This window comes from Canis aureus, chromosome 3, assembly GCF_053574225.1.
Source record: "Canis aureus isolate CA01 chromosome 3, VMU_Caureus_v.1.0, whole genome shotgun sequence".
NCBI classification, from domain to species: Eukaryota; Metazoa; Chordata; class Mammalia; order Carnivora; family Canidae; genus Canis; species Canis aureus.
In genome coordinates, this window is record NC_135613.1 from 49843725 (window position 1) to 49954343 (window position 110619).

At 41.0% G+C, this 110619-nt stretch overlaps 2 protein-coding genes across 19 annotated transcripts; one reads left to right on the forward strand and one right to left on the reverse strand.

The window, feature by feature from the left end:
• Positions 1 to 393: 393 nt before the first annotated feature.
• On the reverse strand, positions 394 to 81333 carry ZNF286A (zinc finger protein 286A). Of its 9 annotated transcripts, XM_077892548.1 has the most exons (8): positions 81179 to 81333; positions 62630 to 62776; positions 48789 to 49029; positions 47742 to 47830; positions 43763 to 43877; positions 42500 to 42592; positions 33825 to 35079; positions 31421 to 32898 (listed from the first exon to the last, which is right to left on the reverse strand). In XM_077892548.1, exons 3-7 carry the CDS (start codon positions 48826 to 48828, stop codon positions 33848 to 33850), a joined length of 1569 nt encoding a protein of 522 aa, XP_077748674.1. In that variant the 5' UTR covers positions 48829 to 49029; positions 62630 to 62776; positions 81179 to 81333; the 3' UTR covers positions 31421 to 32898; positions 33825 to 33847. The 9 variants fall into 9 exon arrangements, with proteins under 9 accessions (XP_077748677.1, XP_077748674.1, XP_077748675.1 ...); XM_077892551.1 differs by lacking the exons at positions 31421 to 32898; positions 62630 to 62776; positions 81179 to 81333 and adding exons at positions 394 to 777; positions 60714 to 61222; XM_077892549.1 differs by lacking the exon at positions 62630 to 62776 and having other exon boundaries at positions 81179 to 81296.
• LOC144310869 (uncharacterized) lies at positions 65468 to 77969 on the forward strand. 10 transcript variants are annotated; one of them, XM_077892538.1, is made up of 7 exons: positions 65470 to 65599; positions 66540 to 66779; positions 66852 to 66957; positions 69078 to 69169; positions 71467 to 71599; positions 72097 to 72192; positions 74544 to 77969. In XM_077892538.1, the coding sequence occupies exons 4-7, from the start codon at positions 69137 to 69139 to the stop codon at positions 76175 to 76177; spliced, it is 1896 nt and encodes a 631-aa protein (XP_077748664.1). In that variant the 5' UTR covers positions 65470 to 65599; positions 66540 to 66779; positions 66852 to 66957; positions 69078 to 69136; the 3' UTR covers positions 76178 to 77969. The 10 variants fall into 10 exon arrangements, with proteins under 10 accessions (XP_077748671.1, XP_077748669.1, XP_077748672.1 ...); XM_077892536.1 differs by having other exon boundaries at positions 66865 to 66957; XM_077892539.1 differs by having other exon boundaries at positions 66868 to 66957.
• Positions 81334 to 110619: the final 29286 nt, after the last annotated feature.

Here is a 110619-nt window from a genome sequence, read left to right on the forward strand (position 1 = left end):
TAATTAGCTTAGAGTTTTCTTTACAACTTTGTCCACATAGATCGCTTTTGTGATGACTGTCTTCTGTAACAATTCTCTGTTCCTGGGATCCCTGGGTGGCTCAGCGGTTTAGCGCCTGCCTTTGGCCCAGGGCGCGATCCTGGAGACCGGGGATCGAATCCCACGTCAGGATCCCGGTGCATGGAGCCTGCTTCTCCCTCTGCCTGTGTCTCTGCCTCTCTCTCTCTCTCTCTCTCTGTGTGACTAACATAAAAAAAAAAAAAAAAAGTCTTTAAAAAAAAAAAAGAATTCTCTGTTCCTGAGAGAGAATAGACTTCAACAAGAAGTAACTTTCTCCAGTGAGAGTATTTTTTTCCATGGGTGATTATTCTTCCATTTAAATTTTCTCAACTATTTTTAAAACATTTATTTATTTATTTATTTATTTATTTATTTATTCATTCATTCATTCATTAGAGACACAGAGAGAGGCAGAGACAAAGGCAGAGGGAGAAGCAGGCTCCATACAGGGAGCCCAGTGGGGGACTTGACCCCCTGACCCCAAGATCACACCCTGGGCAGAAGGCAGAGGCTCACCTGCTGAGCCACCCAGCATCCCTAAATTTTCTCAACTATTTTGTCTCAATTATCTGTTATCTCTTTTCTGCGATTCTCTTAAAATAGAGTTCCATGGGTCATTTTTAATGAATCTTCCTATTATGGTCCCCTAGCAAGTTTCTTCTTCACAAGTATCTGTTGTAGGAACAGGTTGCTTAGTTTGGGGGTTGATCTTCCAGCCTGAAAGAGATGGAAAAAGCAGATTATTTCCAATGCAAAGGGGAAAGTTAACTGCTGTAGTGTAAATATGATCATGAAAATGAAAAGGATCAGCTTTCTACTACACAGTTATTATTAAAATGACTTCCAATCATCTGTTTAAAGCATAGAAACATCACAATGAATTTTTATTTTATTAGCTTTTCTCCCACATCCACCTACACATGGAATATAATATAGCCACAAAATATTTTTAAAAGACCTAAATATTATACTAGATATTTTAAGGTTTAAAAAATAAGATAAAAGCAATATATGAAGGTATATAAAATATAATTCCATTTCTTTAAAACAATGACCATTGTCCCCACATGTGAATATTTATGTACATATATATGTGTGTATTTGATTACAGGAAAAATTTGTCATCATGAAGGGCTACATATGAGTCATAAAGAAAATGACAGAAGAGAGAAAAACAAAAAAGATGGAAGAGCTACATACGGGTTAAAAAAAAGAAGATGGGAAAGACTAGCATTTCTCTCATCCCCTAACAGGAGAGATCATTAAAAGGATTCATTCGTTCACCAAATATTTGTTTATTGAGTGCCCACCATATGCCAGACAGTATCTAAGTGTTAGGGATAGGTCAATGAACAAAATGAATAAAGATCTTGCTCTCATGAGCTTACATTCTAGTGAAGGGAGTTCAAAAACAAATGTACAAACAAGAATATATCTAGTATGGCAGAAGGTGATAAGCACTATGGAGAAAAATAAAGAAGGAGAAGAGAATATGGAGTGGTGGGGAGGCTTAAGAGTTGGCAATTTTAAACAAAATCATCAGGGGAGGCCTGAGAAGGTAACCCTGAAGCAGAGACCCAGAGGAAGTGAGGAAGCCAACAAGAATATATTGGTGGGAAAGAGTGCTGCAGGCAGAAGGAACAAAATGCCTGGAAATATGTTCCTGCTTGGCACTTAATATGAGTAGCAGTAGAGATAGAAAAAATTTGAAGAAAAATGAGCATTCTGAGAAAGCAGTCTGAGGGAAGGGCTTGTGCAAAAGCAGTAAATGAAGGCAGTGAAGACAAAGCAGCAGCAGAAGCTGAAAGTATAAGTTAATGATACATTATGGGAAAGAAATGGCTGAAAGAACAGGGGCTAGGGGTATAAACCAACTTACACCTTCCAAATGAGTATTTGGTGAAGCACCTCTTACTCCACAGTCTGGATGCTATGAAGGCCCCCATTTCTAGTAGGAGAAGGAAGAACTGACCAGCGGCTCGGGATGTAGAAACTTCAAGGAAAGTATGAGAAAATTTGGAGAGTGAGGCACTTGAGATAAAAGATACAGGGCCTGGGCAGCTCAGCGGTTTAGCGCTGCCTGCGGCCCAGGGCATGATCCTGGAGACCTGGGACTGAGTCGGGCTCCCTCCATGGAGCCTGCTTCTCCCTCTGCCTGTGTCTCTGCCTCTCTCTCTCTCTCTGTGCCTCTCATGAATAAATAAATATAATCTTTTTTTTTTTTTTTAAAGATACAAGTGAATAGAGAAAACTAATACAGATTACAGTAGAAGGGCCTTTAAAATTAGGCAAGGACAATTCCTGGGCAAGGAAACAATATGATGTGATGTGTGCCAGACTGGAGTAAGGCAGCACCACAACCAGTGAGAGTGAGACCCATAAAGAGCTGATGCAATAAGGTAGGCAAGAAAAAAAAAAAGGAAAGCCTAGAGATAAAAGTAAGGCGGAATCCAAGAAACATGGTTAAGGAAAATACAAAGAGGTTAATGAACAGAGTAAATTCAGGCAAGAATGGAATGAGGTAAAAGCTGCCATAGGGGGCACCTCGTGGCTCAGTGGCTGAGCGTCTGCCTTTGCCTCAGGTCGTCATCCTGGGATCCTGGGATAGAGCCCCACATCTGGCTCCAGCCTGCAGCTGGCTCCTCGCTCAATGGGGAGCCTGCTTCCTCCTGTCCCTCTGCCTGCTGCTTCCCCTGCTTGTGCTCTGTGTCAAAAAAAGTAGATAAAATCTTTTAAAAAAAGAGTGCCATGGTTTCCTCTAGCTTTGAGGAATGAAACAAAAGTGTTACCTCTGACAAAAGGGGAAACTGAGGTTGAAGCCATGTGTCTCCTGCTTTCTTTCTCTGGGAAGGAAGGAGAACAAATGAAAGGAAGAGGATATGTTTAATAAAACCATGTTTAAATATTTTGAGTTTGAAGGAATAGTGAGAAATGAAATGGAGGTGCTTAATAGAGAGAGTCATTGAGGCAAAGAGAAAAGAACTGGACTCTGGTGTCCTCAACACAGAAAGGCCAATTAAAACTCACTGAATAGATGAGCTTAGTAAGTGTCTTTAGGAAGGCAGTGTGATGTGGCTGTTACAAGTATGAACTCTAGGTCCAAATTATTATTATTATTATTATTTTTTTCCAAGACCAGATTTTTTTTTTATTGGTGTTCAATTTACTAACATACAGAATAACACCCAGTGCCCGTCACCCATTCACTCCCACCCCCCGCCCTCCTCCCCTTCTACCACCCCTAGTTCGTTTCCCAGAGTTAGCAGTCTTTACGTTCTGTCTCCCTTTCTGATATTTCCCACACATTTCTTCTCCCTTCCCTTATTTTCCCTTTCACTATTATTTATATTCCCCAAATGAATGAGAACATATAATGTTTGTCCTTCTCCGACTGACTTACTTCACTCAGCATAATACCCTCCAGTTCCATCCACGTTGAAGCAAATGGTGGGTATTTGTCATTTCTAATAGCTGAGTAATATTCCATTGTATACATAAACCACATCTTCTTTATCCATTCATCTTTCGTTGGACACCGAGGCTCCTTCCACAGTTTGGCTATCGTGGCCATTGCTGCTAGAAACATCGGGGTGCAGGTGTCCCGGCGTTTCATTGCATTTGTATCTTTGGGGTAAATCCCCAACAGTGCAATTGCTGGGTCGTAGGGCAGGTGTATTTTTAACTGTTTGAGGAACCTCCACACAGTTTTCCAGAGTGGCTGCACCAGTTCACATTCCCACCAACAGTGTAAGAGGGTTCCCTTTTCTCCGCATCCTCTCCAACATTTGTTGTTTCCTGCCTTGTTAATTTTCCCCATTCTCACTGGTGTGAGGTGGTATCTCATTGTAGTTTTGATTTGTATTTCCCTGATGGCAAGTGATGCAGAGCATTTTCTCATATGCATGTTGGCCATGTCTATGTCTTCCTCTGTGAGATTTCTGTTCATGTCTTTTGCCCATTTCATGATTGGATTGTTTGTTTCTTTGGTGTTGAGTTTAATAAGTTCTTTATAGATCTTGGAAACTAGCCCTTTATCTGATATGTCATTTGCAAATATCTTCTCCCATTCTGTAGGTTGTCTTTGAGTTTTGTTGACTGTATCCTTTGCTGTGCAAAAGCTTCTTATCTTGATGAAGTCCCAATAGTTCATTTTTGCTTTTGTTTCTTTTGCCTTCGTGGATGTATCTTGCAAGAAGTTACTATGGCCGAGTTCAAAAAGGGTGTTGCCTGTGTTCTTCTCTAGGATTTTGATGGAATCTTGTCTCACATTTAGATCTTTCATCCATTTTGAGTTTATCTTTGTGTATGGTGCAAGAGAGTGGTCTAGTTTCATTCTTCTGCATGTGGATGTCCAATTCTCCCAGCACCATTTATTGAAGAGACTGTCTTTCTTCCAATGGATAGTCTTTCCTCCTTTATCGAATATTAGTTGCCCATAAAGTTCAGGGTCCACTTCTGGATTCTCTGTTCTGTTCCACTGATCTATGTGTCTGTTTTTGTGCCAGTACCACACTGTCTTGATGACCACAGCTTTGTAGTACAACCTGAAATCTGGCATTGTGATGCCCCCAGATATGGTTTTCTTTTTTAAAATTCCCCTGGCTATTCGGGGTCTTTTCTGATTCCACACAAATCTTAAAATAATTTGTTCTAACTCTCTGAAGAAAGTCCATGGTATTTTGATAGGGATTGCATTAAACGTGTATATTGCCCTGCGTGCCCAGGAGAGTGCGCCGAGCTCCCTAAGGGCTGCAGCGCGCACGGCGGAACCCGGCGGGACCCGGAGCAGCTGAAGGGGCTCGGGCGGCGGCTCCGCGGAGGGGGCTGCGCGGCCCCGGGAGCAGCTCGGAGGGGCTCGGGCAGAGGAAGAGGCTCCGTGCGGGGGGGGGGCTGCGCGGTTCCAGGAGCAGCTCGGAGGGGCTTGGGCGGCAGCTCCGCGGAGGGGGCTGCGCGGCCCGGGAGCGCGAATCCACCAGCGCAGGCCCCGGAGCACAGGGCGCCGGGACACAGCCCAGATCCGGCCTCCCCCGGGACAGGCAGAGGCCGGGAGGGCCCAGGACAGCAAGGACGCTCCTGCCCCAGCTGAGCAGATCAGCGGCCCCGCTCCGGAGCCTCTAGGCCCTGCAGACGGAGTTCCTGCCGGAGCTGAATCCAGGTTTCCAGAGCTGCCCCGCCACTGGGGCTGATCCTCCTGCGGCCTCACGGGGTAAACAACCCCCACTGAGCCCTGCACCAGGCGGGGGCACAGCAGCTCCCCCAACTGCTAACACCTGAAAATCAGCACAACAGGCCCCTCCCCCAGAACACCAGCTAGACGGACAAGTTCCAGGAGAAGCCAAGGGACTTAAAGTACACAGAATCAGAAGATACTCCCCGGTGGTTCTTTTTTTTGTTTGTTTTTGTTTTTGTTTTGTTTTGCTTTTTGATTTGTTTCCTTCCCCCACCCCCTTTTTTCTCCTTTCTTTTTCTTTCTCTTTTTCTTCTTTTTTTTTTTTCGTTTTTTTCTTTTCTTTTTCTTCCCTTTTTTTTTCTCTTTCTCTTTTCTTTCCTTCTTTCTCTCCTCTCTTTTTCTCTTTTTCCCAATACAACTTGCTTTTGGCCACTCTGCACTGAGCAAAATGACTAGAAGGAAAACCTCACCTCAAAAGAAAGAATCAGAAACAGTCCTCTCTCCCATAGGTCCAAATTATCTATTATCTGTGTTTAAATCTCATCTCTGGCTTTATCTGGCAAGTTAAATCTTTTGTGGCACAATTTTTTTTTTTTTGTCAATAAAATGACATGCTGTAAGAGAGTTGCTATGAGAATTAAAATAGTTAATAGTATATAAAATGCTATCTGGGGGAGCCTGGGTGGCTCAGAGGGTTAAGCATACTACTCTTGATTTCATCTTCAGTCATGATCTCAGGGTCATGAGATTGAACCCCATATCAGGCTCCATGTGGACCTGCTTAAGATTCTTTCCCTCCCTATCCCTTTGCCTCTCCCCTCCCTACCATGCACATTCTCTCTCTCTCTCTCTAAAAAAAAATGCTATCTGAATATTTATTAATACTATTATTAGGACAGAGTGAGTGGCCAGTGGGCTTGGGAGCCACATGTAAGAAAGGGCTGGGAAGAGGAAAAAATAGAAAGGAAAAACACTTAAAAGGAGGAAATGAGCAAGACTAGTAAAGTGTTTCAAGAATGCATATATAATGTAAATATCCAACAACTGGAGAACTAAATTATAGTATGTATGAAATTGTAATGACTTAAAAAAATAGAAAAATATTTAGTCACTCACGAAATTGTGTTTATAAAGTGAAAAAAACCTACAAATTTCAAAAATTAAAGGTGTGCTCCCATACTTTATATCACCTTTTATTAAATAGAAATTTATTCCTATATCTCTGTATATAAGATATGTATCATCCATGCTTTTGTGCATAGAAAAAAAGTACAAAAATATATACACTATATATTATCAAAGTAGTTATTCCTGAGCTGAGGATTTTTCAATGAGTTAAAAATTTATTTGTGGGGGGCAGCCCCCGTGGCGCAGCGGTTTAGTGCCACCTGCAACCTGGGGTGTGATCCTGGAGACCTGGGATCAGTCCCACGTCAGGCTCCCTGCATGGAGTCTGCTTCTCCCTCTGCCTGTGTCTCTGCCTCTCTCTCTGTGTGTCTCTCATGAATAAATAAATAAAATCTTTAAAAAAATTTTATTGGGGATCCCTGGGTGGCTCAGCAGTTTAGTGCCTGCCTTTGACCCAGGGCATGATCCTGGAGTCCCAGGATCGAGTCCCACGTCAGGCTCCCGGCATGGAGCCTGCTTCTCCCTCTGCCTGCGTCTCTGCCTCTCTCTCTCTCTATGTCTATCATAAATAAATAAGTAAATAAAAAATAAATAAATAATAAATATTTTTAAAAAATTTATTTGTGGGGACACCTGGGTGGCTCAGTGGTTGAGCATATACCTTTGGCCCAGGGAGTGATCCTGGGATCCAGGATGGAGTCCCACATTGGGCTCCCTGTATGGAGCCTGCTTCTCTCTCTGCCTATGTCTCTGCCTCACTCTGTGTCTCTCATGAATAAATAAAATCTTTAAAAAAATTATTTGCATCTGTATAATCAGATAAAAGTAATTAAAAAGAGAAGGGAAAATGAAACACAGTAGTCAAGGTTGGTAAAAACTTGAAGGAGTAAAGCTCAATGGCTCTTGGTTGAAAAGTCATGACTTAAGACAGAGGAGTTTTAGAACAGTTGCAAGGAAAAATTAAAATACACGCCAGGACGATGAATAGGAGCTCAACATCCAGAAATGTAGATACAAATTATAAGCTTATGAAGCCTGACACTAAAAAGGTTTTATTTTTTTTTAATTTATTTTTATTTATTTATGATAGAGAGAGAGAGAGAGAGAGAGAGAGAGAGAGGCAGAGACACAGGCAGAGGGAGAAGCAGGCTCCATGCCGGGAGCCCGACGCAAGACCCAATCCCGGGACTCCAGGATTGCGCCCTGGGCCAAAGGCAGGCGTGAAACCGCTGAGCCACCCAGGGATCCCCCAAAAGTTTTTATTTTTTAAAAAGATTTTATTTATTTGAGATAGAGCATGCACTAGTGGGCAGAGGACAGAGGGTTAGCAGAAAGTAGACTCTGCTAAGCAGGGAGTCTGACATGGGGCTCAATCCCAGGACCCTGGGATTATGACTTAAGCTAAAGGTAGACATTTAACTGATTGAGCCATTGTCTGATGTCAGACAAATCAGACATTTAACTGATTTAGGCACCCCTAAAAGAAAAATTCAAAAAATAACTAGAAAAGTCACATCAAATAGAAAAAGATTTTTTAAAAACCCCACCAAATTTATATGCATGTATGAATACAGAAAGGAAAGTATAGCCAGAATAGGATCAGACTGAGGTTTCTCCTAGGAATAAAAGACCCAGAAAAAGCAGCATGGGATGAAATGAGATACAGACAAGTAAAGAATATTGAAGATCAAAAGATGGATCCTCTCCCTGTGAAACAGCTATGACAAGAGTTAACTTAAATTTTTTTTTTCAAAAAATAGAAAAATAATAAAAATATATTTTTTTCTCCAAAAGACGATTTTTTAAACACTAAGTGAGGGTGTCACTTGCAATGAACCTTAACATCCTGGTTCTCATCTTTTTACCTGGATAGAGGCTTCTTGAAATCTGTCTCACCACCATCCAAGGTTCTTTTCCTACCTCCAACTAGAAAATCATGTCTGGTTTGGAAACTGCAAGCCTTGTTCAGGAAAAAAGGAAATGGGACTTGACCATGTTGGTAACAAAAAGGCATTCCAGAATTCAGTGAGGTCATCAATCTTTTGGAAGGTGTGGCCAGTATAAGGAGTTCCATTTCATTACAAAAGTATCTGGGGAGTACTATGTTCCCTAGTGAACACAGTGAAATACACTGTGTCACAGAATGAATATAGGTCAACCCCCCCTACTCCCCAAAAGGGCAGAATGGAAATATCCTACAAGAGATTTTAGTAGAGATAGTCCTAAGTCTTGAGATTATTCTCAGGTATGACTTTCAAGGTAAGCCACTGAAAATCTAAATTTTTCACTCTATGAAGAACAGAGTTTTTACTTGGAAATGGGGGGTAGAATTATTCCATAAAGGATCCATAAGAAATCACAAAGCCCTGGACCCTAAGCTCCATTTGGTCCAGGAGAAAGATGAAGAGTCACAGAAAAGAAACTATTCTTACCCAGAGAGACAAGGTTCCTGATTTCTAGGTATAGATTCCCTGGTGTAGGGTCCATTAACTTCTGTCCTTCCCAATGGCCACATTCCTGAATGCCATTGATTCCTAAACATCAAGTATATTATAACAATACAATACTATCCATTACATAGCTTATTGGGAAGAAAAATACATATAGTATCAATAGGGAGATTCATGCAAACAGAAAATCCCTCATTTGGAAGGGAGCATACAAGTCATTTAGTCCCATTTCTAAGAAGGTATTTGAATATCCTCAGCAAGTAGTCACCTAATCTCCACCTAAACTGCTCCAAGGAGTAAAACTTGTTATTTTTAAAGACAGCCTACATCATTCTCAGAAGCTTTTCATGATTAGCATAAATGTTTATAATCTGAATAAAAATCTCCCTTCAAGTAACATTTAGTCACTGGCTTATGATTTGAAATTGAAAAGTATAAGTTTCTTCCTTCACTAGTTTAAAATTTTGTTAAATATATAAGACACAGAAGAATGTCTATAAAAAACCACTATAAATTGAACAACAGTGTATGCCTACCTAGCTTAAAAAAATAAAACATTATCAGTACATTGAAAATCACCCATGTGTCCTCCCTGGATTTTATCCTTGCAGAAGTAAAACCTGTCCTAAATGTTTTGTTAAATTTTTCCTCGCTTTTCTTTATAGTTTTATAGTTTAACCAAATGTATATGTATCTCTAAACAGTACACCAATTAATTTTTCTTCTACTTTAATATTATATAAATCAATTGTATAGATCAAACTTAAATGACCATCAATTTAATATACACTGCTATGTGCATAAGACGTTATATATAAATCTAATGGTAACCACAAATCAAAAAGTGGTAATAGATACGCAAAAAATAAAAAGAAAGGAATCTATTTCACAAATGAAAGCCAGCAAACCATGAGAGAAGAAAGGAACAGAGAACTGCAGAAAAAAACTGTAACAAGTAATAAAATGTACATACCTATCAATAAATACTTTGAATGTAAATGAACTAAATGCTTCAATCAAAAGACACAGGATGACAGAGTGGATTAAAAAAAACAGACCTAGCTACATGCTACCTACAAGAGATTCTTTTCAGGCTTAATGCCACATGCAGATTGAAAGCAAAGGGATGGAAAAGGATTTATTGTGCAAATGAATGTGAAAAGAAAGCCACAGTAGCAATATTTATATTGGACAAAATAGACTTTAAAACAAAAACTTTCATAAAAGACAAACAGGGCAGCCTGGGTGGCTCAGTGGTTTAGCACCGCCTTTGGCCCAGGGCATGATCCTGGAGACCTGGGATCGACCTCCATGTCAGGTTCCCTGCATGGAGCTTGTTTCTCCCTCTGCCTGTATCTCTTCCTCTCTCTCTCTCTCTCTCTCTCTGTCTCTCATGAATAAATAAATAATAAAATCTTAAAAAAAAAAAACAAAATCAAAATCAAAAGGAAACAACAGCTTTGAATGACACAGCAGAATACACATTCTTTTCAAGTTTACATGGAACATTCTCCAGAATAGATCATGTTAGGTCACAAGACATGTCTCAACAAGTAAAAAAGACTGAAGTCATACCATGCATGTTTTCCGACCATAATGCTGTGAAACTAGAAATAAACCACAAGAAAAAAATCTAGAAAGAGCATAAACATATGGAGGTTAAATAACATGGTACTGTACAATAAAGGGCCAACCAAGAAATCAAAGAGTAAATAAAAAATACACAGACACAAATGAAAATGAAAATACAATGGTCCAAAATCTTTAAGATGCAGCAAAAACTGTGCTAAGACAGAAATTTATAGCAATACAGGCCTACATTAAGAAGCAAGAAGCAGGGGTGCCTGGGTGGCTCAATGGTTCAGAGTCTGCCTTTAGCTCAGGTCATGATCCCAGGGTTCTGGGATCGAGTCCTACACCAGGTTCTGTACAGGGAGCCTGGTTCTCCCTCTGCCTATGTCTCTCTGTGTCTCTCATGAATAAATAAATAAAATCTTTTAAAAAATAAAAAAGCATGAAGCATCTCACATAAACAACCTAGCATTATAGATTAAAGGAATTAGAAACAGAAGAACAAACAAAACCCAAAACCAGTAGAAAGAAGAAAATTAATAAAGATTAGAACAGAAAGAAATAAAATAGTAACTAAAAGAACAATAGAATGGATCTTTGAAACCAGGAGCTGGTTCTTTGAAAATATCAACAAAATTGAAAAATGTTTAGCCAGACTCATCAAAAAAGGGGGAGAGGTACTCAAACAAAATCAGAAATGAAAGTGGAGAAATAACCAAAACAGAAATATAAATGGTTATAAGAGCATATTATGAAAAACTATATGCCAGCAAATTTGACACCCTAGAAGAGAGAAATTCCTAAAAACATATAACCTTCTAAAATGAATCAGGAATAGAAAATTTGAACTATCAGTAATGAAATTGAATCAGTAATTTTAAAACTCCCAACAACCAAAAGACCAGGACCAATGGCTTCACAGGTGAATTGTACCAAACATTTACAGATGAGTTAATACTTATTGTTCCCAAAGTATTTCAAAAAAATAGAAGAGGAAGGAAAACTTCCAAATCCATATTTTGAGGCCAGCATTACCCTGATACTAAAACCAGAAAAGACATTGCAAAAAGAACTTCATGCTGATATGTCTGATGCAAAAATCCTCAACAGAATATTAGTAAACTAAATCCAATAATACATTTAAAAAATCATTCACCACGATCAACTGGGATTTAAGGATGCAAAGGTGGTTCAGTATTCACAAATCAATCAGTGGAATGCATCACATCAGCAAGAGAAAGGATAAAAACCACATGATCATTTCGATAAATGCAGAAAAAGCATTTGACCAAGTACAAACAAAAAGTAGGTTTGTTTATGATGAAATCCCTCAAAAAGTAGGTTTGGAGGAAACATACTTCAACATAACAAAGCCATGTATAAAATACCCACAGCTAACATCATCTCATTGGTGAAAAATAGAGCATTTCCCCTAAGATCAGGAATAAGACAAGGATGTCCACTCTTATCACTTTTATTCAATATGGTCCTAGAAGCCCTAGTCACAGAAATCAGACAAGAAGAAATAAAAGGTATCCAAATTGGTAAAGAAGAAGTAAAACTTTCACTATTTGTAGATGGTATACTATATATAGAAAACCCTAAAGATTCCACCAAAAAATTATTAGAACTGATAAATGAGTTTAGTAAAATTGTAGGATACAAAATCTATATGCAGAAATCCATTGTACTTTTTGCACCAATAATGAAGTAGCAGAAAGAGAAATTAAGAAAATCCCATTTTTAGTTATACCACACACACACACAAAATCTAGGGATAAACTTAACCAAGGAGGTTAAAGACCTGTACTCCGAAAACTATGAAACATTGATTGAGGAAATTAAAGATCACACAAACAGGGCAGCCCAGGTGGCTCAGCGGTTTAGCACCGCCTTCCGTCCAGGGTGTGATCCCAGGGACCCAGAATCCAGTCCCATGTCGGGCTCCTTGCATGGAGCCTGCTTCTCCTTCTGCCTGTGTCTCTGCCTCTCTCAATCTGTGTCTCTCATGAATGAATAAATAAATGAAATCTTAAAATAAATAAAGATCACACAAAGAAATGGAAGGATATTTCATGCTCATGGAGAGGGAGAACAAATATTGTTAAAATGTCCATACTATCCCCATAGCAATCTACAGACTCATGCAATCCCTACCAAAATACCAACAGCATTTTTCACAGAACTACAACAAATCATCCTAAAATCTGTATGGAACCACAAAAGATCCTGAATGGCAATCTCAAAAAAGAACAAAACTGGAAGTGTCACAATCCCAGATTTCAAGATATACTACAAAACTGTAGTGATCAAAACAGTTGGCACAAAAATAGACACATAGAACAATGGAACAGAGTAGGAAGCCCAGGAGTAAACCCACAAAAATATGGCCAATTCATCTTTGACAAAGGAGGCAAGAATATGCAATGGGAAAAGGAGCCTTCACCAAATAGTGTTGGGGAAACTGGACAGCTAGTGCAAAAGAATGAAACTGGACCTCTTTCTTTCACCATATACAAAAACAAACTAAAAAAGGATTAAAGACTTAAATGTGAGACCTGAAATCATAAAAATCCTAGAAGACAGCATAGGCAATAATTTCTCTGACATCAGCCATAGTAACATTTTTAAAGATAGATCTCCTAAGGTAAGGGAAACAAAACCAAAACTAAACTATTAAGACTACATCAAAATAAAAAGCTTCTGCATAGCAAAGGAAATAATTGACAAAACCAAAAGAAAATCTACTGAATGGGAGAAGATATTTGCAAATGATGTGTCTAATAAGGAGTTAGTATCCAAAATATATAAAGAACTGATAACAACACCCAAAAAACCCACATAACCCTACTAAAAATGGGCAGAAGACATGAGCAGACATTTCTCCAAAAAAGACATTCAAATGGCCAATAGACACATGAAAAAATGTTCAACATCACTAATCATCAGGGAAATGCAAATCAAAACCACAATGAGGTATCACCTCAAACCTGTCAAAATGGCTAAAATCAAAATCACAAGAAACAGCAAGGGTTGGTGAGGATGTGGAGAAAAAGGAACTCTCTTGCACTGTTGGTAGGAATGCAAACTCGTGTGGCCACTGCGGAAAACATTATGGAAGTTCCTCAAAAAATTAAAAACAGAATTACCATATGATCCAGTAATTCCACTGCTAGGTACTTACTGAAAAAAATGAAAACACTAATTTGAAAAGATATATACACTCTTAGGTTTACTGTAGTATTATTTACAATAGCCAAATTATGGAGGCAACCCGTGTCCCATCAACAGATGAATGGATAAATATGTGGTACATATATACAATGGAATATTATTCAGCCATACAAGAATGAAATCTTGTTATTAGTAACAGGCTGTATCTAGAGACCATTATGCTAAGTGAAATAAGTCAGTTGGCAAAAGACAAATACCATATAATTCCACTCATCTGAGGAATTTAGGAAACAAAACAAAGAAAAAAAAGACAAAAACACCAGACTCTAAATTAGAGAGAACATAATGGTGGTTACCAGAGGAGAGGTCAAACAGGTGAAGGGAATTAGGAGGACATTTATCTTGATGAGCACTTAGTAATGAATAGACTTGTTGAGTCACTATATTGTACACCTGAAACTAATATAGTACAGTATGTTAATTATACTGGAATTTAAAAAACTAAAAAATATAGCTACTTTATAGCTCTGCCTGAATAGGCCTAGATGTAGTGGCAGCCCAATAGCAATGACTACTCCTGGGACCCAGGAAAGCAGTAGGACATATATATAAAATTAGTGATTTATAATATCAATAGCCATTCTCAAAATGAACTTTTAGAAAGATCCAATTTCTACAGGTACAAAGACTATACTAAAACATAGCAAAAATCTTAAGATTTATAGGTAGAAAGTTACAATACTTTTTAAAAAGGACATTAAAAACTTGAGCTCTCTTTCCTTTTCTCTGCCATCATGGTAAGTATGGTTGACTGTTCCTTGTCATGTTTTCTCACATGGCTTTTACGATCAAGTGATTCCCAGCCAAGGAATAAAAGCAGGATGGTCCCATTCCACAGTGGATTCAGATGAAAACTGGTGATAAAATCAGATACAATTCCAAGAGGAGGCACTAGAGAAGAACCAACTTGGGTCTAAAAGAATGGCATATAAGAAGGCACGCATATTTATGTTGCATGAAGGTCATGTGCTCCTGTACTATCACTGTAAACATCCTTACTTAGACTTGTTTTATCAGGGAAATGATTTTTCTGTTACTAAGCTTCTACACCAGTAGGTTGGTTCAGTAAAAAATATGAGACCTTTTAATTGGAAAAAAAAGGACATTAAAACTTGAAAAATGGAAACCCATACCATGTTTCCAAATGGGCAGACTTAATGTATATCAATCATCTCCAAATTAATCTATAGATTAAAATAATATAATTCCAATATAATTCCAATTATAATGGCATATTTTCTAAAACTTGATAAGTTGATTATAAAGTTCTAGTGTCTATGGCCATACCACCCTGAACGTGCCGGATCTCGTCTGATCTGGGAAGCTAAGCAGGGTTGGGCCTGGTTAGTACTTGGATGGGGGTTACCTAAAGTTCTAGTAAAGCCAGTATGCTAGAATAGTCCAGAAACATTCAAAAAAGAAAAATATCAGAAACCTATGTACCTGGTACTATTTCTTTATTCTTTATTCTGTTTGACTCATTTATTTATACATTTGTGCACCAGGATCATACTGTCCTGATTAATAGAGATTTAAAGCACTAGCAGGTATCTAGTAGAATATGTTTCTGGTATCTTATCAATTTGGTTTATAATAAGGGCAGCATTTTAGATAACTGAGGAAAACATAACTCTTTGAGAAAATATTGCACAGGCATTTGGCTACTCACTTGGAAAAATAGATCTTTACGTCATTGATCCCCAAAAATAAATCCCACAATGTGATACTTTTTCTTATTAATATATGCCTGGCAAAAATGATAAAGCTTGACAGCATTTAATGTTGATATTTACACGTACTGTTAATTGCTATTTTCATTCTTAATCACTATCGATGAGAATCTTCCAAAAGGCAATTTTGAAGAATCTATCAAAATCTTTAATGTGAAAAATCTTATGATCTATATCACATTAATACAAGTTTGTAAAATATTTGTGGAAGAATTTTTGCTGTAGCATGGTATGTAAAAGCAAGGAAGTCTGCCATCAAAAGGGGAATAGATGAATAAATTATGGTACAAACATGATGCAATATACAATCATTTAAAAGAAGGGTGATCTAAAAAAAAAGGGTGATCTAGTCACATTCACACAACATAGTTTATTGAATGAATATTTTAAGCCCACTGTTGAAGACCTACTGCTCAGAAAAAAAGATATCTTTCAAAATATTACTGCTCACTGACAATGCATCTGGTCACCCGAGAGTTCTGATGGAGATGTACAGTGAGATTTATGTTGTTTCCAGGCCTGCTAACACAACATCCATTCTGCAGCCCATGGATCAAGGAGTAATTTCACCTTTTATAAGATTATAGCTGCTATAGATAGTGATTGCTCTGATGGATCTGGGCAAAGTAAATTGGAAACCTTCTGGAAAAGATTCACCATTCTAGATTCCATTAAGAACATTCATCATTTATGGGAAGAGGTCAAAATATCAACAAGAACAGGAGTTTGGAAGAAGTTGATTCCAACCCATATGGATGACTTTGAGGGGCTTCAGTGGGGGAAGTAACTTAAGATGTGGTAGAAACAGCAAGAGAACTAGAATTAGAAGTAGAGCCTAAACATGTCAGTGAATTGTTGCAATCTCATGATAAAATTATTTTATTTTATTTTATTTTGAGAAAGAGAGTGAGCAAGAGTGAGAGCAAGAGGGGGGCAGAGGGAGAGAGAATCTTAAGCAGGCTCTAGACTCAGTGTGGAAGCCAACTCAGGGCTTGATCTCACAACCCTGAGATCATGATAAAACTTTAACAGATGAGAAGTGGCTTTGCTTCCTATGGATAAACAAAGAAAGTGGTTTCCTGAGGTGGAATATATCCTGATGAAGATGCTGTGAAAATTGTTGAGAGGACACCAAAAGATTTAGAATATTACATGAACTTAGCTGGTAAAGCAGTGGCAGGGTGGAGATGATTGAGTCCACTTTTTTTTTTTTTTTAAGATTTTATTGAGTCCACTTTTTTTTTTTAAGATTTTATTTATTTATTTATTTATTTATTTGATTTTTTAAAAGATTTATTTATTTATGATAGACATAGAGAGAGAAAGAGAGAGAGAGAGGCAGAGACACAGGAGGAGGGAGAAGCAGGCTCCATGCCGGAAGCCCGACGTGGGACTTGATCCCGGGACTCCAGGAATGCGCCCTGGACCAAAGGCAGGCGCTAAACTGCTGAGCCACCCAGGGATCCCCTATTTATTTGATAGAGAGAGAGCACAAGGAGGGAGCAGCAGAGGGAGAGCATGAAGCAGGCCCCTCACTGAGAAGGGAGCCTGTTGCAGAGCTTGATCCCAGGACCGAGCTGAAGGCAGATGGTGAGTGAGCCACCTAGGTGCCCCATTCCACTTCTGATAGAAGTTCTACAGTGGGTAAAATGCTATCAAATAGTATTATATGTCAAAATGAAATTGTGAAAGGAAGAGTCAACCCATATTGTCAAATTCATTGTTGTCTTATTTTAAGAAATTGCCTCGCCACTCCAATCTTCAGCAACCTCCACCCTGACTTGTCAGCAGCCATCAGCACTGAGGCAAGACCCTCCACCAGCAAAATGATAGGGACTTGCTGACAGCTTAGATGATGGCTATTTGCATTGCTTTTTTAGACATAATGCTATTGCACACTTAATAGACTATAGTGTAAGCATAAATTTGTATGTATTCAAAAACCAAAAAATTAATTGGATTCACTTAATTGGAACATTCATTTTATTGAAGTTGTCTGAAACTTAGCATCCCATATCTCCAAGATATGCCTATAATGTCTTTAATTCTATGATATATCATATTACCATTGCCACTCTTAATTTTTTTTGGCTGGTTGATAGTGGTATCTATAGCTACCATTTTATATTTTAGGGGAAGTAAGGAAAAGAGCTATTTTTAACTATCCTAACTCATAATAGGAAATAAAACCATAAATGTCTGAAAATACATTCAATAATGAAAATTAAAACAAGATATCATCACCTGGTAAAATTACAAAGTCTGGTAACCTCAGATTTATTTTTTTTACTTTTTTAGAAAGGGAGTAGGTAGCTATTTATTTTGTAAATTGGTTATAGTCACTTTACAAGAAATTTGGCAATATTTATTAAAACCAAACATAAGTATATCCATTTATTTATTTATTTATTAGTATATCCTTTTAATTTGCATTTCTACCTCTGTAGAAACACTATCCTGTGTTCACTGTACTAGGCTAGGCTAGTTTGTTTGTACTAGGCTAAAAATGGAAACAAACTAAATGTATGTCAATAGGAGAATGAATAAATAAAAGTATGGTGTAGTCATATAGTGAAACACCATACTGTACCTAAAGAAATGTTAAAATTAAATGTGTTGACATGGGTGATTCTCAAAAATATATTAAAAATAAAAAACAAGTTAAGAGACTCCTGTCTGGCTCAGTCAGTGACACAAGCGACTCTTCATCTTGGAGACTACTTAAAAAAATTTTTTTAATTTGTTTTTTGAAAATAAAAAAGTTGCAAATTAGACACAGTATAATACTGTTTTATAAAAATATATCTATATGCAATATGCAATATTATGTGTTTTTGGAGTAAGTATATGTAAAAGTATTTTTTATACTTTGTTATAGAAAATTTTAATGATATACAAGAGTTGAATGAATAATCAAATGAACCTCCATGTACCCATCATCAATAACATTTTGCCAATTTTGTTTTATTTATCCTTTTCCCATTACTTTTATAAGACATTGTATCACTTGTAAATACTTGAGAATGAATCTTTAAATTATAAAGATGTAAAAACTTCAATGTAATTACCATGCCATTATCACATCTAACAAAATCAACAACTCCTAATTCTCTTAATTAGTATTTTAATATCTCTTCCTGATTATCTCAGAGCTATCTTTTACAGTTGGTTATTTAAATCCAAACCAGGTTCACACAGAGTTTCATTTTTTTATGTCTCTTAAGCCTCATTTATTCTGTAATCATCTCTTCTTTTTTTCCCTCCTTGACAATCATTTATTGGAGAGAGTGTCATTTTACTGTAGAATATCCCACATTATGGGACACATGGGTGACTCAATGGTTGAGCGTGGGCCTTCAGCTCAGGGTGTGATCTCAGGATCCAGGATGGAGTCCCACATTGGGCTCCCTGCAGGGAGCCTGCTTCTCCCTCTGCCTGTGTCTCTGCCTCTCTGTCTCTCATGATTAAATAAATAAATCTTAAAAAAAAAAAAAGAATATCTCACATTCTGATATGGCTAATTTTGCTTTTTCCTACTGTTTATTTATTTATTTATTTATTTATTTTTCCTACTGTTTACATTGTGCTGTTATCCTCCAGGATTTCCTGTAAACTGCTAATTGAATCTAGAGAGGCCTAATTATATTTAGGATCAAGTTTTTAGCCAGAATTCTTAGATGATGCTGTGTACTTCCTACTGCATATCATAAGGCTAATTTCTAGTTGTCTTTTCTCGGTGCTAAGGTTCAGGCTGTGAAACTATTTTGGAAAATTCTAAAAATATATACTCTAGTGACAACAGTAGTTCCACAGAGGAAGATAAGGAAATTATATTAAGGGTGGTGATCAAAGAAGTCTTTAGATTTACCTGTGAAGCCTGTGGTTTTGTTTCAATTGAAAACTGATTTATATTTTATTTTTATCTTGTATAAAATACAATGATTAAAGAAAAGTGGGCAAAAAAATACAAAATTTCACAACAGGAAATGCAATGCTCAATAAACATGAAAAGGTAGTATCAGCAATCATCAGTGAAAAATCAATTTCATTAACCAATTTCATTCATTAATTTAAGAAAGTGATATAATAAAAAGTTCTAACAATACCAGATGTGACAGGATGTGGGGAAGTATTGCCAGTGAGGGGGTACCTGGGTGCTCAGTGGTTGAACATCTGCCTTTGGTTCAGATTGTGATCCCCAGCAGGATCCTGGGATCAAGTCCAGCATGGAGCTGCCCACAGGGAGCCTGCTACTCCCTCTGCCTATGTCTCTGCCTCTCTCTGTGTCTCTCATGAATAAAATCTTAAAAAAAAAAAAGGAAAAAATATGGCTGGTGAGTCTAGACAAATAGTAAAGAAAAAGAAAACATATAAGGGTATAACAACTGTAAAGACAATTTGGTGGTAAATACTTATATGTTTAAAGCCTTATGCTTTTGACTCAGTGATTCAGTCAGTGACTTGAATGTGTGTGCTGATGCCTGGTAAAGGGATTTGGGCAACTAACTTCCTTCAGTTTTGGGGTTTTGGTTAACTTATTTTAAACCGGGCAAATGATTCTGTTTTTCTTTCTCCCTCTTAACGGGAAGAGTCCTCTGCCAATCACCAGCTAAATGACCAGCTACTTCTTGCTCCTGTGTCAGATTCTTTTCCCAGGATATTTTAGGGTGTTGTAACTTTATAAGTCTTGATCTCACAAAACAAGATGACCAAGATCAGGTGATGCATAAACCTGAATTGCTATCTAAAATACAAGAGATTATTCCTTGTGTCATCTTCATGGCCACAGCCCAATGCAGCAACACCCAATATATGCAATCATAAATATGCCCAGGTACAGAGATTTAAAGGCGATTGTCTGGGGACATGTTGGTGGCTCACCGGTTGAGCCTCTGCCTTCCACTCAGGTCGTAATCCGGAGGACCTGGAATCGAGTCTCACATCGGACTCCTCAGAGGGAGCCTGCTTCTCTTTCTGCCTATGTCTCTCTCTCATGAATAAAAACTTAAAAAAAAAAAAAAAGCTAAACTAAAAGGGATTATCTGAAGCCTGACTCTGCATTAAAATGAGTTTATAGAAAAGTGACTCGAGGGGCAGCCCGGGGCGGGGCTCGGCGGTTTAGCGCCGCCTTCAGCTCATGGTGTGATCCTGGAGACCCGGGATCCAGTCCCACGTCGGGCTCCCTGCCTGGAGCCTGCTTCTCCCTCTGCCTGTGTCTCTGCCTCTCTCTCTGTGTGTCTCTCATGAATAAATAAATAAAATGGAAGGAAGGAAGGAAGGAAGGAAGGAAGGAAGGAAGGAAGGAAGGAAGGAAGGAAGGAAAAGAGAGAGAAAGAAAGAAAGAAAGAAAGAAAGAAAGAAAGAAAGAAAGAAAGAAAGAAAGAAAGAAAGAAAAAGAAAGAAAGAAAGAAAGAAAAGAAAAGAAAGGTGACTTGATTCGCGCCAGAGAGAATACCACCTGTTAGGTAGCACATGTCTGGACATGGGACACTCGAAGGGCAACCACTCGCACCGCCCTCTGCACTTTAGGGGACCCCACGAGATTCCCCTATCAGCCTCCTCCTCCTTCTGGGTCTAGGGGGGCCCCGGGTACCTGGGGGTGAACGTCCATACACACAGGGGCTGACCCGCAAGGCCTTCTGGGTACTAGGCTCCCACCCCAGCCTTGAAGTCGCCGAGCTCCGGGTGCTCCCGACGGTAGTCACCTATACTTCCGCTCTAGCGCCTCGGCCCCGCTGGTCAGTGGCCGGCCAATCCAGGGCAAGAGGCTTGTCCAGCCCCAGGAGAGGCAGGGTGGCGGGAAACGGCAATCCGGCTCCCAGGGAACCAACGGGATCCACATAACTTGGCGCCACTTTCGTCACAATGGCGCTGGCGGGGGGCGGGGGGGGGGTAGGGGTGCCCAGTGCGCGTGCGCAGTACCGCGCTCCCGCCTGCGCGCGGGGCTTGGTTCTACTTCCGGCGTCAGTGAGGCCCTTCTGGCCCTCTGGGCTCCCAGGCCGCGTGTGGCGTCGGATGTCCCTGAAGGTGGCAGGCGCCGAGGAAACCAACACAGACTTCAAGAGCCTTTGTAACGTAGGTAAAGCCTTTGATCCCTGGCAGTGGTGGCACATGGTGGCCAGACCTTAGCTCGTCCTTCCTGTAGATCCTGGAGTGAAAGCCCTGTCTGCATCCCGTGCTCTAACATGGGACTTCCTTTCTTGGCTGTTGGGCCACGTATTCCTGCTGGCGCTGCAGCAGTTCTGTTCTCAATACTTAGAAAAGTATTTTCCAGCCCCTTGGTTAAGTTGGGGACATTCAGGTTCTTTGAAGCTGCTCCCCTTAAGCAGGAGAAGGCAGTCTCTCTCTAGACTGTTTTCCAGCCTGGGGGCTGCAGGTTCTCCATCTGCCTCCCTGGTAGCTCGTGTCCTCTTTTGGATCCACTCCTCCTGGCGTTCTCTTTTGCTCTGTTCCTTGCATATCATCAGTAGTCATTAACATGTAGACAACTGCTGTATTGCTATCTATAGTTCAAACTAGAGTTCTAGACCCATCATAATGATTTTTTAAAAAGATTTTATTTATTCATGAGAGACACAGAGAGAGGCAGAGACACAGGCAGAGGGAGAAGCAGGCTCCTTGTGGGGCAAGCCCGGTGCAGTACTGGATCCCAGAAGTGATCCTGGGATCATGCCCTGAGCGGAAGGCAGACGCTCAACCACTGCCACCCAGGCTTCCCGACACATCATAATGATTAACATGTGTAGAATTTATTATGCACTGCACAGTTATAGTTTGCACACACTAATTCATTGAATTTTCACAATGACCTATCAAGTATTTATGTTATTATCCCATTTTTCAGACGAAGTAGTACAGAGAGATTACCTAACCTGCCCAGGGCCCATCTAAACACCTCAAACTGAACCTGTCCCAAATTGAACTTACTGTCTTCTTTTGTCACACAGGCTACCCCATTTTATTCATTTCAGGCAATGCTACTGGCTTCTGTGGGGTTGGAGGAAACTTTTTTTTTCTTTTAAGATTTTATTTTTTTATTCATGATAGAGAGAGGGAGAGACAGACACAGGCAGAGGGAGAAGCAGGCTCCATGCAGGGAGCCCGACGTGGGGACTCGATCCCAGGTTTCCAGGATCACGCCCTGGGCTGAAGGCAGCGCTAAACTGCTGAGCCACCCGGGCTGCCCCAGGAAACTTGTTTTTATATGGATGTACCTACTAGATGATTGTGAATAATATGCTGCATTCTGAGATAGCCTACAGTTGCTTCTAGGCTAGGGTTCTGGAGTCCCAGAGAAGTTTTCCACATTTATTAAATTTTTATCCATTTTCTTCACTGTTTTCTTATAAATCAACTGTTTTCTTACTTTATACATAGAAAAAAAAATCTATGTCATCTGTGCAGTTTCTATATTAGGGTTCTCCAGAGAAGCAGAGCCAACAGGATGTGAAATAGCTCCAGTGAGAATGCAGAGAAATGGGCACCTAGATGGCTCAGTCAGTAGAGCATGTGACTCTTGATCTCCAGGTTGTGAGTTTGAGCCCCATGATGGGTGCAGAAATTATTTAAAAATCTATTTTTAAAAAAGGAATAGAGAGAGAGAAGGAAGTCCATTCATTGATTATTTTAAAAATTGGCTCATACAACTATGGAAGCTGAAAAGTCCCAAGATCTATAATTGGCAAGCTAGAGTCCCAGTCTGGGTCTGAATGCTTAAGAACCAGGAGAGCCAATGGTTTAAGTTCCCATCTGAAAATTGGCAGGCTTGAGACCTGGGAGAGCTGATATTTCTGTCCAAGTTTGAAGGCCAGAAAAGACCAATGTTCTGGCTCAACAGTCAGGCAGAAGGAGTTCCCTCCTACTCAGCTTTTTTATTCAGTTCACATCTTCAATGGATAGAATGGAGCCCATCTACTTTAGAGAGGGCAGTCTCCTTTACTCACTCTAGATTCAAGTCTCCTTTACTCACTCTGAAGATTCAAGTATTCATCTCATCCAGAAATATCCTCTCAGACACACCCAGAATAATGTTTGACCAAAAGTCTGGACACCCCATGGCCCAGAAAGTTGACACATAAAATTAACTGTCACATTTCTCTATAGTGCAAATGTTTTTATATAAAATAAAATGTTAAAAAAAAGTAAATAAAATAAAATAAAATGTTAGTTATGGTCTGTGGTTCTTTAACATTAATTAAAATAAAACTATCTTTCTGGAGTAATTTTTCATATGGATGATTAAATCAGAATTCTTTGTGATCTTCATTTCATGTGCGTTCATATGTGGACTCTTTCCTGAAAGCTCTGTAGTAAAATAAACTTCGATCTGAAGCTGCTTTTCCTGTTTGAATTATTTTGTAAAAAAAAAAAAAAGTCAACTTGACATCAGACGATACCTCTTGTTATCTAGCTACCTTTTTGACAAGTCTTCATGTTCCTAGGACTTTTCCACAGTGAACTTTTGACAGCATTATATAAATCTTCCATTATACCCCTAGGTTTTTTTTCTGCTTTAGAAAATTCCTCAGATCAGATCTCTTGGGCAGGTGATGGGGGATGAATCTATTCTCTGATGTGTGGGAGAAGACAGAAACTCTGCTTTGTTTTTATGTGACTTCATACAACTCCAGAAAATGTCTCCTATCCACCAAAAAGGAGACCAGTCCTATGAGACCTGCACAGGTAAGCTTCTGACTTGTGATTAATGTTGGTGAAATGAAGCTGAAATCTATCTGTGTATCTATATCTGTAAATGAGACACACTGACCTTTATCTTACTGTATGTTTTTCACATATTTCTCTACAATTGGAAGGGATTAATAAATTAGGTTATAAACACTTAAGGTAAAGGAGTTCTGATTAATTTATAGAGAGTAGTAGGAGTTTTAAAAATTAATATAAGGAAACTCTAGGACTCTAAGAGACTAACTTCTAATTCTCTGAATGTAGCCTTTTTGGGAAAACAAAAATAAAACTTCTCATAGAAACACTAGTATAGAGAGATTTTTACATAAGAACCCAAGTGCCCATAATCAAGGTGGTTCTGTAAACAAATAAGACTGGCTTGATGATTTTGGTTTAAAAAGAGCCATAAGTTTCTTCCTAAGTTTTGTTAATTTAGAATATACTGTAGGCATGCATTCTCTATTTTGTAAGATTTAGCATGTTTCTGATCACCAATCCCATATATATGGGATTTTTCCATATATATCCAAGAAATTCTCAGACACCAGGTGGGTGTTCTCTTATTTAACTTAATTCTGATGCAATTACCTGGAGATAGCCTCAGATTCCAGAGGCTAAGGGCTCAGTCCTATAAGACTGCCCCCCAGTCCAGTTGCCAGTCATAAATCCAGGTTGTCACCTGTGCTTCAGACTAATTCACCATAGACTGGAGGTTCCATGGACCCACCCTTGGGTTCAACTAATTTGCTAGAGCAGCTCACAGAACTCAGAAACATTTCACTTATTAGGTCACCAGTTTATTATAGAAGGATATAACTCAAGTACTGCCAAATGGAAGAGATGTAGAGGGCAAGGGGTAGGGAAGGAGCATAGAGCCTCCCTTCTTCCCCTGCAGGCACACCACTTTCCCCAAAACTCCACATTGTCACCAACCTGGGTTTGAGTTTTTATGGAGGCTTTGCTAACATAGGCTTGATTGCTTAGATTTTTGGCCATTGATGACTGATTCAATGGCCAGTTGTCTCTAGCCATTGTCCGCTTCCCCCAAGGTCAGGGAGGTGGGGCTGACAGTTTCAAGTCCCTAACCACAAGGATATTTCTCCTAGCATCTAGCCCCCATCCTTAGGTAATGTCCAAAAGTCATCTCATTAACACCACAGAAAATCACCAGTCTTATCACTTAGGAAATGTCAAGGGTTTTAGGAACTCTGCCAGAAATGAGGACAAAGTTTAAATATATATATTTATTATCATAAATCATAATGTAATACTTGGGTTTGCCTTCTCATAGAGGGCTTAGTTGATCTAAACTTCTAGTTTTCCTTATCTGCTCAGTTACATTACTTCCACATGTTTAAGATTATGAAAAATTCAACATTGGTGTTCAATTCCATATACTTTGAACATCAAATTGGAACTTTAATTTAAAAGTCCACTTAAAGGTTATCTGACACTTTGGGGGAATATAACTTTGTTTAACTTACTATTTAATATTCAGTAGGGCCAAACTCTGGAGCCTTTTTTTTTTTTTTTTTTTTTTTTGGTTAAAAACCAAAAAACTGTGATAAATCGCAAATGATTTATGTTTGGTAGAAAAGAAAGCTCCAAAGTTTGTGGTTTTATCGCCCTGTAGGACATTAGCCAGGTTTGTATCTAGTTTAGCAAGCTAATCCCAACATGTTTTCCCTCATTGACTATATATACACAATCTCTGGTAACCATCTTTGAATCAGCCTTATTAACCTGGTAGTTCCCTCATTAATGAGGTCAATAAATTTTTGATCCCTCCCTTCCATATCCATACTTTCCAGAATTAACTCCAGATTAACTTACAAGACCCTTCAAGATCTGAGATCATTACATCCTCAGTTATCAGTGTTGCTTTTATTCTCTAAGCTCTAGGCATAATTAGCTAAACCAAACATAGTTCCTGAAATACATCACCCTCCACCTCCGACATGGCTTCCTCTGTCTACAATATCACCCCTTCCCACCTATCTTCTTCACCATGTAATTCCCTTTTTTGGGGACTCAGCTATGATGGCATCTTCCTGGTGTTTTGGATGCTAACTTCTCTGACCAAGAAAGGCTGGGTTGGGTGTCCTTTTACTTCTATGGTCTCTTATTCACCTGTATAACAGCTCTTATCACACCGTATTGTGATTGCTTATTGACTTGGCTAAGTCTCTAAGAGCAGAGTCTGCATCTGACTCAATTTTATCCCTTGGCACCTAGCACATACCTAACACATAGTGCCCAGAACATAGTGTAGTCACTCAGAAGTACTTGCTGAATAATCCTGGGTGTAGATATTGAGAGGAATTGCAAAAAATAGGAGACCAAAAGGCTCAATGAGTATGGAGAAGTGAGCAGGGAGTCAGGACGTGATGGTAGCAAAGAGGGGGGAAGAAGTGGTAGAGTCAGAGGCTTGGAGAAGGTGTTTATATATGAGGGGTGATGAGGAAGGCCTAAAAAATGCAGGGTTGCTATACCACCTTCTAGTTCTACAATGTGTGGAGAGCAGGAGAGCAAGTTTCCTTTCCTGCAAAGAGCTGCAAAGGAGATGATTATTCCTGGTCCTCACTTGAGGTTGGATAGGGACACATGACATGCTTGGGGGAATAAAATTGTGAGTGGAAATGAAGTGCATCAGTGCAAGACCCTTTACATTCCTTCTCTCCTTCTAGCATGGCAAAAGCAGTGTTTGAGATGGTGGCCACTTCATCAGATTATGATGAGGAGAAGGTTCTTGCCAGCCCAAAACAAATAGGTCACACAGGCAATCATCAAGAATTGATGTTGTAGCGAGAAGGCCAAAACAGATAACGATATAGTCATGGTTTGCTAAACTCACAATCCAATTACATGATGGAGAAAATATAGGAGACCTTTCTCTGATCTCAATTCAGGTGGAACATATCACATACAACCTTCCTCTTCTTAGCACTCCTACTACTTTAGGGTATCTGGGAGTAGCTGTAGTCAGACTCCCCCACCATCAAGTAAACCTCAGGATATTTCCCTCTCCAGGGTGCCTGGGTGGCTTAGGGGTTGCCTTTGGCTCAGGTTGTGATCCTGGGGTCCTGGGATCGAGTTCCACATCAGGCTCCAGGGAGCCTGCTTCTCCTTCTGCCTATGTCTCTGTGTCTCTGTGTGTCTCTCATGAATAAATAAAATCTTTAAAAAAATGATTTCCCTCTCCATCAATTATGACCATCACATATGACTGAATGGGACTCATGCTAAGTTGTTACACATACATGGCTCTAAATGTAAAAGGAGATATAATTAAAGACTTAGAAACCAGGGTGCTAAAATCCACTTAAATCTGCCCTTTTCCGGGATCCCTGGGTGGCGCAGTGGTTTAGCGCCTGCCTTTGGCCCAGGGCGCAATCCTGGAGACCCGGGATCAAATCCCACGTCAGGTTCCCGGTGCATGGAGCCTGCTTCTCCCTCTGTCTGTGTCTCTGCCTCTCTCTCTCTCTCTGTGTGACTATCATAAAAAAAAAAAAAAAATCTGCCCTTTTCCATATGAGCATTAAAAATCTATCTTGGTGTTTATGTCCACATGCACATGAGGTCCTTTGAAGTAAGATCCCTGGAAATTAAAAGCTAAGTTTGTCAACCCTTCTGAGTTGCCATTAATCTGAGGGAAACCTCAATTCATGAAGAGGGACAAACAAGTCGGGGTAATCCATGTTTAAACTACTTATTTTCTTGATCTTCCTCCTTGCAGGGCTATAGAAGGCAGAAAGCCCTCATCATTATTATTATTTGTAAAGATATTTATTTATTTATTTATTCATTCATTCATTCATGAGAGACACAGAGAGAGAGAGAGACAGAAACACAGGCAGAGGAAGAAGCAGGCTCCATGCAGGGAGCCTGATGTGGGACTGGATCCCAGGACTCCAGGATCATGCCCTGGGCCTAAGGCAGACACTAAACCGCTGAGCCACCCAGAGATCCTCAGCCCTCATTCTGTACTCTATTAGTAAGTTAAATCTCTGTTCTGGACTGCGGAGGCCTAGATCCTGAGATAGCTGGGGTTTTTTTGTTTGTTTGTTTTTTCTGCTCAGTACACTTTCCCTTCTCCCCCTCTGGTAACAATTCTTGTGGGAAACCCCTAGCCATAGTGATTAGCTCGATGGGTATGTGATCCAAGCCATTCAATCAGAATCTACCCTGCAACTTTTAATGGAACCGCAGACAATAAATAGTCTTTTGAATCAATTAGCTGTCAGGGTAACTCAAGTCAAAAGCTGCAGTGGCCATCTCTGCCATTCTGCCTGTCTAGGAATAAAACCAATCTGGAGAAAAAGAGCTAAGATAGCCAGAACCAGATCTGATGACACCTTTGAACACCTGAATGCAGTCATATCTGAAGCCATGTCTAACTCTTAAACTCTCTAAAATTATGGTAGCCCTTTGGTTTAAGCTTGCTTTTTTTTTTTTAAGATTTTTAAAAATTTATTCATTTATGAAAGAGAGAGAGAGGCAGGCAGAGAAACAGGCAGAGGGAGAAGCAGGCTATATGCTGGGAGCCTGATGCGGGACTCAATCTTGGGTCTCCAGGGTCATGCCCTGGGCCAAAGGCAGGCGCCAAACCGCTGAGCCACCCTGGGATCCCCTAAGCTTGCTTTAAATGGGTTTGTTTTCACAAATTAAAGTCCTTGATAATCCAGGAAGTTTAAATCACTACAATATAAGATGCATGGGTCGTAAGAGTGGGAATTGAGTCAACTTTACATAAAATAGCCATGTTTTTGCTATGGCAAAAGGAACACTTAAGATGGGGCTGCTCTGTATCACCTTGGGAATATAACTATTGAGCAAAGACTCCCTGCCATGATGGCACAAGTTACCACTCAGAATTGGCGTTCTGATGAGAAGTACATGCTTATTATATATAATTATCATCTTAATAATATGACTCTGCAACATGTTTATAGCTTACAAAGCATTTTCACATATGCAACCCTCACTGAAATCCTATGAAGTCAATGTTGTGTTTTCTTAGATTTAGGCCTTTTTCTAACAGTGTGTCAGTCATCTTTGGAAAACAATTCTTTTGGGGAGACAGATTGGGAGCAGTAGACGGTATAGACTTATTCATGCTAAAGTTTGCTATTCAATTGCATTTGACATGTTTGTTTTCCCCTCTCAGCATCTTTGGATTTTTTTTTAAGGAAGCAGCCCTTCCTCATTGCAATGTGAGTTGTTTGAGTGGGATGGGCTTCACCTGCCCCTACTCAGGGTTTTACAGGGACTCAGGCATGGTCAATGACAGGATCCCAATTCAAAGCAGTAAAAGGTTCAGTGATTGATCAGCATGATTTCAAGCAAAGCTGAGAAATAGCCTTGAGGATTTTGCTGGATTACTTAGAAATATTCTCCTTGGGATTGTAAATGCTTAGAACCACACTAACTTGGAAATGCTATAAGAATATAGCCCAAAAAAAAAAAAAAAAAAGAATATAGCCCATATAGAAAAAAATAGAACAGAAATGGAGATAAACAGCCCTTGATCAAGCAATGCTGGGGTCTCTGGTTTCACTCCTTTGATTCCTCAGACAAGTGAACTTTTCTGACACTATAGTAATGTTTATGGGTGAATGGGGCAGGGAGTAGGGAAGAGAGTGAATTATGCACGTTTTATGTATAGTCAACTCAATCTAAGGGCAGATTATCTGGTTTATGGACTAACAGGTTAAAAAATAACAAGTTACATTGTAAAAAATATATAAAGAACAATTCAATGACAACATCTGATTTTTTTTTTTTGAGGGCATCAATTAGAACTACAAGGTAATCCATAGATAACATATTATATATATTACCATAAGGGCACACCCTTCCCCATTGCCAAAAAAAGCTAGGGTGAGGGACAGCTTGTGGTTCTGGATTCCAAGACTGCCCCATTGGGACTTAAAAAGAATTAGGTAAGGGAAGAGAGAAAGTGTGGATAAAGAGCTTCCAACTTGAGTCTTGTTGTGATAAAAAGTGAAAACTCATCTAGGAAAATAAAGTTGTTAGAAACTTTTAACAGACAATTAAACTAGTCAATTGTTTACCAATTTGAATACTGTTTTGTGTTCTTATACAGCATACTGTTTTAATACTTTGGGTGATGTAACATTTTCCTCCCAAAAGCCAGATGGAATTTAAAATTTACACTAAATCAGTCGACCTGATCTTACCTAGTTGCAATTGTACTTTTTAGTTACCCCTGCTAAATAAGTGGTGCCTTTTTTCCCCATTACCCCCTCTTAAATGAGTGATGCCTTCACTTGACCTGAAGACTCAACACCATTTGGTAGAAACAACCTTCTTCTACTCTTTAACTTTCTTACAGAGACATGGGCTGTGGAGGAAATTCCCAAACCCACGTCTTCAGAAGTTGTGAAGCCCAGATGAACAACTAGAAATGTGATTGGTTCCCTGAATGATATGGAAATAGTTTATAGTTGGTTTATCTTTGCCTCTTAAGATATGCTTGAATTTGGAGAACCTGGGTGGCTCAGTGGTTGAGTGTCTGCCTTTGGCTCAGGTTGTGATTCTGGGGTCCTGGCATCAAGTCCCATATCAGGCTCCCCTCTGCCTAAGTATCTGCCTCTGTCTCTCATAAATAAATGAATAAAATCTTTAAAAAATGTTTAAATCAGGAAACTTTAGAAGTCGTTTACAAAATTTCTGACAATGAATATATAAACAACATCTTTATTGACAGTGGACCAATAAGAGCAGTCAAATTTAGTTTGTAGGTAACCAAAAACATTTGAAAAGCAGAACATTAAAACTTCCAAGATTCATGTTGGAGTACAGCCATACTAAACATCAAACACAAACAAAACAAATAATGAAATGTAAAGGCCAGAGTTCCCAGTGAAACTAACTTAGACCACGTCTCATAACACTACTTAAACTGCAATTAGATTAGTAACTTGAGTCTCTGAAACTATCAGATAGTTCCTGGTTAAGTGGTACTAAGAAGGGAGAAAAGCAGATTCCCCAAGGTCTCAAGGAGGCTGTGTATGGAGCAGCACCAGAGAGAAGCAAGAGCAGGAGAAGCCCCTTTTCTATGATGCGCTAGACAGTTGGATGCTGACAGTTCTTGAACGGTAAACAAAAGCTGTAGAAGATACATTCATTCTTAAGTAATTTCTATTTGATTGATACTTAGCCACTTATTGCAGACTGAGTTTGTATCTCCCCAAATTTATCTTGAAATCGAATCACCAGAGTGATGGTATTAGGAGGCAGGGCCTTTAGAGGCTGAATGGGTCATGAGAGCAGAATTCTCAGGAATAGGGCTAGTTGCCCTTATAAAGGAGGCCCTAGAGCCCCCTTACCCTTTCACTATGCAAAGACATAAGATGGCGGCAGTCCCTGAACCAGGGAGCAGGCCCTCAGCAGACACTGAATCTGCTGAGGCTTTGATCTTTGACTCGTTGGTCTCCAGAACTGTGAAAATGTTGTTTATAAGCCACGCAGTCACTCACTCTGAGTTATTTTGTCGTAGCACCCCAAATGGATTGATATTTCATTAAAGTACACATATATGCATATATATATATACACATATACATATAGAGGCTCTCTATATAATTTACTGTGTGTGAGGTCTTTCATATGCATTGTCTTATTTAATCCTCACAACCTTATGAGAAAGGGATGATTTATTCCCATCTTATAGATAAAGACTCTGAGACTTAGAGACGGCAAGTAGTTAGATCACATAAATGCTAAGTGAGGTTGGCAAAATTCAAACTCGGCTTTGAAAAGGCCAAGTGGATCTTATTTTGCAAGTCAAATTTTGGCCCCCAAATGATGAATTTATTTTCACTCAAGTGTTTGGCATATAGAGAAACATCAAGCATTCTAGGCTTTTGGGGACATACAATCTTTGCTGCATCTACTGGACACAGCCATTGTACCACAAACAAATGTAAATGAATGAGTTTGGTTAAGACTTAACTAAACATTATTTAGAGAAACAGTCAGAAGCCTGGACTTGGTTGTGGGTGGTGGCCAGTCTGTCAGTTCCTATCTTTGAGCATGAATATGGAGTATTAAGGTGACGAGAACGAGTGCCTTTCCCTTGTTCCTGTCAGCCTCCTACCCTGACCTCTTAGACCCTGAGCCTACCCACCCACCTCCACCTCCAACATGTTTTTTGTTCCTTCCAAAACCTCTTCCCAGTCCTTTCAGCCCCATTTCCTATCATTTTCTTTGATTTCCACCATGGCTGGATTTAATCCATTTATTCTTAATGATCTTGCCCTCTACTGCCACTTCTTTAAACTCTATTCCTCTACTTCTCCTCAATAATACAACTAAGGCTTACAGAAGGAATTATAAGAAATAACAGGGATAATGGAGAGAAGGCAAGAGTATGGACTGATTGCTGAATGTTCATAAAGGATAGAATTTAGGAGAAAAATTAGAGCTCTATAACTATTTTCCTTCTAACTTTTCTACACTCTTCATAAAATAGAATAACAATAAAAATGACATTTGTATAGTGTTTTGTTAGATATTTATTTGAACGTTTGCTTTCATGTTTCCAATACCACCACTGATTTTTGGTCACCCATGTAACTTATGTCAATTTATCATTGAGGTTTCATGCCTTTTCTACCTTCTTTAGGGCTCTGGGAAAGACCAACAAACATATAGAGAGAACAATAACAACAGAAAATGTGGTTAGACATGAAAGCCAGAGAAATGGCATGGCAACCTCTTCTTCATGGAGGGAAGCTGCTTATCCTCCAGTGAGTCACTGTCCTGTGAACTATTCTCCATATTTGACATGAAGGTTTGTCCTTGTGTCTCACAGTTGCTTCAGTTCTCCTTCTTGACTGGGACCCTAAATATAACAACACATTGAACTTATCAACTTTTCAGACCCTCAACATCCTAGGGACTTTCTCTCAAAGAGACAAAGCATAGTTTACAGAAAGCAGGATAATGTAAAGAAATGAAATCTCCCTAATACTTTGATTATGGAAAAAACCAAAGACTCATTCAATGCCAAGGATAAGAAAAGAGGCATTTAATTGAAAACTACAGTTAAGACTTTGACCCACTCTCAACTTCAGGGCAATTCCAAGGAAGCAGAAAATGAAACTCTACATAGCAGAGGGCTAACAATTATCTAAACTTATGACCAACATAATCCATGGGAACATAACTTAGAACCTGCAATACATTCTATTTATGTTCATCAAATTAGACAGGAGCCTTTGGGGAAGCAGGGAACCCAAAGCATATTTCAACTCTTAACCTTTACATTTACCTTTACATTTTATAGCTAATGTAAAAGAAAAAAAACCTCTGGAAAAATGACACTTCCTGTCCATCTGGAGCTCTACTTTGGATCCAAAGAGGAACAACTCTGTCTTCCTGATGATAAAGATAGGCGTCCTCTGCCTAACTTCACAAATAAGATTTTTCTTACAGAATGAAAAGCTATAACAGGGCTTTCATGTGACAGAGAGAGGAATAAAATTTCACAAATATAATACTGCTGCCCATTCCCAAGGATTTCTTGAATTTCCATGAAAGGGTACTTGGTAGTGATGGTGGGTGAGGGATGGGGAGCAAAATTTGAGATCTCTCACCAGCTTTCATAATAATCAAATCAGTGGATATATAAGGAGCATTCTGTCTATGGCTCAAAACTATGTGCTATGCAAATAAAAGTAGACATATACAGGATTGGTCCTTGAGCAGCATTTTACGGGTATTCCATAAAAAATTCAGGTATTTAACACAGTGATAAAGTCAACTTACATTTCTTCACATTCAGTAATTTTTCAGAGTTGCTCTTCAGTATGAATTCTTTGATGTCTGATGAGGGATGAACTGCACTTAAAGCTTTTCCCACATTCATCACATCTGTACGGCTTCTCTCCAGTATGAGTTCTCTGGTGTTGAATAAGAGCTGATGAATGAATGAAGGCTTTTCCACATTCATTACATTTGTATGGTTTCTTTCCAATATGAATTCTTTGATGTTTAGCAAAATTTGAGCTCCGGCTGAAGGTTTTCCCACATTCATTACACTCATAGGGTTTCTCTCCAGTATGAATTCTCTGATGCTGAACAAGATGTGTGCTCTGACTAAAGGTTTTTCCACATTCACTACATTCATATGGCTTTTCTCCAGTATGAACTCTCTGATGTTTAGTAAGGGATGAGCAATGGCTGAAGGCCTTCCCGCATTCCTGACATTTATAGGGTTTCTCTCCAGTATGAGTTCTTTGATGTTTAATGAGAGCTGATGAATGAATGAAAGCTTTATCACATTCATTACATTCATAAGGCTTCACTCCAGTATGAATCAACTGATGCTGCACAAGATGTGTACTTCGATTAAAACCTTTTCCACATTCATTGCATTCATAAGGTCTCTCTCCAATGTGAATTCGCTGATGTATTGCAAGGGATGAGCTTTCTGTGAAGGCTTTCTTGCATTCACTGCATTCAAAGAGAATTCTAGTATGAGTTCTCTGATGTTTAGTTAAATTAGCTCTGTGGCTAAAAGATTTCCCACATTCACTGCAGCTATAGGGCTTCTCTCCAGTATGGACTCTCTGGTGTCGAATAAGCACTGAATGGTAAGTGAAGAGTTCACCACAATCATTACATTTATGAGGTTTTTTCTCTTTACAGGTTCTTTGCTTTTTCATTAAGTTTGATTTCTGTTTCAACCTTTTTTCAAGTGTATGAAAGGCATAGGGTCCTTTGGGAGATCTGTCTTGAGTGAGAAGAACAGTTTTCTGACTAAAGTTTTTCCAATATATATCACGCTCATGATCTCTTTCTTCAGGGAGTGAATTTACATGGGTGAGCATTTCCCTTAAGTGTCTTTCCTGATTCCCTTGCTGACTCTCTAACCAATTTTCACATTCAAGAGTTGTTTCCAAGTTGGAGTCATAGACACTATTTCTTGTCAGTCTGTCTATTATTGCAGTCTGGCATGATTCTTCTTTAGAAGTATCTGGCACTGATGTTGAATCTTTGCCCTCAGGTTTAGATTCCAGGTCTGAAAGAAATTGGACATGCAAATTTCCTTCGCTTTCAGCGGTCAACAAATGACTGTTCTGTAATAGCTAATGAAGATATAAAGCATGCTTTTAAGGATTAAGTGGATTTGACTTTGTAAGATGATTTTCAAAGGGAAGCAAATGGAAGGAAACAAATGCACAATATATGTGGAAAAAATGAGTGGACCTCATTCAGGATAGTCAAGAGAGGAAAGAAGACCAGATGTAATATACAAGGAGAGATGCAGATGAAGCAATAGATCACTGGATGAGCAGGAAATGAACACTAGATCAGAAGAGGGTAGAAACAAATTGAATACTTACTGCTGTATTAAATATTTGGTTATCACTTTAGTGTAGAGGACAGTTATGATTTCTAGGTTTCCAGTCATCCAATCCTACTCATGTCCAAGTATGCATTCCACTTCCAGTTTAATCTTCCCTAACAATGTTTTTACAATACATCTCTAATAAAAAATCTTCTATGATCTCCCAAGGATATAATGGCAAATATATGAAATTATATAACACTGAGATAGCTAAAGTCTGGTAGTTATAGGTAACTGATTAAATATACAATGATGTAGACATAAAATGGAGTCTTATGCAACTTTAAAAAAAATCAGAAAGATCTCTATATATAGTATGAAGTTATCTCCATGATACATTAAATAATTTTTTTAAAAAACCAGCAAGCTGCAAGTGTGTATAGTTTGATACTATTTATGTAGAAAAAAATGGGGAGGGGGAGATATAAATATATGTACATATTTGGTTATATTTTCAAAAATAAAGCATGGACTAATGAAATACTCATTTAAAAACGTATTAATAAAAATAGGGGAAGTATCAGAATAGAGAGGGCAGGGATGGAAGCTAGACCTCTCTAAATATATCTAATATATTAAATTTTTATATCTAATATGTAACTACTTTATGAAGCTAAAATAATTTAAAGAGTATGGTGGATCAAAGGAATGGACAGATCGGGGATCCCTGGGTGGCTCAGCGGTTTTGCACCTGCCTTTGGCCCAGGGCGCGATCCTGGAGTCCCAGGATCGAGTCCCGCGTCAGGCTCCCTGCATGACGCCTGCTTCTCCCTCTGCCTGTGTCTCTGCCTCTCTCTCTCTCTCTCTCTCTCTCATAAATAAATAAATAAATAAAAATAAATCTTTTAAAAAAAAAGGAATGGACAGATCAATGAAACAGAAGAGCAACTTCAGAAATTAAATAGAGCATACACAATTAAAATAATACAAAGGTGATATTTCAGTCAACAAAAGATAATTTGTTTTCCAACAAATGGTGCTGACAACTGATTACACATTTAGAAGAAAATTAAGTTAGATCTGTCCCTCATTCTATACAGCCAAATGAATTCAATTCCTTCACGAAGCTACTCTTCTATTCATTTATTCAACAGCTATCCACTGAATATCTACCATATGCTAGGATCTGTGCTAGGCACTGGGGAAAAACACATGCACGAGTGGAGAGAGAATTCAGTCTAATATTCACAAATGGATATAAAAATGCACCTGTAGTAATTAAGTATTGAGAAATAAAAGGCAAATGACACTATGAAAAAATGTAAGATGGAAATCTAGGGAGATGAGGGGTGACTTCTCTGAGGAAGTAAAATCACTAAGCTGAAATGAAAGTAGGGTTGGAGTTCAGGTGAGTGTTGCAGGTAATCGGTACAAAAGCATGGAGGTGAGCATTTCACACAGAGGGAATGATATGAACAAAAAAACCCAAGGTGAGAGAGAGCATGAACTATGGAATCAGAATGCATGAATATAATCCCAGCTCTGCCACTTATCAGCTGTGTGACCTGGGACAAGTTATTTAACCTCTATTTCACTTTCACTACATGTGAAGATGGGCAAAAACAGTACCTACTTCATAAGGAATAATGACAACACCTACCTTAATAAGCTTTAAAGGAGTATAAACCACTAAAAAATCTGACACAGCACAAGTGCTAATGATTTGATGTACAACTGGCAGAGGCAGAAATCTCAAAGTGCAGTCCATAAACCCCTGGGAAGCCAGAAGTTCAAAACTATTTTCAATTTAATGTTTAAAAGTTATTTACCTCTTTCATTGTCTTATCATTTACACTGTTACAAAAGTAATCATGTAAAACTGCTTATGACTTAGCACAAAGCAGGACAATAACAACAAACTTACTAGCAGTGGTAGTCCTCCCTGCCATGTACTCTCAGTTAAGGGGGGAAAAAAAAGCCAGTTTCATTTAAAAATGAAACATTTTTATTAATTTCAAGCCTTGACTTTTTAAAATTCTAAATTAATGAAATAGGAAATATTTATAAAGCAATTCTGTTCATAATCAAAGAATGATGGTTGTCTTGAAGAAAACCAGTTATGAAATCCTTTGAGCTTGGGACTCCTGGATGTCTCAGTGGTTGAGCGTCTGCCTTTGGCTCAAGGCCTGATCCTGGGATCCGGGCTCGAGTCTCATATCGGGCTCTCTGTGAGGAGCCTGCTTCTCCCTCTGCCTATGCCTCTGCCTCTTTCTGTGTGTGTCTTATGAATAAATAAATAAATCTTAAAAAAAATAATTTGAGCTGAATTAGCTGCTTTTTCCATGGACTACAATTTTTACTTGGAAGAATGACAGATAAAATACGTTATACAAGTTGAGTGTCTGAAAGATATCTTCTCAAAAAATGAACAAAGTGAGCCTGTCACTTCAAGGAAAATAATCAACAGTATCCAATAAAATTTCAGTTTTGGGGCAGAAATTAGGATTTTGGAAAACCTGTATTTGCCCTTAAGAGCTTGAGCTTCTTCATCCTTAAAGATTTTCCAAATAAGATCGGTGATGATATTAAAAGTTGTGACTTAAAAAATACTGCATATAATAATGTGTCAATACTTACAAGATCTGCACAACTTGGTGAACCAGTATTTTCCAAAAGATCAATAGATTTTAACAAGAGTATGAAAAATTCATGGATCTGGTTTCAGATACCACATTATATCTATCACTAATAACACTTAACCAAGAGTACCTGGGTGGCTCAATTGGTTAAGTGTCCAACTCTAGATTTTGGCTAAGGTTATGATCTCAGAGTCCTAGGATTTAACCCCAAATTGGGCTGTGTACTCGGTGGGGAGTCTATTTGAGGATTCTCTCTCTCTGCCCCTCCCCTTGCTCACAGGCATGCATATTCTCTCTCTAAAATAAATCAATAAATCTTAAAAAAAACAAAAACTAACACTTGCCCAGTTTTGGTTAGTATCACAACAACCAAACTTCCCTGAAAAAGCTATAAAATACTTCTCTCTTTTCCAACTATATATTGGCATGTTTTTTGTTTTAAAGATTGATTGATTGATTATTTATTTATTTATGAGAGACATAAAAGAGAAGCAGAGATGTAGACAGAGGTAGAAGCAGGCTCCTTTCAGGGAGCCTGATGCGGGAGTCAATCCTCAGGCTAGGATCATGCCATGAAGGCAGATGCTCAACCAACTGAGCCACCCAGGCATCCCTTCAGTTTTAAAGAGAGAGAGAGAGAACACATGTGAGTTGGAGGGAGGCAGAGAGGGAGAATCCTGAGCAGGTTCCACACTGGGTAGGAACTCACAACCGTGAAATCATGACCTGAACAGGAATCAAGAGTTATAGAGTTAATTAACAGCCACCCAGAAACCCCCAGGCAATCAGTTTTAAACATGCTGTATTGAGGTATCTTTAACACAAGCACATGGAGACATCAAATAGTTACACACATGTTTATAACAGGAGGCTGAAGGAGATATCTCAGCTGGAAATAAAAATTTGGGATCCATCTAGGTAGAGATGGCCATTTGGTTGTAGGAGAAAGCAGAGGCTGCAAACAGGTGACCAGTGGGGCAAATCTGACCCTCAGGCTTGTTTTGTTTGGCCCACACTATTTATACAAATTTTTGAGATTAGTGACAACATTTAAAAATGGGGAGATTTCACAAAGAAATTCAAATTTTGGGTTTCTCTTGAAAAAAGCTAGAAGCATACTGAATGACAACAACCAATTGGACCAAAGATTAGGCAACTACAGCTTGCTATTTTTTTTTTTTATTTAAGATTTTATTTATTTATTCATGAGAAACACACAGAGAGGCAAAGACACAGGCAGAGGGAAAAGCAGGCTCCATGCAGGAAGCCTGATGTGGGACTTGATCTCGGAACTCTGGGATCATGCCCTGAGCCAAAGGCAGATGCTTAACCACTGAGTCACCCAGGTGTCCCCAGCTTGCTATTTTTTTTAAATAAAGTTTTATTGGAACACAACCATACCCATTCATTTATGATCCGTCTATGATTGTTTTCCACACTACCATGGAAGACTGAGTAGTTGCAACAGAGGCCGTATGTCTTACAAAGCCTAAGTTATTTACTGTCTAGCCCTTTACATAAAAAACTGTGCCAGCTCTAGAGCTAGAGCTAACGGAGTAATGGCTACTCCTTTCATTAAAGGCATGTGTTCTTCTAGTTTACAGTCCATCCTGCTTACCCTGGTTGCTTCGCTCAAGTATCTTACCTGCTTTTCCATGTAGACACTCAAGTTTACGATTCCAAGTATATATAGAGATGAGAGATTAAAACCAAGCCTTAAACGATTCATATATTCAATTGTTCAGAAAAGAAAGCTAAGAAGATACAACCAGAGAAGCAGCCATTCCAAATGGATTAAGGATTTTTAAAAAATGAAAGGACAAATATAAAGAAGAGAACTAAAGCAAATATTTTTTTAATCTTGGAGGGAGAGCTTCCTAAGTACTAATCAAAAATAAAAAAATGTAGAAGATTGTAATGCATTAAATTTGTACATTAATGAGCACAGCAAAACTGAAGAGCAAAAACTAGAAAAAAATGTCTGACAAGGAATCAATGCCTCGTGTATGAAGAGTTCTAGATCATTCAGAAAATGGCAGTATCTCCCACAAAAAAGGGGTGGAAGGGTGGTGAATAGTCAAACTGACAAAAACTGAGAAGCCTACAAGAGGAAACAGATATATCTATAATCACAGGAGGGATTTTAAAACCCAGTATTCCAAAGAACAAGAAGACTGTAAAAAGCAGAATATTAAAGCAAGATTTCCTTTTAGAGATATACATACTATAAAATATAATACTTAAAACAATGTGTTATTGCAGCATAGACGACAAAGCAGAAAGCCTAAAAACAGACCAAAGTATATATAGGACCAGGGTTTACCAGAGATAGTGTTACCAATCAAAGTCTATAAACATAGACTTCAGTGCTGCACAGGGAGAGGGAGATGCAGGCTGCCTGCTGAGCAGGGAGCAGGACTCGGGCTTGATCTCTGGGATCATGACCCAAGCCAAAGGCATATGTTTAGTCGACTGAGCCACCCACGTGTCCCTACAATGTGAAATTGAAAAAAAAAATTGCATTACAAAATAAAAAGTATAACCTAATACTATACATACGTTACTGTTCTTTGACATGCATATATGTATGTGTGTATACACACACATTACAATGATTTACCCCAACCCAAGCAGAGGGAGGAGAGAATCTCAAGCATACTCTGCACTGACTGCAGAGCCCAACATGGGGCTTGATCCCACGACCCTAAGATCATGACCTGAACTGAAATCAAGAGTCACACTTAATCAACTGAGCCACCTGGGTGCCCCAACATTTTTTATTTCTTAAAAAGATACACACCTATAAGAATGGCTTCAATGGAGCAATCAGACAATATTATGGAGCCACTCCCATAATCACATACTCTGCTAGTGGGAGTATAATTGTAACTCAGGACAATGACTTTGGAAGTCTGGCAATATCTACCAAAAGTAAACATGCATCTACCCCAGGATCCAACAATTCTACCTGCGTATTATCCAACAGAAATGCATATCCAGGCACACCTTGCTTTTATTCTGTTCTTTACTATGCTTTGCAGATACTGTGTTTTTTGTTTTACAAATTGAAAGTTTGTAGCAAACCTGCATCAAGCAAGTTTACCTACTCCATTTTCCTAAGGATTTGCTCACTTTGTGTCTGTGTCACATACTTGCAATATTTTAAACGTTTTCATTATCATTATATTTATTATGGTGACCTGTGATCAGTGGTTATGACTTGCTGAAAGCTCAGATGACAGTTAACATTTTTTTTTTAGAGAGAGTGTGCACAAGAGACAGTGGTGGTGGGGCAGAGGGAGAGAGAGAATCTTAAGCAGGCTCCAAGCTGAGCTTAGGGCTTGGAGCCTGACATGGAGCTCGATCTCATGACTGTGATCATGACCTGAGCCGAAATCAAGAGTCAGACACTTAACTGACTGAGCCACCCAGGCACCCCGACAGTTAGCATTTTTTTAACAATATGTTTTAATTAAGGTAGGTACATTGGTTTTGTTTAGACATTATGGTTATTATATATTTGATAGGCTACAGCATAGTATAAAAATAACTTTTCTGTACAACGGGAAACCAAAAAATTCATTTGACTTCCTTTTTTGCAGTACTTACTTTACTCTGGTGGTCTGAAACCAAACCCACACTATCTCCAAGGTATGCCTGTATGTTTGCCAGAAAACATATGAAAGAATATACATAGCAGCACTATTAATATAGCCCCAAACTGGAAACCGCCCAGATACCGAACTCAAGAGATGGATAAGGTGGTATACTGACATAATGAAACACTGTACAACAAAGAGAATGAACAACTACATGCAATGACATGTAATGACACAGTAATGTTTAGTGAAGAAAGCCAGACATTAGAACATACAGTATGGTTCTGTTTATATGAAGTTCAAGAACAGTCAAAACTAATCTATGGTGATAGAAGTTAGGATAAGGTTACCCTTGGAAGGAATGAAGTGACAAGAGTACTGGTAGGCTGGTAAGGTTGCTTCCTGATCTGGGCACTAGTTACATGAATGTGTTCATTTGTGAAAATTCACAGAACTGTACAGTTATGGGACGTCTGGGTGGCTCCATGGTTGAGCATCTGCCTTCTGCTCAGGTCATGATCCTGGGGTCCTGGGATTGAGTCCCACATTGGGCTCCCCGCAGGGAGCCTGCTTCTTCCTCTACCTATGTCTCTGCCTCTCTGTGTCTCTCATGAATAAATAAACTGCACAGTTATGATATTTTTATTTTATATTGCAAAACAAAGGAAAGAAACACAGGCAAAATAAACAAAATATTAGCACATGTTTAATTTTGACAGTGAATACATACGTGTTACTTTTTTTTCTCAAATTTTATGTTATTTAAAATGCTATATCATGTAAACTAAGACCTTTAAACAAATAAAAGCACAAAAGCATTTCTAGCATTCTGTGTTAAGCACTGAAAAGTATCATCTTTTCACTGTCCTGTGGGGGCTATTATTTCTGAACACTCCCATGCATCTGACTCACCTGAATAGCTGCTTTTGGGGGTTTTCCTCTCAAGCATCAACGGTTCTTTTCCATTCTCCAAATTGTAGTTGTCAGGTTTGGAGACTGGAAGCCCTGCTCATTTAAAAAAAGAGAACAATAACAAAAAGAAAGGACTTAAACTATTTGTGATGGGCACAATGATCTTTCTACAGCAGAGACCCAAATCTGTGTTCTACAAAGATAGGATATTATAGGAAGATCAAGAATAAGGGAGGATGGGTCTCTGAATGAAGCTTAAAATACCTGCAGCAAGAGCCTGGGTCTGGTTAAGGAGCTTACATGCATTGGTAAAGGCAAGTGTTTTTGTCTGTCAGAAAGGAAGAGAATATCCCAGGGCACCTGGCTGGCTGGGTCCACGGAGCATGTGACTCGACCTCAGGGTCATGAGTTCAAATCTCACACTGAGTGTAGATCTTACTTTAAAAGAGAGAGAGAGAGAATTTCTCTTTATTTCTCTATCAAGGAAGTTCCAGGGAGACACTGCATGTGAGTCCTTAGCATAGGAAGAAACAGAAAAAGTGGGGCCCTCAGTGGCAGCACCAAAAAATTATGACTCTGGTGACTAGTTTTTGTCTTCTAATGGTTTTACCCTTTCTTCCTTCTTTAGGTACCAGAATCCACTTTCTTAGGGAATTGATTACATAAGCACAAAATTAATTCAAGGCAAATGACAGTAACAAATTAAGGATACGAATATAATTTATAAATGTTCATGTGTAAATATCACTGGGAGAAGTTAACATTGTTCCTTCCACTGCCCTATGAAACCATACATGTGAGCACACACGCACACACCCCTGACACAAAGGTGAGCACAAAATCCACATGGCCAGAAAGCACTCTAACTGGAATAATCGTGTAACCTTAGAGCTGCCAATGGCCATCTCTGCCACATGGGGAGATCCTAAGAATAAGGCTAATACAGGGAAAAGCCAAGCCACATGATTAAAAAATAAATAAAGGAAATTTCTGTCAATACACATGATTGCCTAAATCAAAATTTTTATCCTGTCAGTGTGAATTAGGTTTCTATCATTTGAATCCAAAGAATTTTGATACAAAACAAGCATAGACATTTTACCAAGAACCTAGGGCAGAAACAGATTTTCTCTGGGCCCAAAGGGATCAATATTTTATGATTTCTGAATGCGAATGTGAAGGTTTTTAAGCTATTTCACTTCCAATAAAGTAATGATGTCCCCGTAAGTAGATTCCAGAGTCATAAGGAGAACCCATCCTTACAAAGTGAAACCAGGTTCCTATAGTTCTCCAGCATCACCTCCCTTTGTGCAGGATCCAGCTTCCCCCACTCCTCTGGGGTAAAGTCCATGGCCACATCCTTGAATGTCACTGGTGCCTAAGACACAAACATACTTTTGTTCACCATCTCTCAACAGACTCAATTTCACCCCCCTAGTTTCTGCTGCCCCTAGAGAAGATGCATAAGACATATACCTCGGATGGGAAATGACTGATAAATGACAAGCATTCTAATGTATTCGGATTTGGAATACTCTATGAAGTCACTGGGTGCCAATTATGTGCCAGGCATACTGTCCTGAAGTCAGCATGAGAACTGAAAAAAGTAAGACTATGGTGCTTCTCCATTGAGACTATCATTTTTCAGGGGAATAAAGAGTTAAAACACGAACCAAAGAGTCAATAATGCAGTTTGGCACAGTAAACAATGTGGGCAGAGGAAAAAGGCATGTTTGTATAATTCTCCCTGTGAGTTGATTTAACCAATCAGAAGATGAATTGAAATACAGAACTTGCAAATGAAGAAGTCATGGAATGAAAAGACAGGCAGGAAGTACCAAATCCAGTTAAACACGGAATTCAAAGTAAAAAGCATTAAACTGGACAGGAGCAAATTAATTGAAGGTACGGATACAACTTTTAAACATTCATGTGTAAACATAGTATTAAGTTTATATAACACAAAATATATAAAAGCTATAATAAATTATAATAAGATAAATGTTAACTTTTAGAGGATCTAAAATGGAGAGTACGTGAAAAATCTTTTTACTATTTACAACATTTCTTTAAGTCTAAATAATTTCAAAATAAAATGCCCAAAGTGGAAATAATCTGAGATTTATGTAACAAGAATCAAAAAGTAAGAATCATCCTTGGAAAATAAATTATAAAAATCATAAAGTAGTCACTAAGTAGAAAAGATATTATGAGGAAAAAAATGACCTCGATCCTACAACCTGCAAAAATGACACTCAATAGGAATTAATTTCCAAACCACTAAAAGAAAAAAATGAACTATTGCACAAAAGCCAGAAAACAAAAGAAGATATAAAGAAAGCATAATAAACAGAACTATAAAAATCACATGGCAAGAAAAACTTGAAACATACAATTACTGTGAATTAAATAATTTATCTTATAAAAAGGTGTTTTTTTGGTTGAGTTGTTTTTGTTGTTGTTGTGTTTTTGTTTTTTGTTATTTTGTTTTTTTTTTTTGCCACATCCTATTTACAGAAAGGACACTTAAACAAAAATCCCAAAGTTGGGGGTGAGAGGGAAGTGGATAGAGATATACAACAAACTGTTATCCTCAGTAGGGAGAGGTGGAGGACTGAATTTGGGGAGGTAAGTAACATTATCTTTCTCTTTATGTATGTCTGTGCTATTCACCTAGTTATAGTGAGCAAGTTTTATTTATTTATTTTTTAAGATTTTATTCATTTATTCATGAGAGACACACACAGAGAGAGGGGGGCAGAGACACAGGCAGAGGGAGAAGCAGGCTTCATGCAAGGAGCAAAATGCAGGGCTCAAACCCCTGGAATCCGAGATCATGATCATCCGAGATCATCACGCTCAACCGCTGACCCACCCACGTGTCCCCTGTTTTAAAACTTTAATATCCTAAAAAATCTAATAAGATAAAGCTAAATGAAAAAAAGAAAAAAAGCCCAGGCAAATTCCTATTAGAAAGATAGTTGTTACCATCAAACAAAATCTAATGCGCTAATGCATTACCAAAGACAGTTTTTAAATTTCTATAAAAGGTTTAATCTACCCCAAAGCTATGACAGTCTTTTTTTTTTTTTTAAGATTATATTTATTTATTCATGAGAGATAGAGAGAGAGAGAGAGGCAGAGACATAGGCAGAGGGAGAAGCAGGCTCCTCGCAGGGCGCCCGGATGTGGGACTCAATCCCCAGACTGGGGATCACACCCTGAGCAAAAGGCAGATGCTCAATCGCTGAGCCATCCAGGCGCCCCAGCAGTCTTAAATCCATTTTCAAAATGCTGAAATGTAGAAAGCGTTCACCCTTCCTCCAGTATTTATACCTTGATTTTCCTCTGGCTGCTACACTTGGCTACTGTTAGTAGAGTTCAGGTAGTACTAATGCCATCCCTGACTTATGGGTGGGATGTGTGTTTGTAGGAGTGTGTGCAGGTAAATTCCCTAGATTGAACCAATTAATTAGAGAATTACCACCATATTTGGCCAATAGTGGTACCAGAATGCGCCTAATGGCCGTCAAAGAGTTAATTCCAGGACTTGGGCTGGAATGACTAGGAGAGATGTATTTTTTCCCCAGTCTTCAACATGGGAAGATGTATGCCAAAATTTATTAAGAACATGCACAAGGGCAAAAAGCCTGCTTGAGAGCAAAATCTAATGAGAGAAAAAAAAAAGTCCATGAAATAGAGAGAATAGGTTCTAATATAGCTGTCTGGGTTTTATTTCTAGGGACACCTGGATTTTTCACTTACATTAGTCAATAACTCTTTCTGCTTAAGCCAGTGTGAATTTTCATGAGCTGCAACTTAAAACTTCTTGACTAAGACAGTCTCTAATACTCATGTAAGGTAGTTGAGAAACCAATGAAAATAAGCAAGTATATAAGGATCCTGAGAAGGAGTGCCTGGCTGGCTTAGTAAGAAGAGTGCGCAAGATTCTTGATGTTGGGGTCGTGAGTTTGAGCCCCATGTTGGGTGTGGAGATTGCTTAAATAAATAAAAAACTTTAAAAAGGATCCTGAGAAGTCACTTTTCAAACAGTACCAATGTGCTATGTCTACTTTTTACGCTCTGCATTACAGCAGCAAAAAGAAAGGCTAATTGAGGTATGCCACACACATTATGGAGAGTTCTCTTCTACCCAACTTTTTTTTTTTTTAATAATTCTATTTTTTTTTAAGATTTTGTTTATTTATTCACGAGAGACACAGAGCATGCGAGAGAGAGGCAGAGACACAGGCGGAGAAGCAGGCTCCATGCAGGGAGCCCGATGTGGAATTCGATCCTGGGTCTTCAGGATCAAGAACTGAGCTGAAGGTGGAGCTAAACCGCTGAGCCACCTGGGCTGCCCCCAATTTGTTTTAATAACAATTTTCAAATACACAAAAAGTTGAGAGACTAACACACTATTCACCCATATAGAACAACCACCACTCAAATTCAACAGTTCTTGATATATTCTCTTGGGGAGAGGAGGATTGGAAAATAAGCTGCAGACTTAATCTTCACCTCTAAAATACTTCAGCATTCATCATCTTGGAGGGCTGGATTCTTACTCTTTAAATTAAACCTTTCATAGGCTTTCCCTTTCTAGCACTTTTTGAACTATTTGAGTGCTTTTCATTAATTCACTCCAGCATTTAATGCGCTTTCTTAAATTTCTATTTTAACAGTCACATGTCTGTTGTCTCCCCTAGACAAACACCTATTTTAATAGGTATGTACCACATTTTCTTTTAAAACAGTCTCCTATGTTATTCAAGCAGAGAAATAAGCGTAGAAGTTCAAAGAAGGGCAATGCTTTCTACTGAATGACAATAAATTCTAGGCGCAGAAGGTACTATGGGTAAGTAGAAGACATTTTCTACTGAGTCCATCAGATAACCAAGTAGTCTCTTAGAACTGGAACCCAGCTCTCTAAATGGGCTCTAGTGGACAAAGAAACTCGACATCAAAAGCAACAGAGTGTGGGGCGCCTGGGTGGCTCAGTGGTTGAATATCTCCCTTTGACTCAGGTTGTGATCCCGGGGTCCTGGGATTGAGTCCTTCACCAGGTTCCTCACAGGGAGCCTGCTTCTCCCTCTGCCTGTGTCTCTGCCTCTCTGTGTCTCTCATGTATAAATAAATAAAATCTTTAAAAAACAAACAAGGCAAAAACAAACAAAGGAGTGCATCTGTACCCCGAGAAATAAGGGGGTATTTTCAATAATCAGTAGAGACTCACACTTACCTGGGATCTAGCCGTGAGGCGCAGAGATGCCACTTCTCCCTCTTCTGTGCTCTGTTCTTGGGAAAAGGGAGAATCCTGGGAAGACAGAGCTAAGAGCAAAAAAGCAGTAATGATGGGGCCTAGATCCATCTAGTGACTAATATTTACAAGTCTCAAATCGCCTCCACCTACAAACATTAATGAAAGGGAGTCCTCAAACAACCCAAGATCCAGGATCGTGGAGAATGTCCAGAAGTATTGCTACTCAGGACTTATATTCACTCAGTTGCTATAGTTATAAGACATTCTGGAAGATGGCACTCCCTGATCTAGAAATCAAACCAAGTTTTCTCCCTGAGAAATACTGAACTCTCCCTGCTCTTAATGTACACACCAGAAAAACAGGCTCAAGAGTTTTCAAAAATCACCCTCCAAGCTATTTAAAAGAAGACTGCTCTATCCCACCTACAAATAATTATCATTGAGTCTGCGGTGCAATCTAGAAATCTAACAGGCGCCCAGGAAGGTAATTCTGATGTAGGAGGTCACAGACCAAACTTCAACAAAGACTGCTCTAGTAGAACTGGAAGTCAGCCACCGATTTCTGGGCCTATTTCCTCCTATATAACACAAAAAAGTATTTGTTGAAATCATATGGTTGTTGCGCAAAGTGGCGTAAAAGGTGCAGATTTTTTTTTTTTTTTTTTTTTTTTGCCAACCAAAAAGCTAAATTCTCAGACTCACGTTTGGAGGCTAGGATGGTATAATCATCTGGGAGGAAGAACGTGTGAGAAAAAGTAATCAAGGCTACGCTCACGCCTTAGAAGCTAACATTCCGCTCGCATCTGAGGGGTGGCTTTGAAGGGTCTATTGTGCGCCCAGCTGGAGAGGCAAGCGGGGTGGATCCCACACCAAGCCCTTCATGCTCTCTCTCTCAAAGAGCCCTTCGGTCCCCCAGACAAAGGAGACGGACAGCACTCTCCGCCAAGAGCCACCTCCTGTGAGGCAACTGATTTCCCTCCAAGAGGAAAGAATTTCGCACAAGTTCAACACTTGAGCAACTCTTACCTGTCTTCTCGGGCATGTCGGCCACGTCGGTCTCCATCATCACCCCTGCTCCCGGTTCTGAATATTCTGATCTCCCCCCTCCCCAGTTCAGACTTGTCCGAGCGGAATGGTGAGAAGCTCCCGCGGCCTCGTCGTCCTCCGTCCTGCCTTCCCTCCGGGGGCTCTGCTGGGAGGCTTCAATCAGGTGCGGTCGGGTTCCTTCTTCACTCTCGAGCCTGGCGCGGTGCTACGAGGCTGGAACCTGAAAACCCGGGGACAGCATCCCTGAGGCTCGGTGCCAGGTGCCTGTCCCTGCCGCTTGCAGCTGTCCCTGGGGGCACCGAGCGGCTGCAAGGGACCAGCCAGGTACCCGGCGCGCACACAAACCCCGCTGCGCTCGGGCTCTCCCCCGAAGCCCCGCGCCGGCCCCGCGCCCCGCCCGTCGCGCCGCCGCCCGCACCGCGCTCGCACCCGCGTCCCGGGGAGGCGGCAGCCGCGAGACAGATTCGGGCCGGGGCGCAAAGAGATGGTGCTCGTGGTCCGCCCTCGAGGCCCCTTCCACAAACGCGCACTCCAGCCCCGACTCGGCACGACCTGACGCCCCAGGGGGCCACCATCTAGTCTGAGCGGAGAAGAGCGCCATGGGAACGGCCAACTCACCTCCCATCCCGGGCCTGACAAAGGCTACGAACTTCTTGGGCCAGCTCGGAGTCGCGCATGCGTAAGAAGGAGAGGGGCAAGGCTGGCAGGCCTCCGCCAGGCCCGGAACTACGAATCCCAGAAGCCCCTGGGCGTTGCCAGACTCCGTTTCTCCGCAGGTGGGAGCACACGTGGCGCGGTTGGGAGAATCGAAGGAGCTGTGGGCTCCTTCCCTCTCGCGAGAGTATCGGGCCGCAACGCCCGTGTCGGATTCACCCAAGAGAGAGCGCGAACCCCAGAGGCACGGAGTCGGGTCGGTGCTGGTACCCGCGCTTTGTCTACTCGTGGGACTGCAGCTCCGTGCTTAGCGTTGCTGAGGAGTTCGACCCTAATGATTCAACTATAAGATCTATTAGAGTATATGGCTTTTCCCATCTTTCTGTCCTCCCCAAACTCATCCTTTGCCTTCAAACAACCTGAAAGGTGTATTTTTGGGAGCAGCGGGACGTGTACCCAAACCGATGCTCGTGCATCCATCCATACACCGCTTTCTAATACTGAAAATTAACCCGTGTGAGATAGATGAGTTGAAAAGACTCAGCCAGTTTCAGCAGATTGGAGCAGCAGATTCTTTGCAGCCATAAAAATTAATCTAAATTTATCAAAAGAGGCTGTTGGCTCAACGCATAGTTAGTCTCTAATTATGGTCTTGCACGAACCCACCCGCCCCAAACTCTAAAACATCCAAACTGCCCTAACTCTTCTCAGTGAATGATTTTCACTGTCTGCAAACTCATTTGCAAAAGCCAGAACCTGAATATCCTCAACTTTTCTTTTTCACTATTTATCTCCAAGTCCTATTTGCTATATTTTTATTTTTTTAAAGATTTTATTTATTTATTCATGAGAGACAGAGAGAGAGAGAGAGAGAGAGAGAGAGAGCTAGAGGCAGAGACACGGGCAGAGGGAGAAGCAGGCTCCATGCAGGAAGCCCGACGTGGGACTCGATCCCCGGACTCCAGGATTACGCCCTGGGCCGAAGGCAGGCGCTAAACCGCTGAGCCACCCAGGGATCCCCTGTTATATTTTTAAACAACTGTCCAATTGGTCCATCTTTGTACCCACTGGCATTACCTTATTTTCTGGCCACAACCATTTCACTAGGGTTACCCTCGCGGTCCCCTAAGTGATTTCCCTAACTCAAGTTTTCTTTCCCACCCATCTGTTCTCCACACTTTCTGGCCAGTGATCATTCTAAAGCAGGAATATAATGTTACTTTATTGCTTAAAACTTTTGAAATGACTTTCAAAAACTTTGGGGTAAGATGATTTTTAGTCCCCATAAGAAGGCACCCCTTCTCTGGCTCCCATTATCTTGATGTAGCTCCCATTATTCACAGTCTTGTGGAATCCCCTCTTGAGTGTAAGACCTATGGCTCATTGTTAAACAATTGAACACAACAAAGGTGACATGATGGCATGATTCTAATTGTTGGTAGGAGACTCATTGCTGGCTCTGATAAAGCAAGGGTTGATGTTGGGGGACTACATGACATGGAACTTTAGGTAGTCTTCAGCCAATAGCCAGCAAGAACCTAAACCCTGTCAACAACCCCCTGGTGCTTGGAAGTGGATCCTTGCTGGTAAGAATCTTCACATGAGAACCCAGTCCTGGCTGACACCTTAATAGCTAGCTATAGAGGACCCAGCTAAGTTGTGCTCAGACCTCCCTTGCAGATATTGTGTGATAATAAGTGTATGCTGTTTTGAGCCGTTAAGTATAGTAATATTGCCATGCAAAGAAAAGATTACTAATACAGCATGCTAACATAAATGGCTAGCTCCTTCCTCAGAACCCAACCTGAATATCCCTTGGAAGTGGCAAGTCTGTTGGATTGAGAAACTATTGAAAAAATGATTGGAAATCCTCTAGAAGATAGATGACTACACTTGGTCCTGTGTGTGTGTGTGTGTGTGTGTGTGTGTGTAGGTGGGGAGGGAATGGCAGCACAAATGGAAGACATATGCTACAAGAAGACTGCAGGGAGAAGCTATAGGGAGTGTGGGTGCTTTTTGGTGTTTTCTTGTATTCTTTTCCATCTACTCCCACATTTGCCCACTCCTTCATCATTGTACAGGATAGCCCTAGAGCTGGGCTGGGAGAAGAGTGGATATTAATAGAGGCAAGCATATCTACCTCAAAGGGTTTTATTTAGTTTTCTCCCATCCTGACACATACACACACACACACACGCACACGCACACTGAGCCAGGTGATAACTGTAAAAAAAAAAAAAAGAGGTAGAGATAGAGAGGTTCTCTGAGGGATAAGATCATCTGGTAGGAAGAGAGTGGTAAATGGGGAGTGGTCTTTGCCCAAATTTTAATGCCATAGATTCTCTGCTTTTAAAATAACTCAAATCCCCCTAAGTACCACTTGCTGTTTCCACAAACAAATGTATGATCTATAGCTTGAGCCCTTCCTGGTGAGTTGAAGAAGAATAGGAAACATTCCAGGGCTTGGTTCCCTTCACTTCCTGTATTACCAGCTCATAACCTGAGCCTAGAGAGTATGGGCTTGCAGGGGAAAAAAAATATCTGAAGAATTCTATTGCTATAAAAAGAAAATAAACTGAACAGCCTATAACAGATAAAGCAGAATTAGAGGACTGTTTAGGATAAAATATATGGATTTTTTAAAAGCTAGCCTAAAAAAGATAAAGGAGGACAGAAATATTTAGCAAGAACTTTTCATAAAACAAAACCATGTGTGAAAAATAAATGATTGAAATGAAATATTATTTTTTTTTGAAATGAAATATTATTTTATTGAGTAGCAGAATGTGTGAAACCAGACTGAATTTTAAAGCTGGAGTCTACTCTTCCATAAGATATCAGAAAGGGATAAAAGCTGAAAAATATGAAAGAAATGTTAAGCAACGTGGAGACTGACTAGTTGTTTATAAAATGAGAGTCCTAGAAGGAAAGAAAGAATAAGCAGATAAAATATTTTAAGGAATAATAGGGATCCCTGGGTGGCGCAGTGGTTTGGTGCCTGCCTTTGGCCCAGGGCGCGATCCTGGAGACCCGGGATCGAATCCCACGTCGGGCTCCCGGTGCATGGAGCCTACTTCTCCCTCTGCCTGTGTCTCTGCCTCTCTCTCTCTCTCTGTGACTATCATAAATAAATAAATAAAAATTTAAAAAAAGGAATAATAATCAAGAATTATGGAGAAATGGAAGCTAAAGAACTTAAATCGAAAGTGCTCCTAGAAAGTCAAATGGGAAAAATATGAAAAGATACCACATATTAGGGCAGCCTGGGTGGCTCAGTGGTTCAGTGCTACCTTCAGTCCAAGGTGTGATCCTGGAGACCTGGGATGGAGTCCCACGTTGGGCTCCCTGCGTGGAGCCTGCTTCTCCCTCTGCCTGTGTCTGTGCCCACCCCCCCTCTCTGTCTCTCATGAACAAATAAATAAAATCTTAAAAAACAAAGATACCACATATTATAATAAAATCTAACCACATAAATATTCATTTGCAACCGTGGGAGTTCCCTAGGTGAACTTTGAAACTGGCCCTTATCCATGGAAGGCAAGGAGAGACTTAAAGAAAAAGACAGACTATTCTAGGTTGGTAGGCAGTAGTTTTAATAAGGGAACTTATGTACCAAGTTCTCTCCCTGTCTCTCTTTTTAAAGATTTTATTTATTTATTTATTTGACAGAGAGATAGAGAGAGCCAGAAAGCACAAGGAGGGGTGGGAAGTGTTGAATGACAGAGGGAGAGGGAGAAGCCAACTACCCCCTGAGCTGGGAGCCCCTGATGTGAGTCTCAGTCCCAGGACCCTGAGATCATGACCTGAGCTGAAGGCAGACACCCAACTGACTGAGCCATCCAGATGCCCCTACCAGGTTCTCTTAAGTGGCTATAAGACAAGTTGATCTCTGCACCCAGCTACCAAGATCTTTAAAGTTTCTCTAGAGGCTTTAACTGAGTACAGTGACATATTCAGTCCACATAGTCTCAATAACACATTACTCTCTCAAAGCTGCATCTCCCAAATTACCCCTACTTTGGAAATGCTGGGCAGCACATACATTTCCAAGGGTAGGAGAGAGGGTAAGGGGCTTCCCATTGTGTGGGTCTAGCTCACAGGTCAACTGGCAGTCACTCTTTTTTTTTTAAGATTTTATTTATTTATTCATAGGTGATACAGAGAGAGAGGGAGAGACACAGGCAGATGGAGAAGCAGAATCCATGCAGGGAGCCTGAAGTGGGATTTGATCCTGGGACCCTGGGATCACACCCTGGGCAGAAGGCAGGCACTAAACTGCTGAGCCACCCTGGCAGTTAGTCACTCTTGATGATCTCTTTCACAATAAATAACAAAGAAGAAATTTAAAAACCTTCCAGAGACAAAACAGATCACCACAAAGCAAAGTTCAATGCTAAATCTCCAGTGTCAAAAACAGTGCCTGGCATTTTGTGGCCCTTTAATAAGTAATAATTCTCACTGTAGCATTCCAGCTGTTTTCTCTTTAAATCTCAGGCCAAATTCGTAGATTTTCAGGATGATTTGAAGGTTATCTAGGTAATTTGGTGGGGACAGGTGACTTGGGGACCCTACTCTTTCGCCATCTTGCCCCCGTCTCTTTAATAAGTAATAATTGAATGAATAAATCTGACTGTTCAATAGTAGTAATGACTACAGAAGAAAGTATAATGATATTTTCAAATAATAAAAGATAAAACTTTGAATCTAGAATTTTATATTTCAAGTATCATGTAGGGATGCCTGGGTGGCTCAGTGGTTGAGTGTCTGCCTTTAATTCAGGACCTGAACCTGGGGTCCTGAGTTTGAGTCCTGCATCAGGCTCCTTGCAGGGAGCCTGCTTCTCCCTCTGCCTGTGTCTCCATGTCTCTTGTCTCTTATGAATAAATAAATAAATAAATAAATAAATAAATAAATAAAATCTTTTTTAAAAAAAGTAAGTATCATGTAAAAAAGTCAAAACAAGGATACTCTTATGCATACAAGACCTTGGAAATTTTCTTGGAGGAACTATTTCAGCAAGAAGGAAAAAAATTCAGGAAGATGCTTTAGGATATAAAGAAAGTAAGGGCAAAAATAGTAAAAAGTTTGTTATCATCTTCAAGGAGCACAGGCAGTGAAACAGGGTGACACCAACTACATGTTAAAAACAATTCCACTAAAGTTTTAATACCATTGGGGATGAGGTTTGGAAGTAGAAATGCACAAATGAGGTAACTAAGTTACTTGTCTTGATTAGAGGAAGGATATAGATATTCACAAACTTGATAAATGGATGGGAGGGGTAATGAAACTTAGGTAGGAGTTTTAATAAGTTAGGTACAAGTACCATGAAAGTAAGAGTAGATGTATATCATTCAAACCAGAACAAAAGAACTGATTATTCAATGGAAATCCAGGCAAGAAGAAAACAAGAAATAACAATAAAGTATGGTCAAGGGAAAACACAAAATAAGACCTGTTACATAATTTGTTACAAAAAATGTAAATGAGTCAAACCCATCCATCAAAAGGAAGAGAATTTCTGTTTGAATTAAAAACAAAAAACTGGGGCACCTGGGTGTCTCAGTTGGTTAAGCATTTGCCTTTGGCTCAGATCATGATTCCAGGGTCCTGCTCTCAGAGAGCCTGCTGCTCCCTCTCCCTCAGCCCTCCCCTGCCATGTTCTTTCTGAAATAAATAAAATCTTAAAAAAAAAACCTAACACAAACCTCAAGATGTAGCAATACGTTCTTTACAAAATATACAAAAAACTAAGCAACAAAGAAAAATTAAAAACAAAATGATGGCAAGGGACATACCAGGCAAAAATGAACTAAAAGAATACCCAGATAAAATATTAAAATATTAATAATAGAATTAGATTTAAGATAAAAACATCCTAATGGACAAAATAGGGACCTATATACTTGTAAAACTCATGAAGAGAAGTATAATCCATAGTATTTGCCTATGTTTCTGCTTTATCCGTTGTTCTTTCTTTTATAATGCTCTATGAGTCCTTGACATATAATTTTTTTTTTTTTGGTTAGAATTTCTCTTAGCCATTCTTTTTTTTTTTTAAGATTTTATTTTTTTATTCATGAGAGACACAGAGAGAGAGAGAGAGAGAGGCAGAGACACAGGCAGAGGGAGAAGCAGGCTTCATGCAGGGAGCCTGACGTGGGACTCGATCTCGGGACTCCAGGATCATGCCCTGGGCCAAAGGCAGGCACTAAATCGCTGAGCCACCCAGGGATCCCTCTCTTAGCCATTCTTTAAGGGTAGGTCTGGTAAGAGACAAATTCTTTTAGTTACCACTCATCTGAGAATGTCTGGATTGCCTCTCCATTCCTGAAAGATATCTTCTTTGGATATTCTATTCATGGTTGGCAATTCTTCCCCTTCAAATTGACAGCACTTGGGGGTCCCTGGGTGGCTCAGCGGTTTAGCGCCTGCCTTTGGCCCAGGACGCGATCCTGGAGTCCCGGGATCGAGTCCCACGCTGGGCTCCCGGCATGGAGCCTGCTTCTCCCTCCTCCTGTGTCTCTGCCTCTCTTTCTCTCTGTGTCCATCATAAATAAATAAATAAGTAAATAAATAAATAAATAAATAAATAAATAAATAAATAAAAATTTTAAAAAATTGACAGCACTTGAAAATGTGCTATTTTCTTCTGGCCTTCATGATTTCAAATGAAAAACCTGCTGTCATTCAAATTGGTGTGCCTCTACAAGTAATATGACATTTCTCTGCTGCTTTCAAGATTTTTCCTTTGCCTTTAGTGTGCGCAATTTTAATTATGATGTATCTTGTTAGGGATTTCCTTAGGTTTATTTATTTGGGATTTCAAATCTGTAAATTTATGTCTTTCACCAAGTTTTAGAACTTGTCTGCCATGACTTCTTTGAATACTCTTTAACTCCACTCTCTTTTTCCTCTCCTTTTGGGACTCTGATGTTAAGAATGCTGAATGTTTTGTCATTGTCCCAACAGGTTCCTGAGGCTCTGTTCTTTTTTTTTTTTCTATTTTTCTCTTTTTCAGATTGAGTAAATTCTATAGATCTGTACTCAAGTTCACTGATTCTATTATCTGTCGTCACCACTCTACCATTGAGTCTACCCAGTGAGTTTTTTACTTCAGTATTTATATTTTTTAGTTTTATTTTTTTTTAAAGATTTTATTTATTTATTCATGAGTGACACAAAGAGAGAGAGAGAGGCAGAGAAACAGGCAGAGGGAGAAGCAGGCTCCATGTGGGTAGCCTGATGTGGGACTTGATCCCGGGACCCCAGGATCATGCCGTGGGCTGAAGGCGGGCACTAAACCGCTGAGCCACCCAGGGATCCCCGTTTTATAATGTTTGTTTCTTTACAACTTCTTTTTCTTTGCTAAGATTTCCCATTTTTAAATTTGTTTTGAGAGATTTGTAAGTTCTTACTAAAATATTTTTTCAAATGATAGATGCTTTAAATCCTTGTCAGATGATTCAAACATCTGATTCTTCTCAGTGTTGGCATTGTCAGCTGCCTTTTATCCTTCAGGTTGTGATTTTCCTGGTTCTTAGAATGACAGGTAATTTTGGATTGATTCCTGGATATTTTGTCTGTTATGTTAGGAGATTGCAGGTTCTATTTATACCTTCTATTTTAGACCACTGTCACCCTGTTTAGGTGTAGCATACAGGTCTTGGCCTACTTTTTAGGTTGTGATTTCAATGAGAATTTAGTTTTCAGAGACCTTGTGGTACTATTTTGGTCTGCTTGGTTTATCTGGTACTTCTGGGGTTCCCACTAGTCCCTGCAGATCCTGCTTGAGTGGGTGGGAAGAGCCTCCCTCAGGCTGGGCTAAGGTGGGGGAATGTCTCCAGCCCACGGGAAAGAAAAGTGCTTCCTGGGTGGGGCCCTCTATATGGTGCCATTCACATGGTAGTTCTACCCAACCACCTGGTGTCTCTAGATGTGAATGTGGATATGTTCTGCAGTGGGGAGGTGGAGATTCCCAGGTATGGCTGGGACAGAGAGCACTTCCTGGGCTAGCTGATTATTGTGGTCATCACCCCCAGATTGTGCCATCTAGAGCTTGGTTTCTCTTTGTGTGTGAGAGGGGTCTCAGGCTTGGGGGGGGGGATAAAGAAGCTTCTCAATCAGGATAATTGTAGTGGTGGGATACCCTTTGTCAGCCATTTCTTGTTAGTGACATTTCCCTGCTATCTTAGCTCTGAGTGGGGAGGGAAGTTTCAGGTTTAAGGGACAAAGAGGCTCCCTGGCTGGGCGATTGTGGAAGATCTCCCCCACTTGTCAGATGCTGCCCATCTACCTGGTGTTCTGGATAGGGGATGAGAGTCAGACTCATAGGGAGGGAGAATACTTTCCATGGCTTCTTATGGTCAGTGGGGCTTCCAGTTAAGTCTTCCATCCAGGGCTACCAGGTTCCCCTGGTTTTATAGGTAGGGCCTGTATTCATTCTCTATGTTGGGGTGGGAGGCAGTGAGCCTATCTGGGACACCTCCTGCTGCTAGGTTTGGATTGTGACTTGCCCTGCCACCATGCTAGTCCTGGGGTCTGTCTCTCTACTCAGTCCACTTTCCTCTTTCCACCTGTCAGAGTTCTTGTCTGTTAGTTCTAGCATTTATAATGAACTTAGTAGGAAGGATCAGGGAGAAATAAGTTTACATATCCTCTTCTCTAGACCCTTTATATACTTATAAAAGAAATGAAAGATAAAGTAGATAGAATGACTGATAGATAAATCAATAATTGTAGTAGGAAAGTTTTACATAACCCCTGAGAAATTGATACATCAAGTAGACAAGAGAAAAGAGGACTATAGAAGTTTTTTTTTTTTTGAAGATTTTATTTATTTATTCATGAGAGACACACAGAGAGAGAGAAGCAGAGACACAGGCAGAGGGAGAAGTAGGCTCCATGCAGGGAGCCCGATGTGGGACTCGATCCCAGGACTCCAGGATCATGCCCCAGGCCAAAGGCAGGCGCTAAACCGCTGAGCCACCCAGGGATCCCCTATAGAAGTTTTAATAACAGGATTAAGAAGCCCAAGATAATAGATTTACATGCAACTTGACATGCAACAAAGAGATATGCATTCTTTTCTAGCATACAGGCAGTATTCAGAAAGAATTGACTATAGGCTCAAATACAGACGATGCCTCAATGAGTTTAAAATTATATCACACATCTATGTCACTACATATATTATAAATCATTTAAATATAATGTAAGCCACATATGTAATTGAAAATGTTCTAGTAGAGATTTTTAAGTTTTTTAAGAGGTGAAATGCATTAAGTGAATATATTTATTTAACCCAATACATCCAATATATTTAATTTTTAATCAATAACAGATTCATTAATAAGACGCTTTATATTTTTATGCTGAGTCATTAAAATCTATGTGTATTGTACACTGAGAGACCTCTCAATTCAGATTAGGTATATTTCAAGTCCTCTGTATCCTTAAGGAAATACACATAATTTTAAACACATTTTAGAAAAATTGGAAACAAGTGGGCTAAGGAGTCCATTCAAGGAGCTAAAGGAAATAACAGATTAAGCAAAAGAAATAAGAAATATAGAAATAATAAAGAATTAAAGTCAATGAAGTAGTGTACCCCAAAACAATTATCAAAACGAAAGATGTTTCAATGAATGGATTAATAAGTTACACAAACCTCCAGTTAGAGTGATGAATCTAAAAAAGAAAGTAGACAATGAAATAAGCAGAAAAAAATAGAGATATAATAGAGATTATTAAACAGGGCTGATTACTTAAAACATAGATAAAGTAGATAAATTTAGGAAAATATAAAATGAAAAAAAATCAGCACAAAATTAAATTGAGGGATCCCTGGGTGGCGCAGTAATTTAGCGCCTGCCTTTGGCCCAGGGCGCGATCCTGGAGACCTGGGATCAAGTCCCACGTCCGGCTCCCGGTGCATGGAGCCTGCTTCTCCCTCTGCCTATGTCTCTGCCTCTCTCTCTCTCTCTGTGTGACTATCATAAATAAATAAATTTAAAAAAATTAAATTGAAAACTCTACCATAAAAGAAATTTAAATAAGAGACCACATTCCAAATTCTACCAAACTTTCAAAAAACAAATCTTCTCTATCTTATATAAGATAGTTTAAAAACAGGGAGTGCCTGGGTGGCTCATTGGTTAAGCCAGGTCATGATCATGATCAGGTCATGATCCCAAGGTCCTGGGATCTTGGGTTCCATGTTGGTCTCCCTGCTCAGTGGGGATGCTTCTCCCTCTCCCTCTGCTGCTCCCCCCCTGCTTGTCCTCTCTTTTTCTCTCTGTCAAATAAATAAAACGTTTTTTTTAAGATACTCTAAAAACAGAAAAATAAAAAGAGATGGGGCTGCCACATTTGTTTTACTAATTCTGTGTAACCTTAGTTCTTTTTTTTTTTTTTTTTGTAACCTTAGTTCTTAAAATAGATAAGGATGCTATGTGGAATAAGAAAAGTATAATCTAATTCCACTTTTAGATACAGGTGCAAAAATCCTAAATAGAATATTAGATAGCTGAATTTAAATGGTACCATGATCATATAGATTTTAACAACAGAAAATCTAGCTATGAAATTTGCTACATTAGTGGACTCTAAAGGATAAAAATAAAATGATTAAATCAACAGAAACAGAAATGTCAGTCGGTAAAGTTCAATATCTATTAATGATTAGGTTAAAAATTCAGATAAGCTTTCTTAACTTGATAAAAATCTATATTCTGAAAGCCTAGAGCAAATGTGAGTTTAACAGAGGTGTTTAGGAGTATTCCCTTGCAGACTGTGAATGAGACAAGAATGTTATCAATGTTGATGTTGAATATAGTAAAAGAGGAAATACAATACTGTCCAATATAGGAGTAGGGGAAAAAAAGAGGAGGGGGCTGTTTGGGATGTTGGAAGAGACAAAATTTGAATGGCAATTACTTATATACATAGAAGTTAAGATTACAGACCCTAGAACCACAATTACTACGTTTTAAATTTAAAATCTAGGCTCTGCTGCATGTTTACATATCCCCAGGCACATTCCTTAGCATCTTTTTATCAGTTCTCCTTTTGTATAGTGAGGACAATACCTACTTCATTGGTGGTTGTGAAGATGAAATGAGCTATATAGGTGAAGATTAAATGAGTTCATATGAAATGAACTCACATGTATTTTATTTATTTGCTGATGATATAATAGAACATGAATATCTACAGAGAAAACTTAAAAGAATCAACAAATCAGGGCACCTGGGTGGCTCAGTGGTTGAGCGTTTGCCTTTGGCTCAGGTCCTGATCCCAGGGTCCTGTGATGGAGTCCTGCATCGGGCTTCCCGCAGGGAGACTGCTTCTTTCTCTGCCTATGTCTCTACCTCTCTCTCTGTGTCTCTTATGAATAAATAAATAAGATCTTAAAAAAAAATCAACAAATTATTAAAGCCATAAAAAATAAAGTTCAGCCAAGTTTCTAGATTCAGTGGTTTATTAATGATTAATTCAATAATATTACTCTACACCAACTGTAATAGAAAGTGATATACCATTCTTAATATGTCTTAAGCTGGTAGTAGATACATGGGCATGTTTTACTATCATTTTAAGCATTATGTATCCTTTTTGCATGTGAAATATTTATATTTTAAGTTTTAAAAAAGGATTCAGGGCATCCCGGGTGGCTCAGGGGTTTAGCGCCTGCCTTCAGCCCAGGGTGTGATCCTGAAGACCGGGGATTGAGTCGCACGTCAGGCTCCCTGCACGGAACCTGCTTCTCCCTCTGCCTGTGTCTCTGCCTCTCTCTCAATCTGTGTCTCTCATAAATAAATAAATAAAATCTTTAAAAAAATAAAATAAATAAAAAAGGATTCATTTTACTAACAAAAATTTGTGGAAGTCAGGGGTTCTGTCATTTATTTATTTTAAAATTATTATTATTTTTAAAGATATTTATTTATTTATTTATTCATGAGAGACACACAGAGAGAGGCAGAGACACAGGCAGAGGGAGAAGCAGGCTCCCTAGGGAGCCTGATGCGGGACTCTATCCCAGGACCCCGGGATCACGACTTGAACCGAAGGCATAGGCTCAACCACTGAGCCATCCAGGCACCCCTATTTATTTATTCATTAATATATTTATTTATATAAATTTATTTATTTGAGAGAGAGAGCATGAGTGGGGGGAGCCACAGAAGGAGAGGGAGAAGCAGACTCCCCACAGTGCAGGGAGCCCAAAGCAGGGCTTGATCCCAGGACCCCGGATCATGACCTGAGCCACCAGCTGAGCCACCCAGGTGCCCCAGGTGTTCTGTCATTTTTTTTTTATTTTTATTTATTTATGATAGTCACAGAGAGAGAGAGAGAGAGGCAGAGACACAGGCAGAGGGAGAAGCAGGCTCCATGCACCGGGAACCCGATGTGGGATTCGATCCCGGGTCTCCGGGATCGTGCCCTGGGCCAAAGGCAGGCGCCAAACCGCTGCGCCACCCAGGGATCCCGGTGTTCTGTCATTTAAATAAGTCTTTGCTCTACAAAATTCACTGTCTAACACATTATACATTTATTTGGGGGGAGCTAATTAATGACTATGCAGAATAAAGGGATCATGATTCAAATTTATGCATCTATAATACACCTATGTGTGCATGTAATACAAATATTAAAATCTACTAAAAAGTTAGATCTTCCCAGTCTGAAGATACAATATACCATGTTACAATTGATAATCTCAAATTGCTGCTCTTGCCTTCTGTTCATGCTCTCCTCCTTACAAGGTCACCTCAGGCATTTCTGGAAGTATGCAATAAGGCTCTAGTAGCTACACAGGCATAAGCTAGACTTTGGAGTCCACTTTGTTCTTCTGTTCCTGCTCTGGTTCCCCTGGAAAACATTCATGGGCTGCTCAAATGTTGAAGGAGCCTCATTATGGCCAGTACTAAAAAAAAAAGGAATCCACCTAGAAGAAATAAATGAAGCGTAATAGCTTATGGTTTACTTATTTCCTGTATAGGAGAGGAAGAAATTATGAATGGCTGCCTTCCATGTACCCAGGACACCATGCTGGTTGTTTTATATACATTAACTTGTTTACTCTAAAAATATTCCCTTTTTCTATTTGGCTATAACAGAATACAATGGTCACTAATGGACAACAGAAATTAATTTCTCACAGTTCTGGAGGCTGGAAGTTCATGATCAGGGAGCCAATGTGGTCGAGTTCTTGCAGACTGTGGACTTCTTGCTGTGTCCTCACATGGTAGAAGGACAAATGATGTAAGATTCCAGTCATAAGCTCAACAAAAGACCTAGGAGTTGGCCTAATAAAGAATGCACAGGACAATACAAACATTTATAAATGTTCATTTGAAATACAACATTGGTCAAAACAGAAGAGCTTACATTTGGAGTAGAGAGAGGAAGACAGTAAACAGATAAACATATATCAAGCAGAGATAAATATCATTAAGAAATTTTAAAGGTGGATAAGGAGGATCATGAATGGTATAATAGGGCTCCCCTATTTTGTGAGGGAAGACACTGGTGTTAAAGATGATGTTCAAACAGGATTTGAAAAAGGTGAGTGAGAGCTATGTGGATATTTGGGGATAGAGTTTGGCATGTTGATGAACAGCCAGGAGGCTGGAGTGGATTAAGGATGGGTGTGGAGGGTAAAGTAGTGGTAAGGGGTAAGGAAGAATGATATGAGGTTGGAGATTGGATCACTAGAGCAATAATTTTCAAACTTCTTTGATCTGACCCACAGAAAAAACACACACACAAACACACACACACACACCCTACGTCATAACCAAATATGCACACTCACAGAACAGAAAGAAAAATGCATTGAAACAAGACATAGTATTATTACATGTAATGCCCTCTAGGGACACCTGCGTGACTCAATGGTTGAGCATCTGCCTTTGGCTCAAGCCATGATCCTGGGGTCCTGGGATTGAATCCTGTGTGGGACTCCCTGTGGGGAGTCTATTTCTCCCTCTACCTATGCCCCTGTATATCTCTCTGTGTCTCTCATGAATAAATAAAATCGTTTAAAAAAAGTAATGCACTCTAGTTTTTTCTTCATTTCTGTTCTATTTCACTCTCTTAAAATGGTGGTTGTGTTGTACTACACTGATTACAAGAACGCTTAATGAACTTCACATTTTATTCTGAAATGAGAAGCCAACCAAAAATTCTGAGCAAGGAGATAGATGATCTAATCTGCCATATTTTGTAACTTAAATTGTATTCTTAAAATTTACTTTATGGAAACTTCAAACATACAAAAGTTGAGGCAATAGCATAATGAACCCTCCTTTATGACCCAATGTCAATAACTATCAACAATTTGCTGTTTCTGTTGCATCTATCACCTTATTTATTTATTTATTTAAAAGATTTACTTATTTATTCATGAGAGACACAGATAGAGAGAGGCAGAGACACAGGCAGAGGGAGAAGCAGGCTCCATGCAGGAAGCCCAATGCAGAACTTGATCCCGGGACTCCAGGATCATGCCCTGGGCCGAAGGCAGGTGCCAAATCGCTGAGCCACCCAGGGATCCCCACCTTACACATTTAAAATAAACCATTAGGGAGCTTTGGGATTTGGGGAGTGGGTAGTGTGGCAATGGGGGAATCCAGCTGGTAGAGTGTTCCATGGGATTTCCCTACTGAATCCAAAACTGTAGAGGCCTCAGCATTCCTTCTGAAATCCCAGCACAAGCATCTTAAGGTTGAGGTTTTACTTTCTTCACAGTAGCATTTTTATAGATGTCCAGTATTCTGGGTAGAAAAGTACTTGGAAAGGCAGGATCCACGGCACAGGTATGAAGACTAGATAGGTTGGATTTATATAGAGGTTCTCTTCCTGGGGGCTGGGGTGGGTAGTAGAGGTGGTGGTAAGCCTGGGGGTTTGTCCTAGAAGTTGGAGTATGCACCCTCTGAACACCTCATGCTTTTGGAAACAATAAAGCAGACACCAATAGGGGCACCTGGGTGGCTCAGTGTTGAGTGTCAGCCTTGGGCTCAGGTTGTGATCCCAGGGTCCTGGAATCGAGTCCCTCATTGCGTTCCCTGCAGGGAGCCTGCTTCTCCCTCTGCCTATGTCTCTGCCTCTGTGTGTGTCTCTCTCATGAATAAATAACTAAACTCTTAAAAAAAAAAAAAAAAACAAGAAAAAGACACCAACAACTCAACTGTCTTAGGTCTTGTCGCAATAGAAGCAAGTAGAACCAAGTAGAAGTGCATTATGGATGCGCCCATCACGGAGAGTTGGCTGTAGAAGGTACCCCCAAAAGGCTAAATTAACTGAATCTAGATACATGTAAAATTAATCATCAAGGGATCTGGAGGACTGTCACGCATATGGAAGTGTCTAGCAAACAGGAAATAAAAGGAACAATGCAGCACTTTTCTGGGCGGAGACCTGTGAACATCATGGTAGTAAGAACAGTGATACAGTAGGTATGTTCGTCGCTCGGGAGGGTTCCTTGCACCTCTCCGCGTACCCCGGGGGACAAGAACCCGAAAGGCGGCCACAGGACCGGTGCTCTGGGCTGAGGGTGCATGAACGTGGGAGCCACTGAAGCCCTACCCCAGAATGCGAGAGCACAGGGCATCCGCCAGGACCCCTGGAAAGATGCGGAACCTCAAGCGTGGGGCTGCTGTGCTGGGTCTCTGAAGCAGCGCTGCGGCTCCGCTTATTCTGTAGTGACCAAAGGGACTAGCCCACGGGGGGAGCCCTCTGCTCCCCAGACTGACGATACTCCCACCTGACCCCAAACACTAGGCAGTCCCTGAGGCTTCAGTAAACGCCCGCAATGGTTCCTGTCCACCGTCGCTGGGCTGCCAACGTCAACCTCTCTTCTTAGGGCCACACGAGGGCTTGTCGCTGAGCGCAGGGCAGGCGGGAGAGTCTGGGAGGTTAGCGCCGAGCTTCAACGCATCCTTGCCGGGCTTTTCCGAACCCAGGAACCGGGCCGACTGGACTACATTTCCCAGGAGCCTCGGTGCGCACTTCCGCTTCCGGCTCCTTTGTGTGGACGCCCTCCGCTCGCTGCGAACCCGCACTTGGGGTCTTCCAGTGCAGTGACCAGCTCAGTGTGTGGACCGGGGAGGAGCAGACGTTGGACAGGGGTGTGTGTCCAGCAGGGGGTTGCGAGGCTTGGGGGTCTCGCCGCATCCCATGGGGGTTCTCCCTGGGCCCGCTGACCTGACCGTAATCCCTTCGGCTGGAGCTGGGTTGCTGTCAGGGCTTGGCCACCTTGACCTTGCCCTCAGCTCTGGGGTTTGTGTGTAAGTGATGATGGTGTGTACGTGTGTTTAAGTCTGAGCCATGTCCAGGTCCTTTGCTCGGAAACGGGCTGAGAGCTCGCACAGCCTGGAGCGCTTGGCTGGAAGGTGAGGCAGGTAGGGCCCAAGGCCCTCAGTGCTCCCAGGTCAGAGACCATCGCGTGCCTCCCCTTGTGTCCTTGCAACCCAAAGCATGATGGAACCATTGCATAGACTCCAACAGTGTTGATGCGGGAGGGCGTGGATGTAAGAGATCCATTTGTCTACCATTTGTCTACTTATCGAGAAAGCCGTTATTGCTGGGTGATGCAACCGTAGGCGAGTTACTGAACTTGGCGTCTCCTGCTCCTTATCTGTGAAGTGAAGTTTATTGTTCCTATCTTAAGTGGTGATTGTGTGGATTAAATGGAAATTTGACACTGTGCGGGGCACTAGGTAAGGGCTCAATCAGTAGTAGCAGTTGGGAATAGTAGGTATCCACCTCCCCATTTGTACATAAAAAGCAACTGACACCCAGGGAGGAAAGTTACTTGTTCCGGGTCATCTAGCCATCTGGTACATAGAAATGAGAATCCAGATACCTTCATTCCCAGCGGGGCGCTTGCCACCATCGCCTGCTCTTGCATATCCTTCAAGCATGGTGACAATATCTTACCTGTTGTCTGTGATTATCTGTGTTCCTGGGTGTCTGTCTCTGCAGGGCCTGGGGGAAAGGTTATATTGAGATTCCCCTGTGAATAGGGCTGCCTGAACCAAGAGTGACTGCTGACCTTGTTGACTTTAGTTTTAGCTCCAAATATACTGCTTTAGACTCCCTGATTACTGTTATGAATGGGGTCTCAGACAATGAAAGAAAGAATACAATGAAAAAGAAGAATTCAACCCAGAATGTCTTGCTAGAGTTTCTGGGAGAATGCTGGTAATCCCCAGGAAGAGACATGGAGGATTTGGGTGAAGTTGTTTTACCCAAATGCTGCAAAGTCTGTGGTGATGGAGGATCAGGGCCACAAACTCCAGAACAGAGGTAAGAAACACACATGAAAGAGGTTTCTGCTGTTAGCTGGGCACCTACAGTGTGCACACAGTCTCATTTTAGTTTTTCTTTACAGCAGCCTTGTATGTGTGGGCCGCTCTGAGACCTTGGGCAAACCATCAATTTCCTCATTTGTAACAAGTGATTTATGGAAAGCATCTGATACATTGTGAGTACTCAATAAATAGTAGTAATTTTACTAATATCATTCCCTTTTTACTTGAAGCTCCAAAAAGTAAAACATCTTATCACCCTTCCATACTCTATTTTACCAGATTCCTCTCCAAAGGATGGAAGAGGGGGACAAGTCAGACTCCTTGGATAGAGAAAAGGAAATGGGCATGGAGAAGCAGATGATTTGTTTTTTTTTGTTTGTTTGTTTTTTATTTTATAAATTTTTATTTATTTATGATAGTCACACAGGGGGGGAGGCAGAGACACAGACAGAGGGAGAAGCAGGCTCCAAGCCGGGAGCCCGACGTGGGATTCAATCCCGGGTCTCCAGGATTGCGCCCTGGGCCAAAGGCAGGCGCCAAACCGCTGCGCCACCCAGGGATCCCGAAGCAGATGATTTGATTTGGCATTCTAGCACATGGGAGAGGTCAAGCGCAGATCTGGGTGCACCTGCACTGTCCACTGCCCAATTCTGGTAGGATTGAGAACTGCCCCCGACATCCTTCTAGTCTCTCTTAAGAAGTATTCTCTCTTGAGATACAGAAGGATAGGCCAGATTAGAAGGGGCTTCCATGGTCTAGCTGTAGTCTCTTTGGTTTTCCCAGACATCCTGCTCTTGGCCCCTTTGATTTTCCAAGGTCCTGAAACTTATGAGTTCCTGTCTCTACCCCACCCTTCATGGGGTCAGAATTCAGTGCAGGGAGGGGACAGGCATCTTGTGGGGAAGTAGGGGCTTGGAGTATGGTCGACCATATACATTGATAATACCTTTTGTTTTCATAAAACAAAGGATAGAAAATCCTATAAAATTTTGGTTAGTGGTGCTATGCAGAAAATAGAGTGAGAATTAACTGATACATTACCTTTACTGAATGCTTACTCTATCAGGTACTGATTTGGGCCCTTTATATACACTACTGAACAATGCTTCAAGGTGGGTACCATTGTTATTCCCATTTCTCCAATGAGGAAGCTGAAGCACAGAAGAAACTTCTCTTAAAGCCATGTAGAGCTAGGATTTAAGACCAGGCAGGCAGCCCCGGGGCAGGTGTTCTAATGAGAAAGCATTGTAGGAGGCACAGATTTGGTTTTTAAATCATGAAACTCTGTACTGTTACAGTAAGGGCTTGAAATTCCTACTTCTTCCCAAGACAAATCCACAAGGGGCTTTAAAAAAAAAGATTTATTTATTTATTAGAGAATGAGAGACAGCACAGGGAGGGTAAAGGAGAGAGAGAGAATCTCCAGCAGACTCCTTGCTGAGCAGGGAGCTTCCCTAGGGGTGTGGGGAGGCTCAATCTCATGATTCCCAAGATCATGATCTGAACCTAAATCAAAGAGTTAACTGATTGAACCACCCAGGCACCCCCTAAAATGGGGTTTAAGTCTGGCTTTTTGGTGGTTGGGGAGAGTGAGAGTTAAAGAAATAATGAACTATAGAATATTAGGAAAACAATTATATATAGAATAAAATAAACGGCATATAATCCTACCACCTAGAGATACACTCAAAGAAGTGCTCAAAGTTAATATTATCAGTTTTTTTTTTTTTTCCCAGGAGGCAAAAAATCAAAATGGGAAAGGAAATTGAGAGAGAGGATTGGTCGATGGGCATGGAGTCAGACAAAGGAGTTAGGGGGATCATGAATTCATTTTCAGCGCTTTGGGCGTACTGCCACTAGGGTGCTTAGGATACAGGGGAGCATGAGATGACAGGCTACAATTTAATGGATCACATGTGCAGTGGAGCGAACCTAGAATGGATGCAGACTTAGTGGGGGCCTGGAGTACTCAGGATCTGGTGGCTGATGCTTCCTGTGCCCTAAACTGCTAGGATGGGTACTATTGTCCTTTACCTCTGTGGCAACTTTTTCTCGTTCTATGAAGTTGGAAAGTTTCTCCATTAGTGAAAAAAGGAGTTGAGGCAGGAAGTCTGGAAGCTTCTAGCCAACCCTAACGGTATCTGAGGTTATGTTGGAAGCCTCATTGCATAGGTGTCGGACCATATGACAGCCAAGGGCAGAGGCTCTTTTTGTCCTAAGTGGCTATTTCTAACATAATAGGTCTGAGACACATATCAATAAACTGGATTGCTTTATTACTCTTGCCTTCTAGTTCTGCCATCTAGGGAGTCTGCCCTTTTCCAAAAGGATAGATATCTTGAGGAGGAGAACATGGCTGCTCTTTTCCAGACAGCGAAGTCCCAGGTGAGTTGGGGATTTACCTCTTGCCCCTAAAATCTCATTTTAATTTCTGAAGTGAATAAATTTATGTCTCATTGCATGAAGCTTATCAGTCCTATTAGAAAACAGCTGTTTCAAAAGATAGGATCAAGAGGTTGGGATGAACCACCACCAACCTGGCGACTAGTGTTCCTTATTGTGTGGAAGTAGTAGTGAAGATGGTGGAGGCTCGGCAGTCTGTCCATCAGTTGACAATAGAGGACAGAGGGAGGGGGAGGACTGTGAGCATGGTTGGCAGAGAGTCAGGCTTCCCTTTGTCCACTTGAGGCATTAGGCTTACATCAGCAAAGGCACATGAAATATCTTTTGTATCCATCTGCTTAGAATGTTCTCCATGGGGAAAAAAGACCCATACACAAATCTGGGTGGCACAAATCAGCACATTTACTGATGGCCTACTTAATAAAGTGCTTTAGGGAAAATGTTGTATGATTTCAGAAGAGAGTGAGCAAGAGTGTCTGGCTGAGAGAGATTTGAGAAGGCTGTCTTCATTCAGCCAGCATTTTTTTTTTTCAGCCAGCATTTTTAAGCCCTTTTTAAGGAGCCCCAAGCTAATAGAAGCAGTGAGACTTGAAGTGGGCCCTGAAGGATGAGTAGAAATTTTTTTAAAAAGATTTTCTTTATTTACTTATTTGAGAGAGAGAGCAGGGTGAGGGGCAGAGGAAGAGGGAGAGAAAATCCTGAGCAGGAGCCCAACATGGAGCTCAATCTCAGGACCCTGAGATCATGACCTGAGCCAAAATCAAGAGCTGGTGGCTTAACTGACTGAGCCACCAAGGCACATCAGATAAGTAGATTTTTGAGAAGAAGGATTTGGGAACTCAGTGACTTAAATGGCTTAGAATTGAGGAAAGATACTGCTCCCACTGAGACAAGAAAAAAGGAAGTACAAAGTACAATTGAAATCATGGATATATTGTCCTGTAAAAACTTAAGAAGCTTCTGATCTGTCTGCAATGTACCAATAATCACACACAAGATTCTTCCCTAGATAAAAATCTCAAGTTTGGTATATTTCTTAGTTTCTTATTTACCATGTCTCTTTCTTAATGAAGATGACCTTAAGGTTTGCCAAATAATAAACTTGGATTGGAATGCCGTATCCTTAACTTGATCTTTTTTTGTAGAGCTAAGTCACTTTGTTTAGTTGAGAAGTTTTAATGGGCCTTTATTGTTTAAAGCCTTTTTAAGACTTACTTTCTATTGTGTGAGATCTAGAAACTGTGCTTTTCCGACCATGTGAAACCCCAGATTTCTGGACTGTGTATTCCCTTTTATTTTAGCTTGAAAATTGATAAATTCCTTCTTGAGCTCAACTCTTTTTTTCTTTGCCAAATAGAGCCAGAAGCATCCTGCATAAGCCAGCATTCTGGCTCTTTCTACCTTATTCCCCCAGAGCTGCAGGCTGAGTGAATTTTTGGTCTTCCTTCCCAGTTACTAATCACTTTGCCAGTGTCGATCAAGAGTCTACATCATTCCGGCCTTAACTACCCATGTCTTTGAAGCTTGCTGCCTGAATATCAAGCCAATGCCCCTGTATATTTTAGCTGTTTGTTGGGATATCTTCTATTTCAGGGTGCTAGTTTCTGAATTAATTAGGATTGGCTAACTTGTGACTGGTGTAATGGAGAGACCCAAAATGCATAATGGCCCCAACATAATAGAAGTTCATTTCTTGTCCTCATAACCATGAGTGGGTCAGCAGGTTGATAGCATGGCCATTCAGGGTCTTGAACTATCTGAAGCTCTAATATCTCTACCACATAGCTCCCAAACTCATGTTCGGGGTTATCTCCATGTCCCAGCCACAAGGGGAAAATAGTAGCAGAATGTATGTGAGTCAGGCCTGGAAATGGTGCGCCTTACTTCTGCTTGCGGTCTCTTGGCCACATCTAACTGCAAAGGAGATTGGGAAATGTTTGTCTACCTAGAAAAGTGAGGAGGGGAGTGTGCTTTAGTGAGCAGTTAGTAGCTTCCACCACTCTCCTCAAACATTTAGGTTATCTAGAACTTTCTTGCTATTGTAAATTGTAAATAGATAAGAATCTGTTGATAACTGTATTCATGTCTCTGTTAATTTTATTACATTGATTTCTAGATAAGAAATTGATATGTCAAAAGGGTATACATATTTTAAGACTTTTTAACCTATGAGTCAATATGCCTTTGACACTATGAACATGATTGGTTCCATTTCCTCTACATTTCATGAATCTCCCCTAATTTGCCTTATTCAACTCTTATGTCTAAATCACATGCAGGTATTTCAGGGCTTGTCATTCAAGGATGTGGCTGTGAACTTCACTGAGGAAGAATGGAGAGAACTGGACCCTGCTCAGAGAGACTTGTACAGGGATGTAATGCTGGAGAACTATAGGAACCTGATCTCCTTGGGTAAGGTTGGGTCCTTACCTCAGGTAGGCATTTTGGGATGCCATTGCTTCCTAAAGATTCCCATGTTCCTATTAAGGGATGATCAGAAAGGAGGCTTTGTGGGGAGTGCCTAGGTGGCTCAGTCAGTCAAGCATCTGACTCTTGATTTCTGCTCAGGTCATGATCTCAGGGTCATGGAATTGAGCCCTGAGTCAGGTTCTGTGCAGCAGGGACTCTGCTTTTCCCTCTTCCTCTGCTCCTCTCCCTCCCCCTGCCCCTCATCCCTCACCCTGCAGCAGGAAGGAAGGAAGGGGGAAGGAGGGTATGGTTAACATTTTCCTACAGAATCTAGAGCAGATCCTTAGACTGTTTCTTACCCTACTTTTGTAGAATATGTTTAATTGCTTTTGACAATTACCTTGTTTTCTGCTCTTGAAAGCACAAGAGTGGGACTGAAAATGGGGTGGCCCTTTGTCTTTGAAACTGACAATCACATTCTGTTTCTTTCACTTGAGTAGGCTTTCCATTTTCTAAACCTGATATCATCTCCCAGTTGGAACAAGCAGTAAATCCATGGATGCAGAAGGCAGAATTGCTAAGAAGCAGCTGCATATGTAAGTGAGAACCAGGCAGACAACATCTTTTGAAATATGAGTTAGGGGTTCCTTCCCAAATCCCAAATCCTCCTGTAGAAAATGTTGAGGCCCCCTCTAAGTCTCATCTTCATTCGGACATATCAGAGTCTTGTGAGCCTAACTCTACTTCTTCCCAGACTCAAGGAAGGATACTTCCTTCTCAAAGTTAGAAGCCTGACATTTGATCCAGAGATCACTGTTGTACTTCACTCTGGCATTTTATGAGGTCATTCCCTTTTCCTCTCTAGTAGCTGGGGCCTCGCCTTCATTACTTTGTCTTTGTTGTACCTAGTTTTTCCCTACGTAAAAAGTATGAAGAGAATGGAAGAATTTGAATGTAAGTTTAAGGAATGTGATTTTACATCCAATTTTAAGGTTGTAAAATTGATAGAATTTATTGACTGTATGTGGGAGGTAAGGGAGAAACAAAGATAATTTCTGAGTTTCTGGGTTGGCTATGTAGGTAGATGGAAGTTCTCTTCCCTGAGATGGAAAACACAGGAGAAATAGCAAGTTTGCGGGAAGGAGGTGGTGGTGAAAGAGGAGTTCTGGTTATTCTAAATTGTTTGAAGAGTCTATAGCAGATGTAAACCAGTGATTCTCAAACAGAGGTGATTTGGCCCCATGGGACATGTCTGAAGACTGGGAGGGTGCTATGGGCATTGAGTGGGTGGAGGCCAAAGATGTTGCTAAACATTCTGCCATGTACAAGACGGCCCCTCACACAAAGACTTGTCTTGCCAAAATGTCAGTAGCACTGCAGTTGAGAAACTCCGGTCTAAGTAGGGTGTCTGGAAGGTAGATGAATATAAGGAGGAGATGTCAAATGGGTCTTCGTGAAGGAAAGAGATCATAACTGGTGGTACAGATTTTAGAATCATCTGAGAATAGATGGTAATGAAGTCATGGGAGTGCATAAGATATGAAAATAGAGAAATAGAGCATGAAAAGAATTGCAAGAGAACCTAGAAGCCCAATGAACATACACATTTAAGTATCCACTAGCTGTATTTATCTGTCTATATCTATATCACTTGTGTAATTTTAAAAAACCACATGGGGGAAAATGGTGTCAAGATAACAAAATAGTAATAATTTTTAATAATAGATTATGGCAGTAGAGGTATGTTATACAAATTTTATCAATATAAATGAAGGAAAGAGAATCCAAAAAAGATATTAAGAAAGGGTGGCCAGAGTAGAAGGAAACCAGGTCAGATTGTTGTCATAGAACCCAACAGAAAAGAGCACTTGAAGGGTCCCTCCTCATAGTGCTCATAGTGATATATGGTAGAGAGGTCAAGTAAAGACCTGAAGAGTGTCTGTGGAGATTTATAAATTGTTCCTTCTTTTCGGCTAACCTGATAATGGATTAGTCCCCCTGCCACTGTTTCTCTCCTCTGCTTAACTTCTATTGCTGTCTTTTAATTTTTATTTTCCTATATTATATAAGGTTGTCACAGGCACATACTAAGATTACTTTGAAAATAGTCCAGCTTGCAAAACACATGTGCTGTTTGTCTTACTCTTAATAAGGCTGAAAGACTACTTACAAGATCCCCGATGACAAAGTCCCAACTTTACAACCGTTAAAATGTCTATCATGTGTAGTTTACCCATAAGAAAGCTGAACTAGTATTAGTGGTAAGCCTAATCCTCTGATCCTCCTAAAATTCCTGCATTCTCCTGAACTTTGACCCTCTAAAGAGGGTCTTTGATGGTGTGTATATTTGGGGGGGGGGGGGGACGGTTATTTTGGGAGGCCCAGAGACAGGAGAAAAAAAGTGAAAGCTGAAGGAAATCTCTGGTAAATAGTAACACACAGGGTAGTAGCAAAGGAAAATATGGTTAATGATCTTATTGAATCCGACAGCAACCTCAGGCATCATCAAGGAGAGTTACTAGAGAACTGTGCCAGTGGGAATGGAAGATGTAGGCATTGAAGGATGACCCTAGCTGGAGTGAACTCAAGACAAGGAGCACAGGGGACTGCTGGTGGTGGTGGTATCAAAAGCAAGGAAAGATTCCAGTGGTTCAAAAACGAGGGGCAGCTATTATTCCTACATACAGTAGCGATCATATTTATCTTCCCCAATAGACTGTAAATCTCTCTTATAGTATCTCAAAGGAGGTACTATATCTGTTTTATTTATCATTGAATACTATCACATAACACAGTGCCTAGCCCACAGTAGGTGTTCAATAAATTATTTGTTGACTACTTGATTTATATTTGTGACTAATAGTATTTGTGCAATTTTATTATCTCATTCCTGCTTTAGCCATTTCCTTCTTCTAGTACAGGGAACATTTTTACTTTTCCCCTCCAGATTTGGAGACCAGAAAGTCAAACCCAAAGGAGGTATTTTCTGAAAAAGAATCATACCAAGGGATAAGTATGGAGAGAAGCACAGGGGCTGATGCAAGGACTTCTGGTTTGAAAGAAGCCCAGGGATCTACAGAGATTAAAGAGAATGCTCAGGATAGACTCTGGAAAGAAGCAACAGTTATCTGCCAGAAAAGAACTTCTATAGCCAATAGTACCCCGAAATGTATTGAATCTGGTAGACATGTTAGTCTGAAGTCAGACATTGTTATACAATCAAGACATCATAAGGAAGAGAGACCTTATATGTCTGATGCTCAGGGAAAGAGTTTTAAACAGAATTCAAAATTGATAAGACATCAGAAAGATAGCACTTATGAGAAAGCTCTTCAGTGTAATGAATGTGGTAAACTATTCAGTGATCGCTCAATTTATGCTCAACATTGTAGAGCTCATAATGGAGAAAAAAATTTGGAATGTAATCAGTATGAGAAGACCTTTGGTTATGGTATACACCACCCTGAACATCAGAAAACTAATATTGGAGAGAAATCTTATGAAGATAGGAAAGGGTATAAGTGGAACTCACAACTTACCACCAAACATCATCAGAGTGTTCATGGTGGGAAGGAATATAATGTGCATGAAAGAGCCTTAATTCAGAATGCACCATTTATTCAACATCAGAGAACCCAACATGGAGAGAAACCTTATGAATGCAGTGAATGTAGAAAAACTTTTGGTAATTATTCAGCCCTAATAGTACATCAGAGAATTCATACTGGAGAGAAACCATATGAATGCAAGGAATGTGGGAAAGCCTTTAATCATAATGTCTCTCTTAGTCAACACCAGAGAATCCATACTGGAGAGAAACCCCATGAATGTAATGAGTGTGGGAAGGCTTTTATTCAGATAACACACTTTATTCAACATCAGCGAATTCATACTGGTGAGAAACCTTATGAATGTAATGAATGTGGTAAAGCCTTCAGTCACAATTCATCCCGTATTGAACATCAGTTTATTCACACTGGAGAGAAGCCCTACGAATGCAGTGAATGTGGGAAAGCCTTCAGTCACAACTCTTCTCTTATTGTCCATCAATTTATTCACACTGGAGAGAAACCCTATGAATGCAGTGAATGTGGCAAGGTCTTTAGTCAGAGCTCACATCTCTATCAACATCAGAGAACTCACACTGGAGAGAAACCTTATACCTGTAACAACTGTGGGAAAGCCTTTAGTGATCGATCAGCCCTTATTCGACATCAGAGAACTCATACTGGGGAAAAACCTTACAAGTGTAGAGAATGTGGTAAAGCTTTCAGCCAGAGCTCAACTCTCATAAAACACACAAAAATCCACACTGGAGAGAAACCTTACACCTGTAAAGATTGCGGGAAAGCATTCAGCCAGAGTTCATCCCTGACGCAACATCAGAAGATTCATACTGGGGAGAAACCGTTTGATTGCCACCAGTGTGGGAAAGCCTTCAGTAGAAGCGCCCATCTTACTCAGCATCAGAGGATTCACACTGGAGAGAAACCCTGTGAGTGTAATGAGTGTGGCAGAGCTTTCCGGTGTAGTTCAGCCCTCATTAGGCATCAGAGACTCCACGGGGGAGAATCACTCTGAATGTGTGGTCATTTAGACTCTTTACTTTGTTAAATACCAAAGAATCCTATTTTCATGGGTTATTATAATTGTGATCTTTTTTTTTTTTTTTGGAGGGCTGAGAATGCTCTCCTCCTGTTTTCTGCAAAGAATTAGCTGCCAGATTACCATAAATACATGTGAAGAAATACTGATCTGAAAGCTGGAACAGCCCAAGAGACCAACCATCAATCTTTCTCTCTGTGTGTGTATATATATATTTTTCTGCTGTACCCTAAAATGACTAATGTCACCATGAAGTGATTTTTTTTTCCTGACCTCAGGAATAGGCTGTTCCAACATGCAAAGCAATTCCAGTTGTTCAAAATTGAGCTCACTTCCCCTCCTTGTACTGATTGGAATACTGCCATATCCAAGTTAATAGACTCATGGTTGGTCATATATTCGAATACCACCTTTCTATAAATCTTTGCCTTAATATATAATCATTCCTACCCCCTAGCAATACTATCCTCACTAAAAGGGCTACTTTGAACTCTCCCTTCCTACTGACTTTCCTATCCGTCTCTTCTATTTAAAGTGCTTACACAGTGTTAGCTACAGCTTGATGTTCAACAGGGCTTGAGTTTCAGAGCTGAAGAGCACAACTGAAGATAGAGAAAAAAAATTTTGTTCTGAAAATTTTAAGACAAAATATCCTGAAGAAATGGTGACATCTGGAAATAATTATTGAAATACATGAACATTTTAGTAACTTTTAGAAATTGAAGGCAAGAATAAAAAAAGAGTCCTCCATAACAGTGACTGCTATTAGAATCAGAGCTCTTCAGATAATGTTTGTTAACATCTTAGGCATAGCCAGGTCCTTCTGAAAACTTTTCTTTCCTGGAGCCAGCTAGTTTGGGTTGTGGAAAAACATTTGCCCCCTCCTTCAGAGGTCTCATTTATGATAACCCAATATAGAACAAATTTATTATGGCTAAAACTAATTTATGTGGTTAAAAGTGATTGACTTACTTGTGTTGAGTGAAGGGAAAATTAATATACATGTTACATCTCAACTTCCTCCAAGATGCTTGGATAATTTTCACTATTGTGCTGAGCACATTATATGGTGATCTCAGGCTTGATTTCAGGATAGTGGGAAGAGATCTTTGTTGATTAAAGCAGGGCTTTCTGCCTTTTCTGAGGGGGTATTAATACTTTTTAGTGTTTTTTAAAATCAATAATGTGTAATTGTCACATTATCTTTTCAATTTGCAAGTTAATCTCCTTTAGGACCCAACTTAAAGTCTCACCTTCTCCCTGGTAACCACAGTTGGAAATAATCTCCTTCTCTGAAAACCTTGGGCACTCATTATATTCCTCATATGTGCCTATAAAACATTTTTAGTTCAATCTTAATGTCTGGCTTTATCTCCAACTTTAACAATTCTCACCATGAGAAATGTAACTATCTTGTTCGGTCTTTTGTTGTTGATTTGATTTTTTAAAAAGATTTTATTTATTCATGAGAGACACACAGAGAGAGGCAGAGGGAGAAGCAGGCTCCCCAAAGGGAACCCAGTGTGGGACTCAATCCCAGGACCCCAGGATCACGACCTGAGCCAAAGGCAGATGCTTAACCACTGAGCCATTCAGGTGCCCCTTGTTGATTTTAAACAAAATAATACTTACACACAGTTTTAAAAATTCATATGGGTGTTTTCCACGAAAAGCCATCCCTGTGGTACCTTTGATACACATTGTACATTAGATGATTTCTGGATGTTTTGCCAAAGTCATACATAGAAAATATAGCAGCTTGAGATAAGCATTTTTGGGAAAAAAATCACATCATACTTACATTTTACTTAATAAGAATTCAACCATATGCACCAAGACCCTCCTCCAAAAAAGCCCAACAGGTAAGTAAATTAGTGAAATTAGAAATACTGTAAAATCATATTTTACATATATGTATAACATTCTGTTGTTTATACATTTATGCATATGAACACATAATAGCATGTGTTGTCAGAGTTTTACACAAAGCTACATAACTGCATCTTATGAGCAATGCAGAGATTTATAAGCACAATATTGATAATACTCTATTTTTACCTTATGGCCTCACTACAGAAGGTAATTTTGTGACTCTAAGGAATTGAGAGGCACAGCCAATACATTCATGTACTACTCTATCCCTCTCCACAAATGGTTTTCCTCAATTGGCCAGAGACGATTATATCAGAAGATAAGCCAATCCACCCTAGTAGAAAGGTTGCTATGATACAGCAACATGGAGAACTGAGAAACACCTCTGGTTAATCTAGGTAAAAAAGAAAAATAAAAATCCATTTCCCAAAATAAAACTGGCCTTAGGAATCTGGTAATCTTAGGAATCTGTTGCCTCAGCTTGTAAGGCAGACCTAGTTTAATTCTCTTCTTTAGTAAATGTAAGAAAAGAAAGCTACCTGGTTTCTGTCCTCCTAGAAATGGAACTCAAGAGGTAGGCATGACATTGATATTCTTTTCCTATTATAAGCATAAGTCAAGACAGATTCAGTGTACAAAGTGCCATTTGTTTTTCCTTTACTTGTATTTTAGCTCTCCCCAAGCCCCTTTAAGAAGATCTCCCAGACAATACCAGCTAATACTTGTAGTAAAGATTTATTACGTGCTAGACTCTGTTCAGCCACCTTTGTATGCATCAGTTCATTCATTTCTCCCAACAGTCTCAGGGAACTGATTTCCAGAACCAATCTCTTAGATAGGTTCCTCTTACCCCACTTGTATAGAGGAAGCAGTGATGACTCAGAAAGGCAAAGTGACTGGCCAACCTGGAAACAGTGTTGAGCTGAGATTTAAAGTCTGGTAGTCCAGCTCAAGAGTGCTTGTTCTTAACCTCTTTGTTATACTGCCTCTCTGCACATGTGCGTATGTATGTGTGGCCCTGAGCCAAGTGTTGAGGAAGGTTGCTGAGCATGCCAATCACCAGGGCATGTTGGAACCACTTGCTAGGGATGGTGGAAGCCAGTGACTGACGGAACTACAGGTGTCAGAACTTGCTTTTCTCTGTGTTATACACTCTGGCATCCTTGGGGAAGACAATATGGCAAGAGTAGATGGCTTCTGTATTGGCTGAGAGGCAGAGCTCTGAGTTAGAGCACTCTTCCATTAAGACACCATCCAGGGCAGCCCTGGTGGCTCAGCAGTTTAGCGCCGCCTTCAGCCCAGGGCGTGATCTTGGAGACCCGGGATCGAGTCCCACGCCAGGCTCTCTGCATGGGCCTGCTTCTCCCTCTGCCTGTGTCTCTGCTTCTCTCTCTCTCTCATAAATAAATAAAATCTTAAAAAAAAAACTTCATCATTAAAAAAAAGACACCATCCAAAGGGAGCCTCATTGGATGGGACAGTATTATCTGAGATTTGTTCCTGTGTAGGCTCCAAAGGAAAGAGTTCTGAATTAACAGGTGCTTTCTCGGATCCCTGGGTGGCGCAGCGGTTTAGCGCCTGCCTTTGGCCCAGGGCGCGATGCTGGAGTCCTGCGATTGAGTCCCACGTCGGGCTCCCGGCATGGAGCCTGCTTCTCCCTCTGCCTGTGTCTCTGCCTCTCTCTCTCTATGTCTATCACAAAACACAGGTGCCTTCTCGAATATAATCCAGATTATGGTGCCTACATAGCAACTGCTGTAAGTGTAAGAAGGTACTAAATGGCTTACAGGAAAGTCAGAGTGGTTTTCCTTGGATAGGACAGCCCAAATTTATTTACCAGTCCCTTTTATTTTTTTTAAAAGATCTTATTTATTCATGAGACACACACACACACACACACACACACACACGGAGCGGGAGAGGGAGAGAGAGAGGGAGGCAGAGACACAGGCAGAGGGAGAAGCAGGCTCCATGCACGGAACCCGAGATGTGGGACTCAATCCCCTGTCTCGAGGATCAGGCCCTGGGCTGAAGGCGGTGCTAAACCGCTGAGCTACCTGGGCTGCCCTTACCAGTCCCTTTTAGAGAGTCTGTTGTTTTTGACAGCTCCTATGTGGTAATTAAGATTCATGACTGTGACAAGCCCACTCTTGTAGGAGCAGAGGACAGTGGCTGACTGTTCTTCCTGAAGAGGGCGAAGTCATGCCCTCTCCCCTTCCTTTGTACTTGATGACTGACATAGGAATAAGCACCCATGAGAAGGGATTCAGAGGCTTCTCTGTGGGGGTAAATTCAAGAGGCTATAAAGGAGTCTGAGGAAATTAGGAAAAGAAAGAGAAAATTCCTGAGACTTGTGTCCTTTTTTTTTCTTGTCATTTTAAGGGTGTGGCACGTGACTCCTGTGATACTTCAAAATTATTCCTAACCCACTGTTGTGTGGATTTATGTCATTACCACCTGCTTACGATGAGAGGAAAGGTCTCCAATAGAGGAGGCTTGAAAATCACAGAAGAGTCTAGGGAATCTTCCTGCTAAGATGATCCATGGTAGAGGGCAGTCACTTTCCTCTCGGGCTCCAAAAGAGGTGCCAGTGGTTATTTTTCACCTTTAAAAATTTTAAAACATATTTTTAAAGGCTATTTATTTTTCTAATCTCCCACCCAAAGTGGGGCTCAAACTCACGCTGACCAAGAGTCCCACGCTCTTCCGATGGAGCCAGCCAGGTGCCCATATTTCTTTTCTTTTCTTTTTCTTTTTTTTTTTAATGTTATTTATTTATTCACGAGAGACACAGCGAAGGCAGACACACAGAGGGAGGAGGCGGCTCCTCGCCGGGAGCCCCATGGTGGACTCGATCCCCAGACCCCAGGATCACACCCTGAGCCGAAGGCAGACACTCAACCATTAAACCACCCAGGCGTCCTGGGCTCCCATATTTTTCACTTTTGCAGTGTGTCCTCTGGCTTTTCTTCTAGGGGATGCTCACATTCACTTAGTTCACCGGGATCCTGTTCCTGCTCCCGGAGCCCAGCCTTCCTCCCTGTGATCTCTTGTTCATGAATAAGGTGGGGACGGGAAAGCTTTTCCCCCTTCCGACAGCCCTACCTGCTTCGATGATAAAGACACAGAAGCTAGTCAGTCACGTTCCTCCTGCCTTCGGTCTTTCGGCAGCTGCTCTTTGAGGTCGGCTTAAGCTTGGGAGGCCGGGGACACTCAGGGTTGTCATGGAGACCAGACGCGGACTCGGCGGGTAGGGGCGGGGCGAGGGAGCGTCACAGCTGCTGATTGGCTAGGGAGACACGTCGCGCACTGAAAGAGTCCCATCTGCGCAGGCGCATTGCTTTCCTGGCCAAGGGGTGTGGAGCCGTTTGTTCCCGCGTGTGCGTTTGGATCTTTGCAGGCACTTGCTCCGCGAACCCCAGGGTGGGCCCCCGTCATCGACCCTGGGGCAGAACCGATTCCCGCGTGGCCCCGCGTCCTGCCTCTGCCGCCACGTCCAGAGCCCCCCAGCGGGGCAAGCCGGTCCAGCCACGCGCTCAGCGGGGTCGCTCCGGGAGAGGCTGCGCGGCCGGGCGGGTGCCGGCCTGGGGGCTCGGACCGCGGCGCAGCGACCCCCCCCCCCCCCCATGTGGATGCACTTCTCCAACCTTGCCGTAGTGCGAAGTGCAAAGATTTTATTTTATCCCTCTCACCAAGGCATTTAACTTCTCAAAGAATAAAGATGGTAACTTTTTTTTGTCCCCCCCCCCCCTTTTGGGGAGAAATATTTAGGCTGATTCTTTTAATGACAATAAAAATATTTTTAAATAATAAATTTATTTTTTATTGGTGTTCAATTTACCAACATACAGAATAACACCCAGTGCTCATCCCGTCAAGTACCCCCCTCAGTGCCTGTCACCCAGTCACCCCCACCCCCCGCCCTCCTCCCCTTCCACCCCCCCTAGTTCGTTTCCCAGAGTTAGGAGTCTTTATGTTCTGTCTCCCTTTCTGATATTTCCCACTCATTTCTTCTCCCTTCCCCTCTATTCCCTTTCACTATTATTTATATTCCCCAAATGAATGAGAACATAATGTTTGTCCTTCTCCGACTGACTTACTTCACTCAGCATAATACCCTCCAGTTCCATCCACGTTGAAGCAAATGGGGGGTATTCGTCGTTTCTAATGGCTGAGGAATATTCCATTGTATACATAGACCACATCTTCTTTATCCATTCATCTTTCGATGGACACCGAGGCTCCTTCTACAGTTTGGCTATTGTGGACATTGCTGCTAGAAACATCGGGGTGCAGGTGTCCCGGCGTTTCATTGCATCTGTATCTTTGGGGTAAATCCCCAGCAGTGCAATTGCTGGATCGTAGGGCAGGTCTTTTTTTGACTCTTTGAGGAACCTCCACACAGTTTTCCAGAGTGGCTGCACCAGTTCACATTCCCACCAACAGTGTAAGAGGGTTCCCTTTTCTCCGCATCCTCTCCAACATTTGTGGTTTCCTGCCTTGTTAATTTTCCTCATTCTCACTGGTGTGAGGTGGGATCTCATTGTGGTTTTGATTTGTATTTCCCTGATGGCAAGTGATGCAGAGCATTTTCTCATGTGCATGTTGGCCATGACAATAAGAATATTACATAGTAGGGCAGGACAACGTTTTCAGATATTTTCGGTGTGCAAAATAATTTTCAAGTGTTTTAATCTTTAATGTGAATTGACGTCTCCAAGTTTTTATTTCGGAGCTTCCCTCACAATCCTATTTCTCCTTGTGTGGGATCCAGGAAATTTAACAAAAATCCCCTACCCCCTGGACAAGCAGAGCAGGACTGACTCCATTTTGTGCTGTACCCGCCTTGTGCCGACCTGCTTAGGGCACTGCCCCACTGTAGTCAAGCCCAGGGCACACCCTAATCGGAAATCGGCTCAGTGATAGGCCAGTTCAAATGGATGCTTTAGGGTAAAATGTAATTCAACCCGCCACCTGCGAGTGGACCAGCATGACTGTGCAACTTTCTGCATATCCCATTGGCCACTGGCCCCTATAAAGTTGCTAAGCCTCTTAGTCTCGGGGTCCAAGTCCCTGCTCCGCTGTGTCGCGTATACTTGGACCCAGGCTCGAGCCCGTAAATAAACCCTCGTGTTTGCATCGGTGTCGGCTCTTTGGTGGTTTCTCGGATTCACAATCTCGGGCACAACACTTGAAAGACATGAAATGACTTATTATGAATTATTATGAAATGACCACTATGAATTTTCTAGTAGAAACCTTGAAGTAGACTTAAGGAATCAGTTTTAAAAGGAAAAGTGGGGGATCCCTGCGTGGCGCAGCGATTTAGCGCCTGCCTTTGGCCTAGGGCGCAATCCTGGAGACCCGGAATCGAGTCCCACATCGGGCTCCTGGTGCATGGAGCCTGCTTCTCCCTCTGCCTGTGTCTCTGCCTCTCTCTCTGTGTGACTATCATTAAAAAAAAAAAAAAGGAAAAGTGCTCACCATGAACTAGAACTACAAGACTAATTATTAAATGTCTAACTTCAGAAAAACGCTTGGCAGTTGAGGAAGTAACTTTACAGAACAGTTTGCAATTAACAGTGACTGTTAATTATTGTTTTAAAAAGTGGCCCTCTGGGGCTGTGGGTGGCTCAGCCGGTTGAGCAACTGACTCTTGGGTTTTGGCTCAGGTCATGATCTCATGGATCATCAATGGAGCCCCACATGGGGCTATGTGCTCAGCAGGGGAGTCTGCTGGAAGGATTCTCTCCCTCTGCTCCTCCTTTCCTGTGCACACGCTCTCTCTTTAAAATAAATAAATAAATATTTTTTAAAAATGGCCCTCATTTTGTTTCCTTATTTTTTTTTCCTGTGTGTGCGGTAAGGAGAAGGATAAGTCAACATGAGGATCCATGAATAACTTAGCGGTTTGGGTTTAAACTCACACAGTATTAGCATGGACTTCTCCCAAAGTTGACTCACACAAAAGTTGGGAGGCAAGTAGTTGATTTGGAGGCGATCCTAAGAAGCATGGTGAGGGAATAGGGAAGTGAAACAGGGAGGAGGGAAAGTCAATAAAGGGCAGTTAATGAGCAAGTGACCACTGAGGCTCAGTGCTTCTGTGGACCCCCTGAGAGACTGTATAGATTACATCTCAGGCTCCCTAAGAAGAGTCCAGGAATCTGGGTATTTATTCACCAACTTCCATTCCTCATTGGTTGAGGTTTGTTTTTGGAGTATTTTTAAAAAAAGATTTTATTTATTCATGAGAAACAGAGAGAGAGAGAGAGGCAGAGACCTAGGTAAAGGGAGAAGCAGGCCCCCTGCAGGAAGCCTGATGTGGGATTCCATCCTGGGACCCTGGGATCATATCCTGAGCTGAAAGCAGATGCTTAACCACTGAGCAACCCAGGCATCCCTGCTTTTGGAGTATTAACTGGCACCTTTGTACACCTTTGCAATATGTCTGGTTGTATCTTTTTTTTTTTTAAGATTTTATTTATTTAGAGAGAGAGCATGAGAATGGGCTGAAGGGCAGAAGGAGAGGGAGAGAGAAGATCCCAAGCAGATTCTGCACTGAGTATGGAGCTCTACCTTATGACTCTGAGATCATGACCTGAACCAAGATCATGACCTGAACTGAAATCAAGAGTCAAGTACTTAACTGACTGAGCCACCCACATGCTCCAGAAGTGGAATTTCTTGGTCAAATGATACCCATATTTTAAACACATATTGTTAAGTCGTCTCCCCCCCCCCCCCCGCCCCAACTAAAAGTCACCGATACCTTCCCCCAAGGCTTGTGTTGCTCCCTTGGTCGTGTGAACATAAAATTGAATACCTGCTTGTGACAAGAGAATCTCAGTGGGTAGGCCAGGCAACTATGAGGGTCGGGGCTAGGCTGAGGGGAAGAGTGTTTTCATTTCTTACTGTTCACAGAGGACAGAAATTGCAAGCTAAGATAATATCAATGACAATTTTCTTTCACCTTATTTAGACACTGGGGCTCAAACTTCCTGATAATTTTTAGGAAAATAACAAATCAAGTGTAATTCCCATTTAAAAAGAGGATTTTAAGGTAGGGAATCTCTAAAAAAATTTTTTGGGGCACCTGGGTGGCTCAGTTAAGTGTCTGCCTTCAGCTCAGGTCATGATCCCAGGGTCCTGGGATCAAGTCTCACATTGGGCTTCCTGCCCAGCAGGGAGTCTGCTTTTCCCTCTGCCTCTGCCACTCTCCTGCTCGTGCTCTTTCTCTGTTAGAGAATAAAATATTTTTAAAAAATTTATTCTTATAATAAAATTGGAAGATAGTTAACATATTAGTGTCAGGTATACAACATAGTGATTGGGTAATTATATATATTATGGAATGCTCACCATGGTAAGTGTAGTTACCATTTGTCACCATACTATTATAATACTATTGACTGTATTCCCAAAGATGTACTTTTCATTTCCCTGACTTATTTATTTTATAACTGAAAGTAATTTTCTTTGTCTATTTTGCCCATCCTTCTATCCCCCTACCCTCTGGTAACTACCAGACTGTTCTCCGTATCTGTGAGTCTTTTTCTGATTTCTTGTTTGTTTTGTTTTATTAGATTCCACATATAAGCCGGGGAAACTTGATTTTACACATTCTTCATTGCAGAGATGCAGCCTCTCTCATGGAGAGGCACATGTGGAACTTGGTGCACCCAGTGGTATGCTGGTAAATTTTCAACAACTAGTTTTCGGGAGGAGGAGAAGGAAGAGACCTGATTTGTAGTATTAGCCATTTTCTGTGGTGTAAATAATCCCATCATGCCGAATTTCAGGCTACCAACAGCACTGAGTTGGGAAGAAATGGGCATGATTGGTTCTTGTGTTTGGTACAGGAGGACTCCAACACACCAATAGGGAGGTTTTTCTATTTTATCAGAAAAATAGGTGTTAGTCACATTCTGTCAATTCCATTTACTTACAATGAGGAAAACAAGGGTAACGTTTCATAGGCATTTCGAATACCTTGAAATTTTCCTGAGTGTCTCCATAACCCAAACTCTCAAAGATCTTCTGTTTTCTTTTTTTTTTAATTTTTTATAAAATATTTTATTTATTTATTCATGAGAGACACAGCCTGATGTGGGACTTGACTGCTAGGCCACCCAGGCGTCTCCATCTTCTGTTCTCTAACTTACTTTCTTTCTTTCTTTCTTTCTTTCTTTCTTTCTTTCTTTCTTTCTTTCTTTCTTTTAAGATTTTATTTATTCATTCATAGAGACACACAGAGAGAGAGAGAGAGAGAGGCAGAGACACAGGCAGAGGGAGAAGCAGGCTCCATGCAGGGAGCCCGACGTGAGACTCGTTCCTGAGTCTCCAGGATCATGCCCTGGGCTGAAGGTGGCGCTAAACCGCTGAGCCACCGGGCTGCCCCTGTTCTCTAACTTTCAACCGATCCTGTTAGCAGAACCACTTTTCAAGGATTCCAAGTGACATTAGCACCAGAGTCTATGTGATTAGTACCCCTTGGAGTTACATAGAGGACAGCCTCAAAATAGTAGTGGAAAGATTTCTGGGGAGTGTCTCTTCCGGAGAATGTCCATGTTTGAGGGATCCCTGGGTGGCTCGGCGGTTTAGCGCCTGCCTTTGGCCCAGGACATGATCTTGGGGTCCCAGGATCGAGTCCCACGTCGGGCTCCCTGCATGGAGCCTGCTTCTGCCTCTGCCTGTGTCTCTGCCTCTCTCTCTCTCTCTGTCTCTCTCATGAATAAATAAATAAAACCTTTAAAAATATGTTAAAAAAATTAAAAATAGAATGTCCATGTTTGAAAAAGACTGCAAACACCTGAAACTAATATAACACTGTATGTTAACTATAGTAGAACTTAAAATAAAATGACATTAGGGGCGCACCTGGATGATTCACTCAGTTAAGCCTTGATTTCAGGTCAGGCCATGATCTTGGGGTTGTGAGATTAAGCCCGGAATCAGGCTCTGAGCCGCATGTGCAGCCTGCTTAAATTTCTCTCTCTCCTTCTGCCCTCCTACCCCTGCTCCTGCTCTCTCTTTTCTCTCTCTAAAACAAAACAAAACAAAACAAAACAAAACAAAACAAAACAAAACAAAACAACAAAACAGGTACCTGGGTGGCTCAGTGATTGAACGTCTGCCTTGGGCTCAGATTATGATCCCGAAGTCTTGGGATCGAGACCCGCATCAGGCTCCCTACTGGGAGCCTGCCTCTCCCTGTACCTATGTCTCTGCCTCTCTCTCTATGTGTCTCTCATGGATAAATACATAAAATCTTAAAAAAAAAACCCCTCAGAAACAAAAAACTTCTGCTAGAAAGAAGCCATATATAATGCAACAAGTATGGAAGAGCCTTCAGTAATCACTGGAAACTAATTTGATATGAAATAATCCATACTTGAGTGAAACTCTCTGAATATCTTAAAAGTGGAAGACCCTTGATGGTGACACACATCTTACTCCTCACTCCTACACACACTCCAACACACACCAGAGAGAAGAATGTGAACACAGCAGATGTGCCAAAGCCTCCGGTCTTACCTTCATCCTTACTCTTCATCTGACAATTCACACTGAAACGAGACCTTATGACTGCTGTAAATTTGAGGGGACCTGTCCTCACTGAGTTTTTACTCTACATATGCAGATTAACCCTAGAGAGTACATATAAATACAGCAAAGCCTTCTGTTTTGGTTAATCTTAACCAGCATCAGATCGTGTACATATTATGCATGTAATAAATATGAATATATAAATATTAGGAAAGTGGGAATACAATTCATATATTATTGATATCATATAATGTACAGTGGAGAAAACAACAAAGCCCTAGAAATGCAATAAACATATTGTGGCGCTGTGGCTTGGAACTCTATGCTTATTCAGCAATTACAGTTCTTATAGGACCCTGGAATTTAAATAAAAAAACTCCCAGTAACACCAGCTTAATTTTACACAGAATAATCTTTACTGGAGAAAATACTTATGTTGCAACAGGAACAGCAAAGCCTTTGGTGGATCGTTTCCAGTCGTTTCTAATCATAGATTTTATTTTATTTTATTATTTTTAAAAAATATTTTTGGTTAATTGCCAAATAGTTATTTTTTAAAAAGATTTTATTTATTCATGAGAGACACAGAGAGAGGCAGAGACACAGGAAGAGAGAGAAACAGGCTCCATGTAGGGAGCCCGATATAGTACTTGATCCCAGGACTCCAGGATCACACCGTGAGCCAAAGGCAGAAGCTCAACCCCTGAGCCACCCAGGCATCCCTAATCATAGATTTTAGAACTGAAAGGGAACTTAAAATATCTGGTGTAGGCCTTTTGTTTCATAAATAAGGAGATAGAAATCTGGAGAGATTAAATAATATGCCCAGGCCCTATTTGTTTTATGTTTTTGTTTCTGGAGGGTTATTTGAAGGTGGGGGAGAGCAGAGCTGAATTTCCACAGACTTTTAATTTTTTTTTAAGCCCTGTAATATTTCTTAGTGACCTGTAGACTAAAGGGCAGTGATACTGTGGCTGCAGTGGGCACAGGGGTATTATCACAGGGGGTAAACCAGTGGGCTGAGTGAGGGACAGGAGGGGACTGGCTTACTGTTTTGTGGCACTTCCTGACGAGCACTGTGCCAAAGCCACAACATAGGGTGCTGTGAATTTCTGCCCTATGTCTGAGAGTGGGGCTTGGTATACGTGCTGCCGAAGCAAGCACTGAGAGTGGGGCTTGGGACACATGTGCTAGCATTTGCCTGAGGCAGTTAGGGATTCACTGGATAAGAATAGCTTTTCTTGCTAGTGAATTTAAGCCTCAGAATATCGCAGAGCTGTGAAAGGAATTCTGTGTGAGAGCAACTTTGGGTAAGAGATCACTAGTTCCAACTGACATTAGAAACCTATCTTGTAAAGATACCTTGTCCACTGTGATATTTTTGTGCATGAATGAATGAGCACATTTTGTATGTTTACGGTGCATTCACAAGACTCCCATTCTCTTAGATCAGGGGTTCTCAACCAGAGTGATTTTTGCTCAGTCCCCTGGGAGGAGAATTACCAATCTGGAGAACTTCAGTTGTCACAACTTGGGGAGACGGTGTCACTGGCCTCTAGAAGATAAAGGCAAAGGGTGCTACTAAACATCCTACAATATCCAGGACAGCCTCCTACCCTAACCCACCCCACCCCCATTTTTCTGACCCCAAATGTCAATAGTGCTGATGTTGAAGAACGCTGATAGGCAACTTATCATGGCTTGTGTGACCACCAGGTGGCAGTCATGATGCCTGCTGCTGAGATTTTAGAGTTCACCAGGAGCATAGTCCATTGGAATAGTCTATGTAATCTCAATGTGCATTGACACACACACACACACACACACACACACACACAAATTGTCTTTAAATTACAAAAGTAATTTTTTCACAATAGATCCAAATAATATAGGACAATAATATAGAAGTATATAAACTAAAAAAATGAGGTTCTTCTGTTCCCCTTCAATTCCTACCCTTTAGAACTAAATTTGATGCAGACATCACCAGATTCTTATGTACGTGTGTATATACACACACGTATAACTAGTATTGTACTATTACTTTTGTTTTGCAACTCACTTTTAATTCTCAGCATTCTACTGTGGACATAAATAATCTAGAGCTATCTCATTTTTTTAATGGATGTATACTGTTCTGGTAATTTATGTACTGTAATTTATTTATATATATTCTTATGGATGGGCATTTGGGTTCTTTCCAATTTTTTGCTGACACAAGCAATTTTGTGGTCTTGCTGTTATTTCTGTAAGATAGATTCCTGGAAATGTGAGAGCTGGGTCAGTGTATGTACATTTAGAATCTTGATGAATTGGCAGTACTAATCTGTATTCTCATAGTGTAAGGGAATACCTATTTCCCCATACTCTTTCCTACATTGGATACTATCAATATTTTATTACTTTAACTTATATTTTATTATACTGCATTCTTAGTGAGTCATCATTTCATATACTTATCTATATTTTCATGTTTATCAGTCCATGAATTGCCCACTCATTTCCTTTTCTCATTTTTATATTGGGTTGTATTCTTCTTATCAGTTTGAAGTAGCATTTTATACATTTTGCTTATTAATGCTTTATCTGAAGTTTGTCTTTAATCAAGGGATGAGTTAGGGAGAAAACTGTATTTTCTCAAATAGCCAATCAAACTAATAACCATTAGTATATAATCTGCTTCTTTTCTCAGTGTATTAAAATGCATACACACTTGGGTATGTCTTTGGATTCTGTTCTAGTGAATCTTGTGCCAATTTCACAGTGTTTTATTTATTATAGTTTTATAGCTAATGAAGAGGATGGGGAAATGTTAGGCAGTATACTATGAGGTACAAAAACTGAATGGTAGGAGAAAACATGGCAAGAGATTGGAAGAAAGCCAGAAGCTAAAGAAGAAATGAAGGTAAGGAAGAAGGAGGGATGACACTGGAGTGCAGGTGGGGCTCAGATCATACAAGATCCAGCAAACCATTTGAAAATTTGGATCTTTATCTTCAGAGTGGTCGAGCTATGGAAGAATTTTTACCACAGGAATAACACAATCAGAATTATATTTTATAAAACTTTTGAACTTCTGTTTCCAGCCACAATGGGCTAACCAGTACCAGACAAGCCTGCCATGCCCAGCATAAACATCTATAAAACTTGACAAAACATAAGAGATAAGTATTTTTAGGCAATGTATGACAGGCAGCAATAAACTACTAATACATGACAGAAGGAAAAACTCATAAGGTGAACCCCATGATCACCTGATTTTTCTGTGTAGGAACAATTTTCCAACTATGACAAAGAGAGTTGGAGTCAAGCAGAGCACAGTGGTCCTACTAAGCTGAGGAGGCAGAAATCAGGATCCAGAGCATCTGAAGCAGCTAAGAACAGGGTGGGGGAGGTGAGGTACAGAGAGGAGGGAGATGTGTAAAGAGAGGGCTGCAGCAGTACATAGACAGATCCCCTGCAACTCTGAGGCTGGGAGGTAAGCTGACATGAACTGGGTGGGATCATACAAGGTTTACAAGATTGGAGCTACTATGGAGTTGAGGATGGAACAGAGATACTAGAAGTCAAATAATACTATAGTTCTTGTGAAGCAGGAGAGCTAGGTTCTTGTCTCATGGAGTCGAAAAATGAATTTCACAGACAAAGGAGAGTGAATAAAGTGATAGGAGTTCGTTAAGTGAGGATACAGAGAAAGCTCTCAGGAGTGAGAGGGGTCCTGACAGGATTGCCAGCGTAGGCCCCCACCAATAGTCTTGTATTTAAAACTGACCAGGAAGCTCATGGCCTTATTTTTGTGATGTCCTGGTTTGAGTAAGGACTGGTGATACCATCTTTAATGGCTTCCTTTTCCTTTTGGGTCTGGTTATTCTTTTTTGATCACAGGCGACTGTCATAAAAAATATCGTTTCCATCCACACCTACGGCAAGGTGGTCTGGTTTGTTTCCTTATCCCTGGTTTCCTTACATCTCAGCATTTTTTGGAACTTTGTTTTGTGAGCCTAATTCCATGGCTCCCTACCTATCTCTCCCTACCTAGCCCTGCCTGTCCCTTACTCACTTGGACATTAGAATTCTGGCTCTAACAGAGCAGAGTGGAAGTTAACTCCTTATTAACACCCCTGGCATCCAACTATCTCAGCAGAAAGGCCACACCTTAGGAGTAAGAACTATACACTAAAACAAAACCTTCTTTGGACTCCCCCTATCAAAGCCTGAAAACAAACCATGACAAGGGAGGCCAGTGTTTAGAGACTTACTTATGTTTTAGTAAAGAGAACTTGGAAACTCTTCAGAGGAAGGTAACAGAATTACCTTTTTACACCAAACTATTCATAAGATCTAGTGTTTAATTAAAACAAATTAATAGACAAAGAAATTGTGAAAAGAAATCAATAGAAAACTAGACATAACTTATGAAATAAATAAGAAAACCAGACCTGAGGTTGTCCAGATATTGGGCTTAGCAGATGAGCCATTTGAAGCAACTATTGCAAATATGTCTTACAATTAAAGAATGTGTTTGAAAGTTAAAGAAAAATATGACCTTAGTAAGTAAGCATGGGGAGAACCTTGGCTGAGAAATAAACACTATTAAAAAGAATCAGACAAAAACTTTAGAATTGAAAAGAAAAATAATGGAAAATTTAAAATGTAGTGGAAGAGCTTAGCAGCAGATTAGAGATGACAAAAGAACCAGTAACCTCAGAGACCGATTAATTTGAGAAAGCATAGAAAATGGATTAACATTGGACAGGGCCTCAGAGACATGGAGAACAATGTCAAATGATCTAATATACGTGTACTTGAAGTCCTAGGAGGAGAAGAAAGTGAAATTGGGACAGAAAAAAGCTTTTGAAGAAATAATGACTGAAAACTCCCCAAATTTGCTGAAAAACACCAACTTACAGGCCAAAGAAGCTCAGTAAAGCCAGTAAGATCTATCTATCTATCTATCTATCTATCTATCTATCTATCCCTCAGTACATTATAATCAAACCTCTGAAAACCAAAGATAAAGAAAAATACCTTTGTAGTAGCCAGAGGAAAAAATATATTCAGGAACAAGGGAAAGAAAGACCCATTCCCTTCTCACCAGAGGTTATGGAGGCCAGAGGAAAATAGTAAAATATTTTAAAGTTCTGGAAAAGCAATGCCACTCTAGAATTCTATATCCAATAAAAATACTCTTTAAGGGGGTGCTTGGCTGGTTCAGTCAATGGAGCATATGACTCTTGATCTCTGCGTTGTGAGTTTGAGCTCCATTTTGGGCATAGAACCTACTTAAACATAATATTCTTTGAAATAAGGATAAAATAAATATATTTTCAGATAAAAGCTGAGAGAATTTGTTGCTAAACAAACTATACAATGAAAAATAATAGATATTCTTTGGCCTTGTGAGAGATGATACCAAGTGGAACTACAGGAAGAAATGATAAAAACAAGTGGGTAAATATAAAAGACCATTTTCTTTAAAAAACTGTTTATAAATGGTAACACTGTGAGGTAGGGGTTTATCACAAATGTAGAGGTAAGAGATATAACAACAATTGCACAAATGACAAAGTAGGAGTAAATGAAATATTTGCTGCATTATACATTTGTGAAATGTGAAGAGTCAGGTGTGAAGTGTGTAGAGTGTGAAATGAAGTAGGAAATGTGGAATATTTTACATGGAGCGTCAAGCATGAAGAGGAAAGAGGTTCTAAAGAGACCGTGATCTATTAAGGATGCATATTGTTAACCCTACAGCAACTACTAAAAATATAATAACAAGAAATGTAACTAAGAAGCGAAGAGAGTAAACAAGATTGAACGCTAAAAAATATTGAATTAGTTCAAAGAATGGCAGAAAAGTAGAAACAAGAAAAAGTAGAAGGGACAAAGGAAAAACAAATAGTAAGAAGGTAGAGTTTAACTCAACCATATTAATAATTACATTAAATGTAAATGGACTAAACATTTCAGTTAAGAAGGAGACCATTCAACAAATGGTGTTGTGGAGAAACCTGTCCAACACCATTCCAACTAGGTAATCAAGATTGACAACAGGATAAGTTCTGTTGATTGTATGTGCTGTTGATATGATGCAGCGAGAATGGCACTTTACCTCTGTGATTTTCCTTCCAAAACCCCATAACCCTAGTCTAATTATGATATTTTATTTATTTATTTATTTGAAAGAGAGAACACGAGCAGCAGGGAGAGGGAGAGGGAGAGAGAGAATCTCCAGCGGATTGCTGGCTGAGCATGGACACTGATGCAGGGCTTCGTCCCAGGATCCTGAGATCATAACCTGAGCTGAAACCAGATGCTTAACCGCCTGAGCCATCTAGGCTCCCTCAAAAAGAACCTACTTCCGGGGCACCTGGGTGGCTCAGTGGTTGAGCATCTGCCTTTGGCTCAGGTTGTGATCTTGGGGTCCTGGGATCGAGTCCTCCATCAGGCTCCCTGCGGGAAGCCTGCTTCTCCCTCTGCCTGTGTCTCTGCCCCCCTCTCTCTGTCTCTCATGAATAAAGTCTTAAAAAAAGAGAATCTACTTCTGCATTTCATGCAATTACATGACTACATTTTTCCTAGAAAACCATCAGAAGTGCCTTATGCATAGTTTCCATTTTGTCACTTAGAGGATATTATAAAGCCGAGTACTCAAGGGTTAAGATTTTAATAAAATTAATTTTCGCAGTTTCATCAGATATACTCAAACGAACTGATTTTCTTAAATTTCTGTGTGCGTCGCCAGGAAGAGTACAGTGACTGCTAGTACACTGTTGCTTCTGCACCATCATTGCAAATGTCAACACAATGAAAAATGCAAATAACATCCTAGTAATAACATGAAAATATTTTTTTAAAAGATTTATTCATTTATTTGAGAGAGAGAGAGAGAAACCATGAGCAGGGGGAAGGGCCAAGGGAGAGGGAGGTGCAGACAACTGGCTGAGCTAGGAGTCTACTGCAGGGCTTGACCCTATGACCCTGAAATCATGACCTGACCCAAATCAAGAGTCAGATGCTTAGCTAATTGAACACTCAGGTGCCCCAAAATGAAAATAATATTGACCTCCCACACTTCTTGAAAAGGTCTCCCTGGACCCAGGTGTCTAGACCATACTTTTAGAACCACTGGGTTCATGGCAGGCATCCAGTTTTTGGAAGATGAAGGCAAGTCCTTACAAATACTTTATGCTTGTTATACTTATCCCATTAATGAAATCCATTAGCTTTCTTCTCCACTGCTTGCCTCACCTCACCTCCCTCCTCCTCATTGCCCAAAGGCAGAGATCATTTAATTGGATTAAAAAATAATACTCACTTATGTAATGCCTAACAAGGGGTGCATTTTATATTTATTTATTTTAAGATTTTATTTTATTAAAGATTTTATTTATTAGAGAGAAAGAGCATGTTGGGGGGGTGGATGGGAGGAGCAGAGAGAGGGGGAGAAGCAAACTCCCTGCTGCGCAGGAAGCCCAACATGGGGCTCTATCCCAGGATCCTGGGATCATGACTTGAGCCAAAGACAGACACTTAACCGACTGAGCCACCCAGGCACCCCCAAGATTTTATTTTTAAGTAATCTCTACACCCAACATGGGGCTCAAACATACAACCCCAAGATCAAGAGTTGCATTTTCCACCAATTGAGCCAGCCAGGTGCCCCTAGAGATTCATTTTAAATATTAAGACCTAGGTAGGTTGTTAAAAGGATAGGAAAAAGATAATACCAAAAAGCCAAAACCTGGAAACAACCTAAATGCTCATCAGCCTGAGACACACTGTAGTCTATAGTCATAGAATGACATAGTACCCAGCAATAAAAGTGAACAAGCTACTGACGCACCAGAACATGGATAAATCTTATTGTTTTGCTGAATGAATAATAAGCTAGACACGAAGGAATACCTACTATATATTTTCATTTATATGGAATTCTAGAACAAGTAAAACTAATCTATAGTAATTTTTAAAAATGAGGTTAAAAATCAGATTAAGGGACTGAGTCACCCAGGTACCCCAATGCAGTTGATTTTTTAAAAATCTTTCTCTGGGTTCAGTGTAGAGAATGGACTAGATAGAAGAACAAATAGATACAGGAATCCTAGTTTGGAGGCTCGTCATAATGAAGTTGGAGACAATGTCAGTTTGGACTACAGTGATGGCAGTGCAAAATGTGAAGGGTAAAAGTTCTTGAGATATTTGGGATGTAGAATGGTGATGAAGCGGTTATGGGGGGGTGAGGGAAAGGGAAGAGTTAGGGATGTTACCCAGGTTTCTGTTTGTACATCTGGTTGTGTGCTGGTAGAAATCTCAGAGAAAAGAACCAGCAAGAGGGCCAACTTTGTTGTGGTGGGATCTGGAAAGGTCATAAGTTGAATTTTGGATGCGTCAGGTTCGAGGTGGCTATAAGAAAGTCAAGTTCTCAAATTTCATATAAGATCTCCTATTTTAAGTCTGGGCTGGACACACCAACTTGTGAGTCATTTTTACCAGTGGAACCTGAAGTCTTAGAGATGAATCATCTAGGGAGAGTAAAGAGGTTGTGAAAAGAAGGAGATCTTGGGTTAAGACCTCCAAGGACTTCTCACGTTAGTAGCCAGGTAATAGGAGCGGAGCAAAATAAGCAGACTGAAAAGTAATGTCCACAGGAATGAAGGCAACCCAGAGAACTTGATGTCCTTCAAAAATTATCCATTCATGATCTAGTTTTCTGATGCATTATCTTGTTCTAGAATCTAGCCTCTTATAGTAACCCTGAAAGTTACACAAAGCAAGTACTGCTACTTTTATAGGTGAAGAGACTTGGGGCTGATAAGGCAAATGACATGTCAGTGACTAATTGAGGGCTGTGCAGGAATGCAAACCCGTCTTCTGACTCTCAAATCCCAGGCGGCTCTGCCTGTGAACATGATCACTGAATTGCCATGGGAGACATGCCAACAGACAGATTTATGTTTTTTTTTAAAGGTATCATTTTTATGTCAATGATGAGTTGTTAGTTTGAAATTTGGAAAATATGAGAAAGCATGAAAAGGTCACTGCTGGCAGTAATTTCATAAAGCTCACTTCCTGCTGTACACCTGCTTATACGCACACGCACTTCAAGGTTATTCTTCCAGACATAATTAGGCTTATGGTGTACAGTCCATTTTATAATCTTCCTCTAGAGACATAATATACTGTGATCCTTTCCTCATGCCATTTCATAATGAAAAACTGGCTTTGAGTGAATTTTTTTGGCAGAATCTTAGGAGAGCAAACAGAACAACTTGCCAGAAGCAAACAAGCCATGTTGGGTAGATGACTTACAATACTACCCAACTACCTATGCCTCTTTTTTTTTTTTTTTTAAGATTTTATTTATTTATTTATTTATGAGAGAGAGAGGCAGAGACAGAGGCTGAGGGAGAAGCAGGCTCCTTGTGGGGAGCCCGATGCAGGATTCGATTCCAAGACCCTGGGATCATGACCTGCATCCAAGACAGGTGCTCAAGCACTGAGCCACCCAGGCATCCCTATGCTTCTTTATATACTGGTCATTGAAGTCAAAACATGAGTTCCCTTTGGGGAATGAATAGTGGTAGAGGAACTAAAGTCTCCATGACTCGGATTTGTAATCCTCAGTGCACTCATATAATCCTGGAGGGTATGTGTTGCATGGCTCAACCAGATGTGACCTTACCCAGGTTTGTAAGCCCACTCCCCAGGCATGTCTTTCTAGTCTATGGGGCACTCTCCTTCCTGGATCCCCTAGATGAAGCCATACTATATTTCAAAGATGAAGTTACAAATGATCCTACTCTCAAATGAGGGAAACAAAACCAACAGGTCAGTATGAATGTCAGGATGGGTACCAGGCAGGGTAAGGTTTCAAACCTGACACAGATCCAGGAGCTGCATAGATAAGTCCGGAGTGGGAGTGGGAATACATTCTCGAGAGGTCAGTGGGAGCAATGTTATTCTCTTAGGCTTAAGAAAGCCATGTCTTGTCTTCCTTTTTCCGGGAATCCCCAAACCCTATCTGCCTACAACTCCCCACCCCCTTGAGATATATGACTCCTCATTTTTGAGGGGTCATGGGCGGAGGTCATTCTTCTGTAGCTACTTCCTGCTGTCAGGAGACAGTGTTGTTGGTTAGAGGAGTGAAACTCTCTTGCGGCTGCGTTGGTAAGTTATGGGGTCAGAAGGTTTTGCCTGCAACTTTTTACATCCCTGTTGGATTATGTGATTTATGTGGAGCTGTTACAACCTAGCAGAGACATTAACTAGCAGGTTAATGTATAGACAGAGTATATTGGTCCCCAGGAGACAGAGGAAGGTTATAGGTGGTACCGTTGGCAACAAAAAGATTATCTCCAGTACTTTCACAGCTTGACAGCACACATCCGAACATCTGAGCAAAGTTGTACTTATATGACGATTACTGCCTCTTAAACAAGAACTACAGGGTCATTAATGCCTCACATGAATACGCTTTAAGAATGTCTGGTTTTGCAGAACTCTTTACCTGAGAGTGATGAATCCAGGGAGCCACATCTTGTCGCTTGAGAGAAAAGTGAGTGGTTAATAGCACCAAGTGGGGTCCTGCCCAGAGGGCTGAAGCTGAGCCTCAGCTGATCTTAATTTCTAGGTCTGCAAGTAAACCCAGTCACCTGGGTCATAGGGATGGGGTTTAATTTCACTTGATGAAGGGAGTCTCATATTTGCATATTTGTTGAGGGCAGGCACAAAAGTGGCTAACTTTTGTTAGTCTCAATATCTGGGCAAGTTCTGGTTCCCTGACGTGTCTGGAAAAGGTTTTCCACATGTCAGTTCAAATAGGTATAGTGCAAGCCTTCTCTTCGGGGCTGCCCTGATACTGGTTAAAGCCATGGGTAACAGCCTCAACCAGTTTTCCTGAGTTTTTTGAAAGTTTAAAGTTCTATTATATCTTCCAGCCTCTTGGGAATGATGTGGCCTCCAGGAAGCATGTAGCTTCCATTTTATCCATAGAGCCTGGGCCATATCCCATGCTTATTTAAAAAAAAAAAAATCCTGGCCCATTATCATTTTGTTTTGTTAAGGGAAGACCCAAAGTAAGAATCACCTCGTTAAGGAACCCTTTGATGACTTCATTTGCTTTTTCACCTCTTCAGGAAAAAACTTCTATCCCTGCAGTGAAAATATCTATGAAAGCTGGGAGGTATTTACATCCTTGAGGATGAGCAAAACTGTAAAGTGTACCTGGCAATCTTCCCCAGGTGACATCACTGAGATATCTTCAGTGCAAAAAGGTGATTTTATTAAAGCCTGGGGACAGGACCCATGGGTAGAAAGAGCTACACTGGGGTTGTCATGGGTGACTACTTATATACTTTCAAGTTTGGAGGGAGTTAGGGAAACATAAGTCTCTAAGGAATTTTGGACGCAAAATTTCCAGGACCTTGAGGAGAGAGCTAGTTATTGTTAGGAAAAGGTCATTTATTACTGTCTAGTAAATAGTCATGAGACCCTTTAGATGTATGTTAGTGGGCCATATGCTTGAGGGATGATTGCCAACATACATCTTGGGGGGCAGAGAAAAAGTAAGTTTCAAAAGAAATTTTTAAAGAATTTTACTTATTTATTTGAGATGTAGAGAGAGAGAGAGAGAGAGGGAAAGAGCACAACTAGGGGAAGGGGCAGAGGGAAAAAGAGAGAGAGAGATGCAGACTCTACCCTGAGCAAGGAGGCTGATGAGGGGCTCGATCCCAGGACTCCGAGATCATTACCTGAGCCAAAGTCAGATGCTTAACAGGCTGAGCCACCCAGGCACCCCACCAAAGGAATTTTTATATGTTAAAGTAGACTTACAGGATCCTGTGGGATTGGGATAATGTTAAGCTAAGAGTGCCCTTTGCCCTCAGCAAAGTATTAACCTCGAAGCAGTTGAGTTTGTAAAGGAAAGTCAATTTGCCTGTTTCAGGGACTTGTCAATGGGCTGTAAGTAGTAAGGAAATTTAATTTATCTTTTTTCTTTGTTTCCCACACCATTACCTGTGGAAACTTCATAAGACAGACAAAATCAGCCATTATTTTAAGTCATTTTTGGTGACAAAATGCAACAGATACAACATGAATTTTATTCAGGAAGAAAAAAGGTTGATTACCTAAATTATGTTTGATGTGTTGATAACTCCAAAAGACACACCTATTTTAATTAAGCCAACAAACAAACTTTAATTTACCAGGGATTATCCCAGATCACATGAACCTGTACAGGGTGCATGCTTCCGGTGATCCAGGACACTGTCACCTCCTTCCACTGGGGATTTGTAGGCTCAACTCCAAAGAGCCTTCAGTCCACCAGACCATTTACCAAAGGGACCTTTCTTCCTTTTTAGAAAACCTTTCCCCTGACCTTGGGTATCTGTTAAGGATTTGCCATCATCTGCCAAGAGGTCTCTAATAAGTGTTGGTGGATCCATTGATTTGGCTATTCTTAGCCAACTGAAAATTCCCTTCTCTGGAGAATTGGTAAGTAAACTCTTAAGACTGAATATTTAAAAGTACACACTCACTGTTTTCTGGATGCACCACACTTGTGCCTCTCTATCATCTCCAGAAACCTGAGATTTATCTCATTGAGGCCTCCAGGATCAGGTATCCAGGATCAAGTATCCCTGATGAGACCCGGGACTCAGGAACACAGAGATGTCTTAGGATCCTTCAGGCTTCCCATCCAGACCAGATCTCAAGCGCCTCCTTTTGTCCCCCCTTGAAATAGGGGCAAAGCCAGAAAGTGATTTGTGGGGTAATTGCCACTGACCTTTCTGAAAAAATTCTCTGATTCCAATGTCCTAAGCAGTCGCTGAATGCATTCAGTTGTATCAACCAATGCATCAGGTACCAAGAGGGATTCTCTTAATGCCCTTCTCCCAGGCTCCCCAGCAACACAGACCAGTTGGCCCAGTAACCTCCCGCTGCCCACTGCATCCCCTCATAGGAGCTGGGGACTCTCCATGGGTTAGGTGGGAGATCCCATCTGGGTTGCCAAATTTTGTAACCTGAAACTAGACTCACCTTTTGGTGAGAGTGGAGCCAAAAGACACAACCAAGTCAAAGGGCATGAAAAGGAAGGGTTTTACTTGTAACAAGAAGGGGAATACCAGGATGTTTCCCAAAGCAGTGTCTCCCACGATAACAAAACTAGGGAGTTTTAAGCTAAGGGTGCATGGATATTCATGGAGGGTGGAGGGGGCCTTTGGCAGAGGAGAGTTCAATCTAGAATTCGGGCAAAAGGCATCCTGAGTTGACAGAGTCCAGGTTCTAGTAGACTGCCAGCAAGGGCGGGCACCATCAATTCTTTGGCTCCAGTTAGTGTGTTTGAGAGCTCAGGAGAGTTTAAATCCTGCAAAATGATTGAAGAATGTGCTTCAGGGGAGTCTTTACTTTTTTTTTTTTTTTTAAAGATTTTCTTTATTTATTCATGAGAAACAGAGAGAGAGAGAGAGAGAGAGAGAGAATGAGGCAGAGACACAGGTAGAGGGAGAAGCAGGCTCCATGCAGGGAGCTTGACATGGGACTCGATCTTGGGTCTTCAAGATCATGCCCTGGGCTGAAGGCAGCACTAAACCGCTGAGCCACCTGGGCTGCCCAAATCTTTACTTTTGAAACAGAACTGGGGTTGGGTCTTACCACCAATTAATTATCTCTGATATGGTTAGACTATTTCCTGGCCCGGTAGTGTCTGTTTGTTCTCACACTTTTCTGTTCCCTTAAAATCATTAACTACTGAGGCCTATTTTTCTCAAATTTTAGCATTTTCCAGGAAGTTCCACAGAAAATGTGTTTGAGCCAGTAGTGCTAGTCAGGCATGGATCACAAAATGGCTGGCGGCCTAAAATGTTAAGAAAGCTATATTTCATCTTCCTTTTTCCAGGGATCCCTAACCCTCTCTGTCTACAGAAGGTCATCCTTGGCCTGTTTCTTGTCTCAGAGCTTGAGAAAACACCTTTGAAGAAGTCTTCAGCTCATCACATACCTGGTGTGTATTTGTGACCACATATTATTAGTTTACTAATCTACTTGCCTTTATATGATGGCTTCTCTTATAATTTCTTCACAAAATGTAAGTGAGTAGGAGCAGATACTGCATCCGCGTTTGATGGATGAGGAAACAGGCTCAGAGAGGTTAGGGTCAGAGCTGGTCAGTGCTAGGCCAGAGTGATAGAGACTTACCATCTGCCACTTCTAACTCCAGATTCTCTGTCAGACTCTATCTGGATTCCTCCCATAACAAAAACACTCAAGTCTTCCATTTAATAAGCTTGTTTCCTTCCTACTAAAATATTCTTGGCAAGACAGTGATTGTTTTACTCTTATAGAGGTAACAGCTCTGATATTTTTTTTTTTAAGATTTTATTTACTTATTCATGAGAGACACTGAGAGAGAGGCAGAGATGCACACAGAGGGAGAAGCAGGTTCCCTGCAGGGAGCTCGATGCGGGACTCAATCCCAGGACCCCCGGGGATCACGACCTGAGCCAAAGGCAGATGCTCAACTACTGAACCACCCAGGCATCCCCAGTGTGCATATTGTTTAAAAGAGAAACCAAACCATTGTCCTCTGACCCTGGCCACAAAGATCTTTGGAGGGAGGGGCAGGTTTTGGCCCTAGAAAAGAAAAATGTTTTTGTTTTTTTTTTTTCCTTTCTTTGTTCAGGGATGTAGGTCAGTAGTACTTACTTCTTTTTTTTTTTTTTTTTTTTTTTTTTTAGTAGTCCTTACTTCTTATTTAAAATAATAATAATAATAGATAAATAAAAGGAGCTGATTCTAGGATTGCTGGGGGAGAGTTAACAAAATGCATATTCTCAGATAAATTGTAGATGTGTTCCCTTAGCATCACAGGCTCTGAGTCAGCCCATTGGGTTCAAATCCCAGCTGGTTCAGAACCCAGCTCTTTGGGCAAGTGACTTAAGCCCAATTAGCTTAAATGTATTGGTTAGTTTCCTTATCTACTAAATAAAAATAGTAATAGCATCTCTCCCTGTGGGTCATTGTGAAGATTAGCCCATATTTTGTATGTCAAGCCCTTAGCACTGATATTAATATGAGTGTTATCAATAGTATATGCCTTTGAGCTTCATCAAAGCCCACATGCAGAGATGCATCAGCCAGCTCAGGGCTGTACATTTTCTGAATTGCTTTGAATGTCCTATTTGCGTTGCCCATGCCCACTCATGGTTCACTTTACGACTCTCTGCTTGAGCTGATGAAGGAAGGTTCTGGAGCTTTTGGCAGCTCAGGCTTCTTGCAGAGTCCCCATTTCTCCCATTCTGCTTGGGAAACCCCTTCTTCCCTGTCTGTGTCTGGCCTGGCAGTGCTTCCCCATGACACAAGGCCTGGTTCTCTCCATAGACAAATGTAGGGGCCAAGGGCAGGCTGCCCCTCAAAATTGCCACTTTGACATATTGATTATTTGAAGTGAAAGTTACCGAAGAGACAGCCTATATAAGAAGGAATCTCAGACCCTCCCCTGTCCCCCTGAAAGTAGGAATACATCTCCTGTGTGAAAGGTGCCCTCCCTGTACCAGGAGGTAAAGAGACATCCTCATCCCCTTAGGTGGGAGCTTTAGGGCTGGAAAGGCCATAGAAACAACCTTTGTTACTTTGTACTGATTGGACCGCTCCAGCCCAAATTCTGTTTAAAATTCCTCACTCATTGAAGCTCCCAAAGTTAAGTTTTTCTTGGTCCTGTCACTTCCTCACAGATTTATTTATTTATTTTTAAAGATTTTATGTATTTATTCATGAGAGACACAGAGAGAGGCAGAGACACAGGCAGAGGGAGAAGCAGGCTCCCTGCGGGGATCCCAATGATGTGGGACTCCATCCAGGGACCACAGGATCACTCCCTGAGCAGAAAGGCAGATCCTCAACTGCTGAGCCACACAGGTGTCCCTCCTCACAGATTTATTGTCTGTGTCTAAAAAATATAAAAACTGCCCACCTCAGTCATTTTGATGTAGTTTTGAAATGTAGGTGGGGTCCAGAGCAGATAGATGACCAAGAAAGAATTCTCGAGACATCTTTAGTGCAAAAAGGTGATTTTATTAAAACACAGGGACTGGACCTGTGGGCAGAAAGAGCTGCTGCCCCAGGGTTGTGAAAGGGGTGGCTGATTATACACTTGGGAGTTGGGGGTAAGGAAAAAAGGAGGTTTTCAAAAGAACTCTCATAAGCTAAAGAAGACTCATAAAGTCTGGAGGCCTTGCCATTGTCAAATTAAGGTAGTTTCCCCCTCTAGTAAAGCATTAACCAAGACAGTTGGGAGCTTCCTGGAGGAACCTTGCATTATATCCTCTGCCTGCCTAGGGAGTCTGTCAATGGGCTGCAAGTTATAAGGGCATTTAATTTTATCTACATTTCCTTCTGGAAGTTTAGATTATGATAAGAATGTTTTTTCCTTGAAAATCACTGAGGCATTTGTAAACTGAGGGAGACTCAAGTCTTAGAGAACTGTGATCTCTATAAACTAACCATTTGTTTTTCCTTCCCTTAGCTTTAGGGCAGCCAGGGGTACCTAGAGATGTTACTCACATCTTACCTGGGGGATGGGGGCAGGAGTTGTGGGGTATCAGTTGGTGCTTTGTCCTCAGCTTGCCTTCTACTCCCTCATCAATTTCTTTATGTCTCAATTTCTTTATTGGGTCTCTCTGTGCATATGATAAAACTTTGATATTTTTCCTCTATTACTCCGTCTCATGTAAATGTAATGCCTGGTCCAGCCGGAAGACCTTGAGGGTAGAGGGAGAATGTTTCCTTCCCTTTATTACACAGTGGCTTCCACCAAGTCCCGGACTCTTGGCAGCCCAGATACTCACTTTTTTTTTTTTTTTAAGATTTATTTATTTTAGGGCACCTGGGTGACTCAGTGGGTGAGCATCTGCCTTTGGTCAGATCCTGATCCCAGGGTCCTGGGATCGCGTCCCGCATCAGGCTCCTCTCAGGGAGCCTGCTTCTCCCTCTGCCTGTCTCCATCTCTCTCTCTCTGTGTCTCTCATGGATAAATATTCAAAATATTTGAGAGAGAGAGAGAAACAGAGAGACAGAGAGACAGAGAGACAGAGAGATAGAGAGACAGAGCACAAGGGGAAAGAGCTGAGTGAGAGGGAGAGAGAATCCCAAGCAGGCTCCCCACTGAATAGGGAGCCCCATGTGGAGCTTAACTTAATCTCAGGATCCTGAGATCACGACCTGAGTCGAAACCAAGAGTTGGATGCCCAATTGATTGTACCACCCATGCACCCCCATATGCTCACTTTTGTTCTTCACATCTCTTGGCAAGTATGCATCCACCTTTGGGCTGACTGGCCAGTTCCCTGGAAGTTTCTGGGTTTTGGTAATCTTCAAGTTCTGCTTTGATCAGAACCAGCACGTCCAGAACTATACACACCGACAAGCATACCCTCACAGGCTGTGAGCAATGCTTTGGCTTCTTTCCCACATCTTACAATCGCTTCCCATCACAACAGCGGCCTGTGCAGCCCACTCCTCACTCTGCTTCATGGTCATCATGTATCTAGTCAGGATGCTGAGGCTCCTACATTACCATCCTTCCATCCTTTCTGCTTATCTGACATCAAACCCTCATGTTCTCTCTGGATATGAGTCTCCTTATTCATAAATGTTAGGAAGGAGGAGCATGGAGGGGATGATTCTCTAAGATTCCTTCCAACTCAGAAGGTCTCCACCTTGCTAGTAAACTGAAAAGGTCCCTGACCCTGGCCCTGCAAGCTGCACATCTCCTGGCTGCTCCCTGCCTGCCCGCCCACCTGCCCTGCCCATTAGCTTTATTGAGCTGCTGCTTCTCTCAGCACGCTGGTGGTGATCACACCCTGGCCAGCCTAGGCTGGCCCAAGATAATTTTATGAAGGTAAATATGGCTTCCTGGAATGTGTGGCATCCCAGCAAATAGCCCATTTTGACTCAGGCCTGGACAGCTGTCTAACTTCCAGAAAGCAAGCAGTAACCAAAAACAACAACTGACTTCAGGGCCTCTGGCATGAGCCAAACTGGGAACCCCTATTCCATCCCCAGGGGAAGGGAGAATGTTTGTTACCTGTTTTAAAAGATTTATCTCATTTGTTACCTGTAGGTTATTTTGCCATTTTTAGATCTAACACATAAAGATAACAAGAATTTAATTTGTGTAAGTGCTTTAGGTTTGTTTTTATGGAGGTTGATATGGAGATTCAATAGAATGTGGTTGAACAAATATGCTAACTATGTACCACATAAGGCTCTGTAATCTATTAAGAGCTGGAGAGGGGAGCCTGGGTGGCTCAGTAGGTTAAGCATCTGAGTCTTGATTTTGGCTCAGGTCATGATCTCAGGGTCATGGGATTGAACTCTGCCCTGATGGTGGAGCCAGCTTAAAATTCTCTCTGCCTGTGTGCCCTCATTCCCTCTCCTTTCTGCCAGCACGTGTGCATACACACACTCTCTCTCTCAAACAAAACAAAACAAAACAGGGACTCCTGGGTGGCTTAGTGGTTGGGCATCTGCCTTTGGCTCAGGTCATGGTCCCGGGGTCCTGGGATCGGGTCTCACGTTGGGCTCCCTGTGGGGAGCCTGCTTCTCCCTCTGCCAGTGTCTCTGCCTCTCCCTCTGTGTCTCTCATGAATAAATAAATAAAATTAAATAAAAAAATAAAACAAACAGCAATCAAACAAAACTGGAGAGTGTGGTCAAATTCCTCAGCTCTCCATTTCCAGAGTGCTGAAGATTCCCTAAGATGTGGTCTCTGGGTAAACCAGCTGCTGACCCTGGCCTTGAAAGCCTGGGTTGTTTGAGAAGAGATGGTCAAGGTGTATCACAGCCACACCTCACTGGCAAACAAGAGGGAACCTGGGAGCAATCCAGTATTAGCCCTTCTGCGGCTTAGGGAGGAAATAACCTTACTGCACTTCCTTCACCGTGGAGGGGGCCAGGGCAGGCCTCCTCAAGAACAGCCACTTTGGCATGGAAATTGTTTTGAGTTCAACAGCAATAAAACACTAGCAGATTCAGGAAAAGCTCTTTACCTCCCCCACAACTGCCTAAAAGAATTCAGACAGAGGACCTGCTCCAGAAGGAGAACTATCACCCTGGAGAGCTACAGGATGGTGTGAACTAGGTACCATGGACAGGCAGGATCCTAAGAAGGCTTGTGTGACCACAGTCCTCTATGTCCCATTGTTCCCCAGTGATCCAGCAAACATTTATTTACCAAATATTAACTAACTGTTGTTCATTGTCTTGTGATTTACATTTTTGCCCTTTGAAGCCAGAGTCGCCTACCCCCTTCTCCTTAGTTCAGAACGACACAGAGACCTCATTTTGCCTGTCTTTGGAATTTCCAAGTCTGCGTAGATTCCCTGTTTGTACAAAAGTAAATTTGATCTTCTCCTGTTAGTCGGTCTCATGTCAATTTGAGTCTTAGCCTGGCTAGAGAGCCTCAAAGGGCAGAGGAAATTCATGCTCCTCAACAATTGGAGGATGTCTGTAGCTAAAGTTAAGTTGAAGCTGACGCTGGGCCGGTTTTCTCCTGCCAACAGCAAGAGCCCTTCAGGCTCTTTGTGAAGGGAAGGCTTGAGGTACCCCCTCCTTCCTGGAGTGGGGGGCGGTGAGCGGGACCAGTCACTACCCCCTCACAAAGAGATAGGAGGCTGGGAGTGCCGAGGTGGGGGCTGCTTACAACCATCATGCTCTGAAACTAAGTGCAATGATCCTTCTAGTCCCTAAGCTCTGTTTTCCCCTTCTGTTTGTTCTCCTGTTTTGCCAGCAGTAACTCACCACCAAAACAACCCAAGAGACTGTCTTCTGATCTTAGGAGAAAAGGAGAAATGGGGACCTCTTTGCTGAGAACGATCCCAAGCCAGAAATTCCATTAAGCCCACAACCCCAGGTGAACCAGGAAAAGTCTAGGCTGGTTTCTGGAAGAACAATCTATGCTTCCAGTTCCATGATTCTCAGACTCTGGGATTTTGGCAGAAAAATGGCAAAGTGATAATTTCTACCCCCACTATTATCCCCAGTTTCATAAAAGATGAGATGTTGACTTCCAGAAAAGGGCACAGGACACAGTCTCAATAAAGTATTATCCCTTAAAATCAATCAAATTCAGATTTGTAGCAATTTTATTATTCTCATTTTCTCAGTCTGATGGGCTGATTTTTCTTAATTTCTGCAGGCTCACAGACAGATATTACCTACATTTGTGAATCACAGCTCTTGCGTGGCTCAGCAGAGACACAAATGAAAAAAATCTGGTGAAATTTTTGAAGAGACAGACGGGATGAGGCTGTTTGCTTAGAAAAGCTTGAGGAGCTTCTTTAGCCAGAAACTGCCATATAGAGTCTTTAGGTTAAGAAACCTCTTGAATTGTTCCAGATTCTTGGAGATGATGACTTCGAACCCACAAACGAGGTGATGTGGTTTGGAGTGTTGGGGTTTGGGAACTACGGCTAGGAAAGAATTCTTGAGAAGTCCTTAGTGCGAAAAGGTGGTTTTATTAAAACATGAGAACAGGACCTGTGGACAGAAAAAGCTGCACTGGGGCTGTGAGGGGTGGCGGATTGTATACTTTGGAGCTGAGGGACAGAAGGACAAAGGGAGGTTTCCAAAAGGACTTTTATATGCTAAGGAAGACTCAGGATCCTGGAGGCCTAACTGTTATCAAGCTAAAGTTGCTTTTCCCTCTAGCAAGGCATTAATACTAAGATGGCAGGGAGTTTCCTGGAGGAACATTACACTCCCTCTGCCTCAAGTATTTGTCAATGGGCTGCAGGTTATAAGGATATTTCATTTTATCTACATTTCCTTCTGCCTTTGTTCCTCACATCGGAGGGAATCTGCTGGCATTTATTGTTTATATACTTTTTAGGGAATTTGCCAGTTTGTGGGATTGTCACAAGGTCACTTGGATGATTGATTAATAATTACCCGCTTACCTACAAATCACATGCCACATGGATTCTTAGAATTCGAGCCCTCAAAATTCTGGGTAGGGACACCTCCCTTAATTCTGGAAAGGAATACCAAACTACCACTTGGCCCGATGAGATGCATTACATTGCCTGGAAGCAGGGTCAGAGCTCAGGGCTCTCCTGGAAGTCATCACCTGGAAGGCTCTGCTTCAAGACCTGGCAGTGGAAGGAATTTAGAAGCTGTGATGAATTCTGTGGTCCCCAGAGGGCTAGATGTGGGCCTCCAGACAATCTCCACTCTCCCAGTAAGCTCAGATGTGAAGTCAGAGATAGCACAATGCTCCAGAGAGCCAAGCCAGGAATTTATTTGCCAGCCCTGACTCAGGCTGATTTTTTTTTAAGGTTTTATTTATTTATTCATGACACACACACACACACACACACACACACACACACACAGAGAGAGAGAGAGAGAGAGAGAGAGGCAGAGACACAGGCAGAGGGAGAAGCAGGCTTCCTGCGGGGAGCCGGATGTAGGACTCGATCCCAGGACCCCGGGATCACACCCTAAGCCGAAGGCAGACGCTCAACCACTGAGCCCCCAAGGTGCCCCCTGACATGCTCATTTTATGGGTGAGGAAACTCAGGTTTTATGGGGACAAGAGATTTTCTCAGGCCAGGCGGGGACTGAAATCCAGATTTCCTATTTTCCATGCTGCTGCTGCTGCTGCTGCTGCTGCAGACCACCTACTAGCTTAGGCTCCCCAGTGCAGACCCAGAGAAGGTCTGAATATGCCCCCAAGCTGCCCTATAGGACTGGCAATAGAGGAGGGGCAGGCAGGGAAATAATTTGTGAAAGGAGAGTGGGAATGAGATGAAGGAATGAATGAGAGAGGCCAGGTGGACACCAGGCTGCTTCAACAGCCGCTCATCAGCCGCTGAGGCTCTGGGGCCTGTAGAGCAGAGCAGCCACTTTTCTTCCTCCTCCCTAGAGAGATCACAGGCTCTGTGCCTGTGGGTGGACCAGCTCTGCTTCAGCACCAGGTCATTCCAACAAACAGGTGGAAAGAGAAGCAGCCCCGTCTGCTATAATTGGAGAAAGCCCTGAGAGCAGTGACGGCCTGCAGAAGTCAGCTCCTTTCCCTCCTGGGTGGAGATCTGAGAACCATGAAATTAAATCAGGGAAACCTCTTCTGGTGGGATCTTCACCAGTGGACAACAGTGGTCAGGACAGGGACACTTAGGAACTTTACATTGCTGGAAAGGACTGCTTTTAGGCAATTATGATATGAATATCCTATGCATGCTGAAAATATATTCAGGGCTACAGCTGAAACAGATTTTTACAATCTTTTTTCCCCCACTTTAAAAAAATTTATTTAAAATCAATTAATTCTCATAGAATCTACTGTTAGTTTCAAAGGTAGAGTTTAGTGATTCATCAGTCTTATGTAACACCCGGTGCTCATTACATCACGTGCCCTCCTTCATGCCCATCACTCAGTTACCCGATCCCCCTATCCCCTTCCCCTCCAGTGACCCTCAGTTTGTTTCCTACAGTTGAGACTCTTTTATGGCTTGTCTCCCTCTCTGATTTCATCCTATTTTGTTTTTCCCTCCCTTCCCCTATGATCCTTTGTTTTATTTCTCAAATTCCACATATGAGTGAAATCATATATTTGTCTCTGATTGACTTATTTTGCTTAGCGTAATACCCTCTAGTTCCATTCACGTTGTTGCAAATGGTAAGATTTTATTTTTTTGATGGCTTAGTAGTATTCTGTTATATATACATGTATATATATGTATATATACACCACATCTTCTTTATCCATTCATCTGTCCATTGACAGATGGGCTCTTTCCATAGTTTGGCTATTGTGGGCATGGCTGCTATAAACATTGGGGGTGCAGGTGCCCCTTTGAATCACTTTGTTTGTATCCTTTGGATAAATACCTAGTAGGGCAATTGCTGGGTCATAGGGTAGTTCTATTTTTAACTTTCTGAGGAACCTCCAAAGATTTTTGCAACCTTAATGCCTTCCAACTCCAAGCAGCCTCTGG

Bases quoted from the DNA above. Each gene is read 5' to 3' on its own strand.
- LOC144310869 (XM_077892538.1), top strand. From the start codon at position 69,137: ATGGCTGCTCTTTTCCAGACAGCGAAGTCCCAG. The intron at 69,170-71,466 runs GTGAGTTGGGGA...AATCACATGCAG, and splicing joins TCCAGACAGCGAAGTCCCAG to GTATTTCAGGGCTTGTCATT. The intron at 72,193-74,543 runs GTAAGTGAGAAC...TTTCCCCTCCAG, and splicing joins GCTAAGAAGCAGCTGCATAT to ATTTGGAGACCAGAAAGTCA.
- ZNF286A (XM_077892551.1), bottom strand. From the start codon at position 48,828: ATGATGGAGACCGACGTGGCCGACATGCCCGAGAAGACAG. The intron at 43,878-47,741 runs GTAAGTGTGAGT...TTTGTGTCTTAG, and splicing joins GCCTCACGGCTAGATCCCAG to GCACCAGTGACATTCAAGGA. The intron at 35,080-42,499 runs GTGAGTCAGATG...AATTTCTTTCAG, and splicing joins CCCCAAAAGCAGCTATTCAG to ACCTGGAATCTAAACCTGAG.